The sequence below is a fragment of the Melozone crissalis genome, unplaced genomic scaffold (genome assembly GCF_028551555.1).
Source record: "Melozone crissalis strain CALT ecotype California unplaced genomic scaffold, PUWL_Pcris_2 ptg000005l_1, whole genome shotgun sequence".
NCBI lineage: Eukaryota > Metazoa > Chordata > Aves > Passeriformes > Passerellidae > Melozone > Melozone crissalis.
Window position 1 is genome coordinate 46190011 of NW_026535783.1, and position 104463 is coordinate 46294473.

At 38.1% G+C, this 104463-nt stretch overlaps 2 protein-coding genes across 3 annotated transcripts; one reads left to right on the forward strand and one right to left on the reverse strand.

Annotated features, from left to right (window-relative positions):
* Positions 1-5278: 5278 nt before the first annotated feature.
* Positions 5279-7932, forward strand: LOC128945393 (relaxin-3-like). The gene is made up of 2 exons (XM_054289147.1): positions 5279-5495; positions 7565-7932. The coding sequence occupies exons 1-2, from the start codon at positions 5279-5281 to the stop codon at positions 7930-7932; spliced, it is 585 nt and encodes a 194-aa protein (XP_054145122.1).
* A 13615-nt stretch (positions 7933-21547) lies between these two features.
* Positions 21548-103981, reverse strand: JAK2 (Janus kinase 2). 2 transcript variants are annotated; one of them, XM_054284658.1, is made up of 25 exons: positions 103905-103981; positions 103244-103304; positions 61366-61616; positions 56833-56956; positions 55928-56045; positions 55378-55523; positions 53895-54216; positions 52022-52141; positions 49517-49674; positions 48695-48806; positions 46853-47039; positions 44637-44764; positions 43987-44121; positions 42532-42619; positions 40426-40553; positions 39526-39664; positions 38098-38249; positions 36936-37086; positions 36531-36667; positions 35157-35346; positions 34521-34645; positions 28914-29086; positions 27888-28005; positions 24354-24467; positions 21548-22162 (listed from the first exon to the last, which is right to left on the reverse strand). In XM_054284658.1, the coding sequence occupies exons 3-25, from the start codon at positions 61583-61585 to the stop codon at positions 22055-22057; spliced, it is 3393 nt and encodes a 1130-aa protein (XP_054140633.1). In that variant the 5' UTR covers positions 61586-61616; positions 103244-103304; positions 103905-103981; the 3' UTR covers positions 21548-22054. The 2 variants fall into 2 exon arrangements, with proteins under 2 accessions (XP_054140633.1, XP_054140625.1); XM_054284650.1 differs by lacking the exons at positions 103244-103304; positions 103905-103981 and adding an exon at positions 65827-65916.
* Between the last annotated feature and the right edge of the window lie 482 nt (positions 103982-104463).

Here is a 104463-nt window from a genome sequence, read left to right on the forward strand (position 1 = left end):
GGAAACAAATTATGTAGCTATTTCCTGAATCTTTTTCATGCTTGTTCAACATTCTGAAGCTCAGGATAATTTGTTTTTTAATACTTGAAATCAGAGTTTCACTACTAAGATGAATATTAACTTAGGCTAACAGCAAGCAAAATTATTAATGTATGTTTTTGTAATGAGTAGATCCAAGTGGCCTTACAAGTACTGAAAAACTGAAGGATTTTTTTGCATGCCTTTAACATGGTATATCCCGAGAATATAGTTTTAGTATACTTTAATGTTCTGATGTCACACTTGGAAAAATTGTTTCTGTATTGGAAAGCTTATTTAGAAACAGATTATTTTGTGTTTTGGATGGAAATTCTTCTAGCATTAATCTAATTGTGGAATGAAAAACAAATGCTCAAAAAGCATCCAAAAATGAATTAAGTCAAAGTCTATACTGACAATTTGTTGACTTAAAAATTAAATTCCCGCTGGAGATAATGCCCCAAATATGATTTTGAAGACTACTTAACTAAACTTAGAATATTACCACAATAATATAGGCAAATATATAATGAAACAAAAGCTTCTCAATGCAGAAGAAATTAATAGCACAGTTTCCATGGTTTGACTTCTGAAAGTGCATTAACTTCTGCATTCAGTCACTTCTGTAATTGGTTCTGTCCCCTGCATGCTAACAATGCATACAGTCTGTAACTGATCTCAAATGTGATGAGTTTTAATGTTCAGTGTAAGAAAATGAACACAAGTACTCCACTTTCTTGATTTGCTTGGAATAACAGAGCATTTGCTATGTTTCCTCCAAGTTCAGAAGTCCGCCTTCCTTAAATTTTGAAGAGGACTTGTATGTTTTGATATCTGTCATCTATTGCTACTCTTTTTTTTCCAAAAAAGAAAAACAATTGAACCAGCCTTTTTGGGTATTTCTATGTCTCCATCTGTGCCTTTTAGCCCACATGTTAATCCTATGAAAGGCATTTTCACAAAAGAACAGTTTTAACAGGCCATACAACAGTTTTTACTTATAAACCTTAGAAAATTAGGAAATACCCTAATTGTATCTACTCTAAATTAAGAATTAATATCTGTGTGCTTGTGACAGATTCCTGACTATGATGTTTGATCAAAAGCCACTGTTAAAGGGAGCAAAATCATGGTCCAGGTAGCAGTTTTAGGGGATAATAGGGTAGCTATATATTAATCCATCCAAACTAAATTTGATTTTTTTTCTCCTGAAGTTTGAACTTAGATCAATAAGGTTAGTCTACTGCAAGATTCCACACTAAAATGTGACAGAAATGAAGTAAGTTTCATCCAATATTACACAGTATCAGTGAAATGTACCAAATTTATCAAGGAAAAGGCTCTAAGCAAGATGGTGTAACCCAGAATTAGATTTAAATGGGCTATATAGAATGTGCCAAAAATCATCAAGGAGTTAAGGATTATTCACCTTTATTGTCCATATTTTTTACTGTTTGCCTTGCTTTTGTTTTGTGAAAAATTCCTGGTTTTGTTTTGAAGATGCTCGTTCTTTGTTGCAGAGTTAGGTATTCTACTGCCAGCGTAGTAATCAAAATGCTTGCATGTGCTGTGCGCAGTCAAATCTATGACATAGTGACAGATACAGAATAATTGAATGGTATAACTTCCTTCAGAGGACCGTGAAAGATAACAGGGACTTAGCAGTGACAAGGTTTACTTTGGGGAAATACATGTTTACAGCACAAGTTGCCCACATTCATCATATTTGTTACAGAAATAAATAAAGTGCCTAAAACATCCTGCTCCTTTCTGTTATTTGTGCTCAACTGGCCTCAGCTGTTAGACTTACTTTAATATATCACAACAACCGTCTTTATTTCCATGAATCACTGGGGAAAAAAAGGAGAGCAATTCCAGGGGGAGCCTGTTCTGGCCTGAAGGCACTACTCTTTTACCACCTTAATTCTGTTGGGTTTTTCTGGTTATTACGTCTGACAGCCATATATCCTGAATCAGTATCATTTGGAGCAGGATTGTTCTGGAAAATGGAGAAGTCAGTCATGATTAGGATGCCAAAACTAAGCTGTTTGTGTCCTAATTATAGGTATGAACCCCAGGAAGCACATGCCACCTGCAAGCCACAAGTGCCTCCACCTCACTCTTGTTTATCTGGTTGTGATAGTACGTATGAGCATTGAGGAGAAACAAGCAAAGTCGCTTTGGAGAGTCCAGTTTGGGCCCCTTCCTTACAATAAGGAAAGTTGAAAATCACAGCTCCTTCCTACGTGCTTTGGAGTTATTTTATTGCTGACTCCATGTCACTGCTTTTAAAAGAAGGGGAAAGCACTTATGTGGATGTATAAAAACAAGATCGTTTCTGCATTACTATTAATTTTCTTAATCAGCCTTAGACTTCATTAGGCAAAAATGCATGGATTTCTTAACTTTTTCAATTATGAGCTTTCTTAAGATTGAACTGTTTTCTAAACTGCACAATCCTCTATTGAAGGCAACTGGATAATGCTCATGCTTGTTCATCAATAACATTGATGAAGTGGTATTTCCCATTTGTTGCAGAATCCTGTACGGTACTAAGCAAACTTTAGAAATGCTGTAAATTCATGTTTGGACAGCTTTCAAAAGCTAAGCTGTCCTTGCAACAGTGAATTGCATGAATTTGAAATAGAGTCTCTGGAAAATGTCTAATGAAATCAGTAAGTTTTTGTCTTACTGCTGATTTTCTTTGTCTGACATTTGTAAGTCACGGGAATAAGGCTTTAATTCAAGGTATTCAAGGCTACTGAGATATTGTTAAAGGATATATTTTTTATTTAGCCCCCAGTTTACATGAAACCTCCTTTACCTTCTATAAACTTTGCTATTGCTCAACAGATTAATAATTTAGTACAAGGAGAGAAGTAGTGCAATTATCTTTACCTTTTTTTAAGAAATTAAAAGATAAAAAGTACTCGCATTGAGCCAATACACTGGATGTACTTGCCTTGAAGCATCCTACGGATCATGAATGGAAATTAGTTTCTTTGTTCTGCTGTTGTTTTTTCTTCTTTAGAAAACAAACATTAGGAAGTCATATAGTTACTTCAGATTTGTTAAATTTACATTACATCTTCTTCTGCATGTTTTGTTTTGAATAGTAGTTTTTCTAGTCACTCAGGAGGTACCATCCTTCATGCCTTGTCCTGGTAGTGCTTTTTCACATTACTACAGCTTTTCAGACACTGAAAACAAATATTTTGTCTAGAAGACTACTTAAAGTCCATGCAGAAGTCCACCTGATGTGACAGTATTTTCAGAAAAAGTCCACGAGACCAACAAAATTAAGGTACTGCTCTCAAAATTCAAGTTGTAATCACTCCTGCACAACTTCTGTCTGTAACAATATAGCAGGTATGGCTTCAGCTGAGGGAGGAACAGATCAAGATTTTGTTCTTCAGGAATTTCAGATTAGCAGACTCCTGCAGATTGCATCCTAGCAACACTCTGGATAATGGTGACTACTGTTGAAGAGGTACTACTGTTTAAACACTTAAGACTGGACCAAAAAGAAAACTGTCCAAGTTTTGGCTGGGGAAGATTTTAATTTTTAATTTGGCTGAGGTAGATTTTAATTTTTTCGGTGGCTAGTATTGATCTGTGTTTTGGATTTATGCTGAACACACGGTTAATAATAAGGAGATGTTTTTGTTATTGCTGAACAGATAAGAGCCAAGGCCCTTTCTGCTTTTGGTACTGCCACACTGGTGAGGGGACCAGGGTGCTTGTGAGGAGATACAGCCAGGACAGATGACCCAAAATGACTAAAGGGATATCATGCTGGTATATGAAGTGGGGGAAAATGGAAGAAGGAGAAAGAAGCCATGGCATTTGGAGCCACGGCATTTGTCTTCCCAAGATGGCTGAATGCCTGTCTGCCCACAGGAAGCACTGAATCAATTCCTATTTTTCTTTGCTTTTGTGTGCAGGTTTTGCTTTCCCTATTAAACTGCCATGACTTTTCTCACTTTTCTAAGTCTTTCCCCAGTCATATTAATGCAGGAATTAGTGAGCGGCTGCATGGGGCTTGGTGGCTGGCTCAGGTTAAACACAACTTTGCTCACTATTTTAGCCCTGCATAGCTTTGTTCTAGATCCAGATCAGTGTAAAACACGCAAGTCCTCCTTGAAAAGGAGACTGGAGTCTGTAACTTCTCTGCCAGCACAAGTGAATCATACACCTTTGTACACTACTCTGTAGATGTATGTCTTCTCTGTGCTCTCCTTCAGGATTGAGTTTTGAGGGTTTTTTATAAGCCAACAATACTCAGGGGATTGAAAGCATAGCCTTCGCATGAAAGGATCTACAGACAACAGCTTCAAAGGATTATAAGAGAGATGAATTTTTCTGGTTCTTCACAGTATGACTTCTTATAAAAGACAACAGCAACCACTTCTTGTCCTGTCGTACTGGGGAAAAACCCAAACAACAACAAAGCAAACAAACAAATCCAGAAGTAAAGTTTACTTTCACAGAGTGCATAGCTCTGCATAGAGTCCAAAGACCACCACTCTTGTCAGCAAGAGCCTGCTGGGCTCTTCAGGAGACACACAGATGTGGAGCTCCAAATCTCTAGGATGCCCACACTGGAGCCAGGATATCTCTGACACTTGGATGCCTATGGCTGCCACTGAACTCAGGCCTCCAGTACAACAAACCTGAGAGGAACTCAGGCTTTGAAATCCCCCTTCAATTCCCCCACTTCCTTGAAAGGGCATTTCTTTTACTTCACTTGTTTCTGTCTTTTTATGTCAAGACAACATTTTTAGGACACAGACGTAGTTATGGAGATTCTACACCTCCAATGGAAAAAACAGTCGAAATTAAGTTTTTCACGTTTTCAAAGCAACGCGAAAGGGCATCGGCACTGCTATCTGGCCACAAACAGGCCCAGAGCCGGCTGAGGCCCAGAGCCGGGGCGTCTCCGGGTAGGTGAGGGCCGGGAACCCGAGGAGGGAGGCCGAAGGTGAGGCATGGCGGCGTGAGGAGCCGGGACAGCTAGCAAGGGCAGAAAAAGGGCAAAGCGCTGCCCGAGGGCCCCTCGACGGCTGTTGCAGGCACAGGGACGACCAGGCGGGAGACGACAGCCGCGGCAGCGGGGAAGGGGAGGGGGCGGTGACTCAGCGCCGCTCGCAGCGCATAAAAGGCGGGCGGCGGGCAGCTGCGGGGCTGGGCTGCCGCGGTCGGGGGCGTTGTGGCGGCCGTCGGGTCTGCTGGGAACGCGCCCGCGGGACAGGACGGCGCGATGGGGATGGCCAAGCTGCGAGTGCTGTGCGCCGCCGTGGCGCTGCTGTGCGCGGCACCCCCGGGGTACCCCGGCGCCGTGCTGCCCGCGGGCGAGGGGGACGGGTACGGGGTGAAGCTGTGCGGCCGCGAGTTCATCCGTGCCGTCATCTTCACCTGCGGCGGGTCCCGCTGGAAGCGGCTCTCCCTGCTGGCGGTGGAGCCGGCGCCCGCGGCCGGTGAGTGTCCCAGGAGCGAGCAGAGCTGCAGGTGGCTGTCGAGGCGCTTCGCTCGCCGCCGAGCCACGGGCTGCGAGGAGGGATGGAGAGAACGGGAGGGAATGGGGAAGGGTGAGCGCCCCGCGGCGCCTCTGGCTCCTCCCGCCCTGAGCCGTTGAGGGAAGGTCCCCGTCCCTCTCTCGCTTTCCCTCTAGATCCTAGTTGGCATTTCCGAGACTTTTGGAAGGACGCCGTGAGATTCAGAGGGAAGGGGACGGCAGGCGCTGGGGCATTATTTGCAGGGCTAATCCGCAAAGTTTTTGGTCAGTTCGGAGATGCTGCGCAGGGCTGCCGGCCGCAGAGGAGCTTCTGCTACAAAATCCCACTTCTCCCCTCTCTTGGCCGCGTAGGGAGGTCTGTTGCGCCCTGGGGAGCGGTGGGGAATGCCTGTCGCTATGGCTTCTCTCCATTCCCAAGGCTCCGTAATTCCTGGGGCGGCGGAACGAAGTGGGGCTCCCGGCGGGGTTTCCCTCCGGACGGGAGCCCTGGCGCCGCGCTGCCCGTCGGAGCTGCCGGGATGCGCGGGAGCGCACGGACGGGGCATCGCGCCCGTGTTACCACTCCCCGGTGCTTCCCTGCATCAGAGAGTTGGCACGGTGGGCAGCGTGCACTCTGGTGCTCCGGGTTACAGTCTGGGCTGTGCTCTCAAGCTGCGGTAAATGTAACAGTAATTTTAAGTGATTAATTTATGTCGGTATTTTGGATACTGAAAAATAACGTTTTTTAAAAGGACAGAAGTTGTAGTTATGACTAAAACGTGCAATGGAAGAGATTATTTTCTTCTGATTATACACACTTTAGTGAAATAACCTAAGACTTCAGGCAGCTAATGAAGCCAGTATTCTGGGAATTTTTGCCACTTTTTTCCTCCCCCAACAGGTTGAGTAAAAGTAAAAGTAACCTTTGTAATTAAACCAAATTACTTACATGCAGCCTCTGTGGGAGTTATGTCCTTTCCCTGCAAATTTTGCTTTCCTTTTTGTTAACAGCAGCTTCTGAGAACAGCAGTCACTAAGGAGCCTCCGCTATGCTGCATGAAGTCTAACTAGAAGACTTCACCCCAAAGGCTATTAAATGGCAGTCACTGTCTAATTACTAAAGTAACTACAGCTACTTTTATTTTTGCACATACTCAGGCTGCTGTTCTATCTGAAAGTTAGGTTCTATATACTAATTGGCCATATTTAAGTAAATACAAAAGTTGCTGGATATTCTCATGTTTTTTCAGCTTTCTGAAACAAAAAAAAACCTGTATTAACAGCATTAAGATCACAAGACAAAGACTTGTTTCAGATTCTTTTAAAATTAGGAATTGAAGAAGATGTTTTTCTTCACATTAGCTGAAGTAAGCAATGCCACTTGCCTTGCAGAAGTAAAATCAAGAGAAACAATGTAAGGTGAAAGGAAGTAGGGCTTTATTTTTGAGAACACTTTAGTCAGTGAGATGAAGAATGTTTCATAAGTAAATTCTGCAAGCCCCTGATATGTCTTGAGAAATGAAGGAAATGAGAGGAAAGCATCAGTTTAAAATAGCTATAGAAAAATGCAATCTAGGACTCAGTTTACATACAATCTTTGCTTATTTAGTCCTTCCTACATTTGTTCTTCACATGATGCTACTTTGTGTGATTGTGCACAGGAGAGGAGGGGTCTGATCTAATGCATCCAACAAGACACAGCTCTGTGGTGTTTCTGGATACGTGCCTTTACAACAAAATTCTGTTTCTGTGGGAAAATTGAGACTTCTCCATCAATAAAACTGCAGTTGTGCCAGGATGCCTTTACTTCAGTTACAGTTGTTTCTGTGCATTCTGCATGTCTAACAAGAGGTATAGACTTTAAAACACAGATTCTGCTAAAAGTAAGCTACAAGTAAATCATGGTGGGGAGACTCTCAAGTGCTGGCAGTTCTCCTACATAACAGTGTTCCATTTAAAACTGAATGGGTTTTGTTGCTGTTTGTTAGAGCTGTGTAATCCTTTTGATGCTCCTACAGTCTGAATTTAAAATAAGTTTTCTCTTTAAAACAGATTCTGCACAAACAGCAAGTAACAAACTACTGGGAAGCTTCAACCTCCAATCGGTTTTGGATCCTGAAGTGGAGCAGCTGCAGAGAAGCAGCCCATTTCTTGGATGGGAGACGTTTAAGGACTTGTATAGTTTAAATTACTATAATGAATATGTACCTGTGGCAGGTGACTTTAAAAAGCTTGTTCGCCAGGTAGAGGAAGCTGTTCAGAAGGACAGAGGGGGAAAAGGAAATGCAAATCCTGTGGAATCAAGCAGCTACCTTTGGGCCAGGTATCCCAGAAGGAAACGGGAGTCTCTGGGTTTGGCAGGAATGTGTTGCAAATGGGGCTGTACAAAAGCTGAAATTAGTACTATATGCAGAGTTTAAAATCCTCTCTACACTTATGCATGAAATCAGTGTTTGTTGCAGTACTACTTGATTGATTACTTCATGGAGGAAGAAAACACTTGCTGTATTTTATCTTGTCTATATGTGCCAGTCAATATAACTGGTTTTCTTTAAAAAAAACCCAAAACCAACAAAACAAACAAAACATAAATGTAATTGCAATGAGTTTGTTTTGCTGCAGTAACTTCTAATCTATATTTTTTACTAAGTCTTTTCATTTTAATGTTGAGCCTTTACACTTATATTACGAATGTATTATATCTTTGTAACACTTTAAGAAGAACTTCAATATTTCAATAAAATGTAATTATACTAAGTGTTGCCAAATTATTGTTCCTCTGTCAAAATAATGAATATAGAATCATAGCATGGCTTTTGTTGGAAGGGACTCTAAAGATCACCCAGTTCCATCCCCCCCTGACATAGGCAGAGACCCCTTCCCCTGGATGAAGTTGTTCAGAGCCCCATCCAACTTTGGCCTTTAATACTGCCAGGGATGGGGCATCCACAGCTTCTCTGGGCAATCTGTTCCAGAGTCTCACCTCACAGAAAACAATTTCTTCCTCAATGTCTATCCTAAATTCTCCCTCTTTTAGTTTGAACCCCTTATTTCTACTGCTACTAACTTTCTAATGAAGAGTTCCACCAGCTTCCTTGTAACATCCAACAATAATAAAATGGGATTCATGGTACAAAGCTGTAGAGGAAGAACATTTTGCCACTTGAAATCCCACTTGACACTGACTCAGCTTGCTGATTATTTTGACCACATGTTTTCCATTTCCTTGTAGTTGCAGAATTGTTTTTATGCAGTGTTATCTTTATAGAGACTTTACTGCAACACAACATTTGCAGCCTGCATTTTTTTTATATTGATGTCTAGGCTTAAATAGTTAGAGTATTAACACTTCAGTCATTCCTTGTTTACTTTACTTCCCCATTTTTTCCCTACTGCTGCTGAGAGTGCTGGATGTGCATCAAGTAACTTGCTGTACAGACACTCAGACATCTTTCTGTGCATTCTTAAAGTAGGCTGGTCTACACTAATTCAGATTTACTTCTAAGTTGCTAATTGGCACTGTATTTATGAATAGCTGATTTATTCCTTGTAGTTTCTAATCCTTTTGCCTTCCTGCAAAGAAAGGATTAGTTTTTCTCAGCTGTAAAAAAGTTATATTTCTAGCAATATGGTTCCTGAGGTGAGGGTTTTGGTTTTCCTGACCTCTGTGTGATGCTCAAGGTAACTTTGTACCAGCAGTTGACTCAGAGTATGCTTCAGGGCTTAGGCTGTGTGGTTGATGCCTTTGGCTTTGTTCTTCAAATTATCTTTTGACAAGTATTCATTGATTAGACTACTGCTCTCTGCAATTATTGCATATTTTTTAAAATGCCTTTTCTTAAGATATTATAGTTACTACAGGAATTAGGCATCTATCAATCCTTTTTATTTTTTTAAGACATGAGTTTAATTCAGTAGAGATTGGGCAGAATGGACATTCAGTATGAATGCTGTTATCTTCCACGTGAAAAGAACCATCTCTTCTGTCCTTGTAGCAATATTTATGAAGAAATGAGTTGTCTTCTTAAATGTCTTAGTTGTAGTGACTCTAAGATGCTTTTTGCCACTCTAAGTGGAAACAGCAACTGTGTGACATTCTGCTATAGTTTGGATGGGTTTGTTTTTGCAACAGATTAGCTAAATGTCTATAGCCTGGCTTCCAGAAACTTCTCTTCACAGATAGTTTTGGGGTTGCATTTTGATGAGGATTTCCTAGAAGATTACAGGAGGAGTTTGAGGGGAAGTACTCCTTATTTTTGAGCAGTTTCAAGAATTTTTGGAGTTAAGATTACTTAGTAGTAAGGTGAGGAATAAGAGGTAAATAGAATCCCTACGAAAAGCCACAATATGAGAATTCCATGCGAGAAGAAAGTGAAAATTATCCTGTATGCATTTGTCTTGCTAGAAAACTGTCTCCCAAGCTTTTGAAAAGGAATATTGCAGAAGGTGAATGGTTATAGCCAGTAAATGATTATAGCAGACTTGAGTGAAACAAAGATGTAGTTAAAACCTTAAATTTGTGAGTTGAATGGAACAATCTGGAGTTTAACTTGCTGGGTTAGATGTAAGCCATTGGTAAAACTATAAATAGTGTAAGTGAAAATAGTGTTTGAGTGGAAGTGTTTCAGGCTGAGATGGGATTATAAATAGAAAAATCAGGCTGAAATAAACAGGCTTTTCTCAGAGGCATGAGTCAACCCAGAGAAAAGGTGTAATTTGTGTTTTCATTTGGTTTCTCTAATAGGCCTTGTCATAGTCTGTAACAACTTTACCAGGCAGGCCATAGCAAAGGCAAAGGCACAGACAAAAGTCTGTGTTTTATAGTAAGAAAATATTTGTGTACATATTACAGTGTGCAAATCCTTTCCTTTCCTTTCCTTTCCTTTCCTTTCCTTTCCTTTCCTTTCCTTTCCTTTCCTTTCCTTTCCTTTCCTTTCCTTTCCTTTCCTTTCCTTTCCTTTCCTTCCCTTCCCGGAACTTCCCTTCCCGGAACTTCCCGGAACTTCCCTTCCCTTCCCGGAACTTCCCTTCCCGGAACGGAACTTCCCTTCCCTCTCCCTCTCCCTCTCCCTCTCCCTCTCCCTCTCCCTCTCCCTCTCCCTCTCCCTCTCCCATGACACTAGGCTGTATTTTCTAATGGTTTCTTTGCCATGTAGCCAAAGGTGACAATTATGTGTCACTCAATTGAACAGGTCTTGAGGATGCCAGCTGCTCGTGTCACTTGGTGTCCGGAGGTACTTTTTTAAGAGGAGAAACAAGGCTTTTGTGTAAAATGAGGTGTCTGACTATTTGGGTGGGGAAAGCAAACACACTTTGAAGCAAACATACTTTGGAGCAGACAGCTCAGAATGTAAAGTAATGATTGAGCTGGGTACTGATGCAGATAGCAGAACACAGGGACACTGCTGAAAGTGCCTCTGGGAGTGCTGCCATGTGTATCCAGCAGCATAAGCATGAGGACCACAGTGTAAGGGATCACATTCTGCTTACCATCACAACTGTTCAGAAACATACACTTTTTAATGAGGAAAAAATTGAGGTTTTTTCCAACATTTCTGTCACACACAAATTAGATATTGAGGAAAACATTGTTTTAGCAACTTGCTGCTTACAGAAATTCCCAAAGTCCTGTTGATTAAATCTTAGTATACAGGAAGTGTCCAATTTCTGGATAATCTATTAAGATGTGTGAGCCAACTTCTGAACAGCTGTTTTTAGTTGATGAGCACAAAGAGGTATACCAGCACATTCCCATATTAGTGCTGCCATTTGTGTCTGCATGAGTGTATTCTGAATGTTTTGGGGAATTTTTTTCACTATGGGGGTAGTCTGATTCAGGTCTGACTATGACCTCCTAGAACAATGCCCAAAGATATGGGAATAATTCAGAGCAGTATGTAATAACAGGTTTCCCAGCTCTGTTCCCTGCTATTTCCTTGTTTTAAATCTGATGGAAAACTCTTAATGCAATTATGCAATATGTTGATTGCCGTATAGCTAGAGCCCAGTAACTCAAGTAGTGATGATATGTAAGAACAAAGATTGCTAAATGTGCTACAGAGAACTGTGTATCCCAGAGACTTGAAAGATACATCTCCCTCCTAACTCTAGTCCTGTTTGGCCAATTCTTTATTTTGTCAGTTGTTTAAACCATAGAGGAAAATGTCCAGATTCATGAGTTACTGAAGATGTGCTGTCCATATTTTTTTTCTTTTTTAGCCTCCACTTGCAGGCAGGAAGAACACTGACATTTATTTTTGCCTTCTGGCAGAGCTGGAGACAGACCTAGAGTTAGCACTCTGAGTTTTAGGGAGACTTCCTGAGGAAACACTTCACAGTGTTTCCTACTCAGCTGGCAGTAGAGAAATGACTGTAGAAAATGACAACTCATTTCCTACTCAGCAAATGGAATATGGATAGATTTGTATCCCACCTCCTGCTCTGCAGTCACTCACCTGTATAAGCAATTAGCTCAAAGGGGGTTCTTTCCTAATTTTTGCCACACTGCCACCGCACATTGAATGAATTCTATTCACACAGCTTTCATGTATCTTGGGAACAAACACCTGGGAAACCTGGGCTCAAACCAATGAGCAAACTTAGTCTGACTGGGTGTGAGTGCAGAGAGTCAAGAGGGCACCCATCGGCTCTCTGGAGATGCCCACTATGGAGGGGCTTTGATCCCAGCTGTGGAAGTATCTGGCCACACCTGGTCAGTCTGGGAAACTCTTTAACACAATAATCTCTTAAAATTTATCTTTGAGTCTAAATTTAACTATAAACTTAGATTACAGATAAACTAAATTAGTTGACCTGAAGAGGTGGTTGGAGATCCAAAAGATCCCCATGACACAGTCCACTGCTATCAAGGAAGAGGCCATCAGGAAGCTAGGCTCTTTACAGCAGTATGTGGGGAGAAGATGAGAGAAAATACTGATAAAGTGAAACATGGAGGCACAGGCTGGAGATGAAAAGAAACCTTTAGCCCACAAGGGTAATTTTGGCAGCAGGGCCATGACCCAGAGAAGTTGCCCCCATTACTGAGGAATTTTCAGGCCTGTCAGGGTAATGCCTGAAGGAGCCTGGTCTGACTCTGCAGCTGAGCATACCATGGGCAGAGTGTGGGACAGGAGCCTCACCCAGCATGCATTCCTCTGAGATTTCTCCTTCAGGAATGCTGACCTGATACAAAACAGTAATTGATATAAAGACTTAGATGTGGAAGGAAGTATTTTCCTGGTGTGGTCTTGAGGGAGCTAAACTGACACATCTTAGTTAATTATATACAAATATTTATTCATTGTATGATATTGTTCATTACATACTAGCAGATAACTAGCATTTATATATCTATACTTACACTATAATTAGTTTATTACATAGGAATAGGACAAGGACAAGGAAGAGGACAGGAAACAACAAATATCTTGATGTCTTAAATAATATTTAAAATCATGTCTTAATTGGCGTGCTAGAGACTTGGTTGGATAGTGGACACAGGCATGTATGAGCCCTTCAGAAAAGATCTTTAACACTAAAAGGGTATTTCCAGGATATTTATTCTTAGACCAGAAGGGCTTTTGGAAACTGGAGTGACTAAACATTTCTCAGTAAAAAGGATATTGCTGTTATGCAGGGGACTATGGTAGGCTGCAAATAAAGTTGTTAATGGAGATGAGTCTTTCTCTGTGTGATCAAAGGACTTAACAGAAAAACGTCATACTATTGGGAAATTTAAATTACCATTTTGATTAGAAAGTGATACAAAAGGACACAAACTACATAGAAAATTCAGGAAAGTTGTTGAAGCACTCTGCAGAAGATGGAGAAAATAACTGGAAGAAAGTGTGCTACTTAAGAAAAGACGTAGCTGAGAATGTGGACATAGTGGGCACCATAAGAAAATAATTTACCAACATAGAGTAACTACAAGGATTAAAAGTATTTCCCTGATTTTAATTCATCACATTATTAGTCACTTACCAAGGATCTGTTGTTGATTAATGATCTGCCTCAGGCATGGCAGGATCTGTCAGTGTCAAGTAAGGAATCTGAAATCCCAAGAAGTGTCCCTACTCATGGGGACAGTCATCTGTTGCACAGTCCAGCTGCAGTTCAGGCAGAGCTGCAGCTGGGTCCATCCTGATGGTGGTACCTATTGAGTGAAGTAGTTGGCTGCTGGTGAACAGTAGAGGCTAGATAAATGCCTTAATTTTAGCTATGGTGTCCTGTTCCTTGCGTTGGATTACATGCATTCTTAGGTTTAGAACACCATTTGAAATCTGGAATATTTTCCAGACAACCTTTATGCCCTTTTATGAGAGCCAGGGCTTGTTAAGCTAGGTGTTTGCCTCCCCCAGGCTTAGACTCCAAAATTGTTAATAGTTATCTGTGGGAATTCAAAGAGGATGAGAGAGGTTTCCAGTGGTAGGAAAAAAAATATAAACTGTGCAAGACTGGACAGAAAACTACAGATCAGAATTTAGTCTAGGGGACTAAAGGGCAAGAGGAAATGTAGCAAACAATCAAGTGAACAATATGAGTACTTATAAAATGATGAAGAGCCATCAACATGGATTAAAAAAATCAAATCAAATATTGTGATTAGATGTTACATTTCTTGCTATCAAAACTTATAGTATTCATAATTAAACCAGGGTAAGACAGAACAAACTTAATTACTAGAAAAGATTCATTCTTGTCAGATCCTCTTTGAATCATGTTTCTGCTATTTAACAAAGGTGTGTTTTCAAGGCAGAGAGACAGATCATCTGAATTCACAGCATCTTCCCTTTGGTATAGTATTATTTGACATTTCTATTAATTGCTTACATGGAGTGAGACAGTGAAGTTGCAGAAACTGGCAAACAGATGCAGAGGAATTTACAAACAGTATTGAGAAGGAAGGGACTGGAATTACATTGGAAGGCTTCAATCTGGTCTTCAAAAATTAGGGAAATTACTTCCTATGTTTAGGAACAATCAAAATCTTTTGCTATCAAAACATTCTTTTAAACAGCAATGTCTTTGGCTGGCTTTGATGGCACACAAATGAATAGAGAGAAAGGACCCTTATGGTTGTCCTTTTTTTCTTGAAGACTGAAGTCAAGCTTAAGTTCAACATTAAACGTTACTTGAGATCTTCTCAGAGGTACTTTCAGAGGTAAGAATCTGCTTATTTGTAGGCACCACTCTCCCCATGCAAAAGCTGCTGTATGCAGACTAGATGTTAAGGCTGATTTACCTTTTCCATTTATAGATCAGTATCTTTGAGAAGAAGCCAGAGCTAAAAATGACCTGATAGTTAGAAAAGTCCATTGATCTGACCAGATGTAGCTCAGGAAACACATCCAACATCCACATTCAATAGTTGCCTTTTTCAACTGCTCTTGATGTAATTGTTTAGCTTTTTGTCGTTTTATTGTTCTTGTTAGTTAAACTCAATAACAGATTAATTATTGCTAAGAGAAGTTCTTGTTGGGGAGAAATTACTGCAATTTTAAATGTATTGCAATACCCTTAAGCTAGATACTCAGATAAATTTAACTATTTTAAATAATTGATTTGTTAACATTAAATTTCTTAATGAAGTCTTCTAAAAGTTATGTGAAATTTGTTCTATACAATGTAAAGACCAAAGCTAAAATGACTTGTCTAGGTTCAGTGGAAGAGGAGACAAGATTATAGTGTCAAAGTGAAATCACTTGTACAATTACATTTGTTGGACACTTATTCTTTTTTTAAGAAGACAGTAATATGATTCAGCTATATTACAGAGGAGATGAAACAAAATGATAATTTTCTTTCCCCATGCAACATTCTACCAGATATCAACCAGATAAAATATATTGTATATATTTAAAATATTTGTACTGATCACATACTTTGAACTTAAACAGAATTTTTTTGCTACTCTTGTTTAGGTAGTCTGATTTATGGCAGTTCTGATACAACTCTGCAATGGTATGTTTTTTTCTCCTGGCATGCTTAATCTAGCTTTTGATTCTCTTCACATTTCCATTTCTTCTGAGAGTCTTTTCCAGGGTGGCAGGTACCTTTATTGAAGTCATCTGACAAAACTGCAATCTTACTAATGTCCCTTATTACAATGAAACAAATTGAGATGTGTGTAATCAGACTTATCTCCACAGGTACAGTAGTTTAAGACCGAAGATTGACTGAAAATTATAAGTATTCTGTTCTGCCATTTTCGATGCAAGCAGAACATGTTTGACATGTTCCTCTCTGTTCAATCATTCAATGTGAAGATCCTAAAACACAGACAATAGAAGAAAATGGTCTTTGGGGGACATCCAGTGTGTTGGACCCTGGCTACTATTTATTGGATGCTACTCATTACTAGACAGTGCCCCCAGGGAGGAGGAGGAAAGCAGACCAGAAGGCACTGTGGCCACTCAAACTGCAGCTGAGTCAAGGGAGTAACCCCTGCTGGTAGCAGCTGCCCCTGTACAGAAGCAATTCAAAACCAAATCAGTTTACTTTGTGAGAGATGAAGAGGAAGCAGAACCCTCACCACAAGAGGAAGAGGCAGGGGCAGAGATAATTATCCAATCCCCACCCCTCGGTGAGCTACAAGACATAGGAAAAAATTTCAACCACCGAGAGGGGAGGCTCTGTTGGTCTGTTTGCTCCAAAGCTTTTTATTGTGGCACATGGTATGAAACCAGATGGTAGCAAAGCCAAGGAACTGGGATCCCTGTCACAGAATTTGGGCAATGACAAGGGGATTGGGAAGAGGACAGAAACTCTTAGCCTCCGGAGGTACTTTCTGTCAAATGGGAGGGAAAGGTGTTCTTTGAAGGAAGACTAGTACACAAAAGGGTGTTCGCTGCTGTGAACAAAAAAACCATTTCACAAGATAGTGCCCAAAAGGTGCAGAAAGCTCACACGGCTTTATGTCCCTTCCCTCCGCTAGTCTGAAAACAACTAAGAGCTGGAATAAAACAAACTTGGAAGATAGATCATCCATGTTGCACTGCTCATTTCTTTTTTTTTTTTCTGGATTGCTGAGCTCAGCTGTGTTTGGCACTGTTCCCCAGGCTTAGCTTGGTCCCATGTGGCTAAGGGCAGCACCAGTGGGGCTTGGTTTGGCTCAGCTGGAGCTTTGAGCTCTGCATGGCTGCTTCTGCTCTGCCAGAGCCAGGGTATTCAGTCCACTGGGCCCAAAAGAACAGAGAAAGGACCAGGGTGACAGAGCAGGGCTGAGTGCACCAGGCTGATCCTGACACCTTCTTGGCTAGGGAGAGCCAAGATGGCACACTTCGTCTTCTTGATGATGCTTGGCTTCTCCTGCTGATACCATATCCCCATTGATATGTGTGTGGTTTGCAGTAAACTGTGTTGTCACACCCACACAGCACTGAGAACTCCATCCCCACTCCCTGTAACCAGGGCGCTGTGAATGTGTGCTGCAGCCCAGCAGATCGAGCAGGTAAACCCCTGTGGTATGGTGGATGATGGTCAAAAGGAAAATACGGGGGGAGGCAGTCTGCAGATCACCCAAACCTGCCAAGGCAAGCACTATGTGGTTACAAATAGTGGCACAACCACCGGATGGCTGGAGAGGTGCCCTGTGCCTCCTGCCACCACCTGGAACTCCACCTTGGCCCTTGAGAAACATGTCCTGTTGGGACATGGCACCCCTGAGAGAAGTCAGCTGGACGGTGGGACTCATTTCAAAAACAACCTCATAGACACCTGGACCAGAGAGCACAGTATTGACTGGATACCCTGCCCAAACAAAACCTCCATATACTATGGAAAGGAGTAAAGTCCCTGTGCGCCATACGGGGAACGTGTTAGGGAAAACTGGACTAGTCCTGCCTCAAGCAAAGGCAACTCATCTGTGAGACTGGTTTTGCTCAAGGACACAGGTATAATGGTTGGTAACACCAAGGGACCAGTTGTGTATTTGATAAAAGCATTCAACTCGGTTCAAGGTAAATGATGGTAATTTTCATTAAAAGTGGTGGTAATTTTCCCATAAGTTAAGCGAAGTCAAATGGAAAGATTATAAAGTAATGAAAATCAAGACATCAGAATTTCTAACAAAGAAATGTAAGGTGGTGTAAGGCACTTCTGTCTTAGAGACTTGCATCTCTTTAAATACTGAGAACAAAAGGAAGTGTTTCTTCATCCCAAATTAATTTTCTCAGTGAAAATCTTAATTAAAAAAAGAGATTAAAAGCCCTCAGTAGGTAACACCTTTACTTTGGTACATCTTCCAGTAGATAAATGCTTAATATGTCTATTCTAGGAAGATTGGAAAGTTGTATGTGCAGTATTCTACCTCATCAAATGGAACGGCTGCCTTCAGCAGTGATTTAAATACCAGTAACAAATTTTAGTGTGCAAAAGAAAATGTTAGCAGGCATGTGTCATCCATTGTATTCATTTTTTTTTTATTTTCACTATCCAAATGCAAAAAGAAACACACAGTTAAGTTTCAGGTATGGATACACAGTTTTCTAAAAATATCCCTTTCATGTTCTCTTGACTAAACCATGTGTTCAAATGTTTACATTTCAATCATAAGTGGCAGGTATCTTTTCCTCCCTGCTCCCTACCACCAAGGGACTTTTTCTACTTTAATATAAAGTACTGTAAACCTCTTATTCAAAAAGAAAAATTCAGAACAAAACTTCTTAGTCAAACATCTGTTCAGATTTGTTGTCTGGCATGGCACAACATTATTCGTTTATTTTGGTATAGTAATGATTGAAATTTTTTCAGCCAGGTTAGGTGTCTGTGAATATTTCAGACTTAAGGCAGGCAATACAAATATGTGCTAATATATTTGCACATATTTGTCACAGTTATCGTGACAAATATGTGCAAATATATTAGCACATATTTGTCACGATATGGCATTTTCAGTAGAAAAATCTATCAGTTTTTCATAATTCATTGTGCATTTCACATTTCAGAAAGCTTCTCCCATGCTGAACATCATGCTTCTTCCTTTAGTCTTGTTCTTCTATACCTCTGCTTGTGCTCTCAGAACTCTCAAATACCTAGAGGTGTTTGTGATCCTACATTCCTGAAAAGCTTGCTTTCTTTACACAAGAATTACATTTCTTCACACTTAATACAGTAACATCTTTTCCCATACATTTCAGGGCAGCTGGTCAACATCTTAACTAAATGCAACAATTAAAAATTTAATTTTGGGGAAAAAATATAATTCTTACATATACTTTCACAGTTGTATTCATCAGCACATTTCACAACAATTATCTCAGCTATGGAAGCTTTTAACCAGTACTAGGACTTGACAAGAACATGTGTTTCTTTTCCTGAAAATTCATTTCTCCTCTGGCTTACTATATGACTGTTGCAAGTTTGTGGAATACTGTGCGGAATATATTTAAAAACTAACTTTGAAGCTTAACATGTTTATACTGATAGACAACAAATCAATACTACACAACACAATACTTGATTGCAGAGATTCTATAAGATACATTGCGCACTTATTAAAAAATTCTTTCACTTCCAATGTAAGTGCAAAGCAGTAGTTAATATTTTAATTCTACACTGTAGTAGCAGTCATGTATACATAAACCAGCACTTTTTCTATCAACAAAATCAAACAGCATGTTGGATAGCATAATGATTACACTAATGTATTACAAATGCAATGCCAACTGAGGACATTTTCTAAAACAAAGTACTTAGTCTATTAATACAAATGCCATGTAAAAATATGACATTATCAATGCTACTGTAGATCTGAGAGCTTTCAAAATAAAAAATACAGTGTTTTTTGGTGGTGGGGTTGTTTTGTTGGGTTTTTTTAAAGGTTACACAATTGGCAGTAGCAAATTCAGCAAAATCACTACATTTACATCCTCAACAGCTTTTTGAGAAAGCCACCAGGTCTGCTCTGGGACCTAAATATTGACACTGCACATACATCTCTATAGACTATACATCTCCCAAGTCCTAAGCACTACTTGGTCCTATTCTCCCAGCTAAGAACATTAATCCTAAATGCTCAAGCCCTTGGCACAGGCCTCTGGTTGTTAAAAAAGACTGTCTCTGGCCAACAGCACACAGTTACACTGCAGTGTAAAGATACGGCTTTCTCTCAAAACGATATAGTACTGAAGTAAAAAAAAAAAAAAACCAGAACAAAACCCAGATCAAAACAAAAACACTCCACAAGAAACTTAAAAATAATCCTTGAATTCACCACTACATTTATGCAATCAAATAGACTATGTAAATAGTCAAACTGTAGTAGAACAAGAAAAAGACCTTTAATTCACTTGAAAAATTAGCAGACTGGAAGATTTCTTCATTGCATTACACAAACTTCCCTGAGATTTTTACATAAATTATGTTTAGTCTACCATGTATTTGAAACCAGTGAGCTACTGAGTGTCATACACTGCAAATGTTACATAATTCCTGCATATGTTATTCAGCTAAAATGCTGTCTTGATACTTTAAAGCTTTATCTCCTTTGTTACAAAAATACACATACACAGAACTGAGACTACAAATGCAAAGACATCTTTTGCACAAAATTTCAAATCCTCAAAGCAATGTATAGAAATTGAGAAAACATGTTAAGTTGAACATAGCACTTCAAAGTTCTTTGCAGCTTAAAAACTGACTGTGAAATTGTTTTGAAAAATCATCTATGCAAATGCTTGGTGGCAAGAACACTAACAGAAATAGTTTTAAATGCAATGGGCAGAGAGAAAGTTGATGCTGCTCTCCATATTTAGCACTCTCTTATACTATAAAATAGTAATTTTGAAGGAGTGACTGTGGGAGAGAAACATCACAGTTGTACAAAATACTGCTATACTGGCACTTTATTACACCAAGTAAGGATGTTTTTGTTTTGTTTTGTTTTTTTAGTTTTTTTAAAAGCTGAGGTTCTTCAATTTCTGATAAGGTGGATGTAGTTCACCACAAATATTAAGGAGGCTCCACAGTGAAAGTGACCTCTGTTTCACTAACTCACTGCCACAAATTTTAAAAACTAACACTTCATTTTAAATATAAATCTGGATGTCAGGTCAGTTTGCCAAGCTGTATATCCCCTTAACTGAACTTCTCTCAGCAGAAGTCCAAAAAGAACCAGCATTATACTTTGCGAACAATAATGCTTAAGTAAAAACAAACAAACAAACAAGATTATTTGAACTAAAAATAAACAAACCCTGCAATTATACTGCTTTGACATATGAGATTATCCCCAAGTTTTTTGCCTCAAGGCAAAAGAAGCATTCTCTTCTCCAAAATTTTTTGTTGCTTATTTCAAAAGCTGAATTATACAGCATTCAGGTAGCTCTGATCTCCTTCCAGTTCTCAGTAACTGGAATCCTGTCCTTGCCCTATAGTGAGTGTGAGCAATTGCACTTGTAACTCCTTCCAAACAGTCTCATGTTGGGTATTTCCACAGAAATAAATACGCTTGGGCCACTTCAATATAGAACAGGCTTGATGTGGTTGTGACTGGCCATATCAGATACTGAGTTGTAAGTATTCTTTTTCTGTGCTGGAAGAAAGATATTTAGATGATCATCTTAACAGCAAAGTGAGGAATTGAGGAAGTGAGGGAATTTTTTAGATTTTTAATCCTGCTTTGAAAGTTTCAATTCATTTACTTATGACTCCATGAAAATTACAAGGATGGAAAGAAAAAAAGAGCAGCATTTAAAAGCAGTATACTTAGCTTTTCCTTATTTACATTGAAGACACTGTCTGATGTAAAATGAATTCCCTTCTATGTGTTATCACTGTATCTTCAGTACTATAAAGGCAATCTAATATTCATCAAGGGAGGAGTAAGAATAAAAGGATAACATCTTTGCTTTTTCATTTTTAAATTAAAATTTTTGCATGGATTAGTAAGTTGTCTGTCTCTCCCAGTAAAGCGCAATTTTCTCCCTGTCCCTCAAAATACTTAGAGCATATCACACAGCTACATCTCTTTGGATATACTGCTGGCTGATAACTGATTCAGACAGGCACAGCAAACCACTACTGTTTTGTTACACAGAGAAACCAGTTCTGCATCAACAATGAAAAAAATCACGAAACTGTATTAACAGACAAAAGTCTTTGTGCAACACACAAAACAGGGTGCCTAGTCACTATTTCTCGGTGTAGAAGTATTTCTAGAAGTCTTTTCTGGGCATCTCTACTTCAACAAAGAGATACATTGGTTTTTTATCTGTTAGTTTCATCACATTTTAAGTCACCTCTTTTTTGTACTGCCAAGTAAGGCAAATAATGGTGTTGCTGAATGACCATCCACTTTTAAATTTAGAAAAATAATTTCTTTCCCTATTGAGAATTTCAACATGTTCTCATAGTAACAAATATATCCTGATAAAAAAGGCCTAGCAGGATTCTCAGTATGCAGATTGAAATAGGGTATTTGCCACACAGATTTTACTTCCAGCAAGGATAAGATGTGTGCACATGTACATATGTCAAATATACACAGCTGACCAAGTACATTTTGTTCTGCATTCCAACTCATCCTTTGAAGGAGTTTTTTCATCCACCCATGTTTTCCCTTATATGATCCACTCGCTGAGCAAGATCCCGAAAGGTGGGGCGCTGGGCAACATTATTGTTCCAGCATTCTTTCATGATAGCGTAAATCTGGAGAAGAAAAAAAAAAGGTAGTAGGTAAATGGATACCATACATATTTACTTGAAACTGGACTAAAGAATATCCAGCTTAACTTTATGCTTCCAAACAACAGCTGCAGAAGAGTGTACCTGAACTCTTGCCCAGTGACAGCAAGAACCTAGGATAGATGGTTCTGCAAAAACACTTATAATAAAAGACAATTTTTTAAAAGTAAGCATGAAAATTCATTCAGTTGCTTTTTGAAACTTTTACAAGACTTATGTTACTTTGATAAGTTTTTATATTTTTTCTTGCTCTTTTTTTTGAGAAGCTCAAAAATGCTTTAACATAACAAGCACCAGTATGACCAGAAATCAGATTTACAAAACCAGTAATTCTAAATAAGACTTCCCCTGAGAAGTTACCATATATTTCTCCAGAATTTGTATACTAAATTCTTAATTATTCTTCATATATAATCAGAAATAAGCAAAAAAAAAAAAAGTTACTGTGCAAACTGAATCAATATTGAAAGATATTTCTGCTACAGTAGTTACATGGCAACAGTTTTCTTTTTGCCCAAAGATGTACCAGATACCTGGTCTCATACAACTTGCCAAGCTCTTCACCTGTACTCTTCTCATTCATTCAGTCCAGATTGTCATTACTAATTTCTCATACTTTCAACAGTTTTTCACATATTGCTTAAGAACAGTCTGTACAGCTACCAGGAAAAAAATTAGAAACTGTTCCTTATCTTTCAGCAGATTTGAAAGACCTGCATTGACCAAGCTGCTTTAGAACCAAGTCTCAAGCAGCTTGTAAGCTGCAAGATAAGCTGCTGTAAGCTACAGGTATCTGGAAGATTTATTATCTGTGATGACTGGCCTTCCAGGATCAAAAGGGGATGAATACGGTTTCTGACAGAGACATTTCCATCTTGCTTTGATAGCTGGAGAAATGTCAGACACTGAAACCTTTGCGTTAGTTAAGATACAGTTTCAGTAAAACAGATTTATTATCTTATACATATGACATTCACATTATCTACAAAAAGCCAAACCTTTCCAATCCAACAGTTGCTGTACTAGTACATAAAATGCAAGAAAGGTTCTTCAAAGACTTCTCTTTCTATTCTCTATAGATTTTTTTCCTCCCAAATGGCTTCCTGCCTCACTTGTACCATTCTTTTTCTCCTCTATTAGATCACTTGACCCTGATGTTTTCTCTTTCACCAGTTTTAACTGTACTATTTCTTGACTTATTGCCAAGTGTGCTTGACTTTAAAGGGATGCAGCAATTAATCTGAGCTGGCAATTACATATGTAAAAAACAACAACCCATAACTATTTTCTTTCCATTTTTTCATTACTGACTCACCTACACAGCCCAGCCAGGTTAGTTTGACCGAACCAGGCTTTGTGCACCCTGCTCTGAAGAATAGAATACTAGAAGACTAAGGAGTGGTATGAAAGTATTTTTAAAAGCATCTGGTGTATAAATAAAACCAGAAGAACACTGAATTAATTTATGTGCTCTGAAGACAGCTCTACAGCTGTACTTTAGTATCTACAAAGAACATGAATACAAACCTGAAGACTCTGAACACAGAAAATCTGATTCATATACTTAACTGTGCCTACTGTCTGCAAGTTGAAAATGCTTGATGGTGAATAATATACATTATAAACATGAGCCTTCCACACTTGAGAAGGGAACAGTAACAGAAAGGCAGTAATCAAGATAAGAAGCTCTTTACATCCTGGAATTAAATGTGAAAAACTTTAGGTGGATATTAAGATTTTTTTTCTGAATATTACATATTAAAAAAAAAATCCAAAGTTCACAGCTTTGAATGAGAATCTCTACACGGGAACTTACACAGAACAAGTTATATATACACTAATCTTGTTGCCTTCATACGTGTATCTTTTTGAAATAGAAGTGTGAGTGCCCAAGTACAGCAGTAAGTTACAGCAGTCCCACTTCATATATTCAGCAAGACTACAGTCTTGCTCCTGAGGGAGTACAAGCTAAAGAATCAAAAAAAAAAAAAATATTATACTCATCATGAAACTGATAAAATTACAGCACAGCCATTCCACTTGAATAAGTACTTTAGTGGTCCAAGCAGAACAAAATGTAAGTTTTGCACTTGCAGGTACTCATGCTAACTGAGCACCCTTCACACTACAGTAACATTTTAACACAGTACATCACCTCATCAGGGCATCCATCTGGTCTCGGCAGTCGTCCATTATTCTTCAAAAGCTCTATCAAATGAAATACAATCATCTGCCCTTGTTTATCATTGCCAATCATGCGCATGAATTCCTGAAACAAAAGGCCAATTGTAATATATAATCTTTAGAGGAAAAAAAGATGATGCAATATTCTTACCAAGCAAAATTATTTAATAAGAATAATTTATATATATATAATATATAAATAAGAATGAATTGAATAGCACATAACAATGATCAAATTATAAATTACATGTCTAGAGAATATATCAATAATTACAGATCTTTTGTGTGTGTAAAATTAAATAATGATATGGAATAGAATAAAATGGAATGATACATACACAATTTAAAGCACTAGGTGAAAAATCTTTAAAAATGTTGATCATCATCTGATGATTTGACTACCCTGGATAAAGAGAACACTGAGGTTTTAAATTACTTCTATGCTTGAGTCCTCAAAGGCAAGTGTTCCAGGCACACTGCCCAAGTAGAGAAAGGCAGATGGAGGGACTGAAAGAATGAAGACCCTAAGACCACTGTAGGAGAGGGTCATGCTCATGACCATCTAAGGAAACTGAATGTGCAGAAGTCTGTGGGACCTGATGAAATTTATTCAGGGGTACTGAGGGAGTTGGCAGATGAAGGTGTTAAGGTGAAGTTTGTGATGACTGGAAAGAGGGAGAGATAACCCTAATTTTTGAAAAGGGGAAAGTGAAAGACACAATGAACAACAAACTAGTCAGTCTCACCTCTGCCAGGCAAGATCATGGAGCCAATTCTCCTGCACATCATGCATATGGAAAACAAAGAAGTGACTGGAAACAAACAACATGGCTTTACTAAGGGCACAAATTTTTTTCCTGAGAAATCTAGTAACCTTCTAAGATGGAGCTAACTAGACTTATACAAAGTTTGGCACTGTCCCACGTGACATCCTTGTCTCTAAACGGGAGAGACATGGGTTTGAGGGATGGGTGCCTCCGTGAATAAAGACCTGGCTGGAAGGCTGCACCCAGAGCTGTGGTCAATGGCTCACTGTCCATTCACGGGGAGAGCAGAGATGGGTGGTGTCCCTGAGGGTCAGCACCAGGGCCCAAACTGCTCAACATCTCTGCAGGGGACGTGGACAGTGGGACCAAGGGCACCCTCAGACGTTCCCTGGCCGCGGCCTGCGCGGGCAGCCACGTCCTGCAGGGAGGGGCCTCATCCTGAGGGACCTGGGCAGGCTGGAGAGCTGGGCCCATGCAAACCTCATGATGTTCAGCAAGGAGAAGCAAAAGGTTCTGCACATGGGCCACGGCAATCCTGGACAGACCTGCAGGCTGGGAGGGGATGTGATTGAAAGCAGCCCTGTGGAGAAGGACTTGGGGGTGATGGTTGATGAAAAACTCCACGTGACCCAGCCATGGGCACTGGCAGCCCAGAAAAGCCACACGTGTCCTGGGCTGCATCCAGAGCAGGGTGGGCAGCAAGGCCAGGGAGGGGATTCTGCCCCTCTGCCCTGCTCAGACCCCACCTGCAGGGCTGCATCAGCTCTGGGCTCCCAGCACAGGAGGAACATGGACCTGTTGGAGTGAGTACAGAGAAGGGCATGAGGTTGATAAGAGAACTGGAGCATTTCCTCATGAGGACAGACTGAGGAAGTCGTGTCTGTTCTGCCTGGAGAAGAGAAAGTTGTGTGGAGACCTCACAGTAACTTCCAGGATCTGAAGGGGGCCTGCAGGGAAGGTGGAGAGGGAGAGAGGGACTCTTAATCAGGAACTGCAGTGATAGGACAAGGAGTAATGGGTACAAACTGAAAGGAGAGAAACAAAGGTAATTAGGAAGAAATTCTTTTACTGTAAGGATGGTGAGACACTGGAAGAGGTTGCCCAGAGAAGCTGTGGCTGCCCTATCCCTGGGGGGTTCAAAGCTGGGCTGAGGGCTCTGAGTAACTTCATCTAGTGGGAGGTGTCTCTGCCCATGGCAGGGAGGATTGGGGCGAGATGATCTTTAATGTCCCTTCCAACACATAACATTCTGTGCTTCTGTGATTAATTAGTTTTAAAAGGATTAAACTCACATCTGATTCTAAAGAGCTCTGTGGAACACTAAAAGAACTAATGCTTTGAAAAATGCTAAATAGAAAACAGATATTGTCATGCTGATGTACAAAAAATGGTTAGCAGGACTAATCAGTAACAACACAGCAGAAAAATTAGTATAATTAAAGCCAGGAAAAATGGCTTAGATAAACCTTGCTCTCCAAAAAACCAAAATAACCCAAAAAGCAGATGAAAACTTCACTCAGACTGCCAGACATCCAAAGTAAATGAGGATGTAGTATTAACTGAAATAAATTTCTAAGCACAACATAAAGGACTTTTTATTTTTCCTCCAATGCTTTGAAATTTCTTTAATGATCCTTGACATGAAAGTGTGAAACACCCATTGGCTGAATGTGTAAATGGCCAGGTTTTGAAAACAATATAAAAGTATAAAGACTACAAGAGTTGAACAGGCCACTTTGGTTAAATTTACCAAATTACCTTTTCTTGATGCATACCAATAGGATAACCAACCTGATGAAGTGGTGAATGCACATGTAGAATTGATTCATTGAAAGAATAGTCCAGTTGTGCTCCTAACTTACTCTATCACTTTTCATTTCACAATCCTTCTGAAGAACTCTAGGGGTCTTTATTTATGTTCTTATGCTGAAAGAGCTGTCCTGAGTTCTTCCTTGAAACCTCTGATAGCTCATTGTATGGAATTACTGAGAGGTCTACTGAGGCCAGTGCTGAGGTATCCTCCAAACACATTTCTGCCTACCATCACTATTCGGTTCTCAAAACCAGATTTGCCAGGACTGACAGTTCTGGCCAAGGGTGAGGCCAGCTACAGTAAATACAGAAGCCTGAACTCTCCTCTGTTATGTCCATGGTTACTGCTAGGTGAAAATAAGATCATGTATCTTATTTTCAATTGGAGGATAATAGTATCTTTCTTCACCCACTGTAAATTTGTCTTCAGACACCTGTCAGCAGTCTGCAAGAGGCCACTCCTTTTTTTCCTTGAACTTTGCTAACTTACTAACTTGGGTTCTGCTAACATAAAATACCTTAAGTTCCTTATGTAAGTTAACTTAATTTCTATGTATGGTTTGGCTCAGCCTTAAATTTGGAACAACGTTAAAAATAAAGGTCATGCCATGGACTGGTTGCAGCTGGGATAACTCTCCCCAAAGGATCAGAAAGAACAACCTATAACAAGAGATTTTAAAATATTTTTCAAACAGAAGTTACAGAATGAATAAGGTATGCACAGACTATGAAGTAATTTTCAGATCTTCTTTCTTTCTTATGGCTTGATACCAGTTACCTTTTAGTTACTGCTTCAGACTGGATGCTGTCTCAAACACTAAGGTATCTCCAGAAAAGGATCAGTAAACATTAACCTATTGAGGTACATGACAGTCTAGGAAATTTAAATAAACAAATTCTCTGAGATTTATTAACTATATACTTACAGCTGGTGGGCTTTTGCTTTTGTCAATATAGGTGAAGAGTTCATACAAGACCACACCAAAGCTCCACACATCTGAGGCCACAGAAAATTTGCTTTCTGTCAGAGATTCTGGAGCGTACCTGCAACACACAGTACAAGGAAAATTGCTCTCTGTAATATGTGCCATTTTGATTTTGAAAACATTTGTTTTAGTAAGACAGATTTCTTTTTCATGAGTAAGTGTTCTTTATTCATTGATATTAGCATGTTCTCATTTCCTTTTTGTACCTTCAATTACTAACTACTCCTTTAATAATAGTTAATTGGTTTTGAAAACCAAATCCACCTTAAACAAACACAGTTGGTGATAACTATAACCAAGTTTGATTTTTTTTCCAACAAGGTTGTAGATATATTTCTTATTTGTATTTCTTATTTGCAAGTAGATAGGAATTTGATGTGATTAGACCTGCAAAGAAAGAGTATTACAGCCTTCCATCACTTTCAGTGAACTGTGTTGCAGATACTTTTGGAACTAAACTGTACTTCTCCAATAACACCTACTAAGATGCCATTTTGTATAATTTATTCTTTAGGTAAACAGTGCCTGAGTCAGAATTAAAATACAGACTAAAATTGCATGTATGGAATGGCATTTTCTCTTGGGGTGTATCCAACTGATCTCAGCTGGAAGACATGAATGGCCAGTTTCTAAGGAACTAGAATACCTAAAAGCTTGAAAGAATCCAAGGAAATGGGCCATTTTAGACTTCCTTTATATCTGAATATGTTTTCTGTTGGATGCTATTTCCTTTAAATATGTATTTTTTTTTATTTTTATTTTGTGTGTTTTCCTGGGTTTTTAAAAAATATGTTGAAAAGTTCTAGATGCCACTCTGTGAAGTGAAATATCATGCAAGTGACTTTCACAATGCTGGAAAACTGATGCGGAGCTTGCAAGTAGGAATTCCACAACATGCAAAATGAATTGGCTGAAGGGTAAAAACTGAAAACATGCCATGATTTCAAATACCAAAAGAAGACTTACCAAAATATAGGACTTTCACCAGGTTCTTTCACTTTGTAGTATTCTTTGTCTTGTGGCAAAACTTTTGTCAATCCAAAATCTCCAATTTTAACTCTGTTCTCATTCTCCACCAAGATATTTCTTGTTGCTAAATCTCGGTGAACATATCTTTTTGTTCCTAGATACTCCATGCCCTAGGTGTAGAGGTTACAAACAGAACATGAAAAGAGTTATTTTTACCACTACATAGCTGCACTTTCCCTAAGGGGATAAATTAACCTCAAAGTTAAAACCAAAACCAGGTTTGTCTTCTGAGTCCAAGCTCAGTGAATTCCATTTAACAGGAGGGAGACAGACTAATCACCTGTCAGAGCCAAGTATTTTTTTGATTATGTAGCTGGATAAATGCTACTGCTCCTTTCTGTGCCCAAATGCAGTTGGCTGGTGATATGTAGAAGGAAAAAATTTGGGCTAAGCTACACAATCCAAAGCACATGAGAAGATTGTCCAACATACCCATTTCATTTAGCTTTTTTCTTCATTTTCTGCATCTGCTTTCCTGAATGGTTCCATGAAATTTTGTATTATGATTCCTTGAATTTGACTATTTTTCACTGTATTCCCAACAGTGTGCTTTGTATCTCTTTCGTATGGACAATTATTCACCAGTACAGTTCTGCTTATTGTTACATTCCCAGAGATTGCTGTAACAAAGCATTGGTCTGAAGGCATGTTGTCTTTTGCTGCTGATGATCCCTTCTTACCAATGCACTTAGTTACCTTCACTAACAGTGAAATCTGGAAAAAGCCAGCGTGTGTAGTGGCATTACTAAAACAAGAAGGTCTTGCTAAGACAGCAATAAATGGAGGACTGAAAGTGATGCTGCACAATGTCAAGAGATACCCAACTCATACATGAAAGTTATCACCAAGCAAGTTGTCAGTTTCATAGTTTTGTAAGAAAGCATATCACCCTTTCAACACAGTGGAAAAGTTAAATTACACAAATAGCATTGGTGATCTCAACAGTTCTGAAAAGCAATGTTATTACTAGTCATGCCAAAAGGCTTATTTCCTTCTCTTATATTTTTTTTCTTAATGTCAGAAACCTCAGAGTTTGGCTACAAAGTACTATCTTTCTCTCAGATTCTAGTACCTCCCCGTACCATTGGGTGGCATTGCTGTTCTCTCACAGCTCGTTCCAAAACTGTTCAAAAATGCCCTATTCCTCATTGCCAGCTTGTTCACTGACATAAATACCAAACCTTAATTCGAAGTGAGGGCTCTATCTTACTGGTACAACTAGCCTATGAAAATGCTACAGCTTTTTCTTACTACAATGTACTATTCTGAAAACAGCCCTGAAGTTTGATGACAGTAACTTTTCTGTGAGCCTGGAAAACACATAAGACAGATCTTTAACTGAAATCATGCAAATTCTAAGTTGATATCACAATCCTGTGGCTCTAGTCTAACAACAATTAAATGTGATTTAAAATGTTTCTGTCTTTAAAACTGGTTCACCAGCAAGGACACCTGAAACACTTCAAACATTAAGAGAAGGAAAACCCTTTCCCAGTATAGTAGCAAGGAACCAAAACACAATAAACAACCAAACACATTCATCTTAACCCTCAGGTAAATGTGTGTGCCTTCATTTCTCTCATACACTTCAGAGGAAAACAGCAAGGCAGAGGTTGAAAGGTTTTTGATGAAAACTGAAAACCCCCCAAGATTACAGACTGGCAGAAATGCACAGCAGAAAGATGAGATGTGAGACGCTGAAAGAGCAAACATTGCAAGAAAAGCAAAACCAGCTGAAAAGCGTAACACGATCAGCTAAACAAAGAAAAAGCATTCAGATTCCATTTTCACAATATCAGGTACTCACTAATTATGTTGTTTTGGAGAAACAGAATGCCACATATTAGAGAAATCTTAAAGCAATTGATATAACCTCTACTTTGCAGATTGTACAGCAAAAACACTCCAAAGCAAGGCACATACACTGTAACTCTTAGATTTCACTTTTCTTAGAAGTGAAAACGTTTCTTTAAGAGCAAGCTCTATTCTATACAGATTTCCTACATTTTCATACATTGTCCCCATGTAATTATCAAAGCTGGATGTTTTCCTGCTCTAGTATCTGCAGGATGCATATTTTATCTCCCTTTCTCTTGGCTGATGCTTGGTACTTAGGAAGGAATAATCTCATCTGCTATTTCAATTTCTCACCATCCTGAAGACCTGTAATATTTTCAAAGTTCTTTCATGTATGTGTATGTACACACACACTAAGGTCCTTTTTCTTTGTAGTTTCTGAATACAGTTCCTTTCCCAAAGATTTCTACCACATTTGCACAGCCCTCAAGGGTAAAAATCCACCTTCCAGTCCTCCCAATGGACACCTCAGACCAGGGTCCTGAGACATGTTGCCACTGTTATTTCATCAAGCTTTGAATGAAAGCCTGAGGACTTCTACATGCTTTGCAGCTTCTTATGAGAGTGCACAAGGCCAGCACCTTGAGGTCACAGCAGGCTGAGATGGAGACAGAATATAACAGCTAACTGTCTGCAGCCTTTGCGTGCTCAAAAATCCATGTTGCGTCTTCCTTCCATGAAAGATTTGGTCACCACCCTCATGGGTGGTGCTGAGTTTTAAGATTCTTCCAGGTCTCTGCTTGAACAAAGATTGTTTACAATGACTTACCAGCATAACAACGTAATTTTTTTGCAGAAGTAAGTGTGAGATAATTTCTTAGGCCTATTACCAGAGATAATTTCTTAGGCCTGTTACCAGAGAATGACTTCTTGTGACACAGATCAGAGAGCTGTTCAACCCTCTGAAGTGGGTGGTCACCTGTTCAATCCTTTCTCTCTCCAAAGACACTTGCCACATAGACTTGCTAATTTTTTTTTGTTTTTCCACATTCCGCACTGCTTGCCCATGAATGAGCTTCCTCCGGAGACTACCCACATTGCTGTGCTTCAGTGAAGCACATGAAGAGGTGAGATAAGCTGTTGGGTGCTTAGTGTAGGGTGCAGCATTCCTTGTACATGCAAGAGGTTCAGCAGCTAATACGTTAGACCAATTTCAAGCAGGGAACCAGCAAGCTCTTTTCACCATGAGAAAGTTTGAATGTCAGGAGGTGGTCTTGGCTCTGGCAGACATTCTCCCCTGATTGTCAGACCTTTTCTGTAGATATAGCAGAAGCTAAGTCTTAGGATCTTAAGGTGGCAGGGCACAATTACCAGACATAAGAATATTTGTGGACAACATACTCTAATAAAACACCCTCATCCATCATAGTGTGATGAGGAAGTTGACAGAAGACCTCGCCAAGCCACTCTCCATCATCTGTCATCAGTCCAGGCTCACTGGGGACATCCCAGCTGACTGAAAGGTGGCCAGTGTGACACTCATCCACAAAAAAAGGTCCAGAAGAAGGATCTGGGGAACAAAAAGGGCCAGAAGAAGGATCTGGGAAACTACAGGGCAGTCAGCCTCAGCTCAGTGCTGGGCAAGGTTATGGAACAGATCATCTTGAGTGCCATCACACGGCACCTACAGGATGGCCAAGGCCTCAGACCCAGCCAGCATGGATTTAGGAGGGGCAGGTCCTGCCTGGCCAACCTGATCTCCTTCTATGACCAGGTGACCTGCCTGGTGGATGCAGGAAAGGCTGTGGATGTTGTCTGCCTGGATTTCAGCAAGGCCTTTGACACTGTCTCCCACAGCACACTCCTGGAAGAGCTGGCAGCCCACGGCTTGGACAGGAGCACTCTGTGCTGGGTTCAGAACTGGCTGGGTGGCCGGGCCCAGAGGGTGGAGGTGAATGGTGCCATATCCAGTGAGTGGCTGGTCACCAGTGCTGTCCCCCAGGGATTTGTGTTGGGCCCAGTCCTGTTTAATGCCTTGACTGATAATCTGGATGAGGGGATCAAATATAACCTCAGTAAATTCATGGACCACACCAGGTAGGGTGGGAGTGTTGATCAGCTGGAGTATAGTGGGCTCTGCAGGAGGACCTGGACAGGCTGGATCAGTGGGCTGAATCCAGCAGTATGAGGTTCAACAAGACCAAGTTCTGGGTCTTACACTTTGGCTACAACAACTCCAGGCAGAGCCACAGGCTGGGGACAGAGTGGCTGGCAGTGGTCAGGCAGAAAGGAACCTGGGGATACTGACTGACAGCAGCTGAGCATGAGCCAGCAGTGCCCAGGTGGCCAAGAAGGGCAATGGCATCCTGGCCTGTGCCAGCAATGGTGTGGCCAGCAGGAGCAGGGCAGGGATTCTTCCCCTGTACTCAGCACTGGTGAGGCTGCACCTCAAATCCTGTCCAGTTCCTGGCCCCTCAATTTAGGAAGGACACTGAGGTGCTGGAGCATGTCCAGAGAAGGGCAGTGAAGCTAGTGAAGGTTCTGGAGCACAAGTTCTGTGAGGAGCAGCTGAGGGAGCTGAGGTTGTTTAGCCTGAACAAAAGGAGGCTCAGTGGGGACTTCATCCCTCTCTACAGCTCCCTAAAAGGAGGCTGTAGCCAGATGAGGGTTAGGCTCTTTTCCCAGGCAAGCAGCAATAGGATCAGAGGACATAAGTGTAGCAGGGGGGGTTTTGGTTGGACATGAAGAAGAAATAGTTTACAGAAAGGATAATCGGGAATTGGAATGGGCTGTTCAGGAGGATAACTGGGAAATGGAATGGGCTGTGAGGGAGTTACTGTCCATGAAAGTATTTAAGGAAAGAACTGCATGTGGCACTCAGTGCCATGGCCTGAATGGCTGTGTTCATTCATAGGTTGGACTCAATGATCTCAAATGTCTTTTCCAGCCTAGTTGATTCTGTGATTATGTGATCCTATGTAACCTACTGCTTCCATGTCTTTGATATAGGTATTGAGAAAAGAAATTTAAAAATATTTCTGGTACATGCCTTGAGGGGATGTGGTTATATTTTTTGTCTCACTCCCATTTATTTTTCTTTTCTCAAATTTCTAAATATGCAATGAAATCTCAGGTGTCTCTAGTTTCTAATATCTAAAACATAATTACAGAATAAAAATAGGGAAGGTAAAAGCCCTCTTTATAAGGAAAATGAGATCACAAGAAAGATCAGATGTTTGTACCACTTTTCAGGATTTTATGAATTAGGTTTGGTACCAAACAATTTATTACAGGTTTGGGTACTTATAAGGCCTCTAATTCTGCATACGGAAGTCATGTATCTTTGCTCTTACAGTTTAAAGTAAATTGTTTAAACATACACATGTTGTTATGCTGTTTTTATAGCTGAATGTCAAATTTCTGAAAATTCCATTATAGAATGTTTTGCCTGAGTGAGTATATTAACTCCTACAATACTTTATGTCAGGTCACCTTAGGGAGAAAAGTTAATATATTCTGCCTCAGTCAGCAGATAGACTAGTCTCAGCGTCCTGTATTAAGATACCCAGAAGTTTTTTCAGGTCTTGATTACATTGCTACTTTTTCTGAGGGTTATGTGGTGCTAGCAGCCCAACCACATTATAGAAGATACACCAAAATAACCAGTTATTGTTGGTTTGAGACAAATGGGATGGAAAAAGGAGAAAGAACTTCATTGAAATATATATATAATTTGAAATGTCCTACCTTGCATATCTGAGATGCATACAGCAAAAGCTTCTTGTGGTCCAGCCTCTCCTTGTGTTTCTGCAGATAATCTCGTAAACTTCCATATGGTAAGTATTCCATAATTAATCTTAGATTCCTCCGTCCTTTTAGAGCAATAACAAAAAGTAAAAATGTAATTTTTTCTGTAATTCTCCAAAGACGAGTTTTTTAACAGAAGCGTTTTAATTCCTCTATCAGTAGCCATAATATAAAATGGACTTAATACAAAAATATAATTTATGATCTATACATCACTATGCAATGTTTCATATACTAATTAACTGCATTTCCTCAAAAAATGCCACTTATTGAAACTCAACAACAATGTGGATATGCTTGGAAAATTAATATATCACTAATCAACATCATCTCATCAATACTTCAGCTACTATTGCTAAGGCAAAGTAGAAGTCTGTATGTCTGTGTTGTCAAGATGAAACTCAGAATGGTAAGTGACATCAGCTTGTTACTAATGTTATCATCTTTCAAAAAACTTCCTTTGTTTTGTACTCTCTCAGTCCTGGCAAATTTATAACAAATGAGTGACTGTCATAAACACTTACCTCTCTGAACTTCTCAGTATGTATATTTAGGGGTATTCAGTATAGCACATACCTGCACTGTAGCACACTCCTTTGTATTTAACAATGTTATCATGCTGCAGTGATTTAAGTATTTCAATTTCTCTTTCAAAATCCCGAAGATGCTCTTCTGTGCTATGTTGCAGCTTTTTCACAGCAACCACCTCCCCAGTATTATCCTGCAGCGGGTCATACCGGCACATCTCAACACTGCCAAAATTTCCCTAGGTCACAAATGGAAACACTTGGGAATTAAAAACAAGTCAACATCATTCGCTCTTTGTGTTTCCTAGAGTACATGTTTGTTCATGTAGAGTGTAGTCTTTGTTCAGTGCTCACAGTACTAAGCATTAAGGTTATGTGATTAATTATTTAAGTGAAAGGCCACAAAACTTCCCTGAGAGGAAAAGTGCAGGACTGAGGGTAACAGTTGAAAAGAAATATATTCCATGAAAGGAAGCAAACAGAACAAGAAATGAGGACAAGGAAAGAGGGTGATGTTCATCTATTTTCTCTCCTTTCGCAAATTTCCACTTCCACTGGACTAATACTTTTCCTGCACTTGCATAAATGCCTTTGTCTTGGTTCTTAATTCTGCTCTTTTTCATTTTGGCTCCTCTCCAATTTGTTTCAATGTTCAGGTTTTGTCTCTTTCTTCATTTATATTGTCTTTTGTCTTCCTTTATGCAGCCATCACCTACCACTCTGCTGTTCTCCCCACGCTATGCTATCACAGTGAACAACTATCTGCAAACAGAAGTGCTTCTGCTACTTCATTTTCAGGCTGCTTTTGTACTTGAAGCCAAAAGAATACTGGTAAAAACCAAATAAAACAGCAAAGAACCATTCTAGAAAAATACTGCCAGCTGCACTTGGTCATCTGTCTAGGTCTGCTTTCACACAGCCAGGCTGCAATGACTTGCAAAACTAATAACCAAATGCTGATTTCTAAGACCAAAAGTTCAAGGCCTACATGTATCTTGAAGACATATATCTTCCTTTTGAATTTAGAGGCTGTATATTCAGATTTCTCAGAATATCCACGCAAAAAACCACTAATCCCACTAGTTCTGCACAAGAATGCTCCAGAGTGTTGTTAACTGAATATCTAGCGGATGTGTGTATCCATCTATCTATCCATCTATCATTTATGTCAGGCAGCTCTGCATTACTTGAAAGTACTTAGCCTTTTGGTGTGACTGGATTCATTGCGGAGGTTAGCTAATTTTCTTCTAAGAATACTGTGAAAGTGAAAAAAGAGCTAGAAGGAACTGCACATGTTGCTCAGATACGACTGAAATTATTAACTTTTAAAACAGAAATTTCACTGCAAATAATGGGGTCATCAAAGGTTAACTGAAAACCATAGTTATTTCCTAAACTATTACAGAATTTTGAAACATCTTACCTTGCCAAGTTGCTGTAAAAACTTAAGATGTCTTTCTTCAAATTGTGTTGGGTCCCGATCTTCAAAAGCGCCAGAAAATCCAAGTGCTCCAATTCTCATATTTGGCAACATATCACTTTCTGTCAATAGCTCATAATCTGAGAGGTAGAAGGAAGAAGAGAAGAAAGGGAATAGAAGGCACAGAGTAGTGAACAAGAAAAGGAAGAACCTTATTACTGTCATGGCCTGTTCGACTTTTGTTAGGCATACTTCAAGCTCAATAGAATATTGACAGCCACCTTTATTTCTATGCAGTAATTTGCAGTCAAATACAATGATGTATTGCAAAAAACATTCTTTTTCAAAAAAAGAAAGTGAACCAATAGGAAACAGGAGTCTTTTTGATCCTATTATATCCAAACTCACCTGGAGTGAACAAACTGTTCAAATCACGTATAATTGCTCTAAAAGAAGGCCTGAAATCTGGCTCATAATCCATGCAGTTGTTTATGAGGTTTGCAAGTTCTGTCCAGTTGGGGGCAGGAAGCTGGTGCCTGTCTTCATAAAACTGTAGTTTCTGGAATTAAACAGGTAAGTCATTTTGCATTTTACAACCATGAAGAGTTGCAGAAGCCTTAACATTCTCCTAAGAGTAGCCAAAAATTACAGCTCTAAACCTAGACTTGTTATCTCACCAAATGTCCATCCCACCAATTTTAATCTAAGGCAAGGCTAGTATAATTTAGAGTGATCAGTTCAGAAATTTCCAGCCAATTACTGGTAGAAGATAAGATGATAGAGAAAGATGAGAAAAGTAGTGTCTCCTTTATTGTCACTTTCATAAATCCTCAGCTGTGTAGGTCCAGCAGAAAATTCTACCTACCTGTGAACTGGCTGCACTGACAGTTGTGAAAAGATTTGTAAGCATTATGGAAGAATGTGGGGCAACTTCTGAAATACTTAGATATCTTTAATTAGGTCTAGGTAAACCTTGGAGATTATTATAAGAGCTGATTAAAATACCTGAGAAATCAAATCAGGCTTTATGGGAAGGTTACAGTACCTTTACAAAAGTAATTCTACTAGTACATTTGTGGCATAGTGAAGTATTCTTTTTGCTTCCTTCTAAAGAAGCAAATACATATGAATTAGTTTTTTAATGGAATATGTTTCTCCTCCATTTCCTGCCCCTACCTGAGATAAAAGTTAACATTACTCATTTAGCTAAAATAGTAGCATTGTTGCAACACACAAAGTAAGATGTCCAATTACAAGAATGCTAATTAAAATCCATGCACACTGTTATGAGTACTTTTCTGTTTAAAGTGATACCCACTGCTGCAATAAAAGCAACAAAAACATGAACTAGATAATACTGACAATTCTTTGTCCCCCTAAAAATCAAAATAAACAACATAAAAACAAACTTCAAATCATCTCTTCTGGTTATTACCTACAAGCAAATATGTCTTTTTCCTGCAGTGGTCATAGGCCACACCACTTTACATGCTGATATGGTTAGAAAGCAGATGTTCTAAATTAGAAGTGTTCAAAGAACTGCTATGACTGCAGACCCAGTAATACTTACTCTTGAAGAATCTAGTGCACTCAGGGGTTTGTCTCCTCCACTGCAGATTTCCCACAAAGTGGTACCAAAACTCCATTTGTCTGTAGCTAGGCTCAGTTGTTTGGGATTCTCAATACATTCAGGAGGAACCCAGGGTATTCTCTCAAGAAGAACTGTGCAATCACACAAAGGAAACTTGTTAAGATAAACAATAATACCATAAAATTCCCTAACATATTTGATTTGGCAAAAATTGCTTTAATACAGACAGGTATTTCATTGCAATGTATTAATAATATTTTTCCAAGTATTTGTTCCCACAAAGAAAATTAAATTATGGAATGTGGACAAAAATTAAAATAATGTTTGTGAATCAAAGAGGAGGTCCATTTGTTTTACCGTAAAATAAGCCTAAAAGTATAAAATTGCCTTAATATAATTTCCATGTTATATTTTTTTCTGTAATTTCTCTATTTCCCCCATCTTACCAAGACCCAACAGCTATCACAAAGAACTAAGACATCAAAGAATAAAAAATACTTTGCTAGTGGTTGGCATATTATGGCACAGCAAAAGGCGCCATGAAAAGGAATATTACACTATGTGATTTTTAAGCTATTGCTACTGACTGTAGTAACAAGTTAAAACATGGGATTGTACTGGTTTGGATTAAGAGGTCCTTAAAATGAGATCTCATAAGAATAATGTAAGCTTCATATTAAAACAGGGAGAATTTAAATAGTTTACTGGCAAATAATGACACTGCATTATGTATAAGCTGTTAGATTCATTACTTCTTTAGACATCGATAAAAAGTACAAGTAAGAAGTGTTTTCATTAAAAAGAAAGACCATAAAAGGAATAGTAAGGTTACTTCCATTCCATTAGCATAACAACCTTGCACACATTTTCCATTTAGTTAATTTTGCTGTTTGTAACGCATTGGAACAGTCTTAAGAGTAGATGATAACCCAGTATTTTTAACATCATCAAACGGCTCTAGGTAGTCACTAAGAAATGGACTGAAGATGATTTTTAACTGCCAGTCAGCATTTTCAAAAGTGCATTTGGTTTCAGTTCTGAAAGTTCTTGATCAATTACAAGACACTAAGTTCAGCAGCTATCTGTAAATGTAAGAGACTATATTATATATTTACAATATAGTGTAACAATAGTACTACCAATGAAACAGGGTTAAAAATGAGAACAGCAGAGAAAAAAGCTCACACAATGGAGAACTGTGGCCTTATTTCCTGTAGCTGTTTGCTAATTTTAAAGGTACACTCAAAACTGCTTGGCTAAGACTGTAGTGATAATTATAAAATGACACACAGATCAAGGAAGTTACTATGACAAAATTAGATTAGATGGTGGTCAAAAAAACCCCCACCCTTAAACTTATTTTTCAAGTCAGAAGCATTGAACAAGAAAGTTGATCTAAAGACTTACTGTCTCTTGGCAAAACTGTAATACTGATGCCAGGATCACTTAGCTTTATAAATGGGAGGTTTCCAGACTTCCTGTCTTCCTCTCTAATAAGCAAGATATTTTTTGCACAGACATTCCCATGAACAAGGCCTTTGTCCTCCTATAAACAGAAATCCATCTTTTACAAACGGACCAAAAGTCTTACTGTTGAAGAGATATTTAAAAACAAATACTGTACAGCATGAGGGAAACATCAGCAATTAAAATAATGATCACAGATTAAGTTGATCAAACTCCAAGTACACCACCAATTTCTCTCAAACTTACAGTTTTCAGCCAATTTTTGTTATTTGCCTAAAGTCTGAAACAATTTGACATTTTTGAACTCAGAAGAATGCTTATCTATCCATTTAATATAAGAATATTTAAATCCTGTTAAAGAAAAGACTTATCTAGTCACATATCCTGTCTTGAATAATGGCCTTTATATTTAACTGGAACAACTGTAAGGTTGAGACCTAATGCCCAAGAAGAATGCAGTAGCAGAGTGAACAGTACAGTGTTTTGTCCTCCCAGTGGTTAAGTATTAATACTACCAGGAAATAGTTTATGTTCAACATCATGAGCTGAGGTGGGAAGCCCAGAAAGGACTGATTTGTGGGGATGGTGGGGGGAAAGCATTACTGCAGATGTGTTTATATTTCATGCTAAAACATAAAGCATTAAAAAAGAATGGACATTCAACTACACTTTGTTCAAGATACAAAGTCTGTCTCTGGATGTCTACTAAATAGCTGGTATATAGCCAATCCATTATCAAAACCCTCCAGAGTTTTAAGAATTCAGGTAATAGCTCAGCCTTTCTACACACATTAGTCAGAATCACTTGAATTCTGAAATTAACAAAACTGAACCACTTACCAGAAAATGCATGGCTAATGCCAACTGTTTGGCTACTTCCAGCTTCCACAAAATATTGATAATATTTTTGTTCTTTTTCAAGTATGTGTCCAAGGATCCAAATTTTACATATTCTTGTACAAGGATGTCTGATTCATAATGATAAAAAGAGTAACAATTAAAACCAACAACAAATAATAAAATTTCAGGACAGATTAATGACTTTAGTAGTACTCTTCTTTTGATACCTTGTTGGTGATCTAACTACAAATTTCAAGTTCTGTGGTATCTGAGTACTGCCAAGAATACTCTATGTTCTTTATACTTTTTCAGAGTGTGGAAGTTCACCTAATTTCTTCTTACTAGATTTAATCTTTTAGGGTTAATAATTTAGATTTAATCTTTTACAGATTAGCTTAAAATCCAGTGAGCATCTTTCCACCCTCACCTGAAAGGCACAAGAATGTAACTGCTGACAAAGCATAGTAGTGTATAGCACTATCAGTGTGGTGAGCTGAGTAACATTCAAGTCATTCACTTCATAGTTGTTTACTATCTATATTCTTACTGGAAAATGCAATGCTTTATTGACAAAAGATGCTTTGCTTGAAAACAGACAAGTATTTGCCCTAAAATTGTGCATATGTGTATGACATATGCCTTCATGCAGCCATCTAGCAAATTACTCCAGAAACAAGAACTGCCATCTTCATCAATTTCCACACAATAATTTCAAATCACATGACTGAATCCTTGCCCTCAGCTGCAAGATGCTCACATTGAAGCTACTAGTATTATCTGACTGTAACAAAAAAACCCAGATTTTTTTAACAAATTCATTTTAGAGACAGCAAATACATTTTTTTTGCAATTATGTGAAACAATTTTTATCGAATCTGTACATCAAGTGTGTGAATCACTGAATCAATAACAGCCTTCAAGTGTAGTAAATCTCTTGCCTTCAGAAACAGAATCACTCCAACAGGACAGCTATGATCTAAAGGTGAAATGTGTAAATAAATGTATGAAATATACCTCTTGCTTTTCAATTATAAACTTGATCTACCTGAAATTTTATATATCGTCCCTGTGTGCGGTAAAATGAATAAAATACAAAAAACCCCATGTGGTTGTCTTGGCGAAACATAATGCTGTGCCTTTTCCAGCATTCTATGAGAGGTAATTTCTGATTACAGAGGTAAATTCTGATTACTGAATCCACCGCCTGTTTTGGAAATTCTTTCTCCCTAATGAAGGTAACCACCTATATAATATGCCCATACAATTATAAAATGCTTCCTTTCATACAAATTTCTAATCACAGGAAAAAAAAAAAGGGTTTTGAGCAAACTGACATCTCAGCCCAAAGACTGAATGAAGAAGAAAAATGTCAAAGTGAGATCCAGCAGTCATATTTGAAGTCACATTAGCATATGGCAACCATCCAAACTTAAGATTTCATTTCAAGATGGTATAAATGTATTTCAGGTATTCTTAAAAAAATCTTATTGATACACAGTCACAAAGCTGTAAGCTAAACTGGAAAGACATTAAACTTTTGCAGAAAACGCAAACATTTTATTGCTGCTACAATTTTGTAGTGTGTTTGCTGAATTACCAGGACCTCATATTTTTCAGAACGGGATCTCTAAACCAAACTTCCCAAAGTTATATTTGTTTTCATAAAGTCAGCACAGGTGGAAAAGGGTGGCAATGTCTGTTTCTAATCACAATAAATGAAGATTTTTCTGGGTAGCACAGTACCTCCCGTTCTAGCTAACCACAGCTGATGCAATGTAAGGATACAATTTTTCTGGCACTTCAAAAGCTCATTCCAGAGGCACAGCAAAACTCAACTCAGACAGAACAGACATGACTGAATCATCTACAGAGGTTACTATTCACACAGACTGTACTTTAAACAATTTTTCCTTTTCTTTTTTTTACTATTAACTAGGTCTCAGATACCAAGGCTAATACTGCAGCAGCATGAGCATGTATTAGCTGCCCAGCTGATGTTGAACTTCTGCTGTTTTGATGGTTTTTCTCTGGTTTTATCCAAAAACAATGTCAAACTCTAGTAGAGACTTATAAAAATTGGTAAAAAAAGAATTAATTTCTACTCACTCTCTTCTCCACAAACACAGACTCCATAATTCAGCACCAAGTGTTTGTAAGAAAGCTGGCTCATCATACTTGCTGCTTCAAAAAAGGACTTTTTGGAAGGAGAGGGAGAGATTGAGAAAGAAAATACATCAGTAAAAAGAAAGCCCCGAACTTCTAATAAATTTACAAAAACAATTTTTTCAAAACATTTCAACTATCTCTTTGCAAAGACCCTATGTAACATATTTTATATTGTTGTTGGTTTGTGTTTGGCAACTGTTTCTTGTTTGGTTGGTTTTTGCTTCAGTGTTTTTGTCGTGGAGGTTTTTTCCTAATTTTCTTTTTCTAAATAACTGGCGGTACACATTCCAGATAGGTTAAAAACCTCTTTTTCTCTGCTGGCAAGTGTATCTCAACATTTTTTAAATAATCTTTTTTTTTTTCAGTGTCAATTACCTAGGTAAATTGAAGGCAAATTTATCATACACTATTCACTTTCTAATTTATTCTGCGATATGCACTGTTCAGTTTCCAATTTATTTCTTTGTAGCACACTATTAAGTTAAAACACAAAAATTATTATGCAATTCATCCACTACAGCAAGATCTTCTCCAACTTTTTCAGGAAAGTTTCAAATACTTTTATTGCTTTCTTTATTTTTTTATTCTGTTCAGTGGCATCTCCACCTACACTTGCTTGTGTACTGGTTACTCAACCAACAAAGTGAAGTGAAAATGAGAATATTTTCCTTCAGGTGACTATATCTTTATTTATATCCTCTGAACTTTTAGTAACTGATTCATACTTTAAAATATAAATTTATTACCTATGTTATCAAAAGCAGTTTTATAAAGTTACATTACTATAATAAACATTACTACATCTTGTGAAATTCAGTTCTCACATACAGAGCCTTGCGCTTGATTACACTACCAGTTTATTAGTTTGCGCACAAAAGCATTTCAGGTCTGCTAAAAGCACCACTCCAAAAGTGAGAGGGCTCAGTAATTATGGGTGAATCCATGTATGCCAAGTTTTTCTCATGCATAAATACTTCTGATTACTTGATTTTATTGGAAAATCTGAAGACACTCTATCCAGAGGAAGTTTTTTCCATAAATGGTCCCTTGTCTGTAAATAATGAATTTACTGGTTAAGACTATCCTGTGGCCATACCAACCCTCCTCTGGTACTTTAATTGTATAAATTACTTGTTCTTCAGATCTCAGTGGGTAGTTCTGAATTCTCTCACAGGTGGTGGGAACAGGGGAAATAAAGTACATAGGTGTACTTCCCAAAGCTAGTCTCAAATCCATATTCCCAGTGCCACAAATCTAAGCATGAGCTTGGTTCAACAAACAACTCTACCACACAAATACTCATTTATGAAGTAAATGGGTAATGCTTATGAAAAGAAGACTAATGCTCAGTATAGCATGGACAAATGTTATACAGCAGTCAACAATCACACCAACCTCAGAGTAGTTTCTGTGCACTTTATCCAGCACCTTTAAAAGAACTTCAGTTTGATGGAGCTGGCCATAGTCTCCCACTTCTTTCCTTACACCTTTGAAAATCTTAGTAAATGTGCCCTGTCCAAGACTCTCCTCCTAAAAGGAAGGAAGGATACAGACAGAATAAAATCAAAAATATCTGCCTGTTTTAAAAAACATCTTTAGAACCTCCTCCCCCCCCCCGTATAAGCATATGCAAGTCTTTAGAGGTGTGCTGGCTGTAGAGTCCAGCTGAGAAGGAAAGGGAGCAACTATATCAGAAACATCTTAAATTTTTGCTTGTTTTTTATTGATTACTCAAGGATCTCAGAAAACAACTTGCTGCAAGAACCAGAGAGGAAGCAATTCCATTATTTAAAGGAATGCTATGTATTTAGACATCTCTAGAACCAAGTGACTGTTATTTCAGTCCAAACAATGCTTCTTAATTATAAAAAATGGTTATTTGCATTACTGAAAAATAAAAAAAATTATTTTCCACAACTCTAAGGAAAGATTACAGCAAAATCTCCCAGCTCAGGTAAGATTCTTTTAAATACATGCCTAGTTTTTAAAACTCGGTGCATATTAAACCCAAAATCTGCAGTAGAAAAAGCAACAAACTGACTTACGAATATCAAGTCCTCATTACGGATTTTGTGAAAAACCATCTGATTGACATTATTGTGTCTCTGTAGCATAGGCGATGAAGGTACATCAGAAACGCTATTGCTTCTGAAGACTAGGAGATTTGATTTATCTGGGAGAAGAAAGAGGGAAAGGAAAACCAAAGTAAATTTGTAAAATATAAAACTAAACCAATAGTGTTTCAGAAGGGTTGATAATGAGGGGCTCCTGATTCAACACAAACAAGATAGCACATTGAGATCAGTGTATTTTAAAAGCCACACAGCATTAAACTGAAATCAAAGTCTGATATTTTCTAATCAGCAAAATCATCTAGGTTCACTCATGAGTTTTATGTTTCTTTTGACAAACATAATGAAAATATTCCTAGCCCCTTTCACATTTTAACTGCTGCATTATTTGTAATAACAATTGGGGATGGAAAAGGGGATGTAAATTACCTTCTTTTATAATAAAAAGTCAAGCAAGTCTTATACTAAAACTAAATCTGAAAAGTATGTCTTTGTGGGTATCTGCTCATATCCTTGATTATATTTATTCAATAATTTATCATTCTGATGCATATAAATTTTTTATTTTAATGGAATAATGTTAAAAATTTATTCTCTATAATGTGCATATTTACTTGTTACATCATTTCTAAGGTTTTGAATCCACTGGCTACTTTCAATCAAATTTGAGAGAAGCAAAAGTTGTATCATATAGTCTGTTCTGGCAAGTTTGTCTTTAAATAAGAACTTTGATAAAGACAAAGACAATATTAAACTGTATGTAGTACTACTTAGAAGGGCAGATATTTAAAGATTTCATAAAGGAGAAAGATATGAATATCAAAGACAGGGGAAAAAATGCAAATGCAAGAAAAATCCCCTCCTCAGGCAGAAGCCCTATTCCATGTGTAATTTTTAAGTATTAAAAAGGAGCTGAAACCACACTGCAGACTTGACATAGCTAAGATCAACAATGACAGAAATTCACTGACATTGTTGGTTCCATTGCCTTTGGAAGTATTCTCAGTGATAAATAATTCATTTAGTAGCTCTTTCCTTCTCAAGACATGAAAATACTTGATGTAAGAAGAAATGCTGCTGCACACAATCCACTGCAATTAAGAAACCAGTTTTGCTTCTAATCACAAAACTGGTTACCATGATTACTTCTGGAAGACTATCTTACATCAAAATTTTGCAGACACCACGACTGGAAACTATGAGTAAGAAGATGAATAAATAGATCAGTGAAATAAAAAAAAACCCACACAAATGTATCACAGAATCACAAAATATTTTGAGTTGGAGGGAACCACAAGGATTATCAAGTCCAGCTCCTGGCCCTGCACAGGACCATCCCCAAAAGTCACACCACATGCCTGAGAGCATTGTCCAAACACTTCTTGAGCTCTGTCAGGCTTGGTGCTGTGGCCGCTTCCCTGGGGAGCCTCTACCAGTGCCCAAACACCCTCTGGGTGAAAAAGCTTTTTCTAATACCCAACCTAAACCTCCCCTGACACAGATTCAGGCCATTCCCTTGGGTCCTGTCACTGTCACCACAGAGAAGAGATCAGTGCCTGTCCATCCTCTTCCCCTCATGAGGAAGCTGTAACTACAGTGAGGCACCTCCTCATTCCCCTCTTCTCCAGGCTGAACAGAAAAACTGACTACAGCCACTCCTCATACAGCTTCCCCTCCTTTGGACACTCTCCAATAGCTTTGTATCTCTTTTACTGTGGCACCCAGAGCTGCCCCCAGCACTGGAGGTGAGGCTGCCCCAGTGCAGAGCAGAGCAGGACAATCCCCTCCCTTGCCTGGCTGGCCATGCTGTCCCTGATGCCCCCCAGGACATGCTTAGCTCTCCTGGCTGCCAGGGCACTGCTGACCCATGTTCAGCTTGCCACAGACCAGGAGCTCCAGATCCCTTTCCATGGCACTGCTCTCCAGCAACTCATTCCCCAGTCTGTACATCCAGGGTTGCCCCATCCCAGCTGCAGGATCTGACATTATCCTTCATATGAAACTTCATATGGCAGGTGATTGCCCCATTCTCTGAGGTCTCTTTAAAGGGCTTCCCTGCCTTCAAGGGTACCAATAGTTCTTCCCAGTTTTGTATCATGCATCTACCTGAGAGCCATTTAGTATTAACTTATTTTTAAGTCTTTAGTCTAGAAAACAGAAAACTTTCTGCTTAGAAATCTCTCTCTTACCTTTTGGTTTTGGAGGACAGCATTTGATGAACTGGAAAATTATGCTGTCTGAACGGACAGTTTCTGTCTGGTAACAGGTCAAGAGATCCTTAAGATTACTAAAACTTCTCTTGGTTCCACTAAGATTATATTCTCCGTTCTCATTCTTCGTAATTAGGCAGTGTTTATAATCTGTAGTACTGTCACGCTGCAGAAAATTTTTCCATTAAAAATGAAATTGATTAATATTTAATATTTGAAAGCTTATCTAAATGTATAGCACTCTACTAATTAGAGAAAGGATGCTTCAGTAAAATATGATCATAATTTGTTATTTTGTTCTCACTATGTAATATTGATTCTGAGAAAACATGACTCTACCCCCATCACTGGAACTAGCATGTTGATGCTAGAGAAAAACAAATGTTAATGAAATCTGAAAAGATGGAGCTGAGAAAACAGATAATGGATCCTAGGAAAAATCCTTCAGAGCTATTAAGGAAAGCTCATTCACCCTGACATGGGGTTACATCAAAGCAAAATTTTGCTGGAAGCAATAGCCCTAATGCTTATGCTTCATGTTTGTTTGGCAGATTTGGAGATCTCAGCTGTAATTCTGCTTTCGTGTCATCTCCAGCACAGTTCTAAGAAATTACTTCCTAATATGTGTTTTTAATATGCACTGAATTATTTTCACAAAGACTCTTGAAAAGATACCATTAAACATTTTTAAGCAAGATGAACTCTTAATAGTGTTTTTGTGATGCTGTATCTCAATCCTGCAACAAATGTTTCAACAAATTCTGAATATAAAAAGTCTTCCAATGACTTGCTCAAGTCTCAGAAAAAGAAAAAAAAGTTGCAGTAAAGTCCCTTAAAGGCAATGGTAGTCTTCTCTCACAAGCTTGACTCTCAACTTTGCCTCTCTAAGCTTGTTCAGGAACTGATTTCTTTGTCTACAAAATTCCCTACCAAACATACCTCACTGATTGGACACAACATTTCTCCATTCACACATCAGCATTACTTGGTCATTTTCAGAAATGTACCTATCTCTGACAGTATTAGCAAACTTGCTAGCTCGCTGTATACCAGCAGGAAAATTCGAGTATTACCTTTCCTAGCTAAAAACACAAAGGGAGCTCTGCTAATGTAATTAAGGATAAATCCATTCTTGAAAAAAGATCATAAAATTATATAACAGCAATAATAAAGCATTATGTCATCACTAGCTGCAATGCCAGAGAGAACAGGTACATCTGGTTCTCTAAGCACCCATATGCATCTCCAGGGTGGTTTTCTCTCTAGCTAACAACAGAAATACCCAGGAGATTTGTGTTGATGTAACAGCTGCCAAATAATATGGTAGTATTGGGGATGAGGACAAGACCCAAACCCAGAAGAACCTGTGAAGGAGGCACTCTCAGATTGTCAAAGGCTGTATACCCAATCTAATGGAGCCCCACTTGTGGGGGAGGGGGGGGGGAGGAGGTATGTGGAAAACCCAGGGAAAAACTCAAGTAAAAATCCCCAAATGTTAAAAAAATAGAAAACCCATCAGATTGCTCCAGCTCCATCTCCCAAACATTTATCCCAACATCACAGTCCCAAGATCCATGTCATTATCTCCAGAACTCTTAGGCTGTCTTCCCTTGGTCTCCAAGGCATGTGCATCAGCAATTCTGTATCAACTCTGACGTTTCTCACAAGACCCTGAAAATTGCCCTGTCTGACAAAAGTAGCTATAGAATATACATACCAGACATACATTCTGGGGGAAAATTCAGAATCATTCACTGAACATCTCAGGCTCATTGTTATATCACAACAAAAATTAAATAGGCACTAAGACAGAATACAAACCTCTAAAGCAAAGGTAAGGAAGTATTTTTTAAAATCTTTAGGACTGCAGCGAAGGACATAGAAACCAGTCTGATTACCCGCCTTCTTCAGTTTACTGATAGCAAAGTCCATGCTGCAGTAAAAAGAAAATGTTTAATGCTGCATAATTGCAAAATGCATAAATATAAGATGTTGAGTAATGAGCAATATTAACAAATATCTAATAGAACAATAAGTAAAACTTTCAATTTTGTACAGCTTTCTTTAAGAAAATCTCTCTGCCCTTTATTTTCCAATATATAGGGTGATTGCTTATGTAGAGAGCAGCATATTGAAATTTTTTGATGCTAAACCGTCACAATTATTTATCCAATAAGAAATGTTAAGAGCTAAAAAAATATATTCCCCACAGCTTATGATATGATTTTCAACATGCATTATGAAAGAAGCTATAATAAAATTACTTAACAAATAAGCTTAAATTAGCAAAACATTTGTGTGGCTGAAAAAGATGGGTTTTACCAGGAAAATGGCTAACAAGAAAAAAGAGCTGAAATAAAACAACATTCATTATTATTATAAGAACTAATTTCCTCTTAAACAAGTCTTGCTAACTCACTATTTCTATCTCTATCAAGGAATTATCCTTCCACTTAATTTTTATAACATGTCACAAAGGCACTGTATTTTACAAGTGAAAAATAAGATGAAAAATATAAAGCATTTTATGTTACATAAAAGCAATTAAAAACATTTTAAGATGCCTACCACAGTTCACAGACAACTAAAGCTCATCTTCCAAAAAAATATTGAATTATCATATCACTAAAAAAAAATACTTACAAAATTGGCCCATGACAGTTGCTTTGGATATTTTCAAGGACTGATGGTGGAGCTACTTCTTTACAGAGATAATGATGGGCATCCGCTGTTAATCTGTAATATCCATCAATTAATGATACAAAGGAGAGAGCTTCTCTTAATGACTGAAATTCAGCCTCCTGTTCAATTGCCAGAAAACAATGTGGGGTAGGGATGGAGAGAGAATTTCAATTTTTAATAGGCAACAAAAAATTCCTGAATATGCTAATGCTATAAAAGATATGCATATCTATGCACATTAAAGACATTAATAAAAGCAGTTTTTAACTGATGTTTGTACCTTCTACCTTATTGTTATGATTCAAAACTTGATAGCAACCTTCAGTGTTCAATATCAAATCCAAACCAAAGAAAACAGAGAAGTTGTGGATGCCTTATCCCTGGAACAGGCTTTTGAACAATCTGCTCTAATGAACTGTGTCCCAGCCCATGGCAGGGGCATTGGAACCAGCTGATCTTTAAAGTCCCTCCCAACTCCAACCATTCCATGATTCTATGAAATCTGCCTTAAAAAAAAAACAAACCCTAGTCTAAATAGATGAAACAGCAGAGTAATGCCAATATGAAAGCATGTGAAAGGGAAAAACAAGTAGATACGAGTCAGCATGCAGATACCTACTGCACTGCCAATACAGTCTGGTTCATTTCCCTAAAGGAAAGCCTTCACTTATCAAAGATTTATATGTCTGCCTTCAAGCAGAAAAGAAAAATGTCCAGGAAAGTACCTGCCTGAAAACTTAACTACTAGTCAGCAAAAACTGGCATCCTCAGGTGGATCATAGACAGAAGATGACGTTTTACTACTATGAAGACTGCTATACTGGAGAGGAGCAGGGAGAAAAATGGTGCGGTCAAAGGAAAATGGGTGTGAAAAAAGGTCCTATGCACAGTATGATTACCAGATAAAAGCAGGGAAAAAATTACATTAATCTGCAACAACATATTAATTGCTGCAAATAAAACAAAAACAGAGAAGCATTTTCTGAGCCACCCTAGGTTTCATTCAGTAGCGTAACCCAAGAGAACAGGCTTTAGTATGTGTTTGCCTGTGACACCAGAGACATACTTAGCTGAGCACATTTGGCAAGTTCTTTGCTAGAGAGCAATAAAAAGAGGTGTTTTGACTAAGTGTTAAGAATTTAGTGTCTTCAAACTCCTTTTTAAGAGGACCAGGACACAACTGCAGACCATGGTGCAGACCATGGTGAAGCAGCTGTGCCTCTGCAGCCCATGGAAGTTCATAGGGCAGCAGAGATCCCCCTGCAGCCCATGAACAACCTCATGTCACAGAAGTAGGATATGCCTCAAGGAGGTTGTGACCCCATGGGAAGCCTACAGGGAAACATAGATGTTGGCAGGATTTGTGGCCCCATGAGCCACTATGGAGCTGTGGAGAAGCCTGTTCCTGGAGAACTGCACTTTGTGGAAGTGACCAGCACTGGAGCAGTTCATGAAGAACTGCATCCTATGGAAACAATATGCATTGGAGAAGTTCATGAAAGACTCTCCACCATTGGAGGGATCCCTTGCTGAAGCAGGAGATGAGTTGAGGAAGACTGAGAGTCATAGACAACATGCAATGAACTGACCACACCTCCCATTCTCAATGCTCTACACTGCTGAGGGGAAGGAAGTAGAGAATAAGGAATAAAGTTGGCCCATAAAGAAGGGAGGGATGGTGGGAAAATATTTTTAGGATTTTTTATTCTCATTACGCTACTCTGAAACAAATTCAAATAATTTCCCCAAGTCAATTCTGTTTTGTCCATGATGGTTAATACGTCAGCAATATCTATCCTTATCTTGACCCACAAGCCTTTCATTGCATTTTCTCTCCTCTGTTCAAGCTGAAGAGAGGAGTGATTAGAGCAGATTTGGTGGGCACCTCGTGCCCAGCCAGGATCAGCCCACCCCACAATTCTGTGATAGTTATACCTGCTAGAAAGCCTAACTCAAATGCAAGGTTGTAGTTCAAGTAAAAAGCTTTTTATATTTGGGCATAAAATACTTTCTTAAGATCTTCTTCAAAGAATTGTACACAGTAAAAGCAGTAACATTAATTTTGTCCTGATACTTATTTTGTATCTTCTTTCTTCAGAACATTTTGAAGCCTTTTTGAATGTGTTGGTCTCTAGCAGACAGCTTATCAGGACACCATGGAAACAGCACACTTGAGAAATGAAACCATGGACTCAGGTTTAAGACTAATAAACAAAAGAACCAATCTGTGTACCAGAAATTTTCCTCAGATATAAACATCTATTTCTATTTCATTTCAAGCACGTAGCTTTGAATGCAGAAAACCTTTAGTGTTCTGATAACACGCCTTACACTGCTAATAGTGTTTAGTTTTATGTCATGCTTAATTAACATAGTCATGGATTATATAATACTATGCACACAATAATCACACAGCTTGCTCAAAGCAGTATCTATTAGAAAGAACAGGAACCAAAGTAAACAGACCAGATTCTTGCTGTCTTGTTTGTGAATGGTGACAATTCTTCTCTCACTGGAGCCTTCTTGGCTCGCTTGTTTAATGCTGACATCAATGATATCAGGAAAATCACAGTATGTTTGTAAATCCTGCAACAAATATCATACAATTTCAGTAATAACATAAACGGCAATTAAAAATTCTCACCTATTTGCAGCATTGGAACTTCTACAACTCTGAACTCATAAGCTAACAACAAAGAGGATTATAAAACCTTAAACATGCCATTACAAGCAAATAAAGCATTTTTTCCTTTATGGAATCATCCCTAGGAACATAAATTGAAGAACAGACAGAGATCCAGGAACCATGACCAGAAATATCCACATATGGGCTTGGGTTTTTATCATTGTAGATATTTCTTCACTCTGTAGTATTTTATGAACAGTAGAACATTTAGACTACTTTTGTGAGAAGGGTTTTTTTTTTTGTGAGCTTATTATTGGTATCCTGATTAAACAGGTTTAGAAAGCCCGTTAACAATACAAAATGTCATAACTGCATTCAGAGTGATACAAGCTGCAAATCTAGCTGGATGAAGAAAAAGTGTATGGTAGTCCTCTCAGTCCTACCTACTTGCTCTTCTGGTTGGTGAAAATGTAAACTTGCAAAACAAATTTCTTCACAATCTACTCCACCCATATATGGCATTACATACAAATAAATAAAAATTATTTTTCAGTTCAGTATCTAAATAACAATTCATCAGTAAAGCTTACTGAAACGAGTTACAATCATGTTTACAAGCATCCATATTAATTAATCCAGTTTTCAAAACCAACTTTATACATAGTTTCTTTACCAGTGAAAATATATGCAGTGTCTGTCAATAATATGATGATTACATTTTATTTATGAAAAAATAATTTGACAATCTATACAAAAACATCATTCATTCAAACACTATGCCTACTAAAGGCTTGGTTGCCAAGCTCAAACAGCATAGTATGCACACACTGTGTACACCTAAAACTGGAAATTGCAGAATCTGACATTTATGACAGCTCCTGTCAGAGCACTTTGCATTTACAGGAAAATCAGGGAAGGCAGAGGGCTGATACATAGCAACTATTAATGAAGTAATTGTCAATCTACAAATATTCCAACACCACACTTCAAAAAATATGGGCATGTAATCAGATTTACTTTTTGCTAAGTATTGAAAAAACCCACTAGCATATAGCATTTTTTACAAATTATTACAGCACACTATAGAAATGCAACTTTTTGTACTTTGGTCTTGTCTGCTACATATTACAAATCAAAATTACCAAACCAATGCAATGATTTTGAAAAGAACACATATACTCCAGTTTGCCTTTACTTTTACCTCTGCATAACTCCCACACTCTCAATGTACACTGTTTTGAGTTTCTATCGAGTTTTGGTAAACTCAACATAATGAACAGTCGTGATGGGAAATCTCACACACACACGCACAAAAAATAATACTGATAAATAAAAATGCAGCAGTACATGATTACTAGCGCTTATAGGAACCACTAAGCACCTATTCCTGAAGAAAGACTATAGGGACTCCACTATCACACAGATGTCATTTTAAATTTGCTGAGACACTGGTAGGTGTCTAACTGCAGCAGGAAAGATATAGAATTTGCCTCTTGTTTGGAGTCCTTAGATCACAGCTTTCAAAGAAGATTTGGGGAATTTCTGCATTTTATCTACACCTGGGGGCACGGTCATTACATTTTCACATTTTTTATATGCCATTGTGAAGTAAAATTTGCCTACCAACTTTGCTTGAGGTAAATCAGAACTTCTAAAACAAGCTTACTACTCTGTTCCATAACAAGTAATTAAAATAATTTTTTTTAAAATTACCTGCTCTCCAAGTGTCTCACAGTCTTTAAGTTTTCCCCTTGAACACTGAATTCCACCATTTCCAGTTATTACAACGGTTGCAAAACTTTCCTCTCCAGAAGGACCTCCACCAGGTTCTTTTACTTCAAAAACCTCTGAATAGAAGGCAGGCTGAAGGGTTTCCAGATTTATGAGATACTTAAGTTTCAAGTTTCTGGCAGTAGCTTTGCATTGGCCAAACTGTTGTATAAATTTGCGGAACCTGTACCTTATTCTTTTTCGTGTCAAAATGTGGTAGTCTTGGATTTTTGCTCGCACACACTTAGGTAAAAACATTTTGTAGCTGTGAATACATAACCAGACAAAAAAAGCTGCTAATTTTATCCATTAAATCCAGCAAAGATAAGTAGTTCTGTGCTAAACAAGTCAACATTGAAAACACCTTTACCTCTAAATGTACTGTTATTTTTACAACTGTAAGATAACAAAAATCCTTTCTTAGATCTGTAGTACATGCTTTCAGATAGAGCTTCCCTGCCATTTTCCATTTCTTCCTTCATTCAATTGCAACATAAACTACATAACGCCATTTTCCATAATTCAAAGATGTCTGTTCCTTCATTAGTGAAGTTCTAAGGTAAGGCAGCAGAAGTTACAAAATTGCTCTGTTTGGTGTAGAAATTGTAAAGAGGATACTGCATGTCAACTACGTGGATAAAGGACAGATTTCCTGGCTGAAAATACAGGTGGTAGAATAAAAAACTGTGGTTGGTTGTCACTGAAGTTCCTGTGTCAGGGGCAGAATTAACTCAGCTGGAGTAGAAGCTGATAGGATTGATACACCCAAGTGAGTTGATAAACTCAAGAAAGTTTAGCAGAGATCTGCCCAAGATGGTTAAGAGCCATGACATGAGAGAAGAGGCATATGGGAGCTTGATGTGTTCAGCCTGGAGAAAAGTAGGCTCAAGTATGGTGTTCTATTAATTGTCATCTACCAATACGAAAGGACAAGAGAGGATTATCAGTATCACAGAGGAGACTGATTAGGTACAGAGAAATTCTTTCACACTGACCATGGTCATGCAGAGGACAAAGGAGTTACAGGGGAATCTCCATATCTGGACATTTTTAGAACTTGACTGGATGAGGCCCTGAGTCCCTTCATCTAACTTTGAATTCGACCCTGACAGGAACAGGGGCTTGGATCTGATGACATACAGAAGTTGTCTCACCTAGAATTATTGCTTACATATTTTCTCACACAATAAGCTGCTGCCTTACCTTTCATCAAGAGAGACAAACCCATGTCTCCAAATCATGACTGGCCATCACAACACAATTTTTTAATTAGTTTCTATTTTACATAATAGATAAAATTATGTAACTATTTTACATCAACACATCAACTGCCAACAGGTGAACACCTTCTCCTAGACACTAATGCACAGAAATACAACGTTTAGGCAGGAGATAGATGTGAAACAGTTACAAATTACGGAATCACCTGACTGAATTGTAAATAGCCATTGGGGTTTGGTCTTTTTCTTTGGCCACTCTCATCATATCTAGAACAGCCATTCCAAGGCATTCTTCTTGTGTTTCGTGAGTAACAGGCATCTGTACCCATCCATCCAAAAAATCAGCTCGCCACTGAAAAAGAATGCAAGAAAGCAAATGAAACCTGGTGTACTGCTGCTTAACAAGAATGGAGGTTTGGGGTGCAGTTATTGGGGGAGCTGTGATTGTGTTGTTTGATTGTTTATACTTGGTTAGTTTAGAGTGTTTTATTGGCTTGGTTCTTTAAAGACTGAATGACCTACTTCATCCACAAAAAGATGTACTTATTCATAAGGAATACCAGCTGCTATCATGCTTAGAAGCACTGTTTTGAACTTCATTTCTCCAAATACACAATAGGGCATGGAATTTAATTTCCAGCTTGAGAGGGCTTCAGGCTTTCAAGAGCCTACAGAGTTACTAGGAGAAGATGGAAAGGGAATAGATGCTAATAACCCTCACCAATCTGCATTTAAAAACAGGAGAGCAAAGCATACCTGTGCGAATAGGTAAGACATGACAAGATCATCAAGGACGGGGCTTTCTGCGCCTCGAAGAACGCCATACCGGTATGCTCTGTTGCTGCCACTGCAATACCAGTGGGGAAAATAAAACCTGGTAGGAAATAAATTCAAGCAAATGTTAATAAACAGATATTTTGGTTACCAGTATCAGACATTACTGCTCTCAAATACATGTAACTAGTGCTGCTGATCTGGAGGAGCACTATGAAACCCCAGTTACTCAATGAAGACTTCAGATCCAGTTCTTGATGTTTTGAAGTACTATAGTACTCTAGCAAGGTGATCAACTGTACTGAGAGGAATGAGAACCTTTGCTAAGTTATTCTCATTAATCAGAATACAGAGAATTTTATTAGTGCCTTCCAGTTTCCTTTGAAACAGTTCCCAAAAAACCGCTCAGGCCAAATTATATAATGTAAATAAATTAGGCAGTTTACAAAAGGAAAACTGTGACTGCAGTTTTAGTTGTCCACATTCAATTATAAGGTTAGTGAAAAATGGCTGTATTGCAGAAACATGTCTGACTATGCAGGACAATTACTCTGCATTTCAGAAACTAATACTTATTTCAAACAGGCAAGCACAGAGGAGATGAGATGTATCACTATTATGAAAGCTTTTTACTTCTATTGTGTTTTTGTTGTTTGTTTCTTCAATCTGACACTGGTTAACATATTGGATAGAGAAAATTAATAAAGTACACATAATTCAAATCACTCCAGTATTTTTGATTCTTTTAGCTCCCTGTTTTCCAGAAAAAGCCAGCAATCTGTCCATAACTTCTAAGAAACTACAGTTCAACTAAATATCATACTGGTTGTGTTCTCTCACACAGTCTTGTTTTATCATGAAAAGTGCACAACATTTTATTTAATTACCTTATCCGGTAAATTAGGATGAGCCTGGTTGTTTCATCCACATGGAAGATGTGATTTGGGGGATACCACATTCTGTCTGTTTCACTCATCAGTGCAAACATGTTATGATACACCGGCATGATACCTACATGAGGAGCAGAGAAGCAAATATCAGCAGGAAACAGTTTTCACAAAATATTTTTAAAATATTGTGGGTTAAAAGCAGCAGATTGCCACAGTGCTCTACTACTACGGGCAACAGGTATCAGTACTGCCAACAACACTGCAATTACAATCCCATAACCTGCAGGCTGCTTTGCTGGTTAAATTTTTCATTCTTCCTTTATGCTGTCTGACTGAAGACCATGTTCACCTGTTGTCCTATACTCACTGTTAGATAACAAGATTTTCTCATTTTCTCTGTATGGCATTTAATAAAATGTCTTCTTAGCCTCCCAGTTTAGAAACAGGTTACAACAGTAGATTTCTTTTCCTGCCTTTTCAAAATCAGATCATTTGATTTGAGCATTGATTTTACAACTAAGAATTGATTTTAAGATTTTAGACTGATAAAAATTAGAAGTAAAGCAATAGAAAGAAAATTGTAGTGACTAGGACAACCACTAGCCATTTCCATATTAGTAACTCAGTTTGCAACAAACCCAAACATATACTGTTAAAATAAAACAGAACTGGAAAATATTATTTTCCCTCAACAACTTTGATTTATGCTAATGGTAACTGACAAGCAATCCTACTTAATCAGAAACTAAAAAAATCAGTTGAGCATCAACTCTTCACCAGCACCAGAATTTTAATTTGACTTTAATGTTCCCAGCTGAAACATAGCCTACGACTCAGCATTGTACTGTGCTGCAGTGTTATGCCTCCCTGTGATGCCAGTGTTAGATCTGGAAAACAGGTTAACTGCCTGAAAACTAACAGCACAAAAGGATGAACTGCAGGTATTGACACACATATTCTGAAGACAGAAAGAGACACAGGTCGAAAGGCCAGAGAGTAGGATGAAAAATTACAATGTTAAAGTTACAGTAGGTCATATCTAAAGGAAACTTTACATTAAAACAATATACTTTGGGGTAAGAAGGCAAAAAAAAAAAAAGGAAAAACACATAACTCATAACTTGGATGGATCAAACATGTAATACTGCACCATAAATTTGCAACATTTAGAATTATAGCCAATCTTTCAGTTACTTATCCCTTCAGTTTTATTCCTGTGGGGGATTGGTTTTGTTTTGGTTTCCCTTTCATTGCCTTTTTAATGCTTTCCGTTTCTCTAGTTTCCTGTAAGTCTGTGACTCCTTTTCTTAGAAAATCATATGTTAAAACCTGCAGTTCTGGTATGTTTTGTAGAGCTTTGGTTTAAGAAGGTGTCAGATGATTAGCCTACAGATTTCAGCAGTTTAATCTTCACAAATACACAACAGAACTCTAGTTCTTAGCCCTCTTACTAGACCCCTATAGAGGCAAACCCTTTTCTGTATCAAATTTAATAAGCTAGTTGCTGTTTAAGACTGAAATATGTTTTATTCCAAAGGGTTATGTGGTTTTATATGTGGAATTGGTTGGTTGTTTCTTCTGATTGTCTTACATGCTGTTTAGATGCGATGAAAGAAGTGTGGGGTCTGCCCCTTTCAGTAGTTACCTACATGTGTTTCAGAACAGAAAAAGAAATAACGGAGGTTTTTTTTCTGCTGGTTTCTTGTGAGAATTTCAATTCCTTCATTCTAAGTCTTTGAGCAGGGGTGTTGGTATTTTGCCTTTTCCCAGAATTCTTTTGTCTCATAACATCATTTTAAGTTACTTTTATTGTCATTACCTGTTTGGCATTAGGAACCCCTTCTCCCACACAGTATATTTTCATAAGAAAAAATAAAAAACAGGAAGTATAAATCACAACAAGCATGACACCACTATGAAATGTTAAAGTCAAGAAGAGTCTGCAATAGAAATACTGTTGTATGAAACTCTCAACTCAAGCGTGTAAGTTATTAGATATAAAAAGATGAAAGCAATTAGTTGAATGATTAATAAAAGTCTCAAATTTTTGATATAAAAAGTCTAATACATACATTAGTTCTCATACAGTTGGAAGTAAACTGTTTAAAACTTATATAGCCCTGCATATACCATTGCTTGCCTTTTCTGACATAAAAATAGTATCTTGCATTATCATTCATACAAAGTGCAGGCTAACCAAACCCTAAACATCACATTCAATGCCACGATCCTGTCAACAAAATGGTTTCTGAATAGTCAATCAAAGCTTCTATTTCTTTTCCTGGAAAAACAGAATTGCCCAGAGTTCTGATTAATTCATTCCCCAGCTAGTGGGGGAGAGCAGGGGGGCTGCATGTTCTGGGCGGATTTTCAGGAAAGGCTATCACCTAAAGGAAGACAAACAAAGAAAAACCAAACAACAACACAACCTCACAATAACAAGCAAACACACACACACAAACACACACACACACATACACATGAAAAAAAACCCCTGAAACCAAACAAAACCACTGAACAAAAAAACCAACCCTCAGTGAACAGTTACAGTCAATGACAACTCTGAGCTACGTGAACACTGAGTCATGTCAATTCTGGAAATTCAGCATGCATAGAATTCCCTTGTTAACAGCACGGAATCTCTTCTTGAGCATAGAAGCAAAGAGTACAAATCATAACATTATGCAATGCACTCTCTGCCTTGAAAACATTTCATTGACTGCAAACATTGCCACCATTTGTCACATTAAATGCTTTGAAACAGTGCTTTTACTTACTTATCATTAAAAACTCTCTGCCATTTTATGGTTTTCCAAGAGAGATCAGAATTTTTCAAGGGTTGTATCATGGAAATTCTGATAAATTGCAAATTTGCAATTCAGATGGGTGAGAATTAAAATGAAGATACACCTAACACAAAGATTCTGCAACCGCCTGAATGATTTCTCTAATATATTTCATTTCCATCATCAGTTAGTTCCTCTAATACCACTCTCCCCCTCAGGCTAAGAACAATACCTTTTCTTCAATTTGATGCGACATTTCTAATCTTTTACTTGGCAATTAACTAGCTAACATGCAAGAACTGAACCATGACTAACTCATCGATTGAAATTTAATTTCAAGACACCTTATTTATTTTTGCATTTCTGCTTGGAAAATGTGATAGTCACTTTTATGTACAGTTTTCCTTATAAAAATACAAACCCACAAAAATGTTTATATTTATTATATTTTCCCAAACCAGAAAACTGTTTTTAAATAAAGTTTAAAAAAAAAATGGCCAAGCTTTTGCATGCATGTATGAAACTGGCAGAAAAATATTTAGACAGACTAATATTTTTATAGCCAGTACATACCAGATATAATGGATCTAATGTCAAGTTAGCAGTGACTGGAAAATTTTCAATTGTTTGAACTGTTTAAAAGATATGTAACGAGACTCTCTGACTGCTGATGTTTGCCTAGATCCAGTCCTGCTTTGCCTCCAACAGCAGTCATACTTGGATATAATCAGCTCTGCTATCAAAAGATCCATCAGTTGTTCAGATCACAAAATTCATTAACAATTACCAAATTGGTTATATTTCAGTCTTGCTTACTACCCAGATCATTCCCTTCTTAACCAAGTATTCTGACTCACAGCTTACTCCTGAAAGATGAGTCTTGCAAACAAACATTACATGACAGTATGGAGTCATATGTGTTCTGCTGTACAACCAAAAAATCCTCTCAGAAAAAAAAAAAAAAAAAAACCAATGAGAAGCAATGCCTTATGATTTAAGCAAAAATGGTTGCTATGAAAGAGAAAAAAGAACAAAAAGATAATCCCTTTCATACCCAGAGATTATAGGAAACGAATTTGTTTTATTAAAAAATTCAATGTACTTTTGCAAAGAAAGATGTATGCACAAAATGCATATTTGAATTATTTTACTACAGATTTCAGCCCTGGTGTATGTTAGACTCTACGTAAATGCAACGATTCAAAGGCATTCTTGGATATCAATGTATTATTTATTTACATTATACCACCCTGTTATTTACATACTTTATTTCCTAGACCATTACAAAGAGCATCAACCACACACACAAGCATTCATGTTATATCTAACAGAACAGTTTCCTTCTGCAAAGTGATTAAGCATGAATATTATACAACATATGCACATAACTTCCAGGACCAATGTGTTTTGCAGGGCTGCATGAGGAAGTAATTCATGCTATTTGCAGCTCCTGCTATGATTTACTATTCAAACTGTATCTTAGCTCAATGAAAGAAGACTTTCAGTTACAGGATGGTATACCTTTAATTTGTTTGAAAAAACATGGCAGTCACCCAATTCAGCTTCACAACCATTCTAATGGGAACAGTTTTACAGCCTGCTGCTAACTACATCTGACAGAACAGTGAAATTAGCACTTCAGTCTAAATGCCACCATTTTTATGAGCTTTGGATTGTTGAAAACTTTCTTGTAGGAAGTTGGATTTCATGGCTTTATTAGATAAACTGTTAGGTATATACTTACCACAAGCTTTACAGGCAACAGCACAAATCTCTTCTGCAACATATTCTCCAGCTGAAAATTGAAGGTAATCTCCTTCTGTCTTCCCAGGAGAATGATAAAGGTACACTTGAAGCAATGGTTCTGTCTGCTTGGGTGCACTGCTATTTCCACGGACGTCACCATTCTGGTGGACAGTAGAAGTTGCTGTACTTTCCATATTTGTCATTGTAAGACAAGCCATAGTTTGTTCTGGTTCTGTTCAGAGCATCTGTCTGAAAGAAATGTTAGAAATACTTCTTGACTAACTGTTCTTGGTATTATTTGTAATATTCATGTTCAGTGACAGTACTGTTCTGACATTGAAAAATCATTAAAACTTGAAGACAAGCAAATAGCTTAGGTGATTTATGAAAAGCTACGTTTCTCTTCAATTTACTACACAGCCCTAGAGGAAAAGCAACTGACACTATTAGAGGAAAAAACAAAATATAAACTTGGGAGTCCAGATAGAGGATTATCACTTCTCACTGGATTTTAGACAGCATGTGCTCACCTGCAACATGCTAATTAAACCTGAAAGCCAAAAGAATTGTTTTGATGAGATCTGTACAACTCATTTTACTCCCAATTTAAATTTAGAAGACAAAAAAAAAACTAGCACTGATGAAGAGAAGGATAGAAAAAGCACCTTGCAGGTGAGTTTTCCTTGTAAGCAGACACTTCAAAAAAGTGCTGAGGTGAGAATCTAACAGACATGGTTTACACCTAGGAATGGGAGATCTTCCAAGACCACCTTCTTTCAGAAAAAAAAATCATTTAATCTGCCATCAAAATAACAGTCCTCTCTGATAAATGTAATCAAAGAAGATTAATAATGTAATAAATAACCACAGATATATCTGATAATGAAAAAAAAGTTTAAAAATATGAGATTAGACAGCATATTCCAAAAGCCAGTTGAAGAATATCTCTGCTTCTCTGTGACTGCATCATAATTTTAATTGGTATAATCCCTGCTTAAAGACAAAAGCTTAGATAACAGTCAAAAAGCTTGCTTTTTATTAGAAGTTATTTCAAGTAGCTACCACCTGGAATTCTGCATTTCTTATTCTGAAAATGCAGAATAGGTTCAAACAAGACAATTAAAAATATTTTATTTTTTAGAATCAAAGTATGGTTTGGGCCACAATAATGTTGCCCTGACGCCTCCTTCTCTTTGAGCTGAACAACTCCAACTGTCTCAGTCCTTCCTCACATGCAGAGGCAATCCAGCCCTCTGATTGTTTTTGTGGCCCTTCTCTGGACTCACTCCAAATGTGCTAGGGGCCCCAGAGCTGGACACAGGACTCCAAGTGCAGTCTCACAAAAACACACCAGAGGAGGAGAATCACACCCCTTGACCTGCTGGCAATGCTTCTGTGAATATGGTGAAATTGGTTTTCTGGGGTGCCAGTGCATATTGCCAGCTCACATCTCAGTTCTTCTCTACCAGGATCCCCAAGACTTCACCCGCAGGGCTGCTCTCAAATCCATTCACCCTCCAGCCTGTACTGATCCTGGAGATTGCACTAACCTAGATGCAAGACCAGGTGCACTTGGCATTGTTGAACTTCATGAGTTTCCCATGGAATCACTTCTCAGGTCTGCCAAGGGGCCTCTGGATTGGTGTCCCTTCCCTCAGTCCCTTCAACTGCACCAGTCAACTTGGTGTCATTCCCAAACTCACTAAGGGTCTACATGTTGCTGCTTAATATACTGAATGGTTAATAAAGTTATTGTACTTGAAAATGTAAATGTCTGAGTTAAAAATATGTTCATTGTTCTGCATAGGCATATGTGTTACATTCTTAATGCATTATTTTCAACAGCTTTTGTTTGTATTGAATTATGTTGCTTTATCAGGAAAGAACTGCTTGGAACATATTCTGGAGTTTTTAAAAAAATTTTCTGTTCCTAACTAGAATTATCTATTATTAATGTGGGCTTAGAATTATCTAAGAGTATTAATTAATGTGGGCTAAAGATGATGTGTGCTATGGAAACCACAGCAGTTATATCAGCAGGAAAAAAATGCTGAACATCTTAAATAAGGAAAACATTAACTTAATGAGTTTTGAGATGACAAAAATATTCAATTATATAAACAAGAGGATAAGACTGTGTTACCATTATGCTAATTCTGGGGGAAAGAGCAAAGAAAAAAGATACCATCACCAAGTGAAAAATCTATTCTTTTACTTCCCAAACTAAGCAACACAAAGAACCAGTGTGTTATAGATATTTAAACAAGAACGTCTAGACACAAATGTCATTCACTACATTGCTTAGGCCCTTATGTAGGGGATACACAGATTTCCTGTGCCTCATTTACAAAGCCAACCACCTTTAACTGAAAAGATATGTGCTTTTAGCTCCAAAGGTAGCACAGGTAACAAGTCCATGTTTAACTAAGGAAAAAAAGCATTCCTCCTCACTCAACAAGGAATAATCATTTTTTAGAAGAAAAAAAACACCACATGACTATAAACATTATATTTTAAAGATTTCTCACTACCTTTGTCAACATTATGCAAGACATAATGCTTGTGCTCTACAACTTGCTTTTATATAAAACATTCACAGCTTTAATACCACAGAGGGCCATCTTTAATTACTACATCTTTAATTACTACAGTAGTTTTCCCAAAATACTCCAAAATTAACCCTCTTTTTATTCAAACCTTAACCTGAACTGATAGATTTTTCATTGGTCACTCAGCTTTATGTCTATCCAAAACTGAATGGAAATGTAATTTGCCAACCTAACTGAAAACTTGTCCAGTTTCAGAAGTGTACTAAACAAATGTGCTTGTGCCTGCCTCTCCTTTATAAAGTCTGTGCATTTACAACATATTTGTCCTTTCAAAAAACTCCCATCATTCCCTCTTTGTTTCCGTAATAAAAAAATCGATAAACCAAGAAGGGAACCTTGCCTAATCACACCTAAGAATGTGAAATAGCAATAAAATGCAGTAAAAAATGCTAAGTAAATACTTTGTTGCGCTAATTTCAAAGAGTCCATGTGACAATGTGAAAAAAAACTCAAGAGACACTATTTGTAAAAAAGTGACATCACTTCAAAATAATTAACTTACAAGTTTGTCTTTTATGTTTAAGTGCAGACAAAGCAGGTGAAACCAAGAAATAGTCCTACATTATCTTCTTCACTGAAAATAGAAAACATGTTTTCTTGGCCTCTTACATGTTTACATGTAAGTAAAGCAGTTTTATGGGCAGATTCTCACGTGCAAAGTAACTGAAACACAAGGTCACCACTGACTGGTGAAAACAAAACAAAACTCCTTTCATTTGATTTTCTCACCAGACAAGTCTCAAATTGGACACACTTAGTTTTCCCTGCTTTGATCCATTCAGAGACCACTATCTTAGCACAACAGAAACACTAAACATGACAAAAAAATTAACTGCTGTGGATCTAGTATATTTAAAATATGACCTATTCTTCTGATGGAGCTAAGCATTTTGAGACTAAATATACTGGGAGACAATAGCCCATCTGTTCGCAGAACTCACTGACTATAATTTTCTGGGGTATATGTATTTGTTCATGTTGTAATTCAAAATAATTTCTGTGTTTTTGTAAAGAATGTAAATAATTCTCACTGTTTTATGAAAGGATTTAACATATTCAGAAAGCAACTTTTGTAGATAAGTTACTCGGTACCAAAAAGGTATTTGTTTGAACAACAAAAGCCCCTATACCAAGTCCAAAAACATTTTAGAGTGGATGTCTGACATAACGAAGGCTCAATAAAAAAATTGGCTGAACCAATTATCCAAGTAATAAATAGGAATAGGTAACAAAGTCTGAGGTAAGGATAATGTTTTGGAGATAACAACTACTAGCTGTAAGAGATGTGATTCTGGTACTGATGAACAGAGAATTTGATTCAATAGAATTATTTTATATTCCTAATATAGATAATATTTTAAGCCATGGCTTCCAAAGGATAAGATTAATCATTCTATACATTGCTCTAACCACAATCACCAGCATCTACAACAGAACATGTCTACATACAATTCTTTGTTGATGTTTGTATCAGCAATGCACCCGAAAATTATTTTCACCAGCCACACTGTGCTGCAGTAATTCAGTAATTTTAAGTCAACCATCAAGAAAATGGTTAATGAAATCGAAAATCATGACTCACAGAAGACGTTTCACTAAAACATGGAGGACATACAAAATTCTCACAATTTAATAATATACATCATTCACAGCCTTCAAAAGATTGGCTTTCAACTTACAGGGTTTCTTTTTGGGGAGGGGGTGGCGGGAGCATTTGAGGCCACAGGTGGCTCTTGAAGGGAAGCCTCCTGAGCCAGAGTCTTTAGCCATACCACTTCAAATGTATAATTTCAAAGGTTTAAAAATGAGAGCATCCTCTCACTACAGATAAATCCTCAACAGTTAATTACCTTTTTATCACTTGGGAAATCTCTGTACTAAACATGGGAGTGAGGAAGCCCTTTAAATAAGCATGTCACAAGACATCCACTTGCTGCAGGAATCCACAGAAAGTCAGACAAAGCAGGCACACATGCAGAGGTGGACCATAATGTATCTGCATTAAAAGTAAAATATTAAAAAAATGTTAATGGCTGTGAACAATACATAAGGCATGATTATTGAAGAAATCAAATCTTCTTTTAGATACAGATGAAGTGATCCCCTCCTGTCTTATTTGCCCAAATTCCTGTCATCTTTGCCAAGAACTTTTTAAATTTAGGCTTTTTTAAATACAAAATTTTTAAAAAAATTAAACCACATTTTTGGTACTGAGACTGCTTCTCAGTTCTAGCAAGAAAGTGGTATAGAAGCCAGATACCTAACTTCAAACATTATCACCAGGCTTTTTTGCACACGTTTTTCTTTTCTGTAAATACAGCACAACTTAAAAAAAAACTGCTGATGGCATTACATGGAGAAAATAGAAACGAAAAAGGGAAAGTAATCACAAAAAGAGACACGGTATGTTCACTTTATGTAATAAGCCACAACAATTAATTCTCTTTGAAAACTGACAACATCCACTCCTTTCAATTCATGTGGAAGTTAAGATCAACTGTCTTGCAGCAGGAAGGGCAAAGGCACACCCACCCTTTGCTGTCATTGCACAACACTTCTGTGGTTGCAGGAAACTATTTGAAAGTGCTTAAGCACAACAGCAGCTTCCTGCAGCAATGGAAAAAAATATATATTCCCTTTGTGACCCTCCCAACAGAGAAAGGGCCTGACAGAGGACCAAAAATTGATTTTAAAACTGAACAAAGGTGAGGGAAACAAAATGGAAGCTTGAAGGGGGCAGAATTCAGAATGGAGAACTCTTCAAATTTTATGTTGGATGACTCTTCAGACAGGTATCATCCTGAACAGGAGTGAAGACTTCAACACAGCTTCCTCAGTGTCATGTGCTGTGTTGACTGAGTGTATCACGAATACCACACTCCCTTCTTCCATCCCCAAAAAAGAACCCATCTCAGTGAGCAGTAAATTCAGCTTCTTTCCCCACAGAAGTCAGACTGGTGACAATGACTAGCATTTCTCCCCTTGCAATACTAGCTTTAGAGACAGACAGTTTTGCCTTGCTTGGACAGCTATGTATTTTGTACGCACCTCCTCCAAGTGCTTCAGACCACACCAGGATCTGATCTGAAGGTCAGCACAGTCAGCACAAGTTTTTTTCAGACCTGTGCTGAAATGCTGGAAGGAGAGAGGAAGGGTTGTTTGGGGGAGAGCTGTCTATCTCTGACCTACTGAGCACACATTCCGTGCACACTGATCTGAGAGCACGACCCTCAAACAAAGCAGAGAACAACCACCTGTTCATGCAGGTTTCAGATCAAGGGGCCTTGAGGGTATTCTAATTTATCTTCTATTTTTAAAGTACTGTTCCATGCTCAGAACTGCCTAGCATTTGTAAGTCCCAGTCAGGCTCCTGAATTTAACCAAAATTGCATGAAGATTTATCTATGTTTAACTATGTTGTTTTTCCACTAATCCAGCAGAATAAAGATTGCAACATTTTGAATACCTTCGACAATACTGTAGCTTGTGCTTCACAGGCAAAAAAAATCAATGAAGCAGCCTAATAGAAAATCTATTCTTCACATGACGAACAAAAATAATTGCTTGTTTATGAAGGAGCAGCTTACAGCTGTGAACAAGAAACATGGAAACTCAGAGATCAAAAACTCCAAGCTCAACAGGTACATGTGACATATTTCTCTCTTTCTCCCTCACCCCATCTACAGGATCTGCATTAAGGCCTTATAAAACTATTCAGTTCATACACTTACAGACTAAGTCTCATCTAAGACAAATTACTCCTTTAGAAGCAGAGCGGCTGCACCAATCTCACAGTGCACCACTTTGTCAGTGATCTAGCTCCTCTAGTTCCTCCTTCCTTCTATTTGTTCAAGTCTACACCATCTTACATTTCTGGTAGATGCAAGGATGTAAATGACAAATTCCAAAATGAACTTACGAGACTAATGAACCTCAGCCAAAATAAATTACTCCATCATCTCTGATTTGCCACTGTCTGCAAAGAGCACAATACAGCATTTGTTATTTCAACAAGTCTTCAGAACTGCTATAAATACAATTAATGTTTGTGCCTGTGTCACCAACTGCTCAGTTTACTAGTGAAAGAAGAAAGATTAAATAGTATTTTCTATTTACAAGCAAGGCCTTGAAGACATAGGCTGTCTCGCAATAACTCAGTATGTTTATTGCCAGTAAACCAAAGATGACAGCAATGCGCACACTGTCCATTTGCTTACATACATATCCTTCTTTCAAGAAATTTGAATGAACATCAATAATGAAAGCCTTGCCAAGTAATGGTGGGTAGGTGGCACAATAGGATGCATTGCCTGGAATGGGATGAACCAACTTGAACAATGCTCTATTTTGCAAAGCTATCTGTAGTGAACTAAAGAGGGTGTCATGCTGCTTTCGGTGTTGTATTATGCTAAAACCAGCTTGACTCATCAACACCAAAGTTTAACATGCTGATAATGAGGTGGAGATGTGGCAGATATGGTAAAATATTCTTATGTAAAAATGCTAAGGTGACACAGTTGGCGATACAGGTAAGTAACATCAACCTCTACTTAATAGTTTTTCGGGGGTTTCTTTGCTAGCTTTAGTGGAATTGCTTTAATAAAATTGTTTTGACATAGCACACACTATACTATCCTAGTTTTAGCTTCTATAATGCATAGTAAATAATTCTGATTAAGACCTTCATGTCTAATCATTTATTATAGTAAATAATTCATTTTTATATTACTAGATCTGGTTTGCCTCCCTTAGTCCTGTGGGACAAAGCTGTACAAAGTTCAATCACAACCCTATAATTTCTTAGGCCTAAAACTACTAGTTTGGCATTAAGACTGGATCTAGCCACACCAGGCTCCTCTTTGAGAAGCAGTTTAAAAGGCAAGCATATCCCTTCTGCACCTCATGACTCAATGGGAACTTTTCTAATAAACTTTGTACAAAGGTCTCACTCTACCTGTGACAGGAGGTTAAGATCGCAGCAAAGTATCATAAAAAGTGCTAACAAATCTTACATTAGCCAGCAGTGATAGAACATCACAAGGGTATTATGCATCTTGTTCCAAGATGACCAAAATCAAGCTTTTACTTCTAAATCCAAACTTAGACTGAGAAAAAAAGTCAGTCAGCTTCCCACTTGCCATAATTTTGGCTAGTTTGATTTACACTTAATATGTATAATTAATATTTAATTACAGTCTTTGCAGTTCAGTTTGAATACACAGACAAATGCAGCACAATTAAGCTTGCCCGTAACAAGTGCTCAGCACGGCTTGTTATGCTGTTAAAAGTTTAAAATCTTATGACAATAGCAATAGTTTTCATATTCTGCATATATGACATGAGTTATCCTTGCAAATCTGAATTTCTTTGCATGTGCAAGTTTGTTTCAGTGGGTTGCTTTAAAAACAAAAGTACACTAAATTCAAGGAAGCAAATGCATACACTATGCTGACAGGCAATAAAGTATTGTATTTTTAAAACATCGCCTGTTACAGCAGGACAGCAGTTTTTAATGGACCAACAAAAGTTTACAAAGTCCTTGTTCAGTCCAAACATGCCACATCAGTGAGAATTTCACCAAAGAAATCACAGCAACAGATTCATATATTTCCAATACATATTCATAAGAAAATATCCTCCTGAGCTACTTTGCCAAAATATTCAACAATACTTTCAAAAATACTACGCAATCTGGAAAATCTGAGAACTTTTTTCCATTATCTGGGTAACAGGCAGCAAGTTCATAAATAAAATTAATCTACATTTTAAATGCACCATCTTCTGCATTAAAACTCTGTTGTCTTTTCTCAGGTAATATTTATTCTGACCTTAAAAACAGTTTTCACAAAAATATAAAATATTCTCCTAAAGCATATTCAAAGATGTTTAGTTAACAAGGAGTGCATTTTCAGTTTCCATGGTCATTTTTCTGATATGCTCTGCCTATTGTTCCCCTGCCATGAGGTAAAGCCACACAAGAAAACAACTGCTCCTACAAGTAACAAGTCAAAAATTAAGTAACTCCAAAGGAGTTTTCCTGTTTTATCAGCTGTATACTAACAGCACACAAGAATTTTTCATACACCAAAATTTGAATGCATGTGGTAGCAAGCAAATACATACAGAAGGTGAAAGACTAACATATCAATGACAAAACATGCTCAAAAAAAAAAAAAAAGGTAGAGAAGCAAAGATAACATTTGCTTACAGTTTTCACTTGGAAAACCACTCCCAGTATCCACAATTCAGTCCATGAACTTGTGTGTAAGAAAAGAATAATGGTCCTGGCCTGATCTGCTTGCATGACACACAGGGACTAAGTGGATAGCTGTTAATATGAGGATTATGCCATTTTCATTCTGATTAGAAATTTAAAAATTGTGATTTTTTAAGTTCTTCACAAGAGAATGAAGTAATCGCTGTACTTATTGAGGAAGAAAACTACCTGGGGCTGCTGTCAGAAAATGAATGAGCACCATGCTCAGGTAGAAGCCTCAACACCACAGTAACATGCCAATTAGGTGAGTTACCAGAGAAGTAATCAAATCAAAGACTTGCCCAGAAGCAACAGCTCTGTTTAGATTCCATTAGAACTTTGGAAAAAGTTGGTCCATATCTGCAAAACATTTCAGTTTCACCATGGTGATAAATTTCAGCAAAAGTCTATTTCATCAGAAAATTTCCAAGCAATTCAAACAGTTGCCCAATCATTTGGCACAGATTATGTCCCAAGATAATAGCATCTGAGGGTCCTTAGTCCATTCAGAGCCACCATTCTCTGCACATCTTTATATACGCAGAAGACATAGGAAAAGTACCAACAATGGGTCAGGAAGGCCTTTTGCATGAAGCATGTGAAAAATATCACCAATTTACCTTTATTCACCTACATATCTCCCAAATTCTTTTAAAGTGATGCAATAAAAGATGACAACACCAAAATTAGGACTAAGTGATATTTTCACAAGTATGCTACATCATACTAGATTTTTTTTTTGTTAACTGTACTGAAAATTGAGTACTGTTTAATAGCTCAGATCACGGAACAAAAGATCGTTCCAAGTTACTTACTAAAGCACCAGTCTTCCTGAATTGGTTCTTTGATTTCTTTCAGAAAGACATTAAATAGGAATTCCCAATGCTCCTGTGTACATGGAGGAAATTAATTCAAAGTAAAAAGCAGGATTTCTCACTACTGGTCTCATTCTGCCTAGCTGGATTTCGGTTACAAAAACTATTTCACAGTGAGCAATCAAAGCACCAGTTTCTACACAGGAAAAAACTACCAATGCATTATGAAGAAGTTAAGAAATGATAAAAAAAGATTCAATGAAAAAATATCAATGTTAAAAAGAATTCCAACAAACCACCAAAGAAGAAGAAGAAAAAAAGTATTTTTCTATTAAAAGTCATTTTTGTTAAAAATACTGTCTTAGGGAAAAACCCTTCAATAACCTCTATAGAATATATAAGACAGTTACAGCCTCACTCACAAGTTAAAAAATACTGGAAGTGCAAACAAAAGCAAAAATTACAACACCAAAGTAGTCTGTGAAATTACTTCATTTTCTTAAATGTTGCAAGATTGAGACAGTCTGGAGGTGATGCTGGAAGACACTTTTGAAAAGCTAGCTATTCTTTCCCAGATGCAATTCCTGCTGTCATAATTGAAGAGCTATTTGTGAAAACATGAACCAGCACTTGTCTCTACAGTACTGCAGGGCCAAAGAATAGCATCGACAGTTGCAAAGCAGATGTTGGCCCACAGATGCTGTCAAGAGCCACACAGGCTGGTGCTAAGCTATCACAAGTCATACACATTTCACACTGCAGTCAGCGAGTGCTGAAGAGTGGCACGGCAGGCACCAGCTGTGTCACAATGGAAAAGGTTTCAAACCAGTTGCTCTTCTCTCAGCCTTCTGTGGCAGGCAGGGATTTCCCAGGTACATTCTGGTTTTAGCAGCTTAACTGTGGAATAGATAGAACAGAGAACAGCCAAGACCCACCACTTGCTGTGGTCTGGTACTTCTGAAAGACGTCTGACTTTTGACAAAGTTCTTTATCCTCTCCCTCTACAGATGGACTCTGGAGTTCTGAGTCTATAAAAAATATTATCCTCTAAGTAAATATCAACACAACAGTTTAACCAAGCAGAGTTACTTACTGACAGAAATTAAAAGTTCTCTTCCTCACAGAAGAAAGAGAGTTTCTCACAGCAAACATTTCTGTGAGGAAAACCAGTCATAACTCTTTCCAGTTGCCATTGGATATTAGTATAAATTACCCTGCTTGCATTTGTTCATGAAGCTTTTTCCAAGACCTGGGTTTTAAAAAGTTAAACTCTTTGGGACTTCCTTCTGAATTCTGTCATCTCCATTTTCTTGCACTCTTATCTCACTTCCCCAGTCCGGCAACTTCCCTCCTCAGGGCCTTAGTAACACTACAGCCTCTACAGTAACTGTCATATGTGTTTACACGACATGCAGAGCTCAGGAAGGCTGAAGAGCTAGAATTTTCCTGAGAACCAGGAGCAGAAGATTATGTAGTAGGGGGAAAGGGCAGTGACATCACTAAGTATCCTCTAGACGTGTAGGAGGTAAACAGAAAGAGGAAGAGCCATTCTAAAGGCAAATGTCAAAACAACGTTTAAAAACATGCTTTCCCCTTCACGGTTTATTTTGTGGCTTTTCTCTTTCAACACAGATTGCATTTAGTAACATAAAAGAAAAAAGAGACAAAAGAAAAAAAAGAGGGAAATTAATGATGCTGATTCCTACCCAAGAATCAGAACATCTTAAGAAAAAAATCTCTTACTCAAACCTCAAAGACTGTTTAATGAAATTTGCAGTCACTTAAGTGAAAAATAATTCCATGGAACAGCATCACCAGGTCTCTTCATTCTATCATTCTAGCTGAAATGGTGCCTCCAGTTTCAACTCCAGAAACTGAAACTGCTACTGAAACTACAACTCTTTGCCAAACTTCTAAATACCTACCATTAGAGATTAAAGGTACACTTTTACAGTCTGTCATACACAGTAAAGTACCATGGAGAATATAATAAGCATAACCCCAACCACCTCTTCTGCCTACAAAAAGAAAAACCACAAGAAGATCCACCATGCTCAACATAACACAATGTTATGTTTGTAAGATGTCACTCCTGCTGCTCCCAATTTCACACATTATTTGGCTTCTTTCCCCCCCCAGTTTTCATCATCTGACCAAAGCAAAGGGTAAAGTGGTCTTAGACAAGAAAGTTGCAATAATAGGCTGTGATAAAACATGCATTACCTTGATTCCTGTAACATTTTTTCTGGGAAAAATATGGGAGAAAACAAATCTGGTAAATCTGAGACAGAGAGACATCAAAAATGTGAAAACATCTGGATGAAGGAACTACTCCTATGCCAGCTACACTATCTGAACAGAATCTGGAAACATGTGCTTCAACAAATTAGCTCTTTGCAGAAATAACTGTCAGCATGTAAACAGGATAACAGTTAAGTCAGAGTGAATCAGCAAACTCTTCCAAACAGCCAAGAGCAATAGATGTCAGTGTCTCCTCTGGACTCTCCAGAAATACTTTCTTCAGCCTACCCTGCTTTTTCAGCTTCAGTTAAGAAACTGCACTTCAAAAGGTCAGATCTAATGCAAATTTCATTGTACGAATTCCCTCCTCAAGGTGCGGGAGTTTCTAGGGGATTTTGGTGTCATTGCCCTCCTTCCTCCTTGTCTTTGGAAAAGGGCCTAAAGTCTTGTAAAGGAAACCAAGCTGGCTCTTTACAGCGACACATCAGTTACAGGAACCCAGGCCACTACTATTGTTTACAACTCTGCCTTAAAAAACACCCTCCCCCCAGAAAACCAAGCAAACAAACAAACAAAAAAATCCCCCAAAAAATACAGCCAAAGGAAAAGCCAACAAAAACCCAGAACACCCCCCTCCCTGCTCTCCAACTTAGATCTCATACAGTTTCAACAAGGTTTTGACTAGGTACTTTTATGAAAGTAGAGTCAGGGCCTGATCACATAAAATGAGACAACAAAACATAACAAAGACCATGTGAGACATGCAAGCAACAATCTGAGATATTCAAGCAACTGCCACAGAAATATTTCAAATAAAATTATTTTTGTAGAAGTTTGATTAAATAGTAAAGTCAGGACTATGTAAATGTATTCACAAACATATCAAATAATGATTCAGAGTTCAATTACTGTAACATTATGTAAATACTTATATCAATATATTAACATTGCAATTATATAGGAAGATATTATAACATATAAATACTGCAGCTTCTTGTTACTCTTTAGAAGAAGAGCTGAAGTATTTTTGCAAAAGAATACATTCTTTTTTTTAAATCCTATGTTAATGCTTTGTATTGCTGAATAATTTATGACAGCAATGTTGATGCTTTATCTTTACAATTCAGGAAAATGTACTTGCTTGATAGTTTATTTAGTGTTTCCTTAAACACCAATGGCCTGCAAGTCCTCCACTTGTTCCCTATCTGAAACACCAGACAGCTTTTGCAAAGATACTGCACTACTTGCTTTGCCAAGATCATGTTATCTCCATAAACGCAGATTGTCAGAAAAAAATGCTGGCCAGAAAACCCAGGGCTCTGAAAGTAAACAAAGGTTTTTCATAAAATATACCACTAGCAGAGATTCTGCAGGAGTCTAATAGAAGTGACAAGGAGAAAGAAACATTAAGACAAGCATATTTTCACAATGTAGCATTTCAAATAGTCTGTGTTCTCTTGAACATTTTAAAAAAAGAACAGACTGGTGCTTCCCCAAACACTGCAGAAAAGTCAAATTATCATCATGTGTATCCAGTATTTACAGAACTCTGTTTTGAGTATGATTAAGCATTCAATTGTGCACTTCACTTTCAAAGAGAAAGAAAATATTCCAAAATAAGATAAACTTAGAACTTCCTATATTCACATTAACTGTTCCCCCAAGCTCTGAAACAAGAATGACACAAACCTTTTTTCATGATTTTTGAAATGATATCCTGAAATGCGATAAGAAAATTGCAGAAGACAAGAGCATGAAAATTGTGCCCCAACAGACTAAAAAGATCTAGCAGACTACCTGACAGTCTCAAGAAATAAAAAACATAGTGGAAAAACAAGGAACTGTTTAAATGAGATATACAATAGCTTTAGAATAAAAACCTATTTAAAAAACATTTTTTTTCTTTCAGAAACAAGAGTGTCAAATTACTGAAAAAAACCAGTTAAGAAAGACATAGATTCTGTATTTCCTGATTTGAAAACATGAAGAGTAGATACACTGTTACAAAATAGGTTTTAGATAATCCTATGTTACTGAACTTGATGAAGGGAGGAAGAAAGCCCAAGTGTAACTGACTGGTTTATGATATATAGAAGATTAGACAGGAAGATATAGTGTTCTTTTCTGGATTTTAAAATATGCTGTTACAGATTGTGCTATTATCAGTTCCTTTATGACAAGGCATTATAAAATAAAGATTAAGCATTTGTAGCACAACAGTATTTAATAACTGGTAAGTTGTTGAAAAAATGTTACATTGCAAAATTCCCACTAAACAATTATTTCACTCCCACTAAAATTCTTTCTGATGACAGAAAACGGAAAAAAAAAAAATCCTGAAAACACTCAGATCTCTCAGTACCTAAGTCAAACTCCAACACAAGTTTTGCCTCTGAGCCCTGAGGGCTTTCACCCACCTTTCAATGTCCTCAGCATGGTGGGAACTCACCCAAATGTTCTGCAGATGTATGCACTCAGTAACACGAACCAGGGCACCTCAGCTCTCCCTGCAAGTCCCCACTCCAACTCAGCAATCATACTGTCCTAGTCTTGTCTAAAAGCATTTTTTTCCAACCCACTCATTGATAGGAAATTTGAATCTACCTAAGGTGATCTGTTCAAAATCTAAGATATTCCATTCTCTGATTTACAGAAGAACAACTCTTTCCTAGACCATCTCAGACTTACAAGCCACTTAGTTTTTTACAGAACTTTTCAGCAAATTTGGCATAGTTATTTCCCGCTTCACCTCAGCTGTGATGAAATAAAAATTTCATCTCAATCTCCAGGTTTTGGAACCAGCTGTTGCACAGAAGTGTGGACCCCAAGAACTACTTCCCAAAGTAAAGCAGAACAACTAATGCAAAGTTGACAAAAGCAAGCTGCGACCATGAGGCAATGAAAAATCCAGCTAGACTCCCCAAAAATGCCTGTAAACAGTACTGCAGACTCTTTGACACTTTATTTCATTGAATGCAATATTTAGACAAGCTGGAGCTAAGTCTAGAATACAAGTGCAACACAGTTTATTATACCCAAGTTTCTTCATAATTTGCTAATTATAATAAATTCTTACTCAAATACTGAGTAAGAATTGTCTCCATCTGAACTAGCTGCTCTAAGAGATAAAGTTTTGTACATACATTTACAAGACAAATTGCTTGAAGCCCACTGAAATGAACTCAAAGATTAAAACCAACCATGGCCGCTCCTCTCCTTATGCATGCTTTAAGCTCCCAAAGGTATTCCTAAACAAACTACAAATCACTATAAATACTAGTAGTTCTTAGATTTGCTAAATATAATTAGCAAACAAAAGCCAATTAAAAATCGTAGGCAGGAATTAATAATGTCTGAGTAGACCACTTCTGACAAGGCATTCCAGCACCTATAAATGGACATCCCTCTCCCCTCTATGGCCCTTTTAGAGTTTGCCACATCTACCAGTAACTAGGCTTTTAAATACTTTTTTTTTTCCTCAACTGGGACTTAGTAAGAACTTTGATTACTAGTAAGTGCAATAAATAGGCCACCCATATCTAGGCCCAAACTACACATAACAATATTTGTCTGCCAATCCACCAAATAATAAGTGAATTAAGTTTCAAGTCATTAAAGTAAATACAGATACAGGGCACTAAATCCCTTTGACTGGTACACAGACAAAAATAAAAAAAAAAAAAAAAAACACCCAGGTAAATGACAGAAGAAGTCAGACCGAGGCCTTAATTTTTTAGATCACTGATCTAAAGAACTCTTTAGTATCAAATTTGGTTAAAAACAAACCTCCACAATGTGGCTTTGCCACAAAAGAGAACATGCTTCTGTCAGTGACAAAGGTAGCATCATTGTCACCAGAACCCTTCCCCTATTCTAGATAATCTCTATATATTTGAACAAGTCTGTAACAACACATAATATTCCTAATATTTTCAGTTTCCACTGCAGTTCAATACTAGGATGCTTTACATAAAACATTGTCACTTCTCTTACTTTCTGAATCTAATACAAAGGTATTTAAGAGAAAAAAATTCATTGCAAAGGAAGCTTTATCTCCTCATTCTTTTCATATAAGATAAATAGTTGAAAAATCTCCAAATTGCTTGAACACTGAAAAAAAAAATCCATTTTAAATTTCAACTCTTATTGTAACTTTTCCCAAACTGTTCCTCATGTTTGATCTTTCAGTTTTAGTATACAGAGGAAACCTTATGGAGAGGAAAGAGAAGAACTCTGAACACATAGTTCACAGCGTCCTTGGAATAAGGAAGAAACCAAGGAAAAGAAAAGCACTGAGGGAAAGACATAGATGCAATATATCAACATATGTAACACCTCTCAAAGTAACTAAACACAGTGATTCTGCACAGTGTTTATTAACTCCGTTTTCAATTACTCTTTAGAGTTCAGAAAAGACATATAAGTAGGTAACAAACGTCACACTACTGTGAACAACTCTATCAAAAGCTGTAGGTGTATTATGCAGTACCTCATACGTGAGCAAGATATTCTTCATGTCTGCAACAGAAACAAAATGCTTAGTGACTGTGGTCCTGCTCCACTCTAAATGTCATTACTATGCAGGATGTAATGCCCTCTACATTATTTCAAGCAGTAAATAAAACAAACTCACAAAAACATGCTCTTTTTATTATTCCATCTGCTCTAAGAAATGATAAGTTTTCATTCACCAGATGCATTCCCTTTCCACCTCCCTGAAAACTGTTCACAGATAAAGATCACCATTGAACACTTGGCCTAACTACAGGCACAAGCAGCATATGTCAGGATAGCTGTAGGCTGGGATGGATTCTGCCTGTCACTTCAGACAGGCAGTCAGAATCGCAAGAAGGGGCTGGTGAGTTGACCTTGGCTGGAGGCCAGGTGCCCACCAAGCCACTCTACCACTCCACTTTTCATCTGGACAGGAGAGAAAAAAGATGGAAAACAACTCACAGGTTGAGATAAGGCAGTTTAGTAAAGCAAAAGCAAAAGTTCATGCACGCATAAGCAAAGACAAAAACCCCTTATTCTCCACTTCCCATCAGCAAGCAATGTGCAGCCACTTCCCATGAAGCAGGGCTGCAGCACATGTCACAGCTGCTCTGGAAGGCAAACACTGTAAACAACCAGTGCTCTCCCTTCCTCCTCCTTTACGTAGCTTTTCCGTCTGAGCTGACATCGTGTGGTGTGGAATATCCCTTTGGTCAGTTTGGGTCAGCTGTCCCGGTTATGTCCTCTGCCAAGATTTTGCCCAGCCCCAGGCTGCTGGTGGGAGGGTGGAACGGTGGAGAGACAGCGCTGGTGCTGCGAGAGCTGCTCAGCAGCAGCCAGAACTCTGGTGTGTCACCAACACATCTGTAGGGACCAATGCTAAGCACAGCAGTGTGAGGGCACTGGGGGAAAATGAACTCCATCCCAGCCAGACCCAAGACAAAGAGGTGCAGCAGAGGTTATGGCAGTTAAATAACTCTTGTACTTGACAAAGGATTTTAGAAATCTAGAATCTGAAATCAAAATAACATAAGAAGTGGTTCTTGAACTTCTTTTTACCAGAAGCTTCTATGGACAGCAAGACAGGGTAATGGAAGGATGCCTTCTCTGATGAAGGATCCTATCTCATCTGAGACGGAAACTTCCTAAAACCAAATTATCTCCCTCTCAGACTGTGTCCTGTTAGGCAGCGTAAGCACAGCAGCTGAGTCACACTGAAGATTTTATGGCATTTTATGTGTTGTACAGAATCTCCACCAGAAAGAAGAAAAAGAGTGGGCAACAGGTAAAACAAGCAAATCTTTGAGGGAAAAAATGAGAGTGAATTGAGAGAGAAAGGACAATATTACCTGTATTAGAAGATGACACATCAGAACTTCCAGAAAAATCTGAGTACCCCTGACTTTAAAACCTGGATGTTGCTTGAATAGTCTGCAGGTGTAGAATGCATTACTAGGTCATCAAAAGCACAGATTAGTATGCCAAGTCTGAGCCCAAACTTCTCTCAAAAGCAGCTGCTTTTCCTCTTTCCCCATCCCCACTCGCCCTCCCAACTACACATTTCTAATAAGGAGAATTTCTCCTCTCCTCTCTCACCTACAATTGGGTACAAAACCAGGTTCAAATTTTAGCTGAAATTACCTCAGTGATTTAGCACTTACTCTACTCCTTTTAAAACTAATTAAAAATAAATTAAACTTGTTTAAAACTAATTAAAAGTTCATGTTTCAAAGGCAGGCATAACCTTAATACACACAGGGTGAAATCAACGCTTGTGCTTAAGCAGATGAGAAAAACTAGAAGGTTGGAGCCTGCTTCATCTTGATTGTCACAGGAAAACAGTAACTATTGAACACGACCGAACACCTGGGTGCCATTTGATTCCTAGAAAAATCCAAAAAGAGGCATCCTATGAAAATTAGGTTCTTCCAGACCATTATTTTTTAAACTTAGGAAACACAACTGAACATAAATGAAAACTTGGGAAGAAGTTCCAAGTACTCCTGAGAAGAAAGTGTCGTCTCATGGATTATTTGCTGGGAGGCAGTGGCAGGTACCAGAGGAGGGGGATACTCCATGACCAGAGGAATAAGTAAAAGCATGAGTCTCAGTTCAGGTGGAAGATGAAAACAGTGCACTGAGACACATGTTGAAAATCAAGAAAACCAAGAAAAGCATAGATATTTTTACCACTTAATCTTCTACACCTCTACATCATTGTCTTGTACAAAAGAGTACTTAGGACTCTTCTATTCCCCTTCTACCTCTGGCAAATATGGGTTCTCCTCATCAGGTCCCAGACTCATCCAACTAAACCAATGCTACGTCACTCACCAGCAAGGACACTCTTCTTCCAGTTTTTGTTGGTTCTATTGAGTATGCCCTGCATTGCCAGTCTAACAAATCAGAGACTGCAGAGCATACGGTAAAGGACACTTCCCATACTAAGGTTAAGAAACTCATTGACTTCTCATTCACATGGTGTACAAATAACAGCTACACATGAGGAGAAATAAGAAGCATGAATAGTTGAAGTTTAAAATATACCACAGGTGGTTCAGTGCATTCTGTTCCCCTCCTTGCCCTCATTCTCCCCCTCCCCATCTACAGGGAAGGAGGAGTGATTATTTTAACCTTAGCAAACGTTTCTTCAGTCACTCTCCAAGCAGCATTTACTTATTCTCTCAATGGGCTGGAAAAAGTTGATGGAGGAGATCACATTTCTGAGCGTCACGGGTGGTGATTAGGAACTTTAAGCTGAAGATTTTAGTCATTATTCCCTCTTTAAACATGGGAGGGAAAGGTCAAGAGGTAGCCCATGCCTTTGAGCACTACAACTGCAGCCTTCAAGCATTAAAACCTGTTGCCAGCCTCCTGTTGCTGACATCTTCAGGCTGTTTTTTTAAATTAAGGTAGAACAAATGAAACCTACAAAAATCACATTTTAAACTGACATAAAATTAAAGGAAGCAGGAGCAAATACCTTAATGGGGAACAAAAACCCCAAAAAACCAAAGACTGCAGGAGCTAATCTGGGGAAGAAAATAAAAATGAGGAGGTTTAAGGAGTCTTTCAGTAGAGCCCTTGAGCAAGACCAAGTTAAAACAAATGTTCAAATCACTGTTTTAATCTTCCCATTGTGGGGTGAGAAAAAACACTAGTAGAAGTGACTGCTTTTTCTCAATGAACTTCAGCCACCACAGCACAAGAGGCCACAGACCAGCTGGAGCAGAGCACTGATTGTCCCCTGTACTTGGCACTGGTGAAGCCACACCTTCAGTCCTGTGGTCAGTACTGGCCCCATCCTGACAAGGACATCGAGGTGCTGGAGCATGCACAATGAAGGGCAAAGGAACTGGTGAAGGGTCTGGAGCATAAATTCTTGTGGGGAGCAGCTGAGGGAGGAGAGATTCTTCAGCCTAGGGAAAAGGAGGCTCAGGAGTGACCTTATCAGCTTCTGTAGCTGCTATGAGAAAGGAGGTTGTTGCAAGGCAGTGTCCCTTCTACCAAGTAACAAGTGACAGGACAAGGGGAAATTACTCAAGTTGTGCAAGGAGAGGTTCAGGCTGGATATAATGAAAAAAATTCTTCACTGAAAGAGTAGTTAAGCACTGGAATAGGCTGCTCAGGAAATGCTGGATTCACCATGCCTGGAAGAGTTCAAAGGAGTAGAAACAACACTTTATGCTATGGTTTTAGTGGGCATGGTGGTGTTCAGTCAAATGCTGGACTTACCTTGGAGGCATTTTCCAACCTTTATGATTCTATGTCTCTATAGCATACTGTGCATGCTCCTAATGACAGAATAAGTCAGTCTCAACTGCTGTTTAGTCTCAACTACTGGCAAATGTTACCTGTTGCAGAGCCAACTAGCCTTACTGAAAGAAACCAGAACAGTAAATACTTGTAACAACACAATCCTCCAGAAGAACAAAGCAGCTCTAATCCTGTGGTTCCAGCTGTGTACCCTCTGATTTGCCACTCTCAAAAAGAAAGGAGAGAGAACAAAACAGCTATGTTATTTCCTTACCACCTGGAACAAACAATGAATGAAATAAATAACTATAAACATCTGGCTTTCTTGCAAGTACATACAAAATCAAACTGAAGGAATAGTTCTGCATAGTCCACAAACTCACAGGTATGGATTTCATACCTGTTCAAATTTTTCTTGGGCAGTCTGTGCAAACATCTTGCTCAGATAAACCAGTTTTGCTTCCTCCTGGAAGGAAAGTACATAGTTTTTCTACAGAGCTTTTAAAACACCCAGACTAACAGGGAGGTGAAGAGGCTTCAGCAACTTGTGCCAGCTTTTATAACATTGGTTTATAAAATACATCCATGCCAGCCAACTTCTTCTCCAGTCAAAAAAAAAAAAAAAAAAAAAAAAAAAAAAAAAAAAAAAAAAAAATCACTACTACCAGTTTCAATGCCCTAATGCAGCGCTGCTGGTCTTAAAGGACAGCTCCCAACAGCTTCTGAAGCAGTTTGTCATTTCCTTGTGTCTTGTCACAGCTTTCACCCCAAATACCTTGCTTTTGTAAAATGAGTCCGAAGGCTGTGCAGCCATAGAGAAGTTGAAAAGGTCAAAGCACAGACTGCAGAGAAACAAACCTAGATGTTCAGAAGCACTAAAAGCAAGAGCAACACAATTAGCTGATTCTCACCTGTCAATGCTAAGTTAATACTGGTCTTTCTACGGCGTGATTTCTCAGTCATCCTGTTCATTTAAGTTTGAAAAGGGCTGTACTACATCGAACACAACAAACTCTCCCACAATGTGCATGTGGAATGTTAGTGCATGTTTTATCTATTCAGCCATCAAAATTAATTAAACACATTTGCAGTACATCTCCTTCCCTCAACTCTTTTACATACAATTAGCATAACATATATGATGAATTTATGGGAAATTAGAGACAGGTCTGCCTTTAAAATAGTTCTCTTTCTTTCAGTTTTTCAAAATAATTCAAATTAAAGATAACTGCTTTTCTACTTCAAGTACTTGCCTATATTGCAGAAGTTTTCCTTGTTAATAGTATGCAGTTCTACAATTGGTGAAGTACTTGCTTTGTGATCAGTATCACAGCAAGAACAGTTTATCACAAATGGTTTTGTGAGTATTAAATTTCCCTAGACTACCAATGTGATGAGTTTGAAAAATTTAATTTCCCTTTAGTACCAGTATGTGACATAAATTTCTTATTGACTACTGCCCGATTCAACTGTCTACGGAACAAGAAAAGAAACTCCAGTTTTGAAATATCTCTAGAGAATTTAGAAACAGCAATTAAGGTTCTTTAACTTATTTATGAAAAAAAGCCAAAAAAAAGCCACTTTGGAGTGGCTTTGACTTAATGCATGCAAAGCTAACTAGATGTACTTAGTCATCTTCTTTTCTAAACATTTGTTGTGGTTAAGGAATGGCACTCCTCAGTTCAGTGCCCCCACCAGTACTCTCCCAAGCCAGCACCACTTGCTTGATCTTCCCTTCCCACTCTGGCAGAATGGATTTGAGAACTGGAGACACAAAAGGTGACAATCACAGGTTGAGATAAGAACAAGTTACTGGAAACAGCAATGAGATAACAAAATTAACAGTAACAGCAACAGAAGTTCTACCTGGATACAAGGATGAATTTCTTTACTGTGCAGGTGACTGTACACTGGAACAGATTGTCCAGAAAGGCTGTGGGGTCTTCCTTAGTGGAGATATCCAGGAACTGTCTGGACACAATCCTACGCCATGTGCTCCACGATGGCCCTGCTTGAGCAGAGAGGTTGGGCCAGAGAACCCACTGCAGACCTTCTAACTTTAAACACTCTTTGAGCCTGTGTCTTTTCTCAGCTACTGTCATTGTTTAGTGCATTGTTTGACTAATTTTTAGACTAATTTTCAACTGCCCATGAAACAATTCTGATACTTGTATTTTTTCTCTACCCAAACTACAACAGGCAACTTGATTTTGAGAGTTAAACCTGTCTCAGTACATGTTTTCATGTTTTCCAGGCCCTTTGTTGGTTCACTTGTTTCAGAACAGGCATTCAGGATGAGACCAAAGGCACATCTAGTTCTAGTGGCCAGTAAAAAACAAAGTGCCCAGAAAAGAGCTAGGAGCAGAACAAGCCCACAACTGTACTTTCCCAGGGTAGTTTCACAGTGATCCAAGATTCACAAATATTTTAAACCGAGACAACTTTTAAAAAACAGCTTTGTGATATTTACCTGAAAACAACCATCTTCCTCTCTACAACTACCTGAAAGAAGGTCATAGTGAGCTGGGGTTTAGTACCTTCTTCCAGGCAATAAGTGACAGAACAATAAGAAATGGCCTTAAGCTGCACATGGGGAGATTTAGATTGGATATTGGGAAAAATTTCTTCACTGAAAGGGTAGTCAGGCATTGTAACAGGCTGCCCATGGAGGTGGTGGAATTACCATCCCTGAAAGTGTTCAAAAGGTATATGGATGTGGCACACAGGTGAACATAGCGTCCTAGGTTAATGGTTGGGCTCAATCTCAGAGATCTTTTCCAGTCTTAGCAATTCTATGACTCTATGAAAAATTATACAAATGCTTGTCCCTTCACACATGAAAATCATCAGACCAGAAGATATTAAGGTCCTAGAATTAAGTTTAAAAGTCTGACTTTATTCTCCCCAGGTGATTAACCTTAAGAACATCCAATCCTCGTTTCCATGTAATTTTTTCTGTTTCCTTTCTCCATCTTTTCTTGTCACTTTCTACAGTTCACTTCTTTCTCCCACCCTACTGACTAACACTCTTCTTCTGTGACCCAACAGGGGAAGGGAATTAGAGTAACTTACTGACTTAAAAGACAGATAATCACGATCAATCACTCAGAAAGTCAACTTGCAAGGTAAAAACCAAACTCAGAGCAGCGCATCTGATAGGTATTTTCAGACAAGAAAAATACATACATGAGCAGTCATTGCATGACCTAGGACAGACAAGTCATAATAAAATAACAATTCCACACTAAAATAACTGGGTAAACAGGGCAAGAAAGGAAAGGAAAGAATGCAGGCCATTTTGCTGCCAGGTAAGACACAGATTACAGTAGCAAAATTAGGCAGGACTGCAGATCCGTTTGGCAAGGACAATGACTCACACTGGAATACATCATGGGGTGAGGCAGAACTACCTAAGTTAATTACCTAGAGATCTTTAAAGGACTTGAGGAGGAAGGCAACTGACCTTCTCCAATGAAGCCTCCTGACCCTTAAGTAGGAAAAGACAGACATACACTAAAGAAAAAATCCTGTCAGTGCTTTTATTGAGGCATAACTGATTATACAGGCTGACCACCAGAGAGAGCTGCATGAACTGGAAAGCCTGCCTCCCAAATGGGGCACCAGACAACACAGACCTTCTGGAGCAGCAGTAGGGGCAGCATTTAATTAATAGTGTAAGATATAAGGTATGCAGATTGGTACACACACAAACTGACAGACCACAAGAGAACTGAACCCACACAAACACATTAGTTCAGTTTTCATACAGAAGTGGTAGGCCTCCTGGCAACACACGAGAAGAATTCAGTTATGGAAAGTTCTTATATGAAAGTGGCACTTCAAAAAACATCAACACAATTTGGACTACTGAAATCAACACAATTTACACTACTACTTGAGCTGCTGGCAAAACTGTGGAGGCAGAGGAGGTAAGTGTTAACATTACTGCAAATTCAACTAAATCTTTTGAATACATGAGGGATCAACATGTAATTTATGAAGTCCAAAGAAACCTCACTTCAATTCTCAGCTTCCCAATTAACTCTTCTACATGCTATTTTTCAGTACATAAACAGATATATTTAACCATTTAAATCCCATTAAAAACCAGAGAAACTCTGAAAGATGTATATTCTATAAACATTTCAAAGAAATAAAAGTTCAGTGAACCAAGGGCATTTGCTGGAAAATTCACCTGTAAGAGGGCTATGTTCAGAACTTAACAAGCAGCTTAACTAACTATGAATGCCTACAAAACAAGCCACACTGCTACTCTACCATCACCAAAATCTAAGATTATGTATTATTATGTATAATTATGTATAATTATGTATTTATTATATAGTTAGTGCAGTCTAGTTTTTCACTACAGTGGTTTCACATTAGCTTAAATCTTTGAAAATCTGGAAAGCTAAAGTCTTATTCTCCCTTTCACCTGGTATTCCTAATTGATTCCTACTTCCTTAGCAGTTGTCTTTGTGCTGGGACAACATTCAATAAACCAGTTTCAGTAGGTACTATTCAAAAGTTTTCAGCATTTACTGAAGTTTTCTGCATTTTTTTCACTCCAAAAACACAGGATTGCTAGCACAGATGCAGAGACATGTATGGGAACATGCTCCACTCCAACTGCCAAATGCTGACTTGAAAATGTATCCTACTTGAAAATACACCACAGGAAACCGAAGTTTCTCTAAATCTGCAGAAAAACCAGCAGAGTTAAGAAAAAGCTGATTTGTAGCCAAAAACTTCTATTTTCTTAGGAAGATACTCAAGGAAAATCTGAAAATAAAAGGTTTCATACAGAAAAAAAGACATAAGCATACTTTCTACTTAGTACGGCATTTAATTTAACCACAAATATCCCTACAAGTTCAGCAGACATTTGCAGGGATTTAGACTTAGTATCCCATTGCATTCCACCTTCAGAAACAAGAATAAACCCACACTTTAGAAAGCTTGTTAGAGACACTAATTAGAACCTCAAAGTAATAATAAAAAGGGAATCAAAACCAAGCAATACTATTTACCCTAGTGTTATGATTATTCATACACAGGTGCAATTTAAGCAAATATTTTCTTTGCTGTGAAACAATACACCGTTCTCATACAGCAATAAAACTGAAAGTCATAATTATTACATGAGAAAGTGAAAAATAATAACACTACTACTACTACTATTACTAATAATAATAGATTAATATAGTTGGAAGGCACTTACGGTGGTGATTTGGCTTGTTATCCCTGCTCAAAGTAGGGTCAAATTATACCAGGCTCAAAGCCTATATAACAAAATTTATACCATGTTCAGAGGTGGATATTTCACAAGTTCTCTGAACAATTCTTTCCAGTGTTCAGACTGTCCTCCTGCTGAAAAAGATTTCCTTAATACCTAACAAAAATTTCCCATGCTCCTTGTGTTTGTTTTCTCTCATCCAACACCCTGTGCCTTCAAGAAAAAGTCCAGCTCCATATTTTTTATAGCCTCCCATCAGGTAGCTGAAGACAACAAACCGATGTCTCCTTAGACTTCTCCAAATGAAAATACACAATTCCCTCAGCACGCAGTACAGCATGTACTCCAGCTGTATTTATCTTTGGCAGTACTTCACTGATCTTTTTACAGCATGCCAGTGTTGGAATGCTGTAGTATTAAGAAGCTTTGAACTGGAATCACAATCAGACAAAATTAGATAGAAGCCTTTCAAGTAGAACTTTCTTTTAAAAGACATGCATTTTAATGATATCAGTGTTAAGTTAGATACTCAAGAAAAATGCAGGCTACACTTGGGAAATAATTGAGGATGCCCTGAGTAGTAATCACAGTAACTCCTGCTATAGTGAGATCTGAATTCAATATAAATTTTCAATTTATTTGAGCAGAAAACACATCTGATAAGCACTACCTATATATATGGAGCAGATTATGTGTTCTTTATACATACACATACAATAAACATCAAGTACATTCAAATTTATGTATATACTTCAAATATGTAAAGGACTTAATCATCGTGGGTGGCGACCTTACATACAACCTGGCTGAAATCCAAAACAGAAGTACAGTTTTATAGTTTCTGCATTTATTTAGGATTATTCTAGTTTAAAGACTATCTAGACAACAAATTACAAATGTAAAAATACTTAACAACTGCAAAAATTCAGGACTACATCAAAGAATAAATCTATCATTCATAAACATTTGTTGTCTGTTAAAGTTGTACATATTTGATACAACCACTAAATCTGCTGGAAGAGCTTCTAACTTGCAAAAGTCAGCAAAACAATTGCAAGATCTGCATATGAAAGAAGGAACAGTAATCCAAAATTTTATTTTTATATAGGAACTTTGCTATGCAACAAAAACAAACACAAAGTAGCTGGTTCAATTTAAAGTTTCTTTGCACTAACATGATTTTTTTTCCAAGCAGTGCAGACCAAACTTTAAAATGAGAGAACCCCTTTCCTCAAACCTGAAGGACATTACACAATACTCTACAATAGACTTTTCTAGACTACATGAAATACAGCAATATTTTACTCCAAGTAACATCAATGACTAACAAACTCAATCTGTAAATGGGGAAAAAAACCTACACACAGATGCAGACTGATTCCTGGAAAGAAATAGCTTTTTTCTGGGTTCTACATAAAGATAGAAAAGGACTTGGTTGCTTTTTGTTTTTCTTTTAAATTAAGATACCTTGTGGGATGATTACATCAACCCACAAGTAATATCACTTAGACAAAAAAAATTCAGACAATCCATTTTATTATCAGAAGAGATGTTACTAATTGCAAAACGTTTGGAGATTAAAGGTTTTTCTTCCCTTGCAACTACTATAAAGTATGTCTCTGCAACCCAGTCTGCCAATGAATACAAGCAAGGAATATAATCTCTCTCATGCTGTCCACTGCCTATCCTCCAGCCCCTAGTCCCCCGTTACCTTTAGAAGTTTCAAGAGGAAATGGACACTGGAGTTTTCCCATACCTCTTCTCAACATTTAGCTTACATTGCAAGACTGTTCTGGGACATAGGAGTTTGTTAAACTTAGACCAAGAACTTCAAGATTTTAACAATAAACAGGACCTGCTATACAGAAATATTGTCAAAGTAACAAATCAAGTGGGTGCTAAATGGTGGCAGCCTCCAAAATGCTCCATCTGATATTTTATCTAGAACAATTACCTTTTAGTAGTCTACTTACCTCAGCAAGAATTAACTCATAAATCATCTAAATAAAAAGATAATATACATAAAACCTGCTTTGATTTATTAAGCAACTATCTGAGCCACATATTACTCAAATTTGTATCATGTCCACGTACCTCAAAATGAAAATGGTTTACTTCAAATGAATTCAAACTAATCTTGCTGATTTCACAAGGCTTTGAATGAGATCCCAAGAAGGGAAGCATCCTCATACCAAAATCCTCATACCAAATTCATTTTGGTATGAATCTTCATACCAAAAAAAAAACCAACAACAACAACAAAAAAAAAACCTCAAAAAATTTGCAGTTCAGTATGATAATGGAGTCAAACATGCTTGGTTGTTGACTTGCTTTATGCATATTAATCTAATGTAAATTTCAACTTGAATCCCAAAAGATCAGAAACCAGGTTTCTAGTGATAATACTGAATCTTTTGCATGTACGTATCTGGTTATTTTTAAACACAGAGAAACGGAAAAAAAAAAGTGAATCAGATGCAGGTCCTGTTTAAAAGCACTTCAAAACATTTCCTTCAAACGCACTTCAATGGCTGTAAGCACGTTTCCAGTTATGACTAGTCTTTCATTCTTAGTATTTTAGGGACCTTATTTTATAGTGAATGCAATCAAAACTCCTTGTTTTGATGAAAGCCACCTATATGTTGTACCTCTGGAACAGTATTTTTTCAAATTACTTCAAGTACTGTAACAATACTGAATAACTAGGTGTAATGATGATGTCAGTTTAATTCCCACCCCTTCTCACTGCAGCAGAAGGACTAGAAATAAAACATGACAAATAATAACCTACTGGCATTCTTCACCTGCGGTACACAACTCCAGTTAATTCAGTTGTCCTTTAACTCGGTCAAAAGAGGATCACTGCAGCACTGAAAACCCCACCTCATGGAGCCCTTCAAGAATGTGCCTGCCAGGCCTTTAACACAGAAGAAAGTGTCAGTACTTCAAACTTTTAACCCCCCTCTCACCTCAGTGCTCTCTGCTCAAGGGCCGCAATCCTCCTGTTTGTAGGAGGTGCTGGTCAGAGTGACAGCAAGCTTCCACACACCTTCTCATCTCAGCCTTGCCAAACACTTTCCTATTAATGCTGTCTACCTCACCCTTTAAGCAATTCTACTCTATAACCAAACACAGAAATACTTGTACGGTTGTCTTCCTTTTCACTCTGCTTCTGTGTGTTGGTGACTAACTGCCAGATTGGGTAGGAAACTTTTGCCAATTCAGTAATACAGGAGGTACCAGCTAGGCAGCCAAAAGCTCCACACATCAGAACTCGCATTCTGGTGAATGGACACATCATTGAAACAAGGGTGTTTTTCATTGTGACCAAACCAGATTAAATATCATTACATCTTATTCCTTTTACAAATCCAAAGCAGTCCCACATGCAGCCCAATTGCCTTCCTACAGCTGTAGCTGCTCTCTAATCACTCCTTCCTGTACTGCCTTTGTTCAGCCACTGAGGGCTGCCTTACTGGCCCTTCACTTCACAAGCTTTTCCAATGCAGTAGCTTGACTTGGGCAAGTGGTTAAATATTTTTCCCCTTACCACACAAATGCAAATATATTGCTTGTACTGGTCCTGCAAAACCTCTAAATACTTCTCAAGATGAGCATTTAGCCCAGCAGAACTATAATTATGCTGGTAGCTAAATTCCCTTCCATTTTTTTCTGGTTTTGTTCCGCCCTTCTCTTTTATACATCATAATCCTTTCCCTGCCCTGAAAAAGACAGAAGGAAAAAAAGGAGGAGAAAGAATCCCACTCTTCTTCTTGCCACTTTACTCTATATCCCTGATCTGTTCTGTATTTTGTAAAAGCTCCCCACTTTAAGTTCCTTTTCCTTTGTTTATTCAGGGTATTCTCCATTTCCTATTTCCTCCTTCCTTTCCTAGCAGCTGGACTCCTCCAAGGAACTGGTTCTGCCCCTTTGAGAGGTTTGGGCTTTTTTCCTTTTGGTAGAAGACAAAAGAGCCAGCTCTCCCCAGTATTTCATTTCTTTATCACTCAAGAGCATACAAGTTGCTTTCAGAGTTGATAATCTTCCATGTCTTCTTGTGTAACGGCTCTCAAGTCGATAATTTTAAATAATCCATTGCAAGTAGAAAATATCGATAATCTGCAAACAGGCAACCCTCAAAGAATGTCTTCTAATGGGGAAACAAGTTAAAAACTTATATAAACCCTAGAACATACAAGGAAATATATCTAGAAAAAGATTTTAGAAAAGTCATGTTCATGTAATCGCTAGAGGTAGTATTGCCACAAAAACTGACAATTTTTTCTTACTTCTGCACTGCAAATTACTTCATTTCTGCCTGTGATGAAGTTTAGATTACCAATTTCAGAAGTTTCAGCACTATGAGTGAGCTAAAAATTACATAAGGGGTTTTTTTCGTCTTCTGTTTCTTGTGTGAAAGAAACACACCATTGCATATGTCAGATGATGCGTTGCTGTTATCAAGTCTAGATATCCTGCATCTGTTCTAAATAAATGGTTTAGTTATCACAGTAGCCTTGACAGTAAACATGATGTTCCTAAGTCAACCAGGATTTTCAGGTTACAAGGACAAAAATGAAAAGACACACAAATTATCAAACTGACACTCCCACATAGTCTGTGTAATCCACAGCTGACCTGCCATTTCTTTCATTACTTGTACACACAATTTAACACTTTAAGTATGGCTGTAATCATATAATGAGATTTGCTAAAGCCAGACTTTGTGTGAACTAGTCCAACAGTAGCATTTTGATGATCTACTTGCTGAACACCAAGAGTACTTTTGAAATGTTTTGAAACTAGCAGAAACAGTAGCATTAACCATACACATTTAAAATGCTCTATCACATTTGGAAGGCATGTGAATTTCTAATAATTACCTAGAAGTGACTCCAATATTCTATGAAATAAAAGCACATCATAATTTAAAATACAGAATGACTAATGTTCTGTACATATGCAATAACAGCCTATTAAAGACTCCCTCTCATAAAAATAACAGAATTGTATAACATTTTGAAGTAAACATTGCGCTTACAGCACCATACTTACAAGTATGTCATTGTTTCAGTAACAAAAAATATAATGCAGCAGTTCAACCAGTGAAGAAGTACTGTGATCCAGTATTTTAATTATGATGTCAAAAGGGTCTCATCCATTACACAGATAAAACGAAACTTTAAAATAAAAGAGAAAATGAGACATCACAAACTGTAATTACAAAACCAATCCTGTACATGATCTGTGTCAGGAGATGGAGGTGTCATAAATAAAAGGTTTATTAAGCTGATACTTTATTCCATCACAGGGCCTAAAAAATGCAAGGATGATGATCGAGTTCTAGATATTGAGAATTTTAGACCGAAATACATACTTCTGCTTATTTCCCTGCCCAGAAACTATAAAGGTATTGGTGAAAAAGTAGTAAGGAATATGTGCACACACATGTAAGATCCAGTATTTCCTGGAGAAATGAACACTAGTTCAGAGAAATTTTTAGTTTAAATTATGAAATCTTTAATGCTCACATACAGCTAGAGTGCCACACCCTTAACCATGGGAAACCAACACTGAGCAAAACACTTGCAGATAGCATGAATGCCTGCTTCAAACATGACCAGATGATCAATCTTTTCTTAGATCAATTGTCTATACTGAGGTTATAAAAGAGCATTTCCAAAGTCTCATCACAAAGGACCTCTCCACTGTCAATACAGCAGCCTCACTGAAATTTGACATTGCACAGTACTTTCCAACAGTTACTACTGCTAGAATAATTAAATATGTACAAAGTTAAAGTTAACAAGACATACAAGGATTTGCACTCATTTCTATTTCCATACAGAACCACTCATCTACCCACACCTTCACAGAACACTCAGTTCACTTTTGTGACACTTCACAGACAAAGAAACAAGGACGCTTGTAACTAAGAACCACTAAATATTCCGAGTTGGAAAGGACCCACAGGGATCACAGAGCCCAAGTCTACCGTGAATGGCCTGTGTGGGGATTGAACCCACAAGCTCAGCAATACCAGCCTCATTCTCTAACCAAATGAACTAATTTCAGGGTTTCTTGCACCTTCTTAATTACCCATAATCTGTATCTTCTTTCCCTCATTTGTAATACATTTGACTTCCTACCATTATCCTTGTATTCAGATTAAACATCAGTTCTGATATACTACCAAGCAACCCGCCAGTTTCTGTTTTCCTTCCAGACAAAATACCGATACTTCTCCTTCCTCACACACCAAAAAAAAACTCTAATCAAAATACTACACCCTTACCCACTGAGGCTAATAGAACTGAGTCTTTTCACAATCTGTTTTTCACAAGAAATTTGGTTTTTCCACTAAAAAATCAAAACTAATTTCTTCTTCAAAACCAGCAATAGTTCTCCTCCAACTGAAAATCAGTTTTCCAACTCCAAAAAGATAATCTTAATATAGCTTAGCCCAGCTTGCAAATCTAATCTTATTTAAGGTGCTGTAAAGTGCATTTTGGTTATCTTATTTTCTTCCCATTTTCTCTCCAGAGGCACTCAAAACTTGACTGGGGAGTTGGCTATAGTAAATCTGAGAACAACAGATCCAGAAAGACAAAAGGTTGTTTCTGCAATGAAAACTGAAAGACAAAATACTTGGCTAGATGTGGCCCATGAAGGTTGATTCCAAGTAGGTCAAACATTGACTAGTGTCAAGATCAGAAAGCAATCTTAAAACCTACTTGATTCAGAGCAGAATGGCTGATGGTTGTTTTATTAATGTGATCAGACAAAGAAATGTAAGAAAGCAACAAAGCCTCAACAGGAGAGATGTGGCTGAACATGAGAGAAAAGTTCTGAAAAAAAAAGAGTACAGAGATAGTAAGAAGGTAATGAACAGAGAGGCCTCTGGAAGGATGATGAGACAAAGCCGTTTACATTCTTGCTCTCTCCTTACTTTAAGCCCATATTATTTCCAGAATCCTATTGAGTTCCTGCTTCTGCCTGTAAATTCACCTCATGCTCCACTACTCTAAGAAAGGAATGCAGAAGTATTTTTACTGTTGTGATAAAAGAGGAAAATTCCTTTTCTTACAACACTAGAAATATAACCATTTAGAAACAGTAAGGTTATATTATGCTTATGACCTTATATATATTTTATAATATATATATATATTATATCCCAATGTCTTTGACTAAGACAGTCTTCTTTTATTTTTAAGTTCAAAATAGTTATCTTGCGTGTGGTGCAGTATCATTCATATTAGAAAGTTCAAATTAACAATTTAAACAAACATTTTTTTCCTACCACTTGCTGTGTAAGCTTACCAAAATCTTACCAAATGAGTCTGCATGCCCATTTAACCTTGTTGCTGCATTATGGTTTTGCCACAAAGGCTTTAATACTTTCTTCCCTTAGTTTTCTTTTTTCTCCTGTAAATGTCATCAGTGACAATGACTTACCACCTTAATTCCCTAACAGCAAAAGGATGTACAGCAGTTTTGTTTGCTCAGTTTCTTCCTCTAAAGGCTTAGTGAGTAACTGGAAATTATGTCTAGATAAGAAAGATACTGTACCAAACAACAGGTAAGTATACTAGAATCACTGTAATGCATTATAAAGAACAGTTCAATGAGAAATTAGATTTTCTTCTTAACCAGAAGTAAGCAAAATATTGTTTCAACCAATAATACCACAGTGATAATTCCTGCATGTTTACTGCCTCTGAAAATATACCTCTGCCTAATAGGGGAAGTAATTAAGATGTTATTTTGCTTTACAACTGGATTTCTTAAAATTTCTTCTTTCCCCTTAATATTTCATAATCAAGAAAGCAACCTAATAATTTAGGTCATTATAATAAGAAAAGAGTCAGGAACATGAACTTTAAAAAGCAATAGAAACCAAAAAGAAGTGGAAACAAGGCAAGTATTCTAATATTATGTATATACTTAGTCCCTCAAGTACAAGAGCAAACCTCAGTAAGAAATGGAAGAATTTTAGGCACAAATAATATCACTAGTACAAGCTCTTATTAAACAAATTTTGAGGTCATTAAATGATGCAAAAAAAATGGCACACTGATGCACAATAAATTTATGTTTCTTAAGGGAAGAAAACTGCATTCCACAATTAACTTTATTAGTATGCAATGAGATCACAGAGAAACAGTTAAGAAAGGCAAATATCAAAACTTGTAAACTTGTACGCAGGAATTCAGCTTGATCAAAGAACCAAACTGCACTGGCACACCCTTGTAACCAGTTCTAGAAGACATTCATTCCAGCAAAACAGAATGCTTTGGTATCAACAGGTTGAAGTTTAATGACCTGACAAAAACAAATGACTGAAACACTCCAAAAGTTCCAGCTGGTTAAACAGTCCATGAATATTACGACTCAAAGATAAAATTAAAAGAAAACAAACAACAAACAAACAAAAACCACCAAAAAACCACCTAAATACATGTGTTCTATTCATGTCATGTATAATTAAGTACTCAGCAATCTAATGGCTAGACAAATTGATTTATTCAAATTAAAAATATATTTTTTAAGTTATGACTGAAATTAAAGAGAGCATTTAATATAAACCATTCATGGAGCACGTTTACTTTTTAAACTGTTGTTCCATGTGTTTTATCACTCAAGGAGTCAAACAGTTCTCTGCACTAATGTTTTTAATTAAACAAGACACATTATGGTGCATTTTTATGTAAGAAGAGATGGAATTTAATGAGTTTAATCTAGACTTTGAATTTTAATTAATTTAATTATGCCAAAGAGCACATTGGCTACAATTTTCAACTACAGTAATTTTTAACTTACTCTTTGCACACTGCATTTCTAAAATTGAAATGTAACAAAAACATAGGAAACCGTCAAAAAAACTACAGTTGACATTATTAAATACAATACTTACAATGAAAAGTTATAGAACAAAATAAATTTATACAAAACATACTACGTTTTTCAAACTATGCAGTTCAATAAAGATTGAACGTTCAGTCAATTACATGAGTTGAACAGCCTGGGTCACAGTATTTTTCAAGGATTTAAACCAATCATCGTTCATCATCGAATGGTTATTTTTACACAAACTGGGGGAAGAATATATTCCCAGTTTGGTTGTTGGAAAGTCTCTGGCCACCTACTGTCCTGGCCTTTATTTAGGAACTCATCAGTATTCAGATCTTAGCTGAATTTAAAATTCTGAATCTAGGTCTTATTCCACTGCCCTAACATGGAAAAAAAACCACTGGCAAATGGGAACAAGTTCACAGCAGAGGCCACCAACACTGCTGGTGGCTGTAGTACAGACCCTATGAGGACAGACTAGGAAGCAGGGTCTATCCCACCTGGATGAGACTGGGGGAGCCTAACAGCAGTCCCCAGGACCAACATGGAAGTTATTCAGAAGATGGAGCCAAGCTCTTGTCCTCCATCCACAGGACAAGAGAAAACAGGAGCAAGTTGAAACACAAAATGTTCAGAGAGGAAATAAAGAGAATGCTTGACACCCAGATGATGGCCCAGTGGTCGACATGTTATCTCCACTCTTGGAGATTTTTATGACCTTCCTGGATACAGCTTTTGTACCTGTTATGACCTCCTAACTGACCCAAAGTTCTACTTCATGCAGAACTTTGAAACAGAAACCAACTGAGGTCCCACTTCACTAAATTACTCTGTGGTTCTATACAATATCTGTCTTTAACTAAAAGTTACAACATTTGACTAAATTTAGGCTTTAGCAGAATTGTAACTACAACCTCCAAACAGTTTTCTTTAAAACAAACAATAATTTAAAGAAATCCTTTTCATATCTATTAGCCGCTTGTCCACTGAAAATCAGGGATGACACGCTCTTGATTTCATTCTGCGCGTCCCCTGAGCATGAAAGGGGACCATCACTTTTCCTGGCTTCATGGATATTTAACCCATTAACTGCATGATAAAGGACACTCAAGGTGACTTCCCTTTAGGCATTCTCACTTAGAAACACTTAAGCTATGTTGCATCAACTCAAAATAATACTGAGTTTTCTACCCAAGACATACTACAGATGTCGGAGAGGGAGCAAAATAGTTTGACACACTAGGACAAAGCACCAAGTGCCCTATATGCTGTTCAAAACTAATGCTTTTTCAGTATTTGCAGAAATTATTTCAGAAAACCTAAATATAAAGCTGCTTAAAGGCCTTTCATAGAATTTGGTTGAGCAGTCCACAAGTCTACTGCAAGGATAAGAAACCAGACAGTCAATGCCTTCTAGCATATTATGGCATGCAGATAATGTATATCTGTAATATCAAGTCATGCCAAACTTCAAACATCTTTCTAAAAAGTCTGACTAAAAAATATTATTTCACCACCCTGCATAGTTATAACAACTGCACAACCACATCACAGCATAACAAATTACAAGAGACATCATGTATTATCAACTTACCAAAAAATTTTCACATCAGGTTCAAAAGTTTGAAAAAATTATGTGTCAAAACACCATAAAAATTGCCAAATACTATGATCTCTTTCAAAAAAACAAAGCACAAACATTTCTGCATTCCAAAGTGAATTTAAAATTCAGCTTTGTGGGTTCAGTGGCAGAATTACTGATCAGTGTCATAATTTAGGAATAGTATTCCCAGTTTGGAGCTCTCACTAAAAAGAAATCTTGGCTGTTCCCTCCATGTCCCTGCTCCAGTGAAAAAAACAAAAGGCAGAGATTACAGGTTGATGTAAGAACAATTTACTGGAAACAGCAATGAGATACGAAAATGGACAGTAACAGCAACAGTATTAATAACAGAAGTGTACAAAAGAGGGTGATTTACATGCAAAACGCTCCCTAAAGACCCCAGGTTCCCTCTTCCCACCACACTTCTTCTTGACCTGATGCCACACCCTTCTTTCCAGAAATGAGATCACCCTACTTCCAACAGGATGAAGGGCATGGTATAGAATAACAACCTAGACACTGCCACATGGGCCCAGGCTCTACCCCCTCACTGCTACTGCAGAAAAATTAACTCTGTCTTGGCTGAAACCAGGGCAATAAGAAAGCAATCTCAGCAAGCAGCAGAGCTCTTTGGAAAGAAACTCGGAAAAAATACCAAAGCCCAAGAAAATTATGGCATGGCTTAAGAGTGCTGCAGTCTAAAGATATCCTTCTAAGCACTACTTACACGTGTGCATCCCGTTGGTTGGCAAAGGCCATGAGAAACTTTCAGTGTCCTGTATGGTTTAAGCTGCTGTGGCTTCCAACTGCTGAAATATGAACAAGTTCAGGTACACCTATGTATGTTACAATCACACATGCAACTACATTGCAAACCTAGCTTCAAATTCATTTGTTTCTGAGTGATTCTGGTGTAATCTCATTACACCTCAGCCAAATAAATTCTCTAATTTATTTATTCTCCACTTTGATGTACACCTATTTCATCACACTGGTTTTAGGTCTGCCAATGCATAACAATGAAAACTGAAGACTCCAGTTCATTTTCACACCCACTTTGCAAAGCACCTGTAAGTTTCACTAAGTTTTGCACTCTTGCTATCACACACTTAAATCTAACATGCTTATCCCCAGCTTCTGCAAGCAGGCTTATGAAATACTCACTGAAATTCAGTATATGTCCATCTTCCTCGCAATGTCCAAAACATGGTTTTAGTGGGCTAGTCTCCAATTTTAGGGAAGAGAAGATACATAGGAATAGAATGCCCTAATGTTACCTTGAAATCACCTTTAACTGAAGAAACCAGGTTAGGAGAAAAGCAGCCAGAAGTACATTTTCACAAGCTCCCTGACAGAGAGCACAGTTACAAAGGTTTATGAAAACCCAGGTATGCGGCAATTAAAAGATAACCGTGCACCTATTTACACAGTTGTTAGAGTAGTTCCAAAGTCTGTCTTTTGGGAGCCAGCTGTTGGATTGACACAAGCTTTACTGCCCACAGCTGAGGATCTGGGTCTTGTGCAATCCAGTGCCCTCCAATTCCACCGGGAACCCAACATTTCTTTTGTAGCTCAGTCCATCTTTGGGGTTATCCAGGATGCGATTACACAACGTTTTCTCTCACACTGCAAGCCAGCTTAAGAAGTTTTCCTGTCCGCTCCCTTTCCCTCATGCCACTTGTTCCAAATGAGACAAAAAAAAATTAATTTTAACTTAGGTCACTTGTGATACAGTTTACAGCACAGGCCTATAAAAAGTTGTTGTGTTTACACAACCGAGGAAACAGCAGATTCCAGTGTTTGTGAGAGGCTAAGGAAAGAAAAGTCTTGAGAACAAAGACAGCTTAGGAGAACAGTTAACACATATGATAAAACTACAACTCCACCTTATTCTTAGATCTTTGTGACTTCATGGTTTGTAATTCTCTCTCTATAGTTTATAAACCTCTCTTTCATTAGGAATTAATGTTTGTTTTCCAACTGTCTTTGTCCTCAAATGGTCTTGCATTAGTCTCCCAGTCAAATTTTACCTAATACATAACCCAAACATCACCTGCAACTCATACCTCCATATCTGAATCCATGCAAGCAATCCCATAATTTCATGTTGAAATTAAAAGGCCTCCCAATCTAAATGCACTTGAATAACTGAGGCCTCTAAAAACTGTTTGATAAGTACAGGTACCAAATGAACTGTATGTTTATGTATCAACACTGCATATTTAGAAGGCAAAGGTTTCTTACTTTAGAAATATCTGACAGTACTAGAAACCCAAACCATAGCCAGTATTATGAAATAATGAATAGTGATGAACATTTTTGTCACAACTATGAAATCCTTGCAGTCAAACAAGACTAACAGACATCAGAGATGGAAAATACTCATTTAAAGCATACCAGACCTGTACGCTAACACTATTCCTCTAACATATTATCCGCTCACCAAAAAAAACTCTCAAAATTCTTGCACAGTTTCTGGTAAACAGGATGATATAGACTGTGCAAAAAAAGGTCTAAAAAACTGATTAAAACTGATTTGATAGTTACTCTCACTAAATACTACAAAAAATGAATCCTTGAGACCAGTGAATTCACATAAAGAAGCATTTTTAAAGTTTTAATTGTACATGCTAATAACTTTAATCACAACACTTTGAACATGTATAATAAATCTATTTAATTAAAACATCTGTAAAAGACTTTCTTAAGTCCTGAAATATACTGCAGCTGCTCAAGCACATAAGCAGAATGATAAAGGTAATACCAGCTAAATCAGCTTCACTGAACTGTTGATAAAAAACCTTATACCATGAACAACACATAGATTAAGAACTGGGGTAAGCATCAGAAAAGATCCCATGTGGGGCTGCATGCAGAGCAAGAAATACCACACCATACACATTTATGCAAGCATATAAGCACTTTCAAAGTCCTAGCCTAAAAACAACTTTGGTGATAACCGGCTTACATGAGACTTGAGCAGGATCAAAACTGAGAGCTAGCCAAGCAAAAAAAAAAAAAACAAAAGACAGATAATATCTGATGTCAACAAACATAAAATAATATACCCCTGAAAAAAAAACTTGCAGTTATTCGCACGTGACATTACATTTTAAGCCAAATGTAAGCAGATAAACAAAACAACCACTCACAGGATGTGCAGCTCAGCAGAATCTCTGCTTAATACAGGCACACAAGAGACAAGAAAAAGTGCTCTGATGAAGAGAGGAAAGGTATTGAAAACATTCTCAAATCACCTGGAATATTGTCTTTTGTGGCATTGTAAAAAACACAGAAAAACAGAATTAGTTCATAGATTTGTATGAGCTGTGAACAAATACTAAAGACTCTAAGAAAAAAGAAAATGCACACATTTACCCCTCTTCCCCCACCCCTGCAAAAAAAGCACCACACAAAACCAGAAGAAAACCAAGAAGACAGAAAATTTAAGCAGCAAGAGTACGCTTCCCTTCCTAATACAAGGAAATATGCAACCATGATTAAAAAGCAAACTACTAACAACAAAAGGAACCACGTAATGCTGCTGTGGAAGTCATTGTCAAAGACAGATGCAGAGAAAACTCGCCTCAGAAAGGGACAATGTTTCCATTGATTTTAAATCAATAGGTGCCTGCACCAGACTAGACAGGTTTTTTCCTACAAATCAGATTTAAAGATTCAGCTTTGACTGTGCGAAACAGTAACTACATAACCAAAATTAGATGGACAACTGCCTTCTAGGCAAGTCATTCTACATAACACATGGGGGTCATCATTGTCCACGTGAACCAGACCTCTCTGCATCCAGTATTGCATAACCCACAGAGCTTGACATTTGAGTGAGGGATCACCCTTTTCCTCTGAGCATCTTACAGGTTGCAACTGACAGTGACAACCTACCTTACACTTGTACCTTGTCGCTGTCACTGTACTGTCGCGCACAACCAATTCAAGTGAGACATACGATCTACTCCCTAGATGAGCACAGTATGCAGCAGAAAGCATCTATTTGTATGCAGCAAATAAAACTGGATCACCGTTCCTTCAGCAGAACTACAACAAAGAAGTTTCTTTGTATATTCACATTTTTGTACAGTTTTTCACATCTGCATGAAGACTGATCTATCTCACAGAATAATTTTAAAATGCCATATTCAGAAATTCAAGAAAGCTCTTCGTTCACCTTTTGATAAAGAAATTGTAACTGAAACAAGTTAAAGAAATACAAACGTAAGCATGAGCTCAAATGTTGAGTCAGATCATGTTAGTATTACTCATATTAGTCATCTTACTGGCCTCTTGCTGAGAACCCCATGGGACACATGAATACATAGAGAATCCACCAGAATCAGTGCACAGCCAGGGTCGGAGGTTTTGAAACAGCATCTCTATTAAGTCAAATGAAAAAATATAACTGTGTACTTGCCTAATGACAGGGATAACATTTGCATGCAAGCCTAGGTAAAAAGTAGCAGGTGTGTTACAAGAAAAATGCCAGCCTGTAACAGAACAGGAGCACTAGGACAGGATAATTTGGGTTGAAAGGCACTGCAGGAGGTCATCTAGTTCAACCCCCCACTTAAAGTTCCAGTTACTTTTCTAAAAAAAGCCACCAGATTTTGGTTGCCTTTTTCCAGTTGTTTTTTTATTTTTAGAATAACATTTTTTAGAACAAATACTTATTTTATTATTGCATGGTCAATTCTGTTAACTGCTTTTTAATTGCAAGTTTGTAACTTTTGATATTCTTCTATTCATAATGAACACCATTTAATTACTGTCTCTGTTTAATACTACTACATTTTTGAATTGTGTTTATTTCCCTTTTAAGGCTCTTTCAGATGAGATCTCAGGTTATTTCTTGCAACTGCAAACATCGTCACTTAGCTTTTGTTTACATAAGGTCATACTGTAAAAATGTCCCAAAGCTGAAATAAAGAGAGACCAATGGCAAAGCAACAACCTCATTCAGCAATTGCTTTTCTCCTAACTTCAGAAAGATGATGCCACTGCTGGTACAACATGACAGTAACACTCACTTTAGTACTGTTCTGTGGTCATGCATAACACTACCTCCACATAGTTTGGAAATGGTTATTCTACAGAGATTTCAATTTTTTATTGGCCTAATCATAATTTTGAACAGCTACAAGTAAAAAGCAGTAGCAACCTCCTTTCATTTTCCATTCTGCAGTTCTAGTCAGTCTGATTCAACCAACAAGGATGTTGGACCATTTTCTGCATTCCATGTACTTCTTACTCATTACAACTTCCCCTCCCGGCAGCAAATACTCCTTCCCCATGTTGCTGTCATTGGTGCTTACAAAAAATGAAAATCTGCAAATAGGTCAAATTTAGGCTTCTCTGGAACGTCCACCACAGCTTAAAATACCTGCTATCTCAAACAATAATACCGAAGTTTTTTAGTTCAAGAGTCTAGACTTACACCATGTAAGTCACTCAGGATGTATTCTCATCAAGCAGAACACAATAGTGGCTACTGTATTCCTACTGAATCCTTAAATTACTGCCACAAACTCTAAAAAGGGAAGAAAAATGGGCATGCCCAAAGAACATCACTACAGTATTAGCACCATATCAGTTATGAAGACTGAGATGCAGGGAAGGAAAAGAAAGTTAATCCATAAAACTGATCCAAAATACCTTTAAGTGTGCACAGAGTCTCTCTATAGTCATCTGTCAATGCTGATTTTCCATAAAATAGAAACTTAAGAAATACTTATCTCTCACCTACTTACATACATGTTACATTTAATTAGTAACAGAAAAAATTAAGAGATAATAAATTGGTAAGCTTTACAGAGCTAAAATGTCAGAAACAATGATCACAAAGCAAATAATCTCAAGTACAAAATTACACTCAAAATTGTCAATAGCCATTACAATCTTCCCAATTAAGTTTTCTACTGCACAGCAACCAGAAGGAATACAGTCAGCAATTCCCAGCATAAAACAATTTATGAATAACCAAAGGAAGGTGTTATTTTCTCACCTGTCACTGACTGCAGAAGTGAAAAATTTGAAGACAATGCCACAATCAGGTTCTAATTAGACTTCAGTCAAAAAAAAAAAAAAAAAAAAAAAAAGAAAAAGAGAGAAAAAGAAAAGGAAAAAAATCTGAGGAAGCTTTATCTGAAATTCTTTTCTTAAAAGAAAAATTATCTTCTGCAAATTAATCAAATCAATTAATTCACAACCCACACCTAACGGAACACTTCCCCACGCAGAAGCAAATTCAATAGACACTTACAGAGAAAAACCACAAGTGTGGTTTTTCGTGACTGTTTGCCCTCCTTCTGCGAAGAGATTTTTTTTTTAACGGCACAAATAAGTATTCGCGAGGAAGTTCTCCCGCAACACACGGCACCTCCGCCGAGGAGGCGCGGCAGCCACCCTTCCAGCTTCCCCGCCGCCCAGGTCGGCCCCGGCCCGCCCCGCGGGAGCCCTGTTTACGGAGGGGGAGGAAGCCAGCGCGGTGCCCCGCTCACAGCGCCCGGCGGGCAGGGTCTCCCGCCCCCCGAGCGCCCGCCCGCCCCCGCCCGCCGGGGCTGAGCCCCCGCCGGCGGGACGGGGCTCGGGACACGGCGGTGCAGCCGCCACGCCGGCCACCCGCTGGGCCCCGCAGGCGGGCGGGCGCTGCCGGCCCCACTCACCGCGGCCGTGGCTGTGCAGCGCGGCGCGCAGGCAGCGTCCCGCCCGCTCCCTGCCCATGCACGGCGGCGCCGGCCGGGGGACGCGGCGGCAGCTCCGCGCCGACCCGCGCTCTGGCCGCTGCCTCCGGCTGGGCGGCGCTCCCGCCGCTCACGTCATCGCGCGGCTGCGGGCGGGGCGGGTCCCGCCGCTCTGCCCCGGCGAGGCGCGGCCGCTCCGGCGGGGCTCGCCGTGTCCCTCGGCCCGCGGGGACGCCGTGCGGCCGCAGGGCGGGCGGCGCGCAGCTCTGCCGTGCAGGCGGCAGCCCCCTCATCGCAGAATCGCAGCACGCTCTGAGTTGGAAAGGGCAAGGGACACACGTGGGTCATCGCGTCCAGCTCTTGGCCCTACACACAGTACCATCCCCACGAGCCGCGTATGTGCTTGAGATCGAAACTCATCTGGAGCTCTGTCAGGTTCCGTCGGCACTAGAGAGGGCACCAGGGTTTTGTCGGTGCGGGAAGCGGAACCGCTGCCGAGCAGGCGAGCGCTGCTGTTTGCCCCCGCTGCCTGCTCGACAGT

Coding starts and splice junctions, on each gene's coding strand:
- LOC128945393 (XM_054289147.1), top strand. CDS start 5,279: ATGGGGATGGCCAAGCTGCGAGTGCTGTGCGCCGCCGTGGCGCTGCTG. Junction 5,496..7,564: donor GGAGCCGGCGCCCGCGGCCG/GTGAGTGTCCCA, acceptor TCTTTAAAACAG/ATTCTGCACAAACAGCAAGT.
- JAK2 (XM_054284658.1), bottom strand. CDS start 61,585: ATGGCTTGTCTTACAATGACAAATATGGAAAGTACAGCAACTTCTACT. Junction 35,347..36,530: donor TTTTACAGCAACTTGGCAAG/GTAAGATGTTTC, acceptor TTTGTGACCTAG/GGAAATTTTGGCAGTGTTGA. Junction 24,468..27,887: donor AAAGCAAAAGCCCACCAGCT/GTAAGTATATAG, acceptor CTTTTGTTTCAG/GAATTCATGCGCATGATTGG.